Here is a 144,179-nt window from a genome sequence, read left to right as displayed (position 1 = left end):
TTGGATGCAATTAAGTTTTTTGAAAAAAGTCTGATGCTTGAACAGTGGTTCCCAAATAGAGATGTTTTGGATGCCCCCTCAGGGACATTTGCCATTTTCTGGAGACATATTTGGTTGTCATAAATACTGAGGCTGCTTGCAAGTGGCATTTAGTGAGTAGAGACCAGAGATGTTGCTAAATACCACACATAAAACAACCCTACACAAAGAATTATCTGGTCCAAAATGTTAATAGTGTCACTGTTGAGAAGCCATGCTTGAGAGGCTTTCTTTTAAGTTTTCTTTCATGACACCAGACCAATCATTAATATTTCCACTAATGGGACAATATGAGTATTCTACCTGATATTTGAAAATGCTCAGATTTTTCTAATATGGCCTTTGGGGCACAGACAATTCCTAGCTCTCTATGAGCTTCAGTGAGTTTCCTCACTTCCTTTCATGTGGTTCTTCTCCCCATCCTCACATTGTTTTCTCATACTAATCTTCAGAAAGTGTTTAGTTGGACTCAAGAGGGCCCCACTTTGGATTTCCAGAGCTCTGTATCTCTGAAGCTCTCCTCTTGGTTATCCTGTCCTGTGAACTGCAGCCTCCTTGGACTCCAAAGTCTCCCAGCTCCAACTTCTCTGCTTAGGAAGATCACCATGCTCCACCTGCATTCCCCATTTCCAAACCCTCTGTTGTGGTTTGGAAATTTTACCAGGAAGTACGACCGGTCAGATGAAGCTCACATTGTTTGTTTCCCTTTTTTCAGGGAGCTCTGTTTTCCACTGCCAGTTTTCCTATGTCTGAAAAATAGTTGCATACCTTTTGTCTGATATTTTTGGTTGTGTTATGTAGAAGGGTAACTTTGGTCAGTATTATTCAAATTTGATCAGGAGTTTGCTTTTATTTGTTTTTTAGGTGAGTAATATTCAAAATTGAAATATAAACATACGCTTTCTTAGGGAAATGGATTTGATTCATAAATTTAACAATTTTTTTTTTCTGAAGAGTACATGATATATTTTAGAAGGAATGTTTCTTATATATAAATAAATAGGTTAGATTGTTGAGATTAAGTGTTACATGTTTTCCCTATAATTATTTTGAGAGTCAAGACAACACCTTCTGATTCCACCTGATATTTATTCAATATACAAACACCAAGAACAACGTCTTAATACTTTTGACTCTCTTAACCAGCAAAGTGTCCTTAGTAGGCGTGAGCAAGAACATGCCTATTTCAATAAACAAACAAGTAAACAAAATCTACCATGTTATAAAACAATAAAAGAGCTTGGTGGACATAGAATGGGGAAAAGAGAATTAGTTTTGAGTCAAAATATCTGTATATGAGTCCTTTGTTATGCAGTTAAATCATTCACCAAATACCATTGCGAGCTCGATTCTGTCAGGCTCTCTGATACATAAAAAAAATACAGAACTATGGGCCAGGCACGGTGGTTCACGCCTGTAATCCTAGCACTTTAGGAGGCCTAGGCGAGTGGATTACCTGAGGTCAGACGTTCAAGACCAGCCTCGCCAACATAGTGAAACGCCATCTCTACTAAAAATACAAAAAATTAGTCGGGTGCAGTGGCGCGCGCCTGTAATCCCAGCTACTCAGGAGGCTGAGGCAGAAGAATAGCTTGATCCCGGGAGGCGGAGGTTGCGGTGAGCTGAGAGCGCGCCACTGCACTCCAGCCTGGGCGACTGAAGGACGCTTTGTCTCAAAAAAAAAAAAAAAAAAAAAAAAGAGAACTACGAATATTTGGGGTTTTAATTGTCATTGCTGTTGTTTTATACAAGTTACTTTCTTTGATGCCAGGTTAGTTCAGAGTGCTTATCAATCTCCTTTCTTAATTCATTTTAACTGAGAAAAAATCCTGACCATTATGAATTAGCGTATTCTATTGTCTTCTTCTGATAACTAATAGCTATTCAACGTAATGAAAAGAACTGCTTTTGTTTTATAATATCAATTGTGTGAAACTTAGTAAAAAATATTCTCTTCCTATTTTTTATGAAAGATAGCTCCAGTAATTGTTTCTAGATCTTTAATTGGTTTGGAAGAGATAAGTAAAATTAACCTTTCAATACTTTGTAGAAAGTAGGACTCTAGAAGTTTAGATTTCTACTAATTATAAAACAACTGCAACTCTGCTACTCCACCAACACATCAATAACAAGTTTTTAAGACCAACTCTAGATTTACTGTATCTCTGTTTTGGGAAATTATATTTAAAAATAAAGAAAACCTATTTAAAGTGATATTATTTCAGTCATTTTCTCACAGGTGCAATTTAATAAGTATTATAATGTCATGATTTTTTTTTCTAAACCCACTTTGTATTGGGACATATGAATACTGTCACATACTGGGTCACTGTAAGCTGAATATATTTTCTAAATCTGTTAGCTATCATGTCAGCAATTCTTGGAAAACAGATCCAAAACAGCAGATGGCTGAGAATTTAGGCTCCCTGTACTTAAACTGGTAGTAAAGATGTCATTACTAATCCACAGACCTAACTGAATCTTTGAATTCCTCAACAGAATGTTTCCATATATTGCTTAATCATTTTCCAGACTTGCAGGCTCAAGGTAATCTGACTCTAAACTACTGCATATTAATCTGTCATTACATACAGCTTATGGGATTTTTTCATGGATTGACTTACAAAGAAACAGTTTTATTGATACATAGTTAAATTATTTTTGATGTGCCTGATTCTCTGGAAAAGAGAAAAACACATATAGCTTTACTTAAATCAGTAAAACTATCATTTTAGATAAAATTTATCTGTACAACATACCATATTTGGCATATGAGTCAGAAAATGAATCATAGAATCAGATTTGACCTCCAATTGAGAAGTGAAAAGGTACGTTATAAATCTGTATCTGACAATACTCACCTCAATCGTTTATGATTTTAAAATCAATATTAAATATAATGATACATTAATTGTACTTAATTGTGTTTTAAATTGAGTTATCAATAAATTCTGAAATTAGATTTTGGAGAAAAGAAATTTAATTGTATTTAAAATGTGCATGTATGAAATACTTATCAATATACTCTGATACATTTGATTTCAGATGTTGAAAGAAAAACTGCATTCATGAATTTTTCTATTAGAATGATCTTAACAAGGGTTGATAAATATACATTACATATACATTGTTTATTCTAGGAAAAATAAGTTAAAGAAGCAGCAGTTAGATTGCTAATTTTTTGTTTATCAAAGAAGAAAAATGTTAATTAGTCAGGCGTACATTGAAAAAGTGTTAATATATTTCTGAATATATACAAGGCCAAATATTCAAGTTCTTGAAAATAATGACATCTGAGGAATATTTCCTGGTCATTACTCTCAACAAACATTTATAGAGGACTTTCAGAAGACAGCACACTACAGTTGTTATGGGATTTGAAAATATACTTTAGTTTCTTCCACTTGAGATAAATGAGAAAAAACACATAATCTCCACACCTGGTCTCAATTATAGTTAAAGTTCTTACTCATTATTGATACAGGTTCCATCAAAGTGATCAAAATACAGTAATTGGGAATCATGGAAAATTTTACAGAATTGAATATTATAGTCTGACAAATTTTGGAAATCCATGATTTTCATGGTATTTGGCAAACTGATGTAAGAATAATAAACAGAAACTCCAAATTCTCTGAAGAATATATATATATACTTAATGTTATATGAACATATATTATATTGTATGCATATGATATATTCATATATAATGTGAATACATATATACATATATTCATATATGTACATATGGTTTTGCTTTCAAAACTCTGCTTGCTATAAATGGATGTGACCTATATAAGAGCACTAATTGTTTGAGAAAACTGAAAATACATCATGAAAACATTCACAAAGCAATGTTTCTTTGAGTTGAATCATATTCATAATTTTGAAATTAAGAAAAAGAGATACAGTGAAGTAATTAACTTTCCATAGCCATATAGCTAGTAAGTGACAGAATCAGGGATTTCATTTTGCTCCTCTCATTTCAAAGTTCAGATTATTTCCAGTAGTACCTTACATTGCCAGAAATAAGTATCTATTGGCAGGATGGAAACATAACTCTAAAGAAAAAAAATAATTTAAAAAAAAGTATGTTGGGGAAGAAAATAGGTAAACAAATATATATATATATATATATATAAACTAGATAAAATTTAAAATATTATGTCAAGCAGGCAGCATGATTTTACAATGTGAAAAACATACATACAATTATTTCAATTTGGGAAAGATTATATTGTGGGCAAGCACTTTGTTTTTGTAGGCTTTTTATAAATACCTGCATATATTTACAGTAGAGAAATAGGACAGGCATAGACGGCAGTGCTAAGTCAATATAAAGGATAAATCATTAACAGTAAACGATACATAAATAATTGAACTGACTGACTAAAAATTTAGCCATTTAACATTACAATTGTTCAAAAATAGTCTATATAAAAATAATATACTCTGCCAGGTGCGGTGGCTCACGCCTGTAATTCCAGCACTTTGGGAGGCCAAGACGGGCGGATCACTAGGTCAGGAGATCGAGACCATCCTGGCGAACACGACCCCGTCTCTACTAAAAATACAAAAAAATTAGCCAGGCCTGGTGGCGGGCGCCTGTAGTCCCAGCTACTCAGGAGGCTGAGGCAGGAGAATGGCGTGAACCCAGGAGGCGGAACTTGCAGTGAGCTGAGATCCGGCCACTGCACTCCAGCCTGGGCGACAGAGCGAGACTCCGTCTCAAAAAAAAAAAAAAAAAGAAAAGAAAATAATAGACTCTATCACGTATATGGTTTTGTCTACTTCATTAACTAGTTGATATAGTTGCTATCAATTCTAACAACATGAAAATGATTTCAGAGTGCTTCGTTACTTAAAATTTTAAAAGTAAGTCTTAATTATGAATTGAATTATATCAAACACTAAAAAGTATTATTATTATGTACAAAACCAAATTTATTTAAAAATAATACGTTTTCACTTATCTAGTCCTCTACATGTTACAATACAGTTGTATAAGAACTACTCAATCTAATAGTTTGGTAATAATTAAAACAAATTTTTAAAAATTGTTTATATTATGACGAGTATATTTTATTTATTTTTTAAAAACAGCAAATATATAAAGATGACAAATATATTAATTTTAAATATAAATTTAGATTCTTAAATAAAATTTAATTTACAGGCAATTACTTTGTAGTAATTCATATATTGCTCAACTTAAGGAATAAAGAAATTATCATACTTTCATCAGCAGGATTTTGCACAGAAATCAGTATGACACATGGTTGTAGATATTCATATACAGAGTGTCCCTTGTACTTCTCCCATTCTGAAGGAAATATTGTATCAGCTCAAAGAGTACACTAATAAAATTATTTAGGCGTCATATACTGCTTCTGCACACACACACACACACACACACACAAAAACTCACTTTTTTTCATTAACTTAAATCAAACATGTCTTTTGATTAAATTTAAGATTGAGTTGAGAAAAAAAGATACATCATCCTTCAAGCTACCGAAGATCAGGGAGGCTGTCTGTCTCTCAGGAGTAGAAATCTCTCAGATCCCTATCAGTGAGTCTTGGTTCTGGAAATATTTGTCCTTTCTAATATCAGCCAGAGGCTGATAGAAAAGCAGGAGGCAAATTAAGGTATTTCTTAACTTTGCAAGTTCTTTCTTCTCTGGAGCTTTTTCTAAAGAATAGTTTTTATGTGAAACAAATTAATAGCTTCAAATTATAGCCCATTGAAAGTGGTCTGATTACTATTATCTGCACCCATACAGTAATGTGGCACCTTATCTAGATAGTGAGGCCAGTGGGCCAACCATAGTGATAAATTTGACATTTCAAGAAAACGTCTTTTTGATGCTAAGTCAGCTCGCTTATTTCCTTCAATGCCCTCCTACTTTGATTTTTGCACACACAAAAATATGATTGAAAAGTAAATTACAGGAGAATTATTCACTATTTTTCCCTTAATTAACCTACGGACTTTATTTGGATTTCATCAGTTTTTTCACTAATGTCCACTTTCTATTCCAGAATCCAATAGAGAAAACCACATTGCGTTTAATCATTATTGTCATAGTCTAGCCCGGGACAATTTCTCTGTGTCTTCCTTGTTTTCATAATCTTGACACCTTTTGAACACACTGGTCAAGTGTTCTGTAGACTGTCTTTCGATTTGGGTTGATCTGATGCTTTCTCATGATTAGACTAGCTTTATGAAATTTCTGGGAAGAATGCCCCAGAGATGGAAGCCCCTTTTTGTTATAGCATCATATCAGGTTGTACCTGACATCAACATGACTTATCCTAATTATCTAAATGATGACAGTGTATTTAAAGTGTTGGCTGCCAAGTTTCTCCACTGAAAAGATAGTGCTTTTCCCTTTTTGGAAATGAGTCTTTAAGTCTAGTCCATAGTCAAGGGAGAGGAACTAGCATTCAACTCCTGAATGGGAAAGTATGTCTATTTGTTATCTGAACTACTTCTACACAGATTTGCTATTCCTTCCATAGTTTTATTCAATCATTTTTGTAGCAGTATAAACTCAAGTGTATTTATTTTATACTTTGGGTTATAATTTTGTACTAACCTATTTATTTGGTGTTCACATTGTTCTAGCTTTGTCCATTGGAACTCTTTCTTTCATTCCTGTGTCTCACTCACAAGACTTTACGCTTCTTCTATTTCTCTCTTTCGTTTTATCTCTAGGGAAGTGACATTTTAGCACTGAAAGATGCTCCAGACTCATATTATATGTTCCCTGTTCTAATTCTAGAAGGAAACATTTCTTTAAGAAACTTTGGTTTCTTTTATTGAAGAATGATATTTAGAAAACAATATCTGACTGTTGGATATTCCCAATTTAGTTTAAAAATAAACCACATAGGATCATCATACGCTCACAAACTTTATTTTTTTTTCTAACAAAAGATACATTTAGTGGAATGTAATCTCAACATTATAAATCATTATATTGGAGGGGAGTTGAGACAGCATCATAAACAAATGTATAAATGATTACACAATTATCAGATTTGAATTAGAAAAGTGTTTTGTTAACTGTTACATAAACGTTAATTATTTATGTATTATTTATTTATTCCAACCCCACTTAATTGTCTTGTGTCAGGAGGTGAAATACTTGCTCTCTCTATAAAATATAACGGCTGCCTCAAGTTGGTCACAATCTAGCGGGGGAGTTGCCTAAAATTATCAATTATAGGAGAATAAAGAAAGTGCAAAAACAGTGCTGTGAACTAAGTGCCTACAAGCAAAGGGAATAACAAAAATAGAAAAGTAAACTCAATGTTGAGAAGACCCTTCACTAGAATGGCATTTAAATAGGATCTTAAAGAAGACAACTTGGAAGATGAAAGTTTAGTGGTGCTGATGTGGACAGCAAGTTAAACATTCCATGCATAGAAAATCTCCACTGTTCTATATGGAATCACGAATAAAGTCATCAAAGTCCTGTGAGTATTCATGGACTCATGAGGAATTCAGTGTTACTGGAATTGTTCTAGATGTACAAGGGAGTGCATTAGAAAATGAGACTGGAGAGGTAGATTGGGACAAGAGACTGTAAAGAGAATTTCCCAAACTAGCACATATATATAAATGGAGTCTCTATTGTAGTTCCTAATATTTGAAAAGTTTGAAATGAATTTGTGATAAGACAGTTTTGCTTACTTTTTAATTACCAGCTGAAGATTGGGAATGTGCCATATTGATTCGCAGTTTGGTACAATTTGTTAGTGTAGTTAGAAAAGGCTTCTGTGGTCAGAGGTGTGGGATTGAGACCTAGGCTCTGTCAATTATGAACTATGTAATCTTGAACAGATTATTTTATCTCTTGGATACTCTTCTCATCTAAAAACAGTTTGGAAATAAACACTTCTTAGGGTTGTTGTAAAGATTAGTTACAATACTGCAGGGCACATCTAGGCAGAGTATTGAACTTAATAAATGTCAACAAATATTATTTAAATTTTGTCTCAGTGATTATATTGGGCATGGTTTGTAATAGAACTACAAAGAACTGGCTGGCTGGTCATGCCCGTAGAGGCTGATTATGTCTATAGTGAACAAATCCTTTGATAAAGGAGCAATTGCCACAAATAATTGGGGCACTAAGAATCATAAAGGTGAAAAATACCTTAAAAATTAGCTTTCTTTTTGTATTGTCAAGGAAACATCTTCAAAATTTAAGCTGACTCAAATAAGGTCACTGAGCAAGTTGGTGCAGAGCATATGAAGTCCAAGCCTCCCTTTCTTTCTTTGGTATCTCCTTGTCAGATACACAAAGTCAGTGCTTCTGATATTGATAATTATTGTATTGATTAGTTAATGTTTGGATTATCTTCTAAACAAATACAAAATTTGTTTAAAAATATAAGTATAAATTAACTCATTAAGAATACAGACACATAAACTCTTATAAAAATTTTATTAGGAGCAAATCATAGTATAATTTGTATTTGATCTCTTTTATTCTCTATCTTCTGGCCTCTTTACTAACATATTGTTTGTTGTTGTTGTTGTTGTTTTTTGACAGAGTTTTGCTCTTTTGCCTAGGCTGGAGTGCAGTGGCACAGTCTTGACTCATTACATCCTCCACCTCCCAGGTCCAAGTAATTCCCCTGCCTCAGCCTTCCGGGTAGCTGGAATTATAGGCATGTACCACCACACTCAGCTACTTTTTTTTTTTTTTTTTTTTTTTTTTGTATTTTTAGTAGAGATGGAGTTTTGCCATTTTGACCAGGCTGGTCTCAAACTCCTAACCTCAAGTGATCTGCCCACCTTAGCCTCCAAAAATCCTGGGATTACAGGCGTGAGCCACTGCAACTGGCCTCGTATTGATTCCCTTCTGTTGAATAGTGGGGTAAATTAAACATTTCTTCAACTTTTTCTAATATTGTGCATAAAATTATACCAATTTCAAATAAATTTTAAAAGAAACACAATTTGAATTACATTTGATAATTTAAAAAAATACACTCCAGGGGGCTCAATTGTAATCACTATATTCAAATATAGAAGTATTAATAACTGATGACTAAGGTAGCACAGTTTATATGAATCAAGATTTTCACTGGGTTTAATAAAATACAGTGGTTCTTCTTTTTGTATATCTTTGGTAAAACTGTCTCATCATATTTTATCTCTCTCCTCACCAAATCCTGAATAACAATGTGGTCAAAATTTAAATTACCACCAAAAATTAACAACTAGTGTATGTTGTTTTATTTAATTGCTAATATTATTCTATCTACCCTTTGAAAAGGAGACAAAAGTTAAGGAAAAATTTGATGTTATGGATTGATTTAAATTACATGGTGTTTTGTAGGCTTCATATCAAATTAGCAAAATTACAAATATTTTCTATAGTGGTGACAATTGACTATACTTTTTTAAAAATATGTACTCAGGAGAACTTCCAAAATATTCTGTGACTTGTTTAAATGCAGATTCAGGGACTTAATAATATATTACCTGAGTTAGAATCTCCAAGGTTGCATATTTAACAAGTTGCTGGTTTGTTTCCTAAACTGATATGGTTTGGCTGTGTCCCCACCCAAATCTCATCTCGAATTGTAATCCCCACATATCAAGGAAGGGACCTGGTGGAGTTAATTTGGTCATGGAAGTGGTTTCCCACATGATGTTCTCATGATAGTGAGTGAGTTTGCACAAGACCTGATATTTTGTAAGTGTTTGATGGTTCCTCCTTCACACTTTCGCTTACTCTCTCCTGCAGCCTTGTGAAGAAGGTGCCTGCTTCCCTTTCTGCCATGATTGTAATTTTCCTGAAGCCTCCCCAACCATGTGGAACTGTGAACCAATTAATTCGCTTTCCCTTATAAATTACTCAGTCTCAGGGAAGTTCTTTATAGCAGTGTGAAAACAAACTAATACATAAGTTTTTTGTTTGTTGTTGTTGTTGTTGTTGTTGTTGTTGAAGAACCTCTGGTATTCTGACTCTTTAAAAGCTTGAGTATTGAAAAAAATAGTGTTCTGTCCAGCAAAGCCTTAATATTGGGCATAGTGCATAATATTCTCACTTAAGAATTTTCAAATTAGCTGAATAAACATTCTCAAAAATTCTAGTTAATGGAACTAACATAACTTTTCTGTGACTATATGAAAATTACCTTACATACTGAAAATTCATAGGTATACATAATTAGACTTTATCTGTATCTGTAGGCACTGTATCATCTGAATAATTTTGATTGAATAACTATTTTCTAATTTAGATTTATATCCTACCAGCAAAGGTCATTACATTGCAACATTTATTTATTTTATTATGACTCTGACTTACATTTTTTAAAATTTATATCCTCATTTAAAAATTTTATACACTGTATATAGTATTTATTATACATGAGGTATTGCTTTATGAACTATTCAAATATTAAATTATGTGATTTTATAACAATTCTAAGAGTTAGGTGCTATTTTCTCCATTTCCTCTCTCAGGTGAGGAAACTGAGGTACAGAGTGGTTATATAATTTACCCAAGACCTTGCAATTGGCCTAAGATGATGAAACCAGAATTCAAACCCAGACAGTCTGGCCCAGCATCTACATTTTTAACTCACGTTCTGCTGTCTGTGACATGAGATTGATAAACTTCATTGAGGTCAAAAGTTGGAAGCTTTGATTTTATTGGGCTTTCAGCCTAATTCTTTCTATAGTAAGTGAGAAAGAGGCCAATTAAAAAAAAATCTGTTTGAACAAGTCTTAATAGAAATAAATCCTTTTGACAGGCTTCTCTAAAATAATGTCTTATTTTATCTTGCAGAATTTGCAATTACAAATATTTCAAAAATTAACATTCCAACTTAGTGTGATAAAGCCTGACTTTTATTTTCCTCTTGTAAAATCAGTCACCAACCCCCCCCCCCCAAAAAAAAAAAAAAGGAATTGCAGGGGGTTTTGTTTTGTGTTTGACTTCACTATTTCTATTACAGTAGCTCTTCATCACCATGGACTTGAATGTTAAGAAAAAAAATTAATATGGCTTATAGCAGTAATCCTCTTAAATGCTTGAGACTTTGCCAGCTTTCAACTAACAAGCCAGGTTATTAACGGCTGCGGTCCTACAACACTCTGGGATTATTGTCTAGGTCTGCTGACGAGGCACTGCCAGTGACCAGTTTGTAAAATGCAATCTGTTATTTTATTTCATAACCTGATCAATGATTAAAACTGCTTGAAGTACAAAAATCTGCCTTCCCAACCAGCTGATGATTTTTGCAACATAGAATTGAATGGCTCTTTTTATGTGTGATTAAAGGTTCTGATTATTACCTGTGTAAGTTACCTGGCAGCTTTTTTGGGGGGCTTTTTGTTTGATCAAGTAAACTTGAAAAGAACATCAAGATTAAAAAAAAATTAACATTACCTTTAACTAAAAAAAATGACAGCTCTGTCAGAAGACTGTCTCCCCTCACCTGATTCTTAATATGGAGTTTCTGACAAGTATAGAGATTTGCCTTAATTATTTATTCATTTCATTGAAATCATCTTCATCTGCTTTAAATTTCTAATAAGTCTATTTAAATAAAGAGAATCCTATTTGAATGTTGATTTTATACTTTAAAAATCATGACGGTGTCTGTGTTTATAACGAAGTGCAGAGGAGGCAGTCGTAATGGTTATATCAGTAAGTGGCCAGAATAAAATTGCAAATCCCATTAGCTAATGAAATAATGGCATTTCAAACCAAGTTAGTATAAAATAGTTCCACATATCAATAGATTAGGAAACAATAATAAATCATTATTGCTGCTAGAAAATATAGAAGATATAATCTGAAAACAAAGAAAAAAATAATCCATACTTTCTCACCTTTATGATCTGAACAAGTAACAACATGTAGAACACTTGCCTTTGGTACAGTCAATAGGGCAGTTAGTTGCCTTGTTCCCTATGCCTAGGTTCAGGCTTCAAAACCTGGCTTCGGGTTTTGACATAATGATTTGTTTTATTGGTTTGGTTTGATTGTCTTATTAAAAACCCAGCAGCTCTGATATGAAGAGTTTCTGCAGCTGTATTTTTTCGTTTCCCTTGTGGGAGTCTAGATGATGTCCTGCAAATGTGCTTTTCATAGGTATCCAAATTCAGCATACGTTCACCTACTGGCCCCAATCCTTTGCAAAAGCCCCTTTCCCAGTAAAGTATGTGTATTGAAAATGTTAAGTGTTGGGATTTAAATATAGCACAATACATCTGAAGATAGATGAGAGAGACGTCTGATATGGTGGACATTTTATTTTCAGTGTAGTTCTAAGGATGGTTTTTCCTGTCTTTTAAATATGAATGGATGAGAGACAGGTTGGAAGCATGTTTTTAAAAATCCCTCCTATATATAGACAGGGACATACACATAGATACATGTAAGTTTAAAGAATAGAATTACAGGAGGGAGAATAAAAAGCAAGACAAATGTGTGCAGAAAGGAAAACTAGGCAGTTATTCCTACCTGAATTTTCACTCATAACTCTTCTGAGAATACTATATCCTACAAAAATCCTATATGTGTCAAGTATCAAAATTGTATTTTGGTGAGAAAGGTTATAAAGAAAATATGTTTCTTCGGCCTTACATTTTGGAAAATTCTAACTTCTTATTTGCTTCTTAGTTGCTCAGATTTCTGAAAATGAAATTGGAAATCTGAAAAACAAACCTTCAGAATTATAAATTATCTTGTCTTACAAATTTTTTAGATCCCATTGACCAGTCCAATGCCATTCTACCTAGTGAAAAAAATAATAATAAAATAAAAATATTTTCCCTTGTCTGGAAGAGTTTATGAAAGCTAAACATGGCATTCTGAAATTTCAGGATGGTATGTCTTGTTGTATTTTGTCCCCCAATCCTTTTGATGATAACTCATGGAGCCCTTGCATTTTGCAAATCTTTGCAGTACAATTTGGTAAGAATTAAACACAATGGCCAAAAAATAATAGTTCTCATTATTACTTTTGCTCCATTCCAATTTATTTCACCCAAAGTAGTTGTTAAATTGTAATCATAGAGTAAAAATTCACCAATCACACAGAACAACAAGTTTAAGTTGTTGATCCATTTTAACATTCAAATCTCCCTACCAATGATTTTAGCAATGATTTATACCTCAATGTAAGAAAGTTGCATATGTACAAGTCTATTTTTTTTGTAGGGAGATAATCGTGATACAAAACTAAATCAATGAATAAGAAGTTTCTACAAAAGACAAGTTAAAACAAAAAACAGGCTGTAACAAGGACATAATTGAGAGGATAAAGGCAGATATGTCTTACTATTTAGTCTGAGGTGAGAATTGGCTACTTAAAACCTTTATTATATTTTTAACTTGGTAAATGCAGTATAATTTTCTATAGATACAACCATTGGTCAAAACTGAGGTTTTATAAAATTATTTTCATAAATTTTGATAACCCATTTATGTCTTTTATTCAAAGAAGTCTAATTCTGCATGTAAAGTTTCAAATGAGTAGCCCAAGAGAATACACTTAAATGTATCCACATACTATGTACCAAAGTAAAAAACATATATGTTTGTGGAGATGCATTAGAAGTGGAAAAGTTGAATCTGCAGCTCCAATCTGTACTTGCCAAAGATTCTGATATTTCCCAAGTCTATGCAAATATACATAGATTTTCCTCCATCAGGTATAAAGAACATGTGTGAAGATGAAATAATTCAGCACGAGAATGTATTCATACAACATTCGTATGGAAAATTTGAGGAGTATAAGATGGCATAATTTTCTAAAATATGGAAAAGGTGTTTGCTTTCTTTTCATATTTACATATATATCTCTTATGAATCTGACAAATTATAATATACAATAATACTTAATATATATTCAAATTATATAATAACTCTTGTTGCACCTTGCTCTTGAAATTCTTAAGGGATGTTCACATTGGTTATCTCATTTGTTTACCCAATATTCTTCTGAGGTAGAAGAAGTTATACTGAGATATCTTTTCTACAGATAGCACTTTTCAGAACTTCATTTTCAGCTACAGAATGGCTCAGTCAATGACAAAAGGCAATTTTAGGAAAAATTGTACATATACCAAGCGGATGGACACCATCTGTTTAAAAATACTATCCATAACATATTTATCAGCATTGTCTTGTATATAAAGTGGTAACAGAGTACTTTTTAAAGTTGCTTACCACTGAATTATATAACAACTCCTGCTAATCTCCCCAAAATTGGATTAAATCAGATTAAGTGTGTGATAGTAACATAATAATAATAAAATTAGTAATAGAGATGATGGAGGTGGGTAAAAGGTAAACCAAACTCTATATGGTTCCTGATATTCAGAAGGATTTCTAAGAAATAGTTGAATTTTAATATACCACACTGAAGACTGAGGCCTTTGTTCATTGTTTTTCCGATGGAAAAGAAAAGACACCTGAAGACTTTGTAAGATTTTTCAGTGAGATGCTTCTGACAAGTGATCAAATCATTGAACACTCTTCTTGAAAAATAATGTTCAGATGTAGTCTAAGTATACACCCTGTGACAGCACGAACAACCTTTCCTCTCTGTTGACATTCATTCTAATAATAGAAAATGTAGATTGAGTATCTGACACCCCCACCACACCAAACAAGACTGTGACTTCATGTCTGTGATATAAAATTCTTATTAATGGAAATATTCTCATTGTTTAAAAATGGTTTTTAAACTGCCTTTTTACTTTTGATTACATGTTACCAAAGCAATAGGAAATGTGGTAGATAGAAGCACAATGAAACCTAAGAAATAATAGTATTATTCAAAGAGTTGTAAATGTTGCCTAGTAAAATGATGGCACCCATTACATCAGGAAATTGACATATTTTATTAGCAATATATACATAAATATCTTGTCAATGCTTCCAAAAATAAAGGCACTTTTTAAAGTCAATTTTTAATATGAAAATTTTCAAACATAAAAAAGTACAGAGTATATTACAAAGACTTTTCACATACCCAACACCTACAGCCAACTTGATTTTATGGAGATCCTACCCAATTAATCACTTGCTTAAGTAAACATATTATTTTACAGAAAATCTCGATTTCATATCATTTGGCAGTAAATCACTTCGGTATATATCTCTAAGAAATATAGAATATTTTTCTAAGACATATTTCATCTCATCAAACCTTTCAAACATTAACAACAATTCCTTAGTATTATCAACTGAGTTAGTTTTCTAGGTTGCCCTAATCATCTATTTTTTAATTGTTTCTAAAATGTTCATATTATCCAATCAGTTGATGTGCCTCTACCTCTTTTTTAATCAGTAAATTAACACTGCATTCTGCTTTCTATTCCCTATGACTCATTTTTAAAAGGAGCTGGGCCATTGTCTAGTCATAACTGTCTAGTCATATGCCACGCCACTCTATTACTTATATTTCTTCTAAATTAATAGGTAGTTAAATATATGACTTCTGTCTGATCTAATTCAGGTTTGAGTTTTTGACAGGAATGCCTATTTTCTCCCAGTTGTGAGAGTCAAAATTGTTGTAACTACGTATCAATGAAATACAATGTCATTTGGGACTAATTAAATCTCATTAAGTTTCAGTTCTACCATTTATTCGCTTTAGTGTCTGACCCTTAGAAAATTGTATACCCTATTTGTCACTCAGCTTCCAAAACTTATACTTCTTGTTTCTTCTCTCCCTTTAATGCACTGTGACCTTTAAAAAATAATTTTAGTTTGTCATTATTGAAACACATGCTTTCTCCTCTGTAACTTTTTTTGTAAGGATGGGAGGAATAATTCAGTTGTCAAAGTATTGGCAGACGAACTTTTATAAATGTTTTGGTGTCTGATTATTGGCCTACAGAGGTAAGGAGTATTGTCAAAACACGTTATATATATATATATATATATATATATATATTTTGAGTAGCTAATCATACACTAATAGACAAGGGTTACAAGGTGTTTTATTCATTTTCTTTTAATATTTTACACAAAGAATGTGTTGAAACAGTCCATCTTACAGCCCTTCTCTGATAAGACATGTGAGTGAACTAAATGCAGCTAACCTAGCAGCAGATGCAAGGATGGTTTTCACAGAGTCTGATGCTAGAGGAGTTACAACTTTGGAGATCGTTCTTTGGGGCTGAACAACAACAAAAAAAGGCAAAGATTAATCTGTTTGGAAATACACAACAATTTATTTTAGAGGGGAAACTGTACGTGATTATTTTTTCTTTTGATGTTTGTGTGTCATTATACATTATTCATAGCTAATGTAGAGGGTATTAGTTATGACTTGGTTTTCTTTCTTCTTTTTTTTTTTTTTTCTTTGAGAGGGAGTCTCGCTTTGTCACCAGGTTGGAGTGCAATGGTGCAATGTCGGCTAACTGCAAGCTCCTCCTCCTGGGTTCAAGCGATTCTCCTGCCTCAGTCTCCCGAGTAGCTGGGACTACAGGCACCCGCCACCACGCCAGGCTAATTTTTTTTGTATTTTAGTAGAGACGGAGTTATACCATGTTGGTCAGGATGGTCTTGATCTCCTGACCTCATGATCCCCCCGCCTCAGCCTTCCAAAGTGCTGAGATTATAGGTGTGAGCCACCACATCCGGCCGTTATGACTTGTTTGAAGCAGAGTCTGAATCCTAAATTGTAATGTTTTTAAAATGCAAGAGGTTTTTTTATATTTTCTTTATGTACATCTATCTTATGTTCTGGCTATGTAACCCATTAATTCTATACTTCAGATTGGGAAATGCTATCCAAAACATTTCTAAAAGAGCACTGGTTAACCCTATTTCCGTGACTCAAATGTCATAAAACACGTGTACCACATGATAAACGTTTACTGAGAACAGAAAAAGCCAGATAGTACAGTTTAAGTCCTAAAAATCCCATAATTTCAAAACTGCTGAAGGAATTGGGAATTTTAAACCAAAGACTAAAGCTTGGCTTGGACCAAATTTTTAATTCACAAAATAAGCTGTCTTCATAGTTTTACAAAGGAGGATTGTGAATTATCAAGTGCAGTTGCATCTATATTACATAAAAGTGAGAGATTCTTACAAATAGAGTTAAAGAGCAGACTTATTTTACTTAATATGTGAAATAATTTCTCAATCATTTGAGTTGATTCAAAACAAAATCAATTCTTTCTAGGTGTCACTTAACTGCAGCTAATTTTCACACATATGGCACTATTGTACAGCTGAGTGATGGATCAAATAATGAAATTATTGATTGTTTTTAATTGTATTTTTGTGTCCCCTCAACATTCATAAACTGAAACCCCATATCCCCAGTGTGATGGCATTAGTAGGTGGTTCGTTGACAGGTAATTAGACAATGCTCCTGGGGCCCTTGTGAATGGGATTTGAGCTCATATAGAAAAAAAAAAGAAGAAAAAGAAGAAGAAGAGGTACTAGAGATTGCTTACTTTTTCTCTTCTCTCTGCCATGTGCAGATGCAACTAGAAGACAGCTGTTCGCAAATCAGGAATAGGGCCCTCATCAGACGCTGGTTCTTCAGGTACGTTAAAATTGGACTTCTCAGCCTCCAGAACTGTGAGAAGAAAATGTGTGTTGTTTAGGCTACCCTATCAGTATATGATAATTTGTCATAGCAGCCTTAACTAAGACATTGCCATATCAATTTTTCTATAAATCTGAAATTCTACTTCTGAGCATCACTGATAATAGCATGCTTGGAAAGGTACGCCCACAAGATTTTAGACAAAAAAAAAAAAAATCCAACTAAAAAGAATATTTATTTGTGTAGTTTAATATTGGAATACAATCAGAGTGGATAATTCAGTGAAATACATATACATATATGGTTGAAATTAACTATTTTTACTTTCTCTTTTGATTTTAAAAGTTACAATCAGTACTCATTTTAGCTCTGTTCAATGGTGAAATCTACTGGCATATTATTAAAGCTGTCAGAGGGAAAGGAATGTTGGCAAGCGATCAGTTGGCGAATGTGAACAGGGCTCTTGGCTCTGATCTTAAGGACAGACATTATCAATTTGGATAAATGATTTTGTACACCATGGGGTGTGTTTTACTTATTTATTTGTTTGTTCGTGGTAGAGCTGTAAGTCAAATGCTTTATTATTTGTTAAAACATCTGAAACTAACTTCATTTTTGTTCTAGTATAGATTAGAATGATCTAGAATTTTCCATAATATATACCTGAAAACTCAATACATAAGGCACATAGTCAATTACAGCTTTAAAATCAAACAACAACATGCTAAGAAAGCACATAAAACACAATACTTCATATTTATCAAAATAGGTATGTGCTTTCTGAGAATTATCTGACTCAATCTGTAGAGAAGTAAGAAGTAGCTGCGATTCCATCACACTGTCTTCCCCCAGATTCAGGCACCTCATTTTGACAACGTAACATTTTGTAGATTGAAAAACAAGAATTCTAGTGCTATTGTTTAAGGGGAAATTTGAGAATCAGAAAAGAAAAATATTTATGGAGAAATAGAAGTATTTCTTCCTTGAAAGTATACCTCCATTTAAAACAGGAAAAAGCTATTATTAAAAAAAGTTTAGATATGACTATTAGCTTCCAACTGTAGGTAATAGCAATAGAGAAATAAATAAATATCATCAGAGCAGTAAATTTATTAGACATATAAGGAAATATAAATTGGTACAGACTTTTAGGAGATAACATTTATTTAATGCTTTAAAAATTCTTATATAACATAGAGATAGAAATTTCTGTTTCAATAATTCACTGTATAAGGATAAAATCACATATGTTTAGAAATGTTTATGTAGAGGATGGTGTGTGTGCGTGTCTGTATATGTATTATTTGTATATGATTAATAGACTATGTAAAATGATAGATTCATGCAAAAAATACAGACTCTCAAAAGCATATAGTAAGCTCATACTTTAGAGTATAAGTCACTTTTAAATAAGTGCAATTTTCAGTTGAAAAATACATGTCGTATGAGCCAAGTGTATGTATGTTTAGACACTTATTGATGTATTTAATTTAGTGATCATGTGCTAATTTTTAATGAGAAAAATATTCCAGTTTATATCAAAGTGATAAAACAATGAGTATTACTCTTCAAGTGGGGGCAGGGATAAGTGGAAAGTGCATCAGTAATGAAATTCAAAAATATTGTAATTCCCTCAAGTTTTTTTAAGGCCAATATCATCTATCCATATCATAGCTATAACTTTTAGAACTTATATTTTGGGGTTTTTTTGGGGTTTTTTTTGGTTTTTTTTTTGAGACGGAGTCTCGCTCTGTCGCCCAGGCTGGAATGCAGTGGTGGGATCTCGGCTCACTGCAAGCTCTGCCTCCTGGGTTCATGCCATTCTCCTGCCTCAGCCTCCCGAGTAGCTGGGACTACAGACACTCGCCACCTCGCCCGGCTAGTTTTTTGTATTTTTTTTTAGTAGAGACGGGGTTTCACCGCGTTAGCTAGGATGGTCTCGATCTCCTGACCTCGTGATCCTCCCGTCTCGGCCTCCCAAAGTGCTGGGATTACAGGCTTGAGCCACCGCGCCCGGCCTAGAACTTATATTTTGAAGATAGGATTGCTACATCAAGTAAACAACTACTCTATGTGACTTGGAATCCAACATCTTCAATGTATTTTAATTTTCTTAGTGTGATTCTCTCATATCTTGGCATGTCACTGGAGAAAAATAATATTTAAGACATTTATAAAATATATTGATGTAAAACAATAACATGAAGAAACAAAATAACACTGGTTTGAATTTAAAATATACCCGTCATCATTTGCATAACTTTAGGCAAATCACTTTAGCATATTTTGTTGTCTACAAGAAAATAACTCACATTTTATGCCTAAAATCTCAAAATTCTACATTTATTATGAAGAAACAAATTAGACATCAGAGCATAGGACTCAGGCATAGCTCATAGGCATAGCTCAGAAAATTCCCATTAAGTGAAAAAATATTTAAGGAATTGAATGTTAAGGTGAGGGAAGGCACTGTTGTAGATACAAAAGAATAGTGAGTTTTAAGATTAAAAATTAAAAATTTTATTTTGCAGAATTTAAAAACACATTATAATTTTATGCTAATAAGGGTGAAACAATTAATATTACTTGAAATGCTGACCACACAAAATATGCCATGTGTTATAACTTATTTACTGCTCACAAACTTGTGGTGCAAAATGGGTAATTCACATTTTACCATTGGGAAAATGGGTGCAGGGCTCATAAGCAACATACTGCCAAAGTAGCTATGGAGGCAAATATGAAAGCTAGATTTTCAAACCTTTCCTACAAATATTTCTACTAGACCTGATTATAGAAGATGAGGTAAGAAGGAGTATGCATTTCTGTCCTGCTATTCTATGTTATAAAGACCTAACCTAAGTCAGTCATTTATGAAAATCATTCCTGGCAAAAATCCAACATATGTATATGATTATAATAATAACATAATCCTCTATCAGAGTAAGAAATATATTTCATATCACTTTATCTGCATGTGTAGTAACATGTCTTTGAAGACATTAAAACTATCTCTCTCTCTCTCCCCTTCTGTCTCTCTCTCACTATATCTATATGTGTGTACATATATAGAGAGAGACAGAGATCTTTAACCATTACGCCTTAGCTTAACTCACTACAGAAATAACTAGCATTTTCAAATGGCCAATTAAACACTTATGATTACTAAGCCAGAGGAAAAAAAATCCTTAGTGTAGGCCCTTATGCAATAGGCTGTCATATAAATGAACAAACATATTTTAGAATGAGAATATGAGGAGATACATGTAATAAATGTACTCAAATATCATAAAAGCAATTAAAAATAATATTTATAGGCTATGTCTCATGAAACCAAAACACTACTCATTTTTTTTTCCAGGAAATGACTTTATTGTAAATAATAGAGTTAAAGCCATACATTCATCATATTCTGTACTAATGGTTTTTTCTCTTTTTGAGAATCTATGAAATAGTTTTAAGTAGCAAAGTCAACAACAGTTAACATAATTAAAATGGCATTTTTAGTAAGAATTTTATTCCAACTTGTATTAATGTTTATTTAGAAATATTCTTGCATTGTGAACCCATCTGCTTCTTGCCTATTATGCTACCTAAATTCTGTAATCATAGGACTCAAGGGAGATTTTCTCATAGTTTTTTTTTTTTCATGATATAGAAAGCATTCTACATTTCATTCAAAAGAAATAATTTGATTCAAACTCCAAAACAGCTGAGAAGAAGGTGTTGATAAAATTAAAAACTGAGACTTCTTCCTTAGTTAAGTTTTCTCTTATTGTAAGTGACTATATTATAAATTTCCTGCTCTTGACAGGAAAAAGAAAAAAATCTCCAGTCAGTCAATGAGTCACAGTTTTGAACTTTTAAAATTCTCACTAAAACAGCAGCAATATTCTTTTGAATATATGACTTTCAAATCACCTTTTGAGCATATTGAAATCAATTAAACAATAAGTATATTCTCATTTACAAAAGAAATCAATCAGCTGTCATTTTTGATTGATTATTCTTAGTTGGAGTGGTATTTAATTTATGAATTTATTATACATTTTTCAACTACTATAAAATGGCATATGAATTAGGAGTGATGTCTCATAGTAAATGGACAAAAAAATTTAGTCATCTCTCAATATATTTTGTGAAGTCTTTCTCGAACCATAGGATCAGCTGTTATTGAAGAAGGTAGGTTGTTTTTGTTAAGCATGAAATGATACTGCCTTGCTATACTGTCAAGGACAAGTCCATTAGCAAAAATTGAACCTGAAATATGTGCCCAGGGCAAATTAAGTTAACTATATTTTGTGTATGCATAGGATATTTAAAAAGACCATATGTGATGCTTTTCACTGCGAAAATATGCTTTATATGACCTAAGCAATCTTTGTGAATAAGGTCACCTAACATACACCGCAGTAACCCTCCACAGTAACCCTCCACAGGGTTGGACTGACCACTGTCATTGTCTAAATATAAGTCAGAAGAATGCTTTCCATATCCACCTTTTGAGATTATCACATTGGAGCCATTGATAACAAGTAGTATGGTAGGTATAGTCTTCCCAGAGTAAATAAGAATTTTATCACTGGCATTGTTTTACTACAGTTGCCACTGAACCAAACTAGGCCTGGTTGCCTGCACACAATGGAAATCCATCAACACTGAAGCACTGGGTTTTGCAGTGAGAAAGGTTTATTGCAAGTGGACTGGCAAAGGGACAGGAGAAAACACTCAAATCGGTCTCCCAGAGCTAGGGGCTGGGTGACATTTTACAAGCACAGGGCAATGAGGCATGGTCTGATTGTTCCTTGGGCTTGATCCAAGCCAGGGCTCGATCTGATTGGATCCTGGATCCTGCCATGGGGTGCCTGCTTCTTAATTCAGTCCCCAATCTCCCATCAGAGCACTTAGGTTACGCCTGTGGTTGCATGCTTGGTCCCTCTGAGCACGCTCAAGTTATGTGACCTTCAGCCTGCAGGATCCATGACAACTGAAAAACACCTCACAACTTTGTTACATACAAGTTGAACCAGGTTAGTTTGACATTTAGTCAGTATTACTATATTTAAATTATCTACTAAGAATCCCTTTTCTTATCACCTGTACCATATCAGACTGTTTCCTCTTTCCTCCACCCTTAATACACCACTGCTTGCTGTCAGTATTTTTTATTAGTTTCTAAAAAGTAAAATCCTGTCTTCTTAGAAGTATGGAAACCAAATATTTTATGTAAAAATGAAGCTAGGTAGGAAATTCATTTTGTTCTTTGGCAACTTCCTACACTACAATTTTTATTTTTTTACCTCTTGTATAAACATTTTTTTTTTTCAAAGACAATGCTTCTTCTAGGACACATTTAGCATTGCAGCTTTGTCTCTGGGAAGAATCTAGGAAAGCAAAGGTATAATCTGCATGGTTGCCAGAGATGGGGAATGGAAAAAAAGAAAATGAACTTTAACTGTATCAATGAGTTTTTCTTCATAGTGAGGAAGTAAATTTTTATTAAATATATCTTATTTCATTCACAGAGAGCATGGTCTGTTGAAACTGGTATGGAAGTGGCACATGGTCATGGTATCTATTTTTGATCATGAAAAGAGCAGGAAATTGTTTGAGTTGCATTAACCTACAATTAAAGGTATGACAAAATAAGCAAAAAAAAAAAAAAAGAAAGAAAGAAAGAAAGAAAAAGTCGAAAACGAGAGGGGAGCATTTATTTAGACTCTAATGTGTGCCAAAGTTTCTGGTAGGCATATAACATGTGTTCATTTACATAACATTTTCAACAATTCTGCAAAGTATTTATCCTTATCTTCATTTTAGAGGTAGGTTAACTAGAGATCAAAAAGTTTTAATAAGTTGCCAAAATTCCCAGAGCTAGTAAGTAGCATATAGAATTTGTAGCAAGATTAGCCTAACTTTTTGTTCTCATCTCATTGTACCCAAAATGCAAAGGTTTAGAAGAAAATGTATATGAGAGTTGAGTCTCAGTTCATAAAAAGATCCTTATGGGAAAACTAAGGTGATAATAAAAAATAGTAATTCTTATTGTATGGTCATTATATTTTAGTTTGCAGTGGAAGAATTCCTATCTCTGATTAAGGAAGTTAGGAAAAATTGGTAAGTGAGGAATTATTTCACAGGCTCACTTCTATTAACTGTTATCACTAAAGAACCAAACAATTCATCCAACTAAAGTCCTCAACGTGTGTGTGTGTGTGTGTGTGTGTGTGAGATTGTGAATGTGTGAAACTTACATTGAACATCTGGATAGAAAATCTTTCAAAAATGTGTATAGATTCTACAATCATTAAAATATATTTTGTGCAATACATTTTTAAGGTATCTTAAAAATACAGGCCAGGCACGGTGGCTCACGTCGTAATCCCAGCACTTTGGGAGGCCGAGGTGGGTGGATCACTTGAGGTCAGGAGTTCAAGACCAGTCTGACCAATATGGTGAAACCATCTCTCTACTAAAAATACAAAAATTAGCTGGGTGTGGTGGCACATGCCTGAAATCCCAGCTACTTGGGAGGCTGAGGCAGGACAATCACTTGCACCCAGGTGATGAAGATTGCAAGGTGCCGAGGTCGCGTCTCTGCACTCCAGCCTGGGCGACAGAGTGAAACTCTGTCTCAAAAAAAAAAAAAAAAGAAAAAAAGAAAAGTCAGAATTAAGACCACTTACTGTTTGTTACAAAGGAACGAAATCATAAGAATCTGCATAATTTATTACATGTTTCACACTTTTGCGATTACACACTTGATATACCTGTTACTATTATATCTTATACTTTTTAAACAGAACATTCAGGGTCCAATGAAAAAGAGTTTCTGCTATTCACAAGAGCAAAGATGTAGAATTAACTCAAATGCCCATCAGTGATTGACTGGACAAATAAAATGTGGTACATATACACCATGGAATACTATGCAGCCTTAAAAAAGAACAAGAGCATGTCCTTTGCAGGGACCTGGATGGAGCCAGAAGCGATTATCTTTGGCATACTAACACAGGAACAGAAAACTAAACACTGCATGTTCTCACTTATAAGCAGGAGTTGAACAATGGGAACTCATGGGCACAGGGAGGGGAACAACACACACTGGGGTTTAGCAGGGGTCAGGGGGAGGGAGGTCATCAGGATAGATAGCTAACACATGTGGGGCTTAATCCCTGGGTGATGGGTTGATAGGTGCAGTGAACCGCTATGGCACAAGTTTACCTATGTAACAAACCTGCACGTCCTGCACATATATCCTGAAACTTAAAATAAATAAAATAAAATAAATAATAAAATAAAATCCAAAAAAAAAAGAAAAAGAAAAACAATGTTCTGTACAAACATAAGCTTAAACAATGTTTGCAGAGAAAATGAAACAGCATCAAAAGATAAAAATATAAAGCCATGTTTAGAGTACTAATCCAAAGATCTCAGTCTTTAATAATATTTCCACCAGAAAATTTCAGTATTCAAATATATTTGGCAACAGAAATTCATAAAAATTTGGTTATCCAATGTTTTCTTTGTTGACTGTTACAACAAAAATACACCTCTCAGAAATTTTAAATTGTAACAGAATGAAGGAAACCACTAGATGATGTTATATCAAAATACTCTAAATTGTGTTAATAAAATTGCATACTTAAGGTATACTAAGTAAGAGGATAATCACCTCTTAATTTCAATGAGGAAAAAACAATATGTTTACCTAGTCTACTCTGGAAGAGGTTGTTTTGTAATCCTTTCTAAGAAATGCTTCTCCCATGAAATAGACATATTTTGGAAGACATAAAAAACAAGCAATATGCATAGAACACAAGGTAAATTTAAGAACACGTTGCTCTAAATTCATTGTCAAAATGTATGTTATTTAGTGCCAATTCATTCCTTTTTTTTACCTCAAACCTGCAAAAGGTTATTGAAAAATTGCTGACCACTTCAATCTTCAAGGTATTCTACCAATTCTACCCATTTATAATGTAAAAAATGTATTCGGCTAAAGTTTAAATTACAAAATAAGATGATTAGACCTCTGTTAAATTATATTGTTAATAATCAGAGCTTAGAAAAATAACACAGCAATACTTAAACATATTTTGATTCAATTGTTTCTGCTTGCATGGAAAAAACATTTGATAACAATGAAATAGACAACTTAGTTTTCTATAAAGTTTTCAAACTGTAATAAAATGCTGTACCGTAAATCCAAAACGACCTGCAAAACTCAGGGGGAAAGTGAATATGATCTCTTTCCAGTTATTCTAGCAGAGACAATATAATTTTTGAACTTCCTGACAGCTCTATTGCTTTTTCTACCATGAGCCGGCAATGCGTTACTGGTGCCTTCATCAAGAAATGTTCTTTCACCTAACACTGCAAAGTCAAAATTTCACCTATCATGTGCGTATGACACTGTAGCTTGAAACAGACAGAACAAATTGAATTATGCTGAAAATAAACAGAAATTGTAGATTAATAGTAGCAAATTAGTATTCTCTTCACGTCTTTCCATGTTTTAAACAGTGCTATTTTAAAAATTCTCTCAGATGAAAATGTTTTCATTTGTAGAGAAATGTTATTTGTGCTGAATATGTAAAGATATTTAAAATTTTTTATTTAAACTTCATAGAAGTGGACTGAGCTTGCTGATTGTGTTTAATACTTTAAAAATTAGCAAATACTGATTGCTTGAGTAAGAGGTAGTGTTTGGCAGAACACTGATTTTTATTCATCTTTAGTGTTTTCACAATTTAAAACACATGCTTGAAAATAACAGGAAATTATTTTTTCCCATCACAAATTCAAAAAAAAGACATTTCTACAGCTTTAAAATAACACTCAGAAGATTCTAGCAAAAATAGTTTGACTATAAATACAAACATTATGCTATTATTAGATGTTATACTGATAGCCTTCCCAAGCTTGAATGTAATATTGTGCTTCAAGACAATGTATACAAAAATAAATGGAAAAAGTTTGATCCACATTTATGTCAAGTGTTTTGTTTGGAGAGTGTACTATACAGAACAATTAACTTAAAAGGATCAAGTCCATGTGGAAAGGAAGACTATCAGAGGAGAATGCAAGGAAGGAAATGTTTTGCAGATGTACTGCATTTAAATTAATAAAATCTCATTAGGTTTTATGTTTGCCAATAACGGCTGGAAAAGTTACCATACATTGTAGGAACAATTACCCAAATCTTCACTGTCTCATTAGGTTTGTCATACTGTTTTCATTATAATACATTAGAACTTGCAAGTAAGCCTTCAGTAATGACATATTGTTCCAATTCTCCTTTCAGCAGGCTCTAAGATATTTTAGTATTTGTGCTATAAGCCAGCAGGTGTCTTCACTTTGCTTTTTCTGAATCAGTTTTATACACAGACCTCCAGACACAGAATGGAATGTAAAAGGGCTTTCAACAACCACATAAAACTGAGTCTGATTAGAGTAAAGCAATACACACTATTTTTATGATTTTATGGTAATTCAATGCACTAAAAATGTGCACCTTTAGAGTATATGTCTGCGCTAGTAAGACCTGTTAGTGAAAGCTGTATTAATGTAGATAAACCATGCAGTATATAAAGTTTAAAGATTTGCATAACAAATGGAAGACATAGAGCTGATTTGAATATCTAAAGCATTATAAACTTCAATAAGAACAACCAACACTGTTTGAGCTTTCAAGGCACTTGCATTCAAATGAGAAAGATTTAAAAAGGATACGATTTTTAAAATGCTTTGAAGCTTCCTATTAAAGGTCTTAGGCAGCTCAAGGTTAAAATAAATATTGGATTTAAGGTGGGTGAGAAAAGACTTAGAAGCAATTTAAAGTAGAAATCACTTAGCAGTGGAATCGAATGAATGTTTAGAGTTAGTGTAATTGTCACCTGACCTTCAAAAAATAAAGAGCCACTCTATACCAGCCACAAGAATGAAAAAAAGTTAGCCAAAAAAGACATCCAAATTTCTACCCTGATCATTTCTTAAAGTTAGAGTAAATGATGACTCAGAAGTGTGTTTCCTAGAAAATAAATGCCCCCCACCCTCCACAAGTGTAGCTCAATCTAAATGCTTGAAACAATAAAGATCAAAGTACCTATTAATGTACTAAGCTATCATGATAGTGAAATAGCGTTCTAGGATGTGTCCTTTTCTAAAGCAGGTGAGAACTCACAGATATCTTCTCCTATCTTTGTGCCAAATAAGGGAACAAAAGCTGTTGCTAAATAGGTTACAATACTCTTAATAGTTCTGATACATGAATTGGTGAGTGTTGGGCAATTTTTTAATTGTATGATTGAAGGATAAAAAGTAAAAACTAAAAGAACAATCTCTTATATTAGAAGGACTTTTAAAATGATCAAATACTTTTTGACATTAGAATATAGAAATATTATTTTTGGGGATATAAATGTACCAATTTATTTATAAGCACTTGTATAATGTGATTATCTTACATCATGCATATTTTATAGAATTACATCATAAAATATATAAAATTACATATTATACACAAAGAAACAAAGTACAGGCCTTCCCTCAAGCAAAGAATAATGGTTTACCAAAATCCTCTGATTACAAATTATTTTACTTACAGCTCTTTAGAAAGAAAGGAAATAGCCATTCACCCACAGGCTCCTCTCCCACAGCAAGTCACAATGATATTTCCTGTATGCCACATGTGATCTTTCAGGAGAAGGTGGCTTAATTTACTTTGCTTGAATTCTGTTGTGCCAGGGCATCATTTTAGTAATTACCTAACAAGTATCTGAATTCTACAGAAAAGCATCTGCAGCACACTTTTCATTGCGAAGTTGGATATACTAATGAAACACTTTTATAACCATTATCTAATACGTAAAGAAAATGTTTTCTTCCAAGTACTTTTACTTACTATGTATGATTATTATACATAATATTTGCAAATTACTTTTTCCAATAAGCATGGTTGTTTTCAAAAGGACCCTTCCAAGGGTCCTTTTTGATAAATTCAAAATCAAGCAAGATTTAAACATAGCTTGGAAAATTATATATACATATGTGTGTGTATATATATTCACACACACATATATATATATACACTTTCATATGCGTGTGTGTTTATGTGTGTGTGTGTGTATATATATGGCTGAAAATATATATGGCAGAACTGATTAGAAGACATCTGCAAAGTCCTTTGCCTTAGATAATTTAATTGTATTAAGTTACAAAGAATAAGAAAATTTAGTCCTCAAACAGAGGTCTGCTTACCTTTTAACCTGTCACTTCTTGTACGTGTCCCATTCATATCTCACACATGTCTTGAAGGAATTGAACACCTATTTATTGATGGTTTAATCTTCAAGCATGGATACAAAACATGAATGATCTAAATGTCCAATGCTTTATCAGGTCCTTCACCTATATTCAGCATTTTATTACAGCATACTTAGGAAGAAACTATCATTCTCATCATCATTCCTATATACAGATGAGAAAACAAAGACACAACGAGGCTAACCAAGGTCAGATAATGAGTGGCTTAAAAGGAATTTGAAACCAGAGGGCCTAGATCTATAGACTTAGAGATCTGAAGACTATATTCTTGACCATTAGTCGTACAATCTTCTCAAGAATTCATTTGTAGTCAATATGAACTTTTTCACAGGAGGTGTTTTGAACCCTATTTCCAAACACTCTCTGTCTTTGTCTCCCTCTCTTTCTCCCTCTCTCTCTCACTGTCTCTTTCACTCTCTCTCATTCTCTTTCATATATATAGAGAGAGATATCTATGATATACTTCTAGGTTTATCATTTATGTGTGTACGTTTGTGAAAGTTATTGAGGCACATTTAACAACAGGTTTTTGCCCTATTTGTCACACAGCAAGAACAATATGTCTATGAGACATTATCTGTTTTTAAAGATATCATTCTCTTTGTCCATACATATACATGAGAGGAAGAGTTCATGAAGAGATTAATTTTTGAAGATTTACATTCATTATCATATGATAGGAATATGTCATAAATGCCTCACAGTTCTTATGGACTCCTCCTCTCTAGTTGTTGTCTCTAAGTATCAAGGTTATTTCAGATAGTCCATGAGAAAACAAGGTAGTCGAGTTAGATCACTGCTTTTCAGTTCAGTTGTGGAGACATAGCCACAAAGATTTGTATACAGTAATGAATTTTTTCCCTATTGCTTTTTTTCCTGACTAGTATCACTTTCTAAATAAGAGTATTATAGAAAAAAAATATATGCACATGTATGTTCATTGCAGCATTATTTGCAATAGCAAATATATGAAATCAACCTAAATGGCCATCAGTGATAGACTGGATAAAGAAAATATGGTATATATACACTATGGAATATTTTGCAGCCATAAAAAAATAAGATTATGTCCTTTGCAGGGACATGAATGGAGCTGGAGGTCATTATCCTTAGCAAACTAACACAGGAGGAGAAAACCAAATAATGCATGTCCTCACTTCTAAATGGGAGCTAAATGATAAGAACACGTGGACACATAGAGGAAAGCAACACACACTGGAGATTATTGGAGGGTGGAGGGTGGGAGAATGGAGAGGATCAGGAAAATTGACCAGGAGGTACTAGCTTAATACCTCAATAATGAGATAATCTGTACAACAAATCCCCATGACACAAGTTTACCTATGTAACAAACCAGCACACATACCCCTGAACTTAAAAGTTAAAATAAGCCGGGTGTGTTGGCTTATGCCTGTAATCCCAGCACTTTGCGAGGCCAAGGCAGGCAGATCTCTTGAGGCCAAGAGTTTGAGACCAGCCTGGCCAGTGTGGTGAAACTCTGTCTCTACTAAAAATACAAAAATTAGCCAGGTGTGGTGGCAAATGCCTGTAATTCCAGCTACTCGGGAGGCTGAGGTGGGAGAATTGCTTGAACCTGAGAGGTGGAAGCTGCAGTGAGCCAAGTTTGTGGCTCGCAAAGGAGCGAGACTCTGTCTCAAAAAATAAATAAACTAATTAATTAATTGATTTAAAAAGTTAAAAGAAATATAAGGTAATTGAAAGGAACGACGTGATATGTTCATCAAGAAAGAGTAGTTAGTGGGTACCCCTGATCCTAGAGCAGCTTCAAAAAAATTTTCCAAGAAACATCTTGGCTTTAGGTACCTGTAAAAATAGTGACATATAATTAGGATTACACTGGTACTATGATCAGTCTTACTATGTCTTCCTTCAAGGCTGGAGAAATGGCACAATTATGGATATACTATTCCATATTTTCCTTAATGCTTTTTAGTTTTAGACACACATACATACACACACACACACACGCATGCACACTTTATATCTTAAATTTTCACTTAGCGAATGTAAGACAAATGTAAGGCATACATATAAAAAATTATACATTTTGGTTAAACAACATTTTAAGAAATAAGTCTTTATTTTTCATTATATTATGAGACAAAAATTCCTAGGAATATACCAGGATATCTAATCTCATTATTATTCTTAATAAACTTTATCACCTTGACCAAGTTGCATTAACTTCGCTAGGCCTAATTTTCAGTTTTAATTTCGGGCTTAACATTTTTAATTCCAATAATTTTGCACTCTAATCTTTTTTACTTTTTCTTTTATAAATCTTTTCCTTTCTCAGGTTGTTCAATGCACTTTTTGTGTAAGTTCGATTAGCCAATATTCTGGATTAGTGAGATACATTTTATAATCAAATCTCAAATGACCGTATAATCTAAGAATTGTAAGATACTTTAAAATGGATATTTTTGTTAACACTTCTCTGCTTTGCTCCTAAAATATTAAATATGCCTACTACTCTTAGTCTATCCAGGTATGAACTGTGTCCTACTAGATCTCGTATTTATATGGACTTTGCAAATGACTTACATAACTGAGCTGGTAGTCAGATATACTTCCAGGTAAAGACATACTCCATTTTAGCTCACTTCTTTAAAAAAAACAACTTTGTCTTGATTTTATTTTTATTTTAAAATCAGCAGACAAACTAAAATATTGGTTCAAGCCAGTACTCAACAAGTCTATATAGATTTTAATTAATTTAATGAATTAATTGATTATTTTTAAGTGGTAAGAAGACAATGGAGGTAAGAAAATGGAATCAAACTGCTTGCCACTTTATTTTGAAAACAACTTATTTTCCTGGTAGTTTAGCTCTTAGTATTTACTAGAGAATGTCTTTGTTCATTTGCCTTTATAATGTCTTTTTGTTGGCTTGTCGGCATCTCATTACATTATTTAGTTTTATATTGCATTTCTAGTATAATAATTACTCCCTAATGTAAAATGACCAACACTTAGAAACAAACATAAAATTGAAAGTAACAAAATTGTTATTAGAGGGAAATCACCCATAATAAGAAAAATAGTAGACTAAATTGTTTTTAGTTTATTTATGAATATATGCTCATTATAAAAATTATTTAACTTAAAAAAAAAAACCCTTAATTTTACATCTGTCAAGTTCTATGACATGGGGGTTTATCTACTTTTCTGGATTACAGCTGATCTCTTAAAGGAAAAGCTAGTTATCTCCAGGGATTTCAACTACTTTATTTTAATTAGATCTTTTTTTAAATGGACTTTTGCCTTGGAATTAACAATATGAATAGTTTTAAAATGTAAAATACAAATTCTGTCATCTCTCAAATACTCACAGGAATAGAGGAAAGAAGCTGTGTAGATATTCCAGTAAAAAAGAATATTAAAAAATAATTACATTTGACTTTGGGATAGACTGTGTTATATTGTTCCCAGGCAGAAAGCCCTTCTTAATTATGTTTTTTTGAGCTTCGTGTAAAATTTGTTTGCATTTATTGAATGTATACTAAGGGAGGTAGGAACTTATTCTATGTCTGGTGAAATATATAAGAAGTGTATATTATGACTAGAATTCCACGTATACGTTCCTCCAGACAGGTAACCGTTAATGAAAGGAATAATAAAAAAGTAGCCATATTTAATCAAGAAGTCATTGTTTTTGGTCTTAAAATGTTATTTCCTTTATAGGGCTATAAATAATAAAATGCTGAATTCTTTCAAGAACACTTTTATTCATTAAGTTAAATGATTTTGATTTCTCATAAAATAATTGTAAACTGCATTTAAAAACAAATGATGTATCTTAGCGCTTAATGAATTTCTTCATTATTTGTTGTCTGTCACATTCTATGGCAAAACTTACTAAAATCTGTGATACCATGAAAAAGCAAATCTGAACAAAAGCAATCTTGTTTTATTATGTTCAAAAGAACACTTTTAATACAACTTTTTTTTAGGAATCAGTTACAACAAATGCAATTTTCTTCAGGGCTATTGTTCAGAATGATGAAGCACATACACACACATCTGGCCACCTGAAAAAAGAATCCAGGAAAATTTGAAGATACTCCCACAGAAACAACATTTGATGAATAGAGCCTTTTATCATCTTCTCTATACTCCTACCAAAATGAAAGGGCAAAACATCTCTGAAAATTTGTAGAAGAGTCACATATTCATTGCAAACCACCACCAGAGATGCTTAACAGAACACTATATCCTACCAACTTGTGATTGCAAACAAGTCAAAGGCTTATATTATGAACAATATCACCAGAAAACAGTAAACCTCATGATATAAATGTCAGCTTGACATGATGTATTAGTGTGCCACCCCCAAATATTATTCTTTAGATGTTGTGGCAGAGAATGTTCACTTCAGCCAAATATATAGGGACATACGACCTTTAGAATTTAACATACCACAGGGGACACTACCCAGTAACTAAGAAAAAAATTAACAAATTCTAGATTAGAAGCTCCAGTACTAAAAAGGCATTAAATAAATGAAATTGCCCAGGGTTTTGGTGAGTTACAAGCTTTGGAGTCTCTGTATGAAAACTGTAACATAACTCATTATAGCTTCAGGCACTAATAAGTTATGAGGCACTCGCATGTATGAGATAAACCCCATAACTTACTGAAGTCTATATCATTCCTTCATTATATCTAGGGACATGTGAAATAGCTGAAATTCAGCTCGAAACCCCAAAGTTCAGTAATAAAAGTGAATAGATCAGCACATCTATTGATTTTGCTGTCTTTTTTGTGCTTTTAGTTATCCTACTCCCTTTCACATCTAAGAGATTCCAGCATTTTTCTTCTGAGCTCCTTCCATGTTGGCATTTTAGGCATGCTGGCAAACATCAAAATAAACTAGGCCTCCGCTTTGCTCTGCTCTCAAGAGTAATTATATTAGTCAGTCAAAAGTCTTAGGCACTTTCTTCTTCTTATAAATAAATTGTATTTCATTATTTCAAAGGCAGAGCTGTGGAGACAAATTCAAAATCCATACTCACATCATAATGTATGATGAAAAACAAAGAGAAGTATGAGAAAATAATGTGGTGTATTTTAATATTGGTATGAAAGGCTGTGTTTATTTGATTAATGGCGAACTTAAGAAATGGAATAATAGAAATCAATCGTTTAAGAATTCATCCTATATTGCTCACTTCTGAAGTAGGTACATCTTCACGTATCTAGGCCTTAAAAATAATCAAAATGTTCACAGAATGACTTTAAACTTTTTATTTTTAAAGCTTAATGTGAATTTGCATGAACTGGGAAAAGTAGCATAGGTAATATTACTGTTAAATTAATCTAACAAAAATACCATAGTCTAAGAAAGTTAAAGATAGCATAGGTGATATTCAAATGTTTAAATAATAAAAAGATCACAAGAATGTGATTCAAGAAGAGATAATGCAAATAATAGAACCTTAGAGATTTCATCATTTAGTGTTATCTCCAAAGAAAAGCTGAATGGAAATATTTGCCATTCTCAACAAAGTTTTGCACAGTACTCGGCAATATAAGTAAATAGATGCAAAAGGATATTTAGTGGAATACAAAAGTCTAGGCACAAATGTTTTCACCAGCTAACTGGGATGAAAGAGTGGTTTAAGCAGTGACTACTTGGAGTCAGAAGGATAGGAGGGCTTAAAGATTGTGAACCCAAGTCATTAACCAGGGAGTCCAACATATTGTGGTTAAAAATAAGCCAAGGATTTAGGGACCAGAATAGTGAAGAAGATTTCAACTGACACCTGTATGAAATACACATTTATGGAAGCACAGTCATGACGAAAGGCTAAAGTTGAAGATATTTATCTATCTATTTCATGTCTCTGTCTCTATCTCTGTCTCTTTCTATATATATTTGTGGATATATTTATATATAAATATACTGTGTATACATTTATATATAAATATACTGTGTATATATTTATATATAAATATACTGTGTATATATTTATATATTATACAGTGTATATGTATGTGTATACAAATATATAATATATACATATATGCATATATGTGTAAATTATATGTGCATACATATATATTATATACAGTGATTTACTGCATATTTAACATATATTCTGTGATTTTTTTCATAAACATTGGTGTATTTGATACAATCTTGTAGGGTATAACATTTTCAAGACCTCAAATCTGACTAAGCTTATACTCTTAGCCCCTGCTGTACTCACTCCAAAATTTTGGTCTACAAACTGTTAAGTGCTTAAATGCTTTGCATATGTCATCTTGTTTACCCCTCACAATAATATCTTGAGATATGTAATATTTCCACCATTTTACATATGAAAATAACTTGCTAGAGGTCACATATTTTAAATGACCAAGTTTGGAGCTTACATCTTCACATGCATTTTTTTTTCTGCTTTTATTTGTAACATTTTAAAATTTACTTTACAGTGGCATTTCTTCTTACTTATAATTTCCATTTGGGGAGATTTTAAAGCTGTGTTATTTGACAACTGGCAAAATTCTCTGTCAATATATGAATCACTTTCTCAAGGGATAATTAAAAAATAATAATATATTGATTGGGAAAAATAAAATTAAACTAGTGATAAAACAGAAGCAGAGAAGTTAATATGTTGCTTCTTGTTTTTTGTATTGTCCATAGAATTTTGGAAAACATAAGTTGTGAGTATCAAACCTGAATCTTAGAAGAAAATAATTAGAAAATGTTAGAGAAATGATATAAAAGAGAAAACTTATATACAGCAATTTACCCATTGTTCTGTACTATTTAAGAAAAAGGTATTTTGTTAAAGTACTGATGGTGGTCCTTCTTTATACCAATCAACTGGAGGGGACAAATCTTTCCAGTGTTCAGAACAATGTAGAAAAATAAAATAACTGAAAACATGACTCTTCAGGAAACATTCCGTATGTCAGTTACACAGTGTAGTTCTGAGATTGTCTCACACTTGTTTTGCTGCCACAAATACATTATGTTTAATCTTTGTTTTCTTTTTTGTTTTAACTCAGATATTGTGACCATCCAGTTATTTTCTTTTCACTTAAATTAGAAGCATAGATGCAGGGGCTTCCATGACAGTTAAATGGATGAGTTACAGTATCAGTAAGAAAAATATCTGGACATTATGATAAATGATTTTATAATTCCTCGGTTAAAGGAAGTAATTTACTCTCTGAACAATATCTTTATTACCTTAGGGTGTTTAAATTTAGGTGGGAACTAAGGTAAATTTCCTTACTTTCCTTGGAAAAGTAAGCCCACTGGTAGTTGTAAATTTCTGTATAAACATTAAACAGTAAGAGTCTCCTAAATGGCTAGCAATCGTTGGAACTTTATAATTCAATGATTTTGGCATTAAAAAAAAATCTACACCCCTTGGAAATGTGTTTTATGCTTGTTATAGCTGCATAAAATACAGATTGAAACTGAACACTTGAACTTTGACAACAGGGGAGAACATATCCATTTCTATTTTTTCAAGGAAAATAATATGCGTTATTGACTCATGCATGGAATATAATATATAATAGGTTGAATCAGGGCTTTTACAAAGATGCTATCCTTTGTTCCATATAGGGACTCAAGGAATAAACATAAAGGAAATATTCTTTATTTATCCAGCTCATTCTTTTTCTCCTAAAGCTACTTTTATGTATCAGGAGATCCTTGCAATAGATTTGCTATTGTTTTAAACAGTTCATCACCTTCAGAGTGATGATGACTACCACATCTTTAGGCACGTTAGTGCTCATAGGATATCTTGGGTCATATGCTCATAGAAAGGCAAACAAATCTGAAAGCCTTCCACTTACAGGGAACCTTCCTCTGACCAGAGCATCGGATGGAATTCTGTTTTGAAAATCCGGAATTCTTTAACTTCCTTGCATATCAGTTAAAACTTACAAGAATCAAAATCAGTAGTGCTCTTCCACACCGATATGCTGGAAAGAACATAATCTCTAACACCTAAACAAGAAGGAGATTCACCTCTGTCAGGCCTCTGAGCCCAAGCCAAGACATCGCATCCCCTGTGACTTGCATGTATACGCCCAGATGGCCTGAAGTAACTGAAGAATCACAAAAGAAGTGCAAATGCCTTGCCTCGCCTTAACTGATGATATTCCACCACAAAAAGAAGTGAAAATGGCCGGTCCTTGCCTTAAGCGATGACATTATCTTGTGAAATTCCTCTTCCTGGCTCATCCTGGCTCAAAAAGCTCCCCCACTGACCACCTTGTGACCCCCCACTCCTGCCCGCCAGAGAACAACTCCCCTTTAACTGTAATTTTCCTTTACCTACCCAAATCCTATAAAACGGCCCCACACTTATCTTCCTTTGCTGACTCTCTTTTCGGACTCAGCCCGCCTGCACCCAGGTGAAATAAACAGCCATGTTGCTCACACAAAGCCTGTTTGATGGTCTCTTCACATGGACACGCATGACAGTCTCTATAGTTCATTACAACTTATTAATCAGTCTTGTTTCAAAATAAAAGAACTTCTGTAAAAATGCATTTTACTTCTGTATGAAAAAAGTTAGAAAAATATGTGATTGGTAGCACTGTTTTTCAAAGAGTTGTACACAAATATTGAAAGAATTCATAATAATTTTGTCTTCTTCAAAGATATAGTTCCTTCTGAATAACCCAGAAGAACTCCTATCCAAGACATACTGATGTTCTTTAAATGGGTAATGGTTCTGCTGAGAACATAAAACTCTTGAGTCCCTGGAGGGCCACTTACCTCAAAGACCTTATCCATCTACCTAAATTTTCTATAAAAATGTTATCTTTCTTGTGAGCCATGACATAAAAAGGGTGGGGAAAAACTGAAAGCTATCACAACCATGACAGCATATGGAAAACATAAGAGCATTTTTACGTGCACTCTTTTATGTATACAGGTTATTGTACATATTTATATCTGGACAATGTGTTCATATGTTCAAAATATTAACTTTGCCAATCTACAATAAGTTGAATGGCAAGATCCTTTACAATAAGTTGAATGTCATGATCCTTTCTTGATAGTAAAATGTTGACTTTAAAGTTTTATTTTTTACAGAGTGTATTATATATAAAACCTTTGTATTCCATTTTCTTATTTTTATTGTTATGAATTTAGGTTAATAATTATTTTACCTAGATTTATCAATTGCTAAACTACTGAGCTGAATTTCACATTATTTTCACAGAATATGATATGTAATCATTTGAAAAAACCTTTTTTTTTCCTTTTTTTCTTTTTTTGAGACAGAGTCACACTTTGTGACCCAGGCTGGAGTACAGTGGCAGTGATCCTGGATCACTGTAACCTCCTCCTCCCGAGTTCAAGCAATTCTTGTCCCTCAGCTTTCCCAGTAGCTGGGATTACAGGCACCTGCCACCAAGCCCAGCTAATTTTGTATTTTTAGTAGGGACAAGGTTTTACCATGTTGGCTAGGCTGCTCTTGAACTCCTAACCTCGAATGATCTGCCCGCCTTGGCCTCCTACAGTTCTGGGGTTTCAAGCATGAGCCACTGTGGCCAGCTGATAAATTTTTTGAAAAGAAAGTTGTACTTATATAGAAGATTTTTATAAAATATGAATTCATATTTACATTATTTCTATTATCCAATATGATAGAAATGTCACTACTACATACTATACTGTACCTAATTCTTTTTATTATGATGATTTTATAAATTTTGCCATATTTTTAATTCTGCATATTTTTATTTGAGGGACACTGGTTATTATAAACGAGTTGGTATAATTATCATCTTGCTATTTTTATGGAGAATTGAATGCTACTCAAAAATTTTTGTCTATGTTGACTCATATTTTAGGTAGGGACTTTTGGTAAACCCTTTTCTCTTGTTTGTTTTAATTTTCTCAACTCAGAGAAAAAGATGTCATTTGTTCAGGTCTATAAAATTAAAGTCTCAAGACCATTTGATGTAGACTATGCATTGCGTGGGAGTCAGGGTTATCTAGTCGGATGACTTTGGATACTTGATCTTAGCCATATGGCCTCAATTTTTTCCGGCATAAAATTTGCTCTTTGGAGATTTCCTTCAGTTTTCAAGGTTTGAAATTCTACTTAAATATGAAGAACAAGACCTTAAATGTGTGTTTGGTACTTATGCATCTATGAGACATCTACAAATTATTCATCATCTGTCCAAGTAGCCATTTACTATTTAATCAACAAATATTATTGAGCATCTGCTTTATACTTGACTATGCACAATACAGTATTATTAAAAAAATAGTAATCAATTTTTTCCTTTAGGGGATTCAGTTCAATTAATGATCAATAGTTAATTATTTATGAATATTTTAAGTATCTATTACATAATAACTGTTACTTGTTAGGCACTGGAAAAAACATTAAAAATTAAAGAATAAGACAATTCCTTGAACTGGAACAGATAAAGACTGTATTCTAATAGGATAAATACTATGAATTTACAATGTACTGTGGGGGCACAATAGGGAGTGTAACTAACTCTGAAAATGTCCTGGAAGCTTTGGAAAAAGTGACATTTGAGATGAGCATTACATGTACCCTAGCTGGAATTTTCAGTGTTCGTGTACTTGCAGGGCAATGAGAGCTATTAAAGGCTTTTCGTCTGTGGGCTGTTGTAATCATACGTGCCTTCCAAGAACAGAAGTCCTAGAGCACTCTCTCTCCCTTCCTTACACTTCAAGGGACTTTGGGAATCAATTTTGATTTTTCTGTTTAAAACTATGATTTCCCTGGATATTCTTCTTTGATTCCCATAACTAGTAGTGTCCTCTGAGAGTAAATGAAAGCAAAATAAAAAATGAGGCATTGTCTTGTGTGGGTAATTTGAATTTCAGCACATCAAATTTCAACCACACCAAGAGATATGGATATGGAAGTCCATAGATCTCTGCTCCAAAAAATTTCTCTGTGGTATGTAATCATTTCTTCATATCAGAAGCTTTGTCCAAGTGAATGGAACTTAAAACATTGTGGTTAGATGAGATTCATTCAAGATAATTTTTTAGCTAATTGAGCTTGTGTGAATTTACATTTGGGGCAGACTTTGAGTTTCTTCATTGATGTTATATTTCACATCTTGATTTACTCAGCTTTCCTCTCCTGTCTGTTAATCATTTACTAGAAAGAATGTGACAGTTGGTTTCTTTCAGATCATACTTGCACTGCATATTTGGGCTGTTTTCTTAATTTACAAGGCATCTGTCTTTATCTTATTTCCTGGGTGATTATTCTAGTATGTTCAAGTTGCTGGTCTGCTCTGTCTTCATACATCTGTGTTTCTTTATTTTAATTAATGTGATTTTTTTCCTGGTTGTGGACTTACAACTTTTGTATTGTCTTTTATTTCTGATGTCAAAAGTTTCTATATATATATATATATATATATATATATATATATAGTAATATAAGGAGAACATTAAAACGTGTCCCCCTTTTTATGTGTCTATTCTGTGAGAGTTCAAAGCTTGCTCGCTCTCACTTTAACAGACTACAAATTTGATTATACAACATTTATTAAGAAGTTACCATGCTAAAGGCTACTAAGGACTATAAAAAAGGAAACCGTGTAAAGTCATTGCATTTGTTTTTTAAGGGTTAGCATACCCAGGAAACAAAACTTTATTTGAATATAAAATGAGAACATGTATAATTCTAAGCATATCAAGAGCTACTTAACCTTATATAACAATAAAAGATAATGTTTGGAGATATACATTGTTATAAAAGACATAAGTATTTTGGTTTTAATTGACACTGAGAAATAAGAGTTGAAATAATTTTGTAAAGTTAGGATAGTAAGGTATTTTTTTCAACAAGGGTTATCTCTTATCTACTCTTCTGAAATGTATTTTAAAAATCTAATATTAAGTGGAGTTTAAAGATAGCTTCATAGATTTTTGATCCAATTGATTATATACTGATATGTTCAATTCTTTTTTCAGTCATGAGAACTTTCCACTAAGACTAACATTATTGGAAGGACAATAAAAATGAAAATACATATTGTAATAAAATTGTCAGCAATAATGTAATATAGAAAACTTACACCAATTGCATGATTAAGTACAAAAATGGCCAGATCAATAACATCATTTCTGTTTTTATTTCTCTGGGATGCCTAGAAATTGGAAGATGATTCTCATTGTGGACATTTGCTAATAAGTCTTTGTGAAGAATCCATAGGTTAAATTCTTTGTGATGAAGATTTTCATTCTTCTAATACAGACTAAGGCAGCCCTGTCTAAATTATTATTGTAATGCATGCAGGTGTAGGCACTCAGGTTTGATTTCCTGAAGTAGAGCTTTTGTGTATGTGTCGGATTTAAAAAATCTGGTGGCATGCAATCTCCCAAGTCTCCATGTTTATCTGTTTGTGATGTCATATGCAAAAGCAACAAATCAGTGGATGCATCTACTAAAGCAGACTTTTTTAAAAAAATCACCCAAGCTTCTCCTGAACTATAATTCTTGCCTAGTAAACCATAAATATATGAAAAATGCATAAAAATCAAATCAAAAATTAAGACACTAATAAACATTTCAGACAGATTTCACACACCTAAGTCAAATGGTAGTTCTAACACAGGCGTTTATATGGGCCAATTATATAAAGTCATTTTGAAAGGCTGTTTTTCACCATGTTTCTTCAATTCTTCAGAGTCTGTGGTGATGACCAACATCAGATACTATTAAGGAGTCTTCAAGCGTGTAAAATAATATGATTTCACAATGATTACATATTCATTCTACAGCTGGCTGAGTTTTTACATCTCCATTTGTCATTGACGATTGTGTCCAATTAAATGATTAGCTTTTAAAAACTGCTGCACATTATGAGTGTGAACTTGTGTTCCATTGCACTGAGTGATGCAGAAACAAACTCATTACAGCATGTAATTCACCCATATTAAATAACAAACAGATGGCTGCTCTAAATGAGAGCTCCTTTTTCTCTTCAAAAGTGCCAGGAAAAAGGTGTTTTTATTTATCTTTGTTTCCAGCTTCTTTCTGTTTTCTTGACAAGTGGGCAGCTGGTTGCTGAGGTTTTCAATTGGTGCAGAAGAATGAAAAGCCTGTTTCCATTAATTTCCCCATAAAATAAGTCTTTGAATCATTTCTGTTATAAATGCAAGTGCAGTAGCAAGCTGCTGCTTGATTAATTCACTTATTATGAAGATTTCATCTTTTATAAGAGGGCCTGCAGGTAATTTATCTTGTTTAGTAAGATTAGAAAAATGTAATTATCTTGATACCTTTGGACCCCTCTCATTTTAATTGTGTTCCCATAAATTTCAAACATAAAGATGGGAATTTTTTGTGCACAAATGTTCCAACATGTGGTCGAAAAATGTGCTGTAAGCCCTGCATAAAAATTTATCAAGTAAAATACATTAGGACTGTACTAATACAGGAATGCATACAAATAAAGCTAGCACAGAATTATAGCCGTGTGTACAAACAAATATCTGCATTTCTGGTTCCCTAGTCACCTAACAGCTGGAGTGAGGTAAAGGGATTTGGGATTTGTTAGCATTTTTTGTATGTCACTGGGGAAATGAAGTCTGTCTTATGTATACTAATAAAATTAAAATTGTGTTTGTCTTCAAATGTTCCAAACTCAAGTCAATTTCTATTGAGTATATAGTTCATGGACTCTTCCCATCATTTCCATTATATCTCTTAGCATCTGTGGATAATTGGATACATCTCTAATTTTACAATGATAATAAAATTTATTTAAAAAAACACTAAGTGTATGAAGAAAGTGAAGAACCCCAATCTTCTATGTAACTTCAGATATTCTGTCTTGCAGGGATCATGCTGTCAGGCTGGGTAGAAATACCTCCTTTTCTCCAGTCTTTCCTTCAGTTCTGCTGAAATTGGCGTTTTAATATCTTTAATTTCATTTGATTTATAGTATTTAATTTTCCTTTACTAGATTTGTAAAATATGTCATGATTTTCTACTTAATTACTTCTTATTAATCGAAGTGTATATTTCTTTCAGCCTATACTCATTGTCCAGGAAGAAGGAAATCACTAATATTGTATTATACAATTACATTATTTCAGAGTTGTCTAGTCTTTTTCTATGGCTCCATACAAGAAAGCATTTCATTCTTTGTGTTCACTTGAATGGCATTAAAATGGTCTAGTTATTGTTTTTGATAAATTCTATAGATCTGTGCTTAGGCACATCACAGGATGCAATCAGGGTACACTGAGATTTGCTACATAAAGACGAGCCTCTGTAATTAAAACAATGTATAGTTAGATCTCTAAATATAATGGTTTCTACTTATAAAACACTTTTCTATATACCTCAATAAAATTGTCGAGCTTATAAAATTGAATTAATATCATATGATAGAAACACAGATGTTATTAAATAAAATGATTGTATGTTTGTGTATTCTTCTTTTACCTCTGTGATTTACTCACTTTATTGGATAGTTACAGTTGCTGCCTTTAAATGTGTCTGCCCTTAGGTCTCTGTGTACAAAAATACAAATTGAGGATATTTTTATAGCATTATTGGATCAATTTTATAAACATACGCCAAATCTGGTTTATGTGTAAGACTCAGTGTCAGGAATAGGAAGTTCCTCAATGTATTGAGCTGTGCTGTAGCCCCACTTTATTCTCTGGGGGTCTCTGTTACCTTAGCTGTAGTGCTGCATGCTGTACACTGAATCACGTTCCCTAAAATTCACAGATTAAACCCCTAACCACCAATTATTGGAAGTGGGATGTTGGGAGGTAACTAGGTTGAGATGAGGTTAGGAAGTTCGGGTCCCCTTAGTGGGATGAGTGTTCTTACAAGAAGAGGAAGAAGGTCTAAGAGACTGGAGCACTCTTTCTCCCTCTACCATGTCAGGACATGGTGAGAGGGCAGTCATCTCTAAACTAGGAAGAGGCTCCTCATTAGGCACTGAATTAGCCAGCACCTTGCTCTGGAACGTCCAGTCTTAAGGGTGCTAAGAAAATTGAATTCTGTGGTTTAAGCCACCTAGTGTATGACATTTTGCTGTGGCAGCCTGAACTTGAGCAAGACACTGTTGCTGCCCTGCCTCCACAGCAGAGTGTTTGCGAGGATTAAATAAATCACTTTGAAGAATGAATTGGTTTCATTAGTTATCTTTTTTTATGCTTAAGTCTCTCAAAACTCTCTATCAAATATTTAGTGTTAAATAAAATTGTAAAATGTTTATCATTGTTATTCCATTCATTATTATTCACAAAATTGATAACAAGACAAAGGAACCAGGCATTTTCTAAAGGGTACATATGTCAGGGTAAATATACATCTGCTATAATTCATTAGTCTGTTGCAATATTAATGGAAGAAATTACAATTTTAATAAGTATTTTATCTCACTTTTTGATCATTGGCAAAGATGAAGTGGTAGCTTAGCATTTTCCTCTAATTTCTTCCTCTAGTACTGGGGCCTAGCTATGTCTCCCTTCATCTGTCTGTCTTCTTATATTATTACCTAATGCTGGTTAATATCTTCTTTATGTCTTAATTTAGAAATTTCTGTGGGGGCAGATGAAATATTTGTCCTCAAGACTTTCAGAGCTTCTTTTTGATTAAGATAGAAATAAGTAAAAGAACACTTGAGATTAAATCTTAGAGCAGGCAAATCTGAGGGAAAAAAATGCCAAAATGATTCGTTATCTAAAATGCAAATTTGATCATGACCCTCCTCTATCCTTAGGCTGTTGCATAAAATGAAATCTGATATTGAGGAGAGTGGAGGAGAAAGTTACAGCATTGAGGAAAAGAACTGAAAAAGGCTGTCCACTGGCTCAGTGACTGCTTCAGGGATATTTCTCATATCTTGTTGAAACAAAATTTCAAATTGTCAGTATAAAAATTGGTTCTGAATTTGAGCCAATGGGTTTGAGATAAGTTTCTGCCAGATTAAAAAAAAAAAAAAAAAAAAAAGTAAGTACAGGAGAAAAGCAAAACAAACAACCACAAAACAAGTCTGCTAAAATGAATCCAGAATGCTTAATGTACCTTATTCCTAAGAAGGCTGTCTGTTGACAGATGTTCATTTCCAGTTGGAACATGGTATCATAAAGACAGTGTTTCATCGTGCTCATGAAAAACATCTACAAGCCACAAAGAAAACAGTATATAAAAACACAACTTCATTTCTTTAGAATCCCAGGCTATGAAGTAGGTGTAAGGGCTGCTAAAATTAACAGAGAAACAATGGGGATAGAAAGATGCCATGCAGGGAGAAATGACAAGAAAATGCCACGAAAAGAGAAACAAACAATGAAAGGAGCTAGCAGTTGCAGCAATCAGATGTAAAAAATTGTACTGCTTAAGGGTAAATTTCAACACCGAGATCCAAATCTATACTTACCGCTTCTAATAGCAGGAATAGAAGTGACAATAGTAGTGTCCCTCCAGTTAAGTGGTCATTTCAATGCAATTAGCCACCCTAAAAGTTAGGGGCTTAAATCAACAGCACTTTATTATTGCTCATGATTACAGGATGAGGGCAGATCGGCATCTCTTCTTTACAAGTGGTGTCAACTGAACTGCTGAGATGACAGAGAGGGAAAAAATGGCCTCATCACGTGGCTGTCAATTGTTGCTCCCAGGGCCTTGATTCCATTGATCCTCTTCCCATGGGCATTTGAGATTCCTCATAGAATGATGGCCTCAACATAGAGAGGCGTCTGACATGGGGGCTAGATGCTACTGAAAGGTGGAAGCTGCCAGGCTTTCTTGAGTCTTAAGCCTATAATTTTCACATTGTCATGAGCATGAATAATGGGATGTATGATACATTGGGGCCCCCAAGTAAAATCTATCACACAAAGCTGTTCAAAGAATTTCATCGACAAGCCATACTCACAGGAAGCAGTCTGACTATGACGCAATGGATAAAAAGAGACTCTCTTAATAAAAAAATAATTAATAATCAGGGAAATGAAAATCAAAACCACTATAAGACATTACCTACGTCAGTTAAAATAGCTAGTATAATGGAGCCAAGATAAAACCAGTGTTGATGAGTTTGTGGAGAAAAGGAGACCCTTGTACACTGTCATTGAGAATGTAAATTAGGGTAGCCGTTATGGAAAAAAACATGGAGATTCCTAAAAAAATTAAAAGTGTAATTACCATATGATGCAGCAATCTGTCTCCTGGGTATATATCCATAGGAAATGAAATCTGCACCTCATGAATACATCTGTGCCCCTGTGTTTATCACAGGAATATTAGCAATAACCAAGATATGGAAACAACCTAAGAGTCCACCAATAGATGAATAAATAATGTGTGATATCTATATCTATATCTATATCTATATATATATCTGTGTGTGTGTGTGTGTGTTTATATAACACATACAGGAATATTATTCAGCCTTAAAAAGGAGATTCTGCCATTTTCAACAACATGGATGAATCTAGAGGACATTATTCTAAGTGAAACAAGCCAAATACAGAAGAAAATTATTGCATAATCTCATTTATATGTGAAACCTAAACAAGAAAAAAAAAGCCGAGAAAAACTTGAATATATAGAAACAGATACTACACTGTTGGTTATCATAGGTAGAGTGTGGGAGTCAATGGGAAAATGAAAATCGAAGAGTACGAAGGTTGAGTTACAGAGGATAAATAAATCTGGGGAGTTAATGAACAGCACGAGAACAATTGTTATTGTATACTGGAAATTTGTTAAGAGTAGATTTTAGTTACTTTTACCACCACAACAAAAAGGGAACTATGTTAGATGATGGATGTTCATTTGTTTGACAGTAGCAATCATCTTACTATGTATATGTACATTAAAACATCATGTTGTATACCTTAAACGTGGACTATTAAGAAACAATAAAAAAGCATCTTCTCCGTATCCATTGGCTAAGGAAGAACAAAGACTTTAAAAAGACACACTAAATCACTTATCATAAGGAAAGTTTCAAGAATTTTGGAGTAAAGCCCTGTTCAACTCCACCACCATCAATAAACCACACTGAATACAAACTACAGCAAATGGCTAGAGAATTCTACCTCTTTTAATGGTGAATATGATTTTTAAAGCAAATATAGTATCTCTACAAAGATGTTACATGTAAAAGAGGGAAAGGGTTAAGATAAAAAATAATAATAATTATAAAGGATCCTTACCAGAAAGAAAAATAGCATGGAGTGAGTAAAATCTGTGAGCAAATTTAAATCATGAATCATTACAACAAAACAAAACACATAAATATTCCTAATAATGCGATCATTTCTATACAGCAAGTTCACAAAAATAAATATAAGATCTGAGAGAATCGATGGTGAATTAATAAGAGGAATGCAACATGAAATGCACATGAAAGTATTCAAAGCATCCATCTGAGAAATAAAGGGAAAAAGAAAAAGAAACAGAGAATAGACATTGTAACATTCTTAATAAAGGATATAGAAGATAGAGGTGACAGAAATGTGCAAATAAAAAATAAAATAATAAAAGTAGATCAGATGAAAAACGACAGCCTAAGGAAACAAAGCATGATTACTTAGAGGATGCAAAAAAGAAAACTGAAACAAGGGGAATACCTTAAGAGTAAAATTCAATTTATTTGTCAAAGTGCTACACAAGGAAAATATGGAGGCTCACATTGTATACTAGGATGAATCAGATGAGCATGATAAATATTCATTCATATTCTAGGAGTTTCTGTAATTCAAATGAGAAGAAATTATTTTGGCATTAAGACAAAAATATTGTCATTTCTATGGTCAAAACTTTTATTCTGTGCTCAGACTAATACATACAGAATTCTCAAAAAAAGAAAATATAACCAATATTTGTTCCTGACAAACTGTCACTCAAATTCAATGGCAACAGTTTCAAACATGCAAGAACATAGAGAATTGCTACAAACAATTATTGAGAAAGTTGCTAAACAACAAACTTCAAACAATAGACGTGACTGTAAAAACTACAGCAAAAGGACTGAGAGTAAGAATGAATGCATTAACAAAGCCACTAGACTGAAACTAAAGTTCTCCATAAATTTACAGAAAACAATGTAAACTTTATAAGCCCTGACAGTACAAAATAATAAACATGTTTTCCCTAATCCCACACTTATATATACAGTCCTTTCATTAAATTTTTAAAGGTAAATTAAACATTTTATTAGGGAATCACAGAATTGCAATTTGTGGAATACAAACAGATCAGAGTGGTCTTTGGTTTGTCCAAAGAACAAAGAGAAGTGTGGGATTTTGTTAGAAAGATATTTTATGTGTTATTTTGAAAGAAATTGCACTGTCACTAGAGAAGCTTTGGGGAGTGGTCAAGCTCTGATTGGTGAGTGATGGTAACAAGTAAAACTAGTTTTAGAGCCCAGGCAGGTTTTTTCAGCCGCTACTAGGTAAAAATGGTCTTATGGTTATAGCATGCTATTTCAGCACCTGATTTTGCAAATAGTTCAGTTTTTGGAGCTGGTATTATGTGTCTGGAGTGCTTTTTCCTCCAGGTCCATTCACTCTGATTCCATTGAGTATAATAAGAATGACCAAATTTGTATAATCACCTTTCACAATGCCAAACATATGTTGTATTCCTGACTGTATTTTTATCACAATTCAGAGAAATATACAGTTCTTATGGTTATACAAATATGAATTGTAAATTAAAAACAAACAGAATAACAATCCAAAAAAAGAAAAAATATAAATCTAAGGAAATAAGGAAGAAGTGATACAGATACAAAGGATAAAATTAGCACATAGGAGAATACACTAAAACGTATACATCATTTCTGAAGGTTATTTTTGCAGAAAAACTAATAAAACAGTTAAGCCAATATATATATAAATATTTTAAACTTGCATGCAAAGTGTGGAAAAGTTAAGAAAATTTTGGGAAAATATAATTTACCAAAAGTGACTGCTGAAGTTAGCAAACTTAAACAAATTTCCCAAGAAAAATTAGAAAAATATATGAGGACTATAAAGTGCTGTTTTTTCCTTTTCCTTACCTCCTCGCCTCCTCCCAAAAGCACTAAACTCAGATATTTTCACTGGAAAATTCTACCAAAAATTTAAAGTTGAGATAAATTCAATAATTTGTTCAAATGATATAAATCTTCACATACTGCATGTCATATATAAAAACGAAAATAAAAACCTTCCAAGTTCTTATTAAGCAAAAATAATCAATATTAAAACCTTACAAGTTTCAATGGAAAAAAATAGCTGCAACCCAAACCTCCAATTCCTATTATATTTACATAGAAATTCTTAGTAAAATAAGTGTAGTAAAAAAAAGTGTAGTAAACCATGACCAAATAGGGTTTATTTAATAAATGCAATGATGTTTCCACATTAGAATATGTCTTATATTACCCATCATTATTTTCTTAGGAGAAAAAATATTATCCTCATACACCCTGGTCAGGTATTTGGGAAAGTTGAAAATCCATTCTTGATAGATAAAATCATGTTAGATAAATATCTTTTTTAAAAAAGAAGAATGTAAACGCACCTCAGTACAAGAATGAGCAACATACACAAAATATGGCATCTCTCCATTATGTGTCATCCCCTCTAGAAGTCAGCACAGAGAAACAACCTCCTTCTGTGATCCTGCAATTCCATCCACAACTCACAGCATAACATGGACTGTCATAATTGACAGGTCAAGCTTCTCAAAATCAGTTATGATACCTTAGTCATCCTTTTATTACATTATCTATCTGAGTTTCTGGCCCGTATGCCTCAAGAACTGTGAAGGGATTGGTATATCCCCCTATTTACAAGCTATCGAGTTAGCCTTCCACAGTCTCTAGGATACTGATAGAAGGCACCAGGATCCTGGGTGGAGGAGACTCCCGGCACAGAAGGCAACATGAGATCAGGTCCTTGGTATTAGTTACCCTTGCCTCCATGTTGCTCAGCAGCAACATCAATGAGACAAGCTGGATGTCTACATACACAGTGGGTTGCATTTCAGGAGAGGAAATTTGATTTTGGGAAATTCAGACCTTTATAATGGTATTCATCATGCCTGCTTTTTGTCCCAAAAGGAGGCGTTCTACCTCTGTCATCCAAAGCTGTTTACCATAAAAGAAAAAATCTTTAGAAGTATATTCTGTAACAAAGAGCAGTCAATATGTTGCTTTAAGAGATGAGCAGAAATATGTGGGACCGGTGAAGATGTGTCAGATATTGTATTTAAGTTTGTCTAAAAAGGCAGAAATTCTATCAAAATGCATTCATTTAACTTAATTAAACAAGTATTTTGTTTCAGCTTCTATCATTTATTCTTATAACACAAATTGACTTTGTCTCTGTTGTCCCATTAGTGGAAATGTTACAAAAGGACTGAGGTCTGTTACTAACCCCTTGAATTTAATATATTACAAATTAGTTTTGCTGTTTTATGGAAGTTTCATAAATACAGGTGATATTTGATACAATATTATTCTAAACAAAGATATACTGAGTGTGTCTTACTATGTAGCCCATGTTTTATAAGACATATCTTCAATATGAAATAGTATGTGGGTTAAATTTTTTATATTTATTTTTTTCCTCATTTTATTTCATTGGTCAAGGGAAAATGTAACTAAAGAAAATAAGGCTTAATGTCAATGACTTGTTAATAAATATTTACAAATTTGTGTTTTAAAACTGTTATTCCAGAAAAGGCTAACCATCAATGGCAAACTTGCTTCACTAGCAGGTGTTTTCTGATTGAAAATAAATGAAAACTGTAAAATAACTGACAGTGTTTGTCAAAATAATTAGGTTATTTGAAAATATTCGTGTAGCACACAGTAGGTTTTTAAAACTGATTGAATAAATACATGAATGAATGAGTTGGTGATATATAAATCTGTACGTTGCCCCTGGTATCTTAGCTGGTAAAATAAGTAGGGACTAGAGGCTCAATCATCTTCTCCCTTATATCAAAACTGCACATTGTATAGGTTGAAAACACAAAGGTAAGAAAGTTGATAGCTTCAGAAGTCCTTCGAGAATAATGTGTAAATGGGGATTTGGCCCAACTACCCCTCCCCAATTTAATAAAAATTTTACTGTTCAAGCTGTGAATCAGCATACCCTATAAACTGTAAGCTTCTCTTCCACGCCTTTGATTCTTGACAGCCATAATTGACATATATAAACTCTTTCAAAGTGACTTCTGGAAATTTTCTCTGGGGTAAAGATTTTAGATAATGAGGCAGAAGGCTAAGTACACACATTAGGATATTTTGCTTTTGGCCTGCTTTTTCTGAGTTTGTTATATTTTGCATTGTTTGGGGGTTGCCAGTACAATGAATCCAACAATTAATAGGCCATCGCATTCTTCGTTATTTTATGCGGGACATGTCGTCATCCAAGTCTGACATATATAATACATATAATCTCAGAAATAAGTTACTTTTGAGTTGTACGGGCTTTACTCTCTCCACAGAAAGAAAAAAAATCTAAATATCTTATAGATATTAATTGAAATCTTTCAAAATATTCAATAGAAGTAAATCATTTTTCTCAAACTTGAATGGAAATGTTAACATTTGAGATCTGATATATTGAGTGTTTTACACAATTTTTATTTAATGGTGGGAATAAATTATGGCATTATTTTCCAACCATATCAGAGCTGAATCTTAATACCTATGGAATTTTCTAAAGGAGATAATTTACCCTCTTATCGTCAGTGTATGACAGTACCCATTTCTCAAAGATGTGAGTAATGATTTTAAAATGGGAATATGAGTGTCTTTTTTTCCTCTAGTTTTTTGATTTTTCTGTTTTCCTTTTTTCCCCCTAATATTTGTGTGTGTTTAATAGTGGAAATTTTCATTTTTATTTTATTTTATTTTATTTTTTTTTATTTTATTTATTTATTTTTTTTTTTTTGAGACGGAGTCTCACTCTGTCACCCAGGCTGCAGTGCAGTGGCGCGATCTCGGCTCACTGCAAGCTCCGCCTCCCGGGTTCACGCCATTCTCCTGCCTCAGCCTCCCAAGTAGCTGGGACTACAGGCGCCCGCCACCGCGCCCGGCTAGTTTTTTGTATTTTTAGTAGAGACGGGGTTTCACTGTGGTCTCGATCTCCTGACCTTGTGATCCGCCCGCCTCGGCCTCCCAAAGTGCTGGGATTACAGGCGTGAGCCACCGCGCCCGGCCTTTTATTTTATTTATTTATTTATTTATTTTTTTTGAGACGGAGTCTCACTCTGTCGCCCAGGCTGCAGTGCAGTGGCGCGATCTCGGCTCACTGCAATTTATTTTATTTTTGAGATGGAGTCTCGCTCGGTCACCCAGGCTGGAGTGCAGTGGCGTGATCTCAGCTCACCGCAAGTTCCGCCTCCTGGGTTCACACCATTCTCTTGCCTCAGCCTCCAGAGTGGCTGGGACTACAGGCGCGCACCACCACGCCTGGCTAATTTTATTGTATTTTTTTAAGTAGAAATGGGGTTTCACCGTGTTAGCCAGGATGATCTCGATCCCCTGACCTCGTTATCTGCCCGCCTCGGCCTCCCAAAGTACTGGGATTACCGGCGTGAGTCACCGCGCCCGGCCAAGAGTGGACATTTTATATTCTATGTTGTTTCAAAAGTATATTTCAAATTTTATTTTAACTTTTCATTGGATTTTAATGTTTTGTGTTGTCATTTATGTTTCCAACTTCGAATTTACATTAATCATGGTTGAGCAATTTGAAGTAACCTCTGAACGAAAACAACAAAAAACATTACTAACTCCCCTGAGACCATATGACCATAGAAATTTCTCAGTAATCTTTTTACCACCTACGCTAGTATTTTAAGCACATCTTTGAAATTCAAGAGGTGTATTTTATCTTAAGTTCCAGGTTAATGTAATGATGGCCTGCCCCTTTACAATACCTTTTTAGTTTAAACTATGTGTTTGTTAGAAAATTCAGTTTATTTAGAATGGAATTGAACAATGTCAATTTTACTATTTTCTTAAAAATATAAATTATTATAGTTTGGATATCTCTTTCCTATTTTTTTGTAATTAAATGTAATAGGCAGTAAAATACCTTAATTCATTTAGTACTGAATACATTTATATGACTGAACATTACCGTCCATCATTGGGTGAGAATGTTATCATACCCTCCCAGCCTGTTTTTAAAAGTTGTATTCTGAGAGGAGTGGGATTAGAGAATACAAAGTTATTATTATAGTAACATAAGATATATGTAACTCTTTCCCATCAATGCTGTCAGTACCTGCTTTCTTAGTTGAAGTGTTTCACAATTTTTATAATTTTATGAAAATTTTACCAAAAAAGTGCATATATCTATCATCTGTTTACAGAAGGAAAATATATATGCATAAATGTCTCTCTCTCTCTTTCCCTTTTCTTCATTGGCACAAATGCTTGGATGTTTCTGACTATTTCACTGCAAAAAGACAAGTATTTTGGCATTTGTACTCAGAATGCCTACGTTAGCTAACCTAGATGACCTTTTATGTATATCACCACCAGAGGGACTTGGACTTTTCATAGTGATAGTATTTTGCCCCATACAAATTACTGTATTCACTTTGTAATACAGCTGTACCAGCAGGCTTTAGTAGTTATACTGTTTCTTATCCTCCTACTGAAAAAAAAAAAAAATGTTTTAATACTTATTCTTAATGCTCTTATTGCTATTTATGTCTCATCTGGCCACCAGATGCACACAGAACTACACTTCCTTCCTATGCAAGAGGTTGTTTAGGCATTTGGTATGTTGGCTATTAGGTTTGTTCATATAACTACTCAGCATGGTTCACCCTTTATAATGCCGTGCTCTGTGACGTTTGAAATTCACAAACATGAATTAATTGTCTCTTTTGATCATCTCCATAACTCTGTGAGTTGGAAAAACTGATACCAGGATCCACGTATTTTTTCAGATGCTAAAACTGTGATCCAGAATGATTAAGTAATTTATTAAAGAGGCAACACTTATGAAGTTGAGCTGAGATTAAGAACGTATGTGTCATGAGTCTTAGTCTAATGCTCTTTTGAGTAAAATCATTCTTGAGAACTCATTGCAGCTACCTTCTCTCATTCCGTAGTCACCTGAATTCAAGGCCCTAATAAAATTATAAAAGCCATCCTTTTTACTTAAGCTTGATTCTAACTCTGGACACAGTAACTGAATGCAGGTGTATAACTAAAAACCATACAACCGACCAAATGAATGAATGATTGAAAATAAATAAATAAATATTATCATCAGTTCACAGTGTATACGATCCTAATATCTACAGGTCACCAACCATTTATTTATTATGCACCTTGCACTGTACTAAGTATTTAAAACATTGCATTATTCATTCTATATAAAATTAGTTAGATGTCATGATTCTTAATTTACAGATGATACCAGTATGTTCAAAGTTTAAGCAACTTGTCCAAGGGTATGCAATGAAGTGGTAAAGTCTGGATTTTAATCCACTTTTACCAGCTTCCTAGGTTATAATTCTTACTAAATTTATGTTTATTAGTGTGATAAGTAATTATATGTGTACAACACTGTTCTGAAAAAGTTATCAATATCACTAATTTAATACTCATAATACTCCTTTGACTGCAGTATTCCAAGTGCTAGCACTTTTTATTGTATGTAGGAAGTTTGGACTCCATTCCAGTTCATTTTTTTTCTTGTTTTTTCTTTTCTTTTTTTTTTTTTTTTGAGACAGAATCTTGCTTTGTCACCAGGTTGGAGTGCAATGGGGCGATCTTGGCTCACTGTAATCTCCACCTCCCAGGTTCCAGCGATTTTCCTGCCTTGGCCTCCTGAGTAACTGGGACTATAGGTGCATGCGAACACGCCCAGCTAAGTTTCTGTTTTTTTTTTTTTAATATATGTTTTGTTTTGTTTTAATTAAGTACAGACACGGTTTCACCATGTTGGTCAGGCTGATCTCGAACTCCTGACCTCAGGTGCTCCACCCACCTCAGTCTCCCAAAGTGTTGGGATTACAGGCATGAGCCACTGCACCTGGCCCATCCCATGCTTGTTTTGTTCTCAGGCACATACAAAAATGCAGTTAAAAAAACACAATACCGTAGGCCGGGCGCGGTGGCTCAAGCCTGTAATCCCAGCACTTTGGGAGGCCGAGACGGGTGGATCACGAGGTCAGGAGATCGAGACCATCCTGCCTAACACGGTGAAACCCCGTCTCTACTAAAAAAAATACAAAAAACTAGCCGGGCGAGGTGGCGGGCGCCTGTAGTCCCAGCTACTCGGGAGGCTGAGGCAGGAGAATGGCGTAAACCCGGGAGGCGGAGCTTGCAGTGAGCTGAGATCCGGCCACTGCACTCCAGCCTGGGCGACAGAGCGGACTCCGTCTCAAACAAACAAACAAACAAACAAAAAAACACAATACCAGTCTGGCCAACATGGTAAAACCCCATCTCTACTAAAAGTACAAAAAAATTAGCAAGGTTTGGTAGCATATGCCTGTAATTTCCAGCTACTTGAGAGACTGAGGCAGGAGAATCGCTTGAACCTGGCAGACAGTGGTAGCAGTGAGTCAAGATTGCGCCACTGCACCCCAGCCGGAGTGATACAGCGAGACTTTGTCTCAAAAATAAATTTAAAAATTAAAAAAAGACCTTAAAATAGCCTTTTCCTACAGAATTTTAAACATTGTATTTCTCTTTATAATATGTTATTGCTAACTTTTAAAGTTTCAACATGAAGTGAATAAATAACATAATTGTCTTTACTGGTCTACTCACATCTCTGTGATTCTAGTGGAGTTTTTCCATGCTACCTCACTTCATAGTTTAAAACTGGACATTCCATAAAATTCTTTTGTGTGAGTGATTTTTGTTGATTACTTACTGAGATAACTGTAGCTAATACAATTATCCTCCTGTTGTGCTATAAATAACAAAATGTGATAACTCAGGTAAAATATGCCCATTTGATACTATCAACAGCAGAATGTGATAAGCATAGCAGACAAAACAGTGCCCGTATTATAACAGGACATGAAGAAAATTTGAGTTTAAAGATCTCATTTGAGGTTTTTATGAATTCATTAGCTTTTAGCACAGTTGCAGTACTTTGTAAAATTTCTTTATTATTAAAATCGGAGTTGTTCCATATACATGTTAGAATAAGCTTGTCTACATGGGCAATAAATGTTGCTAGCTTTCTGTTAGGAATTGCTTTAAACTTACAGCTCAATTTGAGGAGAACTGACATATTTTCTATTTTGTAACTTCCAATCCATAAACACATTTTTAGGTATTCCTTAATTGCTTTCATCTTCATTTTGTTATATATATATATATATATATATATATATATATATATATATTTGAGACAGAGTCCTGCCCTATCGCCCAGGTTGGAGTGAAGTGGTGTGATCTCTGCATTTTGTAGTTTTTCACAAATAGATCCTATACATGTGTTTCTACTTGTATACTTTGGCATTCAATTTTCTTCGAAGTGAATCTAAATGGTCTTTTATTTTTTAATTTGTTTTCCATACTGTTAGTATATAAAAACGTGACTTTTTGTGTGTTACAATACTGTACTGTGCAGCTTTGCTGAACTCATTTATTAGTTGTAGGACATTTTTGTAGATAATTCCTTAGGATATTCTATGTAGACCATAAAATAGGAATGGCTTTAGTTCTTCCTGTGCAATTTGTATGACTTTTATTTGTTCTTCATGCCTGATTTCACTGACTAGAACTTCTATTACTAAGATGAAAAAGGGTGGTGAGAACAAGCATCCTGGCCTTGTCCCAGTCTTAAGATGAAATGATTGAGTTTTTCATCATGAGTATGCTGTTAGCTATAGGTTTTTTAAAAACATGCTTTATGAAGTTAATGTAATTCTCCTTCATTTTTAACTTGTCAAAAAATTTTATAATGAACTAGTGTTACCAGAGATTGAAAATAATTGAGAATGGGGAGGGAAAAAGAAAGTGGGTGTGGTTATAAAGGGCAAAATAAGGAATTATTTTATTGGACTGTTTTAGTTTTTGACTATGGTATTGGATACACAAATATATACTGATTATAAAATTTTGAGGAAATTAACACACACACACACATAAATGGGTACAGGTAAAATGTCATTAATATGGAAAAGGTGGGTGTATCATGTCACTGTCAATGTCATGGTTGTGGTCTTATAGTTTTGCAAAATGTTACTTTTGGGAGGAAATTGGCAAACTATACAAAGATATCTCTGTATTATTTCTTATAACTATCTGTAAATTTACAGTTATCTGAATACAGCTTTCAGTTTAAAAATTGGAATTTAAACTACTGTTTGATAGAACTTTGATCCTTTGCAACAGAATTACCAAGGCAATTAAATTCAGATACAGACATTTTATATGTGTTTTGTTTAGATTCAGTTGCTTCATTAATTAAAAGTTAAAATTGGGCTGGGCGTGGGGGCTCACCCCTCCCGGCACTTTGGGAGGCGCGACAGGTGGATTACTTGAGGTCAGGAGTTCAAAACCAGCCTGACAAACATGGTGAAATCCTGTCTCTACTAAAAATACAAAAATTAGCCTGGCATGGTGGCAGGCACCTGTAATCCCAGCTACTCCAGAGGCTGAGGCAGGAGAATTGCTTGAACCTGGGAGGCAGAGGTTTCAGTGAGCCAAGATCATGCCATTGCACACCTACCTGGGCTATGGAGTGAAATGCCATCTCAAAAAAAAAAAAAAAAAAGTTAAAATTTCCAGAATGCAAATTATTTCAAACATATACAAAAATTCATCAATTAAAATTTTGAGTCTATTTATAATGTTTAAAATGATTAACCATTAAACATAAATTTGATGTGGATAATACAGCCTTACCGGCCGGGTGCAGTGGCTCACGCCTGTAATCCCAGCACTTTGGGAGGCTGAGGCGGGCGGATCACGAGGTCAGGAGATCGAGACCATCCTGGCGAACACGGTGAAACCCCGTCTCTACTAAAAATACAAAAAAAAAAAAAAAAAAAAAAAAATTAGCCGGGCGTGGTGGCGGGCACCTATAGTCCCAGCTTCTAGGGAGGCTGAGGCAGGAGAATGGCATGAACCTGGGAGGCGGCAGAGCTTGCAGTGAGCGGAGATCGCACTACTGCCCTCCAACCTGGGCGACAGAGCGAGACTCCGTCTCAAAAAAAAAAAAAAAAAAATACAGCCTTACCTAGCAACTTCAGTAAGGTGCCTTCATGGATAATGAAACCAGCTGAAGAATAAACTCATTAGCAACTAAAATATTCATATGTATATGTATTTTGTGAATTTATATGTCTACTAGGTGACTGCAATATAGTTTGAGAATGAAGTTATTTCATTCTTTTTTGGTATATCAATTGCAAGACACACATCAACCAGTTTATAAAACCAATTTCAATTTAGAAAAGAACTTCAAGCTATCATCTTCACCCCTTTCTGGGAAAAAGTCAAACATAATGCCAATCTTCTCAAAAGAACATCTCCCAGCAAAAAAATGTCATACTTAGGCACACCCCTCAGATAAGAAACTCACTAATGACCAATGCCTGGAGGAAACACTGAACTTTTTTCTGGAGAAATAGAATTACGCCATTGCTGATTTTTTAGCTCTGCCTAGTTAATCTAGAGAAACTAAATAACACAGTTCCCTCTAATGACTCAATTAACAGGTAGTTTACTATGACAGACTTAATTTAAAGCTGATAGTTCATATTTCTATACAAATCTTTAGTCTGACCGAGTAATAGGCACAAATCAGATGGAATCTAGAATTTATTGAACAATGTCTTCCAATCATAGCACTAATTATTGTGAATATGAGCTATATACAAATAAATCATTTATAGTAAGAAAAAATAGAGAATAAAATAATAAATTTAACTGATACATGCTTCCTCTTTCACAGCTACGTAGTAAAACAAGGGGCTAAAATTTAACTGATAACATTAAGTGAAAGCTAGACTTGTGTAGCTTGTATCACTTCAGCATGAGAAAATATGTGGGGACGCTAATTTGAAGAACACTATTAATGTAGTACCCACGGAAATGGACAAGGAAGGAAGAAAGAGAGAAATAAGAAAAATGAATTTGGCCTTTCAAAAAGTCACTTATAAAATTACATACCTTTACTAATACATTTAAAAAGTTTCAAATAATTGAGAGTGATGGAAAAGAAAAATATATATGTTAAGAAAATATGACCAAACACAGTGGTTCATGCCTGTAAACACAGCCCTTTGGCAGGCCGAGTGGGAGGATGACTTGATCTCAGGAGTTTGAGACCAGTCTGGGCAACATTGGGAGACCCCCATCTCTACCAAAAAAAAAAAAAAAATATATATATATATATATATATATATATATATATATATATATTAACTATATATATATATATAGTTAAAAATAAAGCAATAGCTGGGCTTATTGGTGCACACCTGTGATCCCAGCCACTAGAGAGGCTGAGGTGGAAGGACTGCTTGAGCCTAGGAGGTCAAGTCTGAAGTGAGCCATGAGCATGCTGCACTCCAGTCTGGGCTACAGAGCAAAACACAGTCTCAAAACAAAAACCAAACCAAACCAAACAAAATATGAATATATTTGTGCATAGATATGGTCACATTGAGGATTTTTTTAAAGGGAATCCCTACTTCTCAATGGGTGGTGCAAATATTTGGAGTCCTTGGGGTATCACTAGTTTTATATTTTCATATAAAATAGGGAAGGAAATATACTACATATGAAATTAAAGCCATTTAACCCATATAACATTTGACCTAATGACAATTCTCAGATATACAATGAGAATGTCAATAAAAAAAAGAATGTCAACTAAACATTGTAAAAACAAATAGATTTGATTTATACAAAATGCATGATACAGTACATGTAAGCAAAGCAAAAGAAATTCTTGAAGTAAACAGTAAGTAAATTGTAGTCTTTGACATAAATGAAATTCATTTTGACCCTTTACTATCTAATTATGTGGTTATGAACAGCTGCTTGTTATTAATAGTATTAGACAATTTTACAAACCACTCAATAAGTCTAACTTTGCTATTTCACTTTCAAAAATGTATTTTTGAGATAATGGATTTTTAAGTCAAAGAAATAATATGTGAAATATGGAACAAAAATGTCATTCCAATAAAAAAAATAAGAAAAGAATAAGGAAGCAAAAATATTTGTTTTACTTCAAAGGAGACATATTCTTCAAAGTTATCTCAGTGTATTCTAGCACTTGCCATTATAGAGATTTCAATAAATTAAGCAATATTTGATTACTCAGAGATTGGTCAGAGATTTCAACAAATTGACCAATATTTGATTAATTTTGGTTTTGTTTATAATATCCCACATAGCATTGAAAAATTTGAAAAAGTACACATTTAACATATTTTATAGATCTAGATATTGTTTTAAATAAGTGTAAAAATAATGATAAATATATCACGATCATATAATAATAGTAAAGTGTTCAGTAATTTTTGATTGATTATCTTCAGCTACCTAATTACAATGTTTACATAATATGTCAAACTCATGGTTCATTTCTCAATATAAATATTGTTTTAAGAAATGATATTGACAATTTAATTGCTACTGCTTCAGCAGAATGAAATCTCTCCAAATTCAACAAATCAGAATAGTTTATCTAAATTGGCATTTCTGTCAATAGGACACAAAATACATGAAGATCTTGATTAAAATAACATAATTAGTGATTTTGCTGAAAAGAAGGCAAAATTTTATGAAATAATATGTAATAATGGGAGAATTATGTGTCTTTATTTGATTACTCACCTAAAAATCACACCCCAACCCATAAGTAAATATCCACACATCCAATCATCTCTGAGGTTTTACCAAATTTCCATTATGAGAAAAGACATAGCTTTATACACAAAGTCATAATACAGTAATATTTATCAACTTAGGAAGCTAAAACACATTCTCAAACATTTTGATTTGTAACTGGTGTGATGCCACACTGAAAGCCTAGGAAAGTAATCTGTATTTCGGAACTGCCTCAAAGTTGAAGGTGTGAAAGTTGGTTCTACTTCCTATGCTGTACCTCCTTGTTCACTATAAAACCCTTCTGTTTTCTTAATTATCAAAAATATCTTGTATATATTCACAGTACTAATTCAGTAGGTTAGTCCTGTATTGGCTGGTGTGATTTTTCAGACCAAGAAGTGACCGCACTTCCAAATCTCATGTGCATTTTTTGACCCAGGAAGAGAAAACAGCCAAGGGAGTTAAGCTTTTCTCACTTTTTATACAAGTACAAAAATTTACCAATTACCATGAGCAGCAATTAGATAGAAGAAGGGCCCAAGATTCACAATACCCTAGATAAGGTAGTAATGTTCAGCAGGGTTAAACTTATTAAACTTTTTGACTGCTACATAAGTTACCAAAGATTACCTTTGAAGATTTCAATAACTAATTGAAACAATTAGATAATAGCGTATTGAATTAAAGGATAAGTATCAAAATAGAAATACTATAAATGTTAGTTGAATATTAGGAACTAGATGCATACCTAAGAGGTTATCAGGGCTTTTCTGAACAAAACCTTTTTGACTGCAAAAATTATTTTCTGTAAGTTAAACGAATCTCTATAGTGCAGAGAAGTCAGATGACAGGCACAATTTGTGAGATGGTATTAGATCTATAGTCTTGACCTCATTTCTCCAACTGATTTATTCATATAAGTCTCTTCGTACTTTGGCAGAACCAGAAGCAATGCAACTTGGCCAAAAACAAATGTTTATTTTACCTAAATAATACTGCTTATTGGTTAATTAATTATTACATCAATGTTACTAATTTATTAGTGCAAGTTATTATAAAATTCCTTGATTATAGTCTTTTTTTTAAAATTTAAGTTCTAGGGTACATGTGCACAACGTGCAGGTTTCCTATATATGTATACATGTGCCATGTTGGTGTGCTGCACCCATTAACTTGTCATTTATATATTAGGTATATCTCCTAATGCTATCCCTCCCCCTTCCCTCCTCCCTACAATAGGCCCCAGTGTGTGATGTTCCCCTTCCTGTGTCCAAGTGATTTCATTGTTCAATTCCCACCTATGAGTGAGAACATGCAGTGTTTGGTTTTCTGTTCTTGTGATAGTTTGCTGAGAATGATGGTTTCTGGCTGCATCCATGTCCCTACAAAGGACACAAACTCATCCTTTTTTATGGCTGCATAGTATTCCATGGTGTATATGTGCCACATTTTCTTAATCCAGTCTGTCACTGATGGACATTTGGGTTGATTCCAAGTCTTTGCTATTGTGAATAGTGCCGCAATAAACATACGTGTGCATGTGTCTTTAGAGCAGCATGACTTATAATCCTTTGGGTATATCCCCAGTAATGGGATGGCTGGGTCAAATGGTATTTCTAGTTCTAGATCCTCGAGGAATCGCCATACTGTTTTCCACAATGGTTGAACTAGTTTACAGTCCCACCAACAGTATAAAAGTGTTCCTATTTCTCCATATCCTCTCCAGCACTTGTTGTTTCCTGATTTTTTTAATGATTGCCATTCTAACTGGTGTGAGATGGTATCTCATTGTGGTTTTGATTTGCATTTCTCTGATGGCCAGTGATGATGAGCATTTTTTCATGTGTCTATTGGCTGTATGCATGTCTTCTTTTGAGAAGTATCTATTCATATGCTTTGCCCACTTTTTGATGGTGTTGTTTGTTTTTTTCTCATAAATTTGTTTGAGTTCTTTGTAGGTTCTGGATATTAGCCCTTTGTCAGATGAGTAGACTGCAAAAATTTTCTCCCATTCTGTAGGTTGCCTGTTCACTCTGATAGTAGTTCCTTTTGCTATGCAGAAGCTCTTTAGTTTAATGAGATCCCATTTGTCAATTTTGGCTTTTGTTGCCGTTGCTTTTGGTGTTTTAGACATGAAGTCCTTGCCCATGCCTTGTCCTGAATGGTATTACCTAGGTTTTCTTCTAGGGTTTTTATGGTTTTAGGTCTAACATTTAAGTCTCTAATCCATCTTGAATTAATTTTCATATAAGGAGTAAGGAAAGGATCCAGTTTCAGCTTTCTACTTACGGCTAGCCAATTTTCCCAGCACCAAAAACTGCTATCATAGCTCCTTATACATTCTTAATATTTATAATTTGAGTCACTATTTTGTTTAGTTAGCCTTTCTTGTGGTTTATCAATGTTACCAATGGTTTCAGGTTCCTACTATTTAATCTGTTTCTTTCCCTTATATGTTTTCACTCATTAATTTTCTGTCTTTTTTTTTTTTTTTCTTTTTTGAGACGGAATCTTGCTCTGTTGCCCCAGCTGGAGTACAGTGGCATAATCTCAGCTCACTGCAAGCTCCACCTCCTGGGTTCACACCATTCTCCTGTCTCAGCCTCCCAAGTAGCTGGGACTACTGGTGCCTGCCACCGTGCCTGGCTAATTTTTTGTATTTTTAGTAGAGACAGGGTTTCACCATGTTAGCCAGGATGGTCTCGATCTCCTGACCTCGTGATCTACCCGCCTCAGCCTCCCAAAGTGCTGGGATTACAGGCGTGAGCCACCGTGCTTGGCTTCACTCATTAATTTTCAGTTTTACTTTTATTATTGCCTTCATTTAAGTAATATTATATTCCATTTATGTTCCTTTTACTAGTTTCTTAAGATGGATGTTCAGGTCATTGGTTTTCAGTTTTTCTTCTCTCAATATTAGAATGTAGATTTATTAATTGCTTTAACAGCTGTCCAAAAATTTTGTTATTTTTGTTTTCCTTATTATCCAGTTGAAAATATTTATTTGGTCTTGGTATTTCCTACCTAAAGGATTATTTGGAAGTGTGTTAGCTAATTTCCAAGAATATGGAGGTGTAAAAGGGAAACAGCATAAAAGTTCTGAAAATTTGCAGCCCGACAATGCAAGAGAAATGAAAATCCCATTTTCTGAGGAGGAATTCAAGCTGGCTGCAGAAATTTGCATATGTAACAAGAAGCCATAAGTTAATCCCCATGACAATGGGGAAAATGTCTGCCGGACATATCAGAGGTCTTCATGGCAGCCATTCCCATCACAGGCTGGGAAGCCTAACAAGCAATGATGGTTTCATGTGTAGGCCCAGGATCCCTTGTTCTGTGCAGCCTAGAGACTTTGTACCCTGTGTTTCAACTGCCCCAGCCATGGCTAAAAGAGACCAAGGTAAAGCTCAGGCTGTTGCTTCAGAGGGTGGAAGCCCCAAGCCTTGGCAGCTTTAACATGGTGTTGAGCCTGTGGGTACACAGAAGTCAAGAATTGAGGTTTGGGAACCTCTGCCTAGATTTCATACAATATATGGAAACGCCTGGATTCACAAGCAAACGTTTGCTGCATGGGAGGGGCCCTCATGGAGAACCTCTGCTATGGCAGTGCAGAAAGGAAATGTGGGATCAGAGCCCCCACACAGAGTCCCTACTGGGGCACCACTTACTGGAGTTGCAAGAAGAGGGACACCATCTTCCAGACCCCAGAATGGTAGATCCACCAACAGCTTGCACCATGCACCTAGAAAAGCCACAGACACTCAATACCAGCCCGTGAAAGTAGACAAGAGTGGGGCTATATCCTGCAAAGCCACAGAGGCAGAACTGCCCACGGCCATTGGACCCCACCTCGTACATCAATATGACCTGGATGTGAAACATGGTGTCAAAGGAGGTCATTTTGGAGCTTTAAGATTTGACTGCCCTGCTGGATTTCAGATTTGCATGGGACCTGTAGCCCCTTTGTTTTGGTCAATTTCTTTCATTTGGAATTGTTGTATTTATCCACTGGCTGTACCTTCATTGCACCTAGTAAGTTATTTGTTTTTGATTTTATAGGCTCATAGGTAAAAGGGACTTGCCTGTCTCAGATGAGACTTTGGACCGTGGACTTTAATGCTGAAATGAGTTGGGACTCTTGGAGACTGTTGGGAAGGCATGGCTGGTTTTGAAATGTGAGGACCTGAGACTTAGGAGGGGCCAGGAGCAGAATGATATGGTTTGGCTGTGTTCCCACCCAACTCTCATCTTGAATTTCCACTTCTTGTGAAAGGGACCTGGTAGGAGGTAATTGAATCATGAGGGCAGGTCTTTCCCATGCTCTTCTTGTGCTAATGAGTAAGTCTCAAAAGATCTGATGGTTTAAAAAGTGGAGCTTCCCTGCATGAGCTCTCTTCTCTTGTTTGCTCCACGTGAGACATGACTTTCACCTTCCACCATGATTGTGAGGCCTCTTCAGCCATGTGGAACTATAAATCCAAAAAGCCTCTTTCTTTTATCAATTGTGCAGTCTCGAGTATGTCTTTATCAGCAGCATGAAAATGGACTAATACATAAAATATAAATTATTCATCCATTCCTCTACCTGAACATTTCCATAAATTTGATGTTTATTCTTGCTTCAATTTTAGCAGAATTCATGTTGTTCTCACAGGGACTCTTTTTCAAGCTGATGTTTTAGTCTTATCAGTGTCGCAAACTTGATCTTGTTTGGGCATGTTATAACAAGTTAGTACAAGTTTATTTAGTGCAAAAAACTTTGAAATTCATGCATAGTTTTTTTATAATATGTATTTTCCCTGAACCCATTGTACATCTGCACCCAGATATGGAAGATGCCATGTCTATATGCTCACCTATGAAATGTCCTTTCTCTCTGGATTTTAATAAATAACATCTTTATGGCAGCCACCCTTTTTTGCTGGCCTCAGGGAAAAGTATGATTTTATTAATTCCATGTTTATCCTGTTTTTCCATAGAAGAGTAGGACTTAACTTCAATATATTTCTAAATTTTAGTAGGAAAAAAGAATTTCCTCGATAGTTTTTTCACTTACAGTTTTTCTTCAATACTTGCCACTCAAACTATTTTGTGACAAAGTTATATCTTAAAATACGAATTTTATTATCTTTATTAATTCTCTGCTCTTTGATATTTGCCTTGAAATTCAGAGAAAAGATCTTCAAGGAGAGGTTCTCAATCATAGGACCAATGCCATACACAGATCAGACAAGGAGAAGACTGGCAAAAGTTAGAATAATCTGTCCACAGGTCATGTTTGTTGACCTCCAAAAAAAAAAAGTTGAAAGGTGAGGATGGATATTAGGTTGCAGAGGCTTTAAGAATTAGTGGAAGGTGAAATCTTTATAAAGAGTGTTTGCAATGGCTTATATTAGACAAATCAATAATAAAATCTACCCCTTCTGCAGGAAACAGCTTTGCTCTTAGCTCTCATGAATCACTCAGCTTTTAGAAAGCCTTGTTATATGACTAACCAGATTTAAGGTTAGCCTATTCATATGGTTTTGCTCTGTGTCCCCACCCAACTCTCATGTTGAACTGTAATTCCTAACATTATGGAGGGACCTGGTGGGAGGTCATTGAATCATGGGGGTGGATTTTCCCCTTGCTGTTCTCATGATAGTGAGTGAGTTCTCACAAGATCTGGTTGTTTTAAAGTGTGTGGCACTTTCCCCTTTATCCTCTTCCTTATGCTCTGGCCGTGTGAATACATGTCTTTCTTCCCATTCACCTTCTGCCATGGTTGTAAGATTCCTGAGGCCTCCCCAACCAGCCAGAACTGTGAGTCAATTACACCACCTTTCTTTATAGATTATCCAGTCTCAAGTATGTCTTTATAGCAGTGCAAGAACAAATTAATACAGAAAACTAGTACCAGATAAGTGGGCTATTGCTGTAAAAATACCTGAAAATGTAGAAGTGTCTTTGGAACTGGGTGATGGGCAGAGTTGAAACAGTTTCAGAAGTTTCAGAGGGCTCAGAAGAAGACAGAAACATGAGAGGAAGTTTGGAACTTCCTAGAACTTCCTCAAGGGTATCTGGCAGAAGAAACTTCTAAGCAGCAAATTGTTCAAGATATGACCTGGCTGCTTCTAACTGTATATGCTAATATGCATTCACAAAAAAGATAGTCTGAAACTGAAACATATTTAAAAGGGAAGTGGAGCATAAAGGTTTGAAAAATTTATAACCTTGTCATGTGGTAGAAAAGAAAAACCCATTTTCTGGGAGAAATTCAAGCTGACTACAGAAATTTGCTTAAGTAAAGAGGGGCCAAATGCTAACATCAGAGACAATGGGAAAAATGTCTCCAGGACAAAATGCCTCCAGGACATTTCAGAGACCTTCATGGCAGCCCCTCCATCAGAAGCTTGGAGCCCTAGGAGGGAAAAATGATTTCATGGGACAGGTCCAGGGTCTCACAGCTCTGTGCAGCCTCAGGACATGGTGCCCTGTATCCCAGCTGCTCCAGCTCCAGCCATGAATAAAAGGGGTCAAGGTACAGCACAGGACACTGCGTCAGAGAGCATATGCCCCAATACTTGATGGCTTCTGCATGGTGTTGGGTCTGTGGATGCAAAGAAGCCTCCGCCTAGATTTCAGCAGATGTATAGAAATGCCTGCATGTCCAAGCAGAAGTCTGCAAGCAGAAGTCTGCTGCTGGGGTAGAGTCCTTGTGGAGAACCTCTATTGGAGGGGAAATGTGAGGTTAGAGTCTTGTAGTAGTCTGTTTTCATGCTGCTGATAAAGCATGAGACATACCTGAGACTAGGTCATTTATAAAGAAAAAGAGGTTTAATGGATTAACAGTTCCAGGTGGCTGGGGTGGCCTCTCCGTTATGCTGGAAGATGAAAGGCACATCTTACATGACAGCTGGCAAGAGAGAATGAGAGCCAAGTGAAGGGAGTTTTCCATTATAAAACCATCAGCTCTCATGAGACTTATTCACTACCATGAGAACAATATGGAGGAAATCCTCCCCCATGATTTATTTAACTCCCACCAGGCCTCTCCCACAACACGTGGGAATTATGGAAGCTACAATTCAAGATGAGATTTGGGTTGGGACACAGCCGAATCATACCAAGTCCCCACACAGAGTCCCTACTGTGGCCTCAGTTACTCAATGCCAGTCTGTGAAAGAAGCTTCAGGGGCTATTCACTGCACTACCATAGGGGCAGAGTTGCCCAAGGCCTTGGGAGCCCACTTCTTGCATCAGCATGCTCTGGATGGGAGTAATAGAGTCAAAGGAGATTATTTTGGAGCTTTAAGATTTAATGAGTGCCCTGTTGGGTTTCAGATTTGCATGACGCCTGTGTTCCCTTTGTTTTGATAAATTTTTCCCACTTGGCATTTGCCTAATGCCTGTACATTTATTGTATCTTGGAAATAACTAAACTGTTTTCTATTTTACAGGCTGACAGGCAGAAAGGACTTGCCTTGTCTCAGATAAGACTTTGGACTTGAACTTTTGAGTTAATTCTGGAATGACTTAAGACTTTGGGGGACTGTTGATGAGGCAAAATTGTGTTTTGAAATTTGAGAAGGATATGAGATTCTGGAAGGGCCAGGGGTAGAGTGATATGGTTTGGCTGTTTCCCACCAATCTCATGTCAAATTGTAATTCCCAATGTTGGGGGAGGGACCTGTTATGAGGTGATTAGATCATGGGGGTGGATTTCCCCATTGTTGTTCTTCTAGTGAACTCATTCTCATGAAAACTGGTTGTTTAAAAGCGTGCAGCACTTCCTCCTTTGCTGTCTTCCTCCTGCTCTGGCTATGTGAAGACATATCTTGCTTCCCCTTCACCTTCCGCCATGATTGCAAACTTCCTGAGGCCTCTCCAGCCATGTGGAACTGTGAGTCGATTACACCTCTTCTCTTTATATATTATCCAGTCTCAGGTATGTCTTTATAGCAGTGTGAGAATTAACTAATACATCTATATACCAGTTATCCTTTGTTCTGTGAGTTGGCTTTTCATGATGGATATGGTCAAGGGAGAAGATGATACCAAAATGGAACAAATTTGACTTTCCCCATCCCCAGATTTTGTGTTTTAAAGAAATTCACAGTAAGCGCTGGGAAGAGAAGCTGAAAAGACATGCAAGTAGAGACCAAGAAACCATGGGTAATTGAAGTCTTCAATGTGAGCCAAAGATGTGAACAGTTTGAAGCTACGATTTTAGCAGGGCCTATGATAATTCAAAGCAAAAAAGAAAAAGGATTTACAGAGCAGTCAGGAGTACTGTGGTAACCAACAGCAGAAACTCAAATCAAATCAGTGCAATCAAAGAGGAAGGAAATATATTAATTCATTTAACAAAACATTAAATTTGTCATTAAAGTGGAAAAAGTAGAACAGGTAATTTAAAGGACAGATTATTTCCAATGGGGAATCATCAAGTCTGCAAAATGAGAAAGAAGGGTATTTTCTGTATACCATGGCATAGTAGAGTCATCAAAGTTATGACGTTGAGGTACTTCTAACAAAGTCATTTTGGTTATTAATAGAATACTATTTAACTGATTAAAAAAAAAAGAAGTAGATATCAAGGAGCAAATGTTTACCATGAGACCAGCATTTATTTTTGATAAACGAGAAGTACCCAAGCAGCAAGTCCCAAGCGCCTATTTGTCTAGTTGGGTCTTACAGTAGAAGGTCAGTACTGTGTTCCAAAAGTTGCAATAAGTGCTGCCTTTAAATGGAACTGTAATAGTCCATCCTGACAAAGGTATCAGTTATGAAGTTCATTTGATTTTCATTGTGTTCCTATCTCTTCTTATTTAGTAACAGCTAAATAAATCAATTATTATAAAATGTTAATAAAACAGGGTGAGAAAAAGATTTAGTTTCTCCTACATACAAGTTAAAAAAAAAAAAACTGTGTGTGTATACATATACATAATCTACCTCCGTAATATGGTTTGAAATATTTCTCATTTTTAACATTTATTAAATATTTCTTTTTATTTTTGTGAATTTCATTAATCTGCATGTTATATTTTGATTTTATAGCTAAATATTATAATGTTAAGCATACTCAAGAAGAAAAATAAATATTAATACCTATTTTTACTTATATATTTTTTGTTTTTAATTACTCTTCTAGATTTTTCATTTTTGATAGTCTATTCAGTAATTGTCCAATTGTTTCTTCCTTGTTATATCTAAACAGAATTACCTAATATTAGTCTTATAAATGCAGTTACTTTTACTAAGGATTTATGCATTTAATTAGTCACAGGATTCATTACAGAGATGTTTGAAATCAACTGTGACAGAAAGATTGTCAATTAGTTTAACTGGTTACTATACATGAATAATTGAGGTTATTTTACGAACAACTGTTAAAATAACTTCTCCAATTAGGAAAAGTTACCAGAGAGTAACTTAAAATAAATATGTTATAAACAAAGAAAAACACATTTACTGCCCAAGTGAATCACAGACAGCAGAATTTCAAATTATAGTAAAATGTTTTAATGTGGAATATAAACTGAAACACTTAAAGAAACAGCATGTACTATTAAAAATAAGCTTATTATATTGTGATCCTGTTTGGATACTAAAATCGCTGTCAATGACTCCCTTTTCTTACAGTGCTTCTGCATAACTAGTTTATTCTTCTCTGTCTACATTATACCAGGTCTTCATTTCTTGACCAGTTTTTTAATAGTATAGGGCTATTTTTTAATAGTTTAGGGCTATTTTTAGCAACACCCATGGAAATAGAGATAAAATATTTATCTTATTTCTGAGATAATTGCCCTCTATAAATGCTGCAGTTTACAAATAAGCAAATAAAGAAAGCAGCAGAATGAATTTTTTAAGGTATGGCCGTCCTTTTTCCAGGAGGTACCTTCATTCCCTGGCTTAGCAATAACTAATTCACATACTCGTTACTACCAACACTCCTCTCAAAACTGCCATGTTTATAAACGATGAATCATAACTTATCATTTACTTTTCCAAGTTCTTCTGCACAGTGGTTAAGAACAAGAATTCCAGAGTCTGATGGCTGGAGTTTGAATTCTGGCTCTATCACTTGCTGAAATTTAACAAGAACAAGTTTTTCATCTCCTGTGCCATACTTTCCTTATTTGAGAGAATATTTGATGTGGCTTATTGCTAAGGTTAAATAAGTGAGCTCTAAAATAGTACTTGACACATAGTAATCATTTCACAAGTGTGAGCTAAGTGTGTCATGCGTTCTATTTGTGTAGTAGTGCTTTTATGTTTTATTGTAAGTGGTTTGTTTTTTCTGGATTATTCCCACTCTTTCTAAAATCATTCTCAACCTCATCGATGTTTGCTGATTCCATGTAAACAAAAAGACCTTTCTCATTTATTTTTGTTTGTGGGCATGTGCATATATACCTATTCTTAGTTCTATGGGACTTTTTCTCTGACATGCAAACCAGATTACTTATAAGTAATTGAATAAAAGTATACTATATACATTACTTTTCAGATTTATGGTAGCCCTTTCTAAACATACCTGATATCTGAAAATAATCCATTTCCCTGTATGCAATTCTGAGTTAGCTGAGGCTTTCTGGTCACATGGAGACTACTACAAATTTGACTTGATCCTTAAATTCATAATCTGAGAGACCAAATCCCACTGTTTAACTTCTGTGGTTTCATGACAGCTATTTCCTCACAGCCTACTAGTTTCTTGTTTCACATTCTCATTGGATGGGTCAGTTCTGTCCCACATTGACCTGGATTTAGAGCTCATCCCCTTTAGGGGTTTCTAAAAAAATACCTACTCACATTAAATGTCCAATGGGTTTTGGAATTTATTGGAGACTTAGATGTTGTGAGAAAAGATTTGACATTGTTTTCAGTCTTCCACTATCCTGTAGCTTTAAGTGTTGTTTTTCCCCTTCTCTTTTCTCTAACGAAAGAAACAAAAAATCCTCCCTGGGCTCATGCACAGCAGTTCCAGACCCTCTTAAGATCTGATATTTTATCGTATTAGATTTGCAAGAAAGATTTTCAACTAAGATAGGACTTCCCTTGTGAGATTCTCATAACCTCTGCTATGAGAAAAAAAAAAACAAAACTTTTTTTTTTTAAACAAAACTTTCTTTTTTTCTTTTTCTGACCTCTTCAATAAGCGAACACTATACTTTGGTTTCAGAATTATTATTTGTCTTTTACAACTACATAATATCTTTGGAAGTGGCCAGCCTCACTGGGTACACTGCATGACTTTGTACCTTAGCTAAGGAAGTACAGGGATTTTAAGGTTTGACAGACTTCAGTAGAGGGATTTGAAGATTTTTCAGAATCAATTAGAATGTCTTGCCAACTCTATGCTTGAATAAAACTCAGTCCTATGGCAGGAAATTTCATACGAAGAGCAAAGAGGCAGGTAGTATAGGCCAAGGGGCAGTGGATTCTACAAGGCAAAAGATAATCTTAACAAGTAGCTGAGAAAAACGATTTGCACCTCTTTGTCAGGGAATATTTGAGGGTAGTGCACTAACAATGTTAAATTTCAAAATGTTATATTAAATTTTCTCATATGTGCTCTGTCCTAAACTAGGTGTAATCCTAGAAACTGAGAGAGTTTTGAGAGCTCTAAGCCATAAGTTCATAGTCAAGATCACGGTTCTAAAATTAAGTAGACAAGAAGAGGCATCCTAGCTTTACCAGGCACTAACTGCAAGGTCTTGAGTGAGGTCATTTATCTGACTAAAAGCTCAATTTTCTCATCGGAAAAACTGGAAAAATAATATAGATATGACGGGGTTTTGTGAAGATTAAAAGATGTAGTATATGTAAATCACCCAGGAGAGCATTTGGGAAGTAGAAAGCAGCTTCTGTGTTGTGTTTTTAGTATCGCTGGGCACATGGGGGCTGAGAGAATGGTCAACAGGTAATGTTGCTTCACTTCTAAGGATAATAAAGATTCCTATGTTAAAATTAAATACTTTTAATGCTTTTTTAGCTAGGAAAATGTGGCATGTGCCTGTAGTCCTAGCTACTTGAAAGGCTGAGGCGGGAGGATAGCTTGAGCCCAGGAGTTCAAGGCTGTAGTGAGCAATGGCCATGCCACTGTATTCCAGCCTGGGAGGCAGAGCAACACCCTATCTCAGAAACAACAACAACAACAACAAAGTAAATGCTTAATAATTGAAATAACCAACAAGTTAACATTGAAAAACACATCCTGTTACAAGCTGAGAAGCGTCAAGAGTAGCAAGTCGAGAGCGCCACTCTAAAGGTTAAGTGAGCATTCAGAAAATACAGAGCAGCAGTCTTCTAACAGATTCGGAATCAACTAGTTTTCACCGATAGTTTGATGCAGTAAGTCATTCTACACAACAAAAAGTGTGGTGCCTGTTATCAACCAAATTTTACAGATGAGATATTATAAAAATGTTGAAGATTTAAAATACAACCAAAGTTATCCAGGTGGTAGTAAAGAGCCCTAGAATATAAACCTAACACTTTCACCCCAAGTTTGTATTAATTTCACTGCAACATGTCACTGCCATATTATACTCTGTTTAACTGACTGGAATAGGCTGAAGAAAGTTCCAAAGTGTATATATACTTTCAATATAACTAAATAAAACTCTTAATTATTGTATATATTAATGCCTAATATATTTAAATAATTATAAGTATACTTTAATAAGTATAATCCCATTATTATACTCAGGAATTCAAAAGTATTTTTGATAGAATTTCTTCATTTTGAATTCAAATAGTTTATATTCAAATATCTTGTTTCTTACATCATATATTTGTGTGTACATCAATTCATATACTTACATATATTTTTATAACTTTTTTTTTCTGTGGAGTTCTTTATTTTCAAATTATCTTTGTTTCTTTAAAACACTGAAATAATAAGGAAGACTTTTTAGCGCAAGACAATGTTCAAATGCTTAAGCTAAATTGACACAATAAAGCTAAGAGATTATTACCTATCAGGTCAATAATTTGTGAACTAAGAAGGATTAATAGGATTTACAACTCTTTTCAGCTACATGTAGCATAAGTAATACTAATTATATTTTCATTAACTTTTGAAGCTAGATCATGTTATCATAATTTAGTCCTATTATGGACTAATCCATGGTTTTATTGTTAAATAAAGTATAAACAAAAATAACACCAAGCTGTATAAATACATATTCTAAAAAATCAAACCATTGTTATGATTTTAAAAACTCATAATAATACACCAAATTTGATACTTATTTTGAGTTTATCAAACTCCTTTTGAATCTAATATAAACATCGTTTCTAACTTATTATTTTCTTCAGAATGTGCAGATTTGAGCACTCCAAACCCACTGAGATAATCCTTCACTGCACAGTATTCATGCTTGAAACTTATGTTATTTGTTGAACATTTTGTTCTAAAGAAAAGTGAGGTAAATACATGAGGAAGTTGTTACCTAGATAGGATCCTCTCCTTTCTCTTGTCTCCTATGTGTTCAGCATATACCCCATAGTGCTTATGACAGAAACTACTAGATTCCCTCTTTGTCACTGGTAATAGTTATAGCTAGGTGTAAGGATAATAAGAACGAGATTATATATTCTAAGCTCTCTTGCAGCTAGATTTGGTCATATAAATGTGTTCTGTGCAATGGGACAGAAGTGATTATTTCAAATTTTGGATTGGACCAGTTTTGGATTTGGAAAGGATTAGATGTTCTATTTGCTTTTTTCCCCCTTCCTTATGGCTAGAAGGTAGATGTGATGGTGGCAGCTGGCATACCTCTTAGACTTTAGAAACTGATGTTGAGGTTGGCCAAATAAAGATCTAGAAAACTTTCATCCACACCACTAAAAAACTTGTGATACCAACTGTGGACTGATTTTATTTTGACACTTTCACAAAAAATTCTGTCTTATTTAACCCACTAACAGTTTGTCCTTTTTTTTTTCCAGCAGTGAAAGTGGCGTGCTAATACAGGTCTTTATTTGAATCACTCCTTTCACATACAGCTTTAGCTCACTTGTTTTTCTCCCCTCATCACATATCTGCCAGGAATACTATGATCTTGATGGAAGCCAAAAGATCTTCTTCTCTGTCTGATAAAATCAGAAAATTGGGAATTTTGGAAGTTTTGTACATTCATGATCATCATCCTCAAATGGACATTCAATGTTTTCCTAAAATATTAATAAAATTGTCTTGTAAGTTTCTTCTCTCATTCATTACAATATTTTATTCCCTACTTTTTAACTTCTCAGCCAAGTTCATTCTCCCTCCTTTTTTCACAAGATCTCTGGTACCTTCATACTCTGCTAAGGAAAAACAAAAACAAAAACAAAACAGAAAACATAGACATAGAATTCAAATTTCTCATCTTCTATTAGGATTTAAGCCATTTTGGTAACTTTCCCATCATATTTTTTCCTCTAATTACAGAGAATGAACTCTTTTCAAATGTCCACATCACAACAAATCTCATCCACATTGCCCATTTCCATTCTTTTCCGTGGTTTTAAAAACTGATTTTCTCTACTGGAAAATATTAACTAATATCTAAACTGGCTACAATACCTTTCATTTTGAAAAAGAACACACACTTATCTTCCAACTTCATTTAATTTTCTTTCTTCTCTGTATATTATTTTGTTTTTACCACAGCTTCTTAAAAAAGCATTCCACGTAGTCTCTATTTCGTCTATCACTCAATTCACCAGTCAACCCAATCTATACTGATTTTAGCAATTAATTGTTAGTCATTAATAACTAAGTTATATTCACACTAAACATGGAATATAATTTATATATATCACAACTTATAATTCATAGTAATGATTAACATATTAAAGATTAATTTATTCTTCAAATAACGTCAATTCTCTTTAGTTTTCTGTAAGCATGCATTACATTTTTTGCAAAATCTACTTTTCCAACATTTTTCTTACTTCTCCCTTATATTTCTTTTCCTTCCTAGACTCCTTTGCTAGCTACTTCTTTTACCATCTTTTAAAGTTTTCTCTGGTTTGCTCCTGAACTCTCTTTTATTTCGCACTCTCTATTGACTCACTAGAAAATCTTGGCTATCCTCACGCGTGTAGACATCATTTTATACCAGTGGTGCTGAAGTTGTACTGCTAGGTCATATCTTAGTTCTAAGTTTTGAGCAATATATTCAAATGCTTTTTTAACATTTCTACATTTATGTTACATTTGCATATTAGCTTACCCAAACTTAAAATCTCTATATAATCTAAAATCTCTATATAATCTGCCCTTCTCCTCTGCTTTACATTCTACATTCTGTGCTTTCAATTTCCAAATAGATCTAAAGCTTTTCATGTCTCTTCCTCTGCTCTAACATAACCCTACTCTAACTTGCATAGGCTCTTTTTCCTTCTGTTACTGGTCTCTTCACTTTCATTTTTGCCCCTGCACAGTTTATACTCTATCAAACATTTATATTATTTTTGTTGTCTTTTTGTTGTTTTTTGTTTTGTTGTTGTTTTGTTTTAATACAAGGAAAAGGATATTTTCCTTAGGAGCCTTCTTTCAGTGACTTGAAAACCAAGTTCTTCCCTACCTTGGTGTCTGCACATAAGCAGTTTTTTCTTTCAAATGTGCTTCTTCTAAACTTTTCACCCAATGAACTATTTTCAGATCTTAGCTTGAACATCATCTTCTCAGGACATGCTTACTTTTTGTCTCCAATCTATGTTATGTCCCCATGTTCTATGCTCTCCAAAACCTGTAAGCCTCTTTGTACTAGTAATATGACATTCATTTATCCATCTATCTCCTTGTTTATTGTTATTTGTAAAATATCTGTACTTTCCACTAGAATATAAGTTTCTTAACGGCAGCAATCATGCCTATCTTTGTTAATGTATCCCTTTCACCTGGGAAAGTATCTGGCACAAGGTGGAATTTCAATAAGTAACATTTTTAATTCTTAAGTGAATTGATGTTAACTGTATGAGATTCTGATAATGTGGCTTTAAATGTGTTTTGTCTATGGGGAGAAATATATGATAGCTAAACTAATTCCAAGATTTTGTGTTTCCATTTATTCCTTTACTTATTGTAAATTATAATGTTTATATTCTGTTTTATCTTTTCAGATTGAAGCATTATCCAATGTGGGGTCAACTTTGGGTCAATAACAAAATAATTTTCTCAACTTCAAGGCTCAAACAATGGACAGTGGTGAATCTCCTATGTTAAGTACAACCATATATGGACTATTCTCAGTGTCCGGCTGACCTTCTCATGGAACACTAATTCTTCTCATTGAGCATTTATTCTAAATTACTTATGGTATATTTAGATTAGATAGAATTTTCTTTGCTAGCTTGAGCACATAAATATTACCTAAAGGATCATTTGTAAGGTAATACATATTCACAATTCAACATGGAAACTTTTAAAGTTGTTATAATGTAAACTTTTGTAACTCCTGAAATCTAAGTATAAAGAGAATTTCTTACAGCTTCTTAAGCAGAAATAAAAACTTACTAACAAAGGAAATCGCATTACACTTTAATGTTCTCTTCTCTAACATTAGAAGCTAAATAAGAATAAGAGTAGCATCTATCAACTAATGAGAGAAAGGGTCAGAAATGTAAAACCCTGTAACAGTCAAAGTAAAATTCACCTGCCATTGTAAAAGAAACTCATTGGCGTACGTGCAAGAACTCAGACCATATTTCATTCATCCCTCTTGTCTACGAATAATGCTTGGAGAAAGATCCTGACCTGATACAAATAAATTCTTCCTAAAACTACAAATGGAGAAAAATATTATAAATAGTAAAACTTTACCTCATTTTGTGTGTGTGTGTGTCTAAATATATATATATATGTATATGTGTATGTGTGTGTGTATATATATCCTACACATTTATGGGATGTACAAAAAATTATACTGCTATTAAAATATTCTAAAAAGAGCAGATATTTCCAGAGGTCTTGACAATGATTACACAAGTAAATCCCTTTTGGTGCTTTAATAAATGATAGCTGTCCTACTTTTAGTTTTTTGAGGAGCTTCAATACCACTTTTCATAATGGCCAACCAATTTACATTCCCACTGATGGTGTGCAGCCAACGTTTCTTTTTTTCCACATCCTTGCCAACATGTGTTATCTTTTAGGTTTTCATACTAGTTTTTCTAAAAGTGTGAGGTGATATCTCAATGTGGTTTTGATTTGCATTTCCCTGAAAATTAGTGATGAGCACCATTTCATATATAGTGAAACTCATAACACAAGTTACCCAGAGTTGGAAAGGAAGAAATGGGGGAAATGTTAATCAAAGGGCACAATGTCTCATGTATACAAAATGAATACATGGAGATCTAAGGTATAGCAATGTGATTATAGTTAACAATACTGTATTATATATTTATATTTGCCAACACTTAATCTAAGTGTTCCTATCACAAAAAAAAAAAAAAAATGGGGCTGAGTGCGTTGGCTCACTCCTGTAATTCCAGCACTTCGGGAGGCTGAGGTGGATGGATCACCTGAAGTCAGGAGTTCAAGACCAGTGTGGATAGCATGGCGAAACCTCATCTCTACTAAAAATACAAAAGTTAGCTGGGCATGGTGGTGGGCACCTGTAATCCCAGCTACTCAGGAGGCTGAGGCAGGAGAATTGCTTGCACCGGGAGACGGAGGTTGCAGTGAGCGGAGATAGCGCCATTGCACTCCACCCTGGGCAACAAGAGCAAAACTCCGTCTCAAAATAAAATAAAATAAAATAAAATAATAAACAAAGAAAAAAGAAAAGAAAAAAGTGGTAACCTGGTACAGTGGCTCACACTTGTAATTTCAACATTTTGGGAGGCTAAGGCAGGCGTATGACTTTAGTCCAGTATTTCAAGACTAGCCTTGGCAATATAGTGAGACCTCGTCTGTACAAAAAGTACAAAAATTAGCTGGGAGTGATGGTGCATGCTTGTGGTCCCGGATGCTTAGGAGGCTGAGGCAGGAGAATTGATTGAGTCCAGGAAGCCAAGGCTGCAGTGAGCCGTATTCTGGCCACTACACTCCAGCCTGGACAACAGAGTGAGATGCCATCTCCAAAATAATAATGATGATAATAATAATAAAGTAAAATAAAATAAAATAAATGGAACTATGTGAGGTAATAAATGTGTTTACTAGTTTGTGGTAATTATTTCAAAATGCATATGTGTACCAAAACAACTTTGGATAACTTAAATGTATACATTTTTTTAAAAAATTGTCAAATATACTTCAAAAAGCTGAAAAAAAATAACATTGTCCTAGATACACTAAAATAGTATATCCTGTGGTGTGGCCAGGCAAGTGTAATTTTAACTCCTCCACTATAGCATCGATCTGCTTTTTAAAAATAGACTTTCTCACCTCTTTAAATGAACATAAAATCACACTTACAAACCACAGCTCTTGGTGGTTTTCTTTATTCTTACTGATGTTAACTGGTTGGATTTTCTTTTTCGAAGTTGCTCTCTAGTGATGACCTGTGTCTTGACTGTTCTACAACTGTATGCTATGGGTCTGGTGGTCCTTGCCTTTCATTCTTATACCAAAGGTATAACTTCACAGTCCACTTGCTCAACTAAAGCTCAGCATGTCTCTGGCTGAGATCAAGTATTTTTGACATTGGCCAGGGCTGTTACTCTCTCTATGATTCCTGTTTTAATTTAAGTGAATGCCATAAAAGTTATTGCTTTAGATTTCAAATGTCTGATTTTAAGATTCAAGTTTTAAGACTAAAGTGACTTTTGAGTATACTCTCAATTACATATGCTAACATGGAAACAGAGTGGCAAGGATAGTCTAACTATCTTGGCAAACTAGAAAGCACTTATACAGCAGCTTTAACTCCACTCACGCTTTTCCACCTTGAAAAGTGAAGCCATTAATATTTATTCTGTGCTCTTTCTGTGCCAAATTAGGGTTACCAGATGCTCAGTTAAATTTGCATATGAAAAAATACCTATTTTTTGTATTAGTGTGTCCCTAATATTTCCTGGGACATAACTAAAATGTTATTTGCTGTTTTTCTGAGATGCAATTTTAACTGAGTGTTCCGTATATTTATATGCTAAATCTGGCAATCCTATGTCAACTCTACTCGAAGTAATGGAAGGAAGCAGAGAGAAAACAGTACCAAGTACTAGTCTAAAAGATTTATGATCATCAAAATCAATCTGCATGTCTATTGTGATTGTAATGATGGTGGGATTTTCAGAAATGTCTCTTTTATTAATAGGAGTCACACAGCTATTGTTAAAATTATTATTATTGCTATTATTAGTTATTTTTATTTTTCTTGAGACACAGTCGCACCCTGTCACCCAAGCTGGAGTGCAATGGCACAGTCTCAGTTCACTGCAACCCCCGCCTCCCAGGTTCAGGCGGTTCTCCTGCTTCAGCCTCCCTAGTAGCTGGGATTACTGGCACGTACCACCATGCCTGGCTAATTTTTGTATCTTTAGTAGAGAAGGGGTTTCCAAAAGTTGGCCAGGCTGGTCTCAAACTCCTGACCTTGTGATCCACCCACCTCGGCATCCCAAAGTGCTGGAATTACAGGCATGAGCCACTGTGCCCAGCCTAAAATTATTTTAATGTAAGTATTTGAAAAGTTAAAATATAGAAAGAAATTAAATGGTAAAGAAAGAATTTTTTATCATTTGGCTCTTGATAGTCAAAATTAAACCAAAATGTACCTAAGACTTTAAAGATGTTCTTGCATATATCAGAATAAGTCCATGTTGGAGTTTGTATGAGGCCTGCTCCAGATGATTGGCTATGCATTTGAAGGTTTAACACTAAGACTAAAATTCTCTATATCGGGAAAGGGTTTCGTGAAATGATTTCTGAGTTCATATGGGTCAAGACATCTAACAAATATTTTGCCAAATTTTTCCATTTTTAATTATCCAACTTCTTCTTTTCAAGGGAAATGATGGTATTAAAGACTGAGACTACTCTAATCTAATATCTTGAAGTAGGATGCATTGGGTATCATGCTTTCACGTCCCCTATTGTGTTATTTGCATGTCAATATGTAATACTCAAAGGATTTCTTTTAAAAATATTACCCATTGGTTTATAAAAAATTGATTTACAGAGGACATGGAGAGTCTTAAGAACTACCAGAGTACATGATAATTAGGTTCAAATTTTAAAACACATAAGCAAATATCAATTCAGCAGAATTTCTTGTATACATCCCAGTAAAGTAGTCAAAAAACAGTATAGGTTCAAAAATACCTTTATTTGTCCTAGCATAAAAATACAGGAGATAGGAAGTTCAATTTTTTTTTCCCTGATGCTAAAACTCTAAAGCTTCAGGAAATTTCTTTATTACTTAGTACTGTATGTTCTAATCAAGCATAAAGAAGGAAAGTGACTACTATCAAAGGACCCATAAAAAGAGTTTATGATGTTTCAGAATCAGACAACATAAAAAAGGACATATTCAAATTAGAAACACTATTATAAAGTGTGATTCTATAAGGAATCTCCATAACAGTCTTAATAATGTGATTAAAGAGACAAAGTAATAGCAATATACACAAGTACTAATTAGAACATTGAAACTATTACGCCTCATGTGGGAGACAAGTCATAAAATTCAAAGAATATTTGTAAGAAACACCATCAGACTGACTTTTAAGTTTTTTAGTGCCTGAGGCTAATTTTGTGAACTTGTGGTAGGAGTTGAAAATGTTTAAGACAATTCAATTGCCCTAATAACGCATACTTGTTACAGAATCTTATTATGATATAAAAATTTAGAAAAAAAATACTTTTTCTCCACTCAGCTCAATGCTACAGTTTATGTGAAGTCTAAAAGTTAAAACAATTTCCACAATATTCCAGATAATCAAATTCCACTTATAAAACCCCAAAACTATGTAACAATTATTGTGCTGTTGTGAGCTCCAGGTGGCTACAAGTAGTAATAAATAATATTAAAATATAATATTAGAATATAAAATACTAAAAAATATACGTTCCATAATTAAAGCAACATTATCAGTTCAGCATTTATTAAATTATCATTCATTTATTTTTTATTTAGAAAAATGAATTTAAGGTGTTGAAGTACGTCATATAAAGTAAAAATAAATTGCAGCTGGGAATAATTATTTGAGAAATTCAGAGCAAAGCAACAAGAAAAATAGGAAGCCATGATTACTATGTAGCCTTACACATGTTCTAATATTTGACCTAAATTATAGTCTAATATTTGAAATATTTTAGTCTAATATTTTAAAAATTATAGTCTAATATTTGACTATAATTTAGGTCAAATATTAGAACATGTGTAAGGCTACATAGTAATCATGCAGCAGTTAGGTTAAAAAATATTTTAACCTTTCTATCAAGAAAAATATGGTCAATAAAGTCAGTTTCAAAGATATTCACTGAAGCTCTAAGAAGAAAAATACTTGGGACAGGCCAACTTTTATTTTCAACACACATACTCTACTTTAGGAGATTCAAGTTTATATATAACAAAGGCTTGACAAATCTGGAGAAAAAATAACCTATATTAACTTGACTTCTTTGTTAAACCAACACATTTATTAGCAAGAAGGATAACTTGTTTTGTTTTAATCCCGAGGCACCTATTAACAGTATCTAGAACAGATTTTTCCTTAAAAGTGTGTAGAAAGCCTGAATGGCATTATTTACAATTAGCAGAAGGAGAAATAAACTAGTTACTCAGAAAAGGGCAAACTATGTTTGGAAGCAGAAATTTCTCTCATATGCTTATGAAAAGATGATAAAACAACATATAAGCAATAGTCTTAACAGCACTCATAATTATAGCAAAGAGTTTCACAGAGTTCTTTAATAAGAGATTTCAAAAAAAGTCAATAATATAAAGGCCAAGTGCAATTCATAACAAGCAATAGTAAGAAAAGAAAAAGTAATGTAGCGTAAGTTGTAAGGTTTCTGCTCGTCTTCAGCGAGATGTGAAAAAATAACTATAGCGTGCACATGGATTTAAAGAACTGAAAGAACAGTCTGCCTATCAGACAAGCCTCTATGTAACATGTTTTTCTAAACCACGAATATAAAATATAAGTTTTTTCTTCCCCCATTAGCTAGTTGGTGTGGATAGTGAATTACAGGGTTATATGCTTTTAAGGCAGTTAATCCAGAGGTAGAACTAATGCCTCATCAAAGTTGAGGAATCTCAAAAGAATATTTTTTTTTTCTGAAAAGAAAGACTGTATATTGGCATTCATACACCATGACTTAATGTCTTTTATGTGTCAGTCTTCTCACCTATAGTTTGAGAGTTTTAAAAATACCAACCACATAGGTCTGTTGTAATAATGAAATGGCATTGATAATTGTATCTGGAAGGTAGTGAATGCTATAAACGTTTATGTGATGGTGGCGGTGGTGGTGATGTATTTAGTAGTGGTTGTGGCAGTGGAGCAGAGATAAAATAACCTGAAACACAGATAAGATTTCAACTAAAAATAATCTTCTAAAGATATTGTTAATTTCATATAAAAAACAAAAAAATATTCATAGACATGTAAGCGAATATCTGCCATGGCATGGTGCCAACCTATTTGCCTCCATATAAGCCATAGAAGCAAAGCTCTACTGCACCCTCACCTAATTCTTGGTAGATGCTTTGGTTCTCCCTGAAACATGTCAAGGTAGGCAATCTTGTGAAGAACTATCATAGGAACATTTCTCAGCTACCTCTCTATTTAGTGGGAGACTGCCTCTTACAGAAGACTCCCATGAGACAATTTCTCATCCACCTCTCTGGTGCTAGTGAGGCATAGAAATTTTACTCTTGACTCACTAAGGTAGAATAGAAGGTATGAAACCACTTCAGTGTAGTCTAGAATTGGCTCTTTAGTGATGGAACAACCCACAGCTCATGGTGTCAATCATCTGGTCCCTCTAGGTTAGTGTCATCCTCTGTTGACACAACTGACTGACATCATGCTGATCAGGCTTATGCTGTCTGTGAATGTAATTAACTAACTAAAGACCATTGGTCATGTTATTTTTGGTAGGCTGAATATATGCAATTTTGGCAAGCCACTGCGAAGCTGCAGTAGTCACTGCTACTTAGGAACTGTTGATCTTATGAAAAACTAAAGATTCACTCTAACCTAGGACAAATGTCTAACAAGTTTTTGTGATAAATGACCACAAATATTTGACAGAACTACTTGAAGAGAGTAGAATAGTGGTTACCATGGACTGGATAGGGATGAGGGAGTTGGGGAGATGTTGGTCAAAGGATACTACATTTCAGTTAGACAAGAGGAATAAGTTTGAGAGAGTTATTGTACAACACAATAATTGTAATTAATAACAATATATTGCTTGCTTACAAATTGTTAATTAAGAGAGTAAACTTTATGAGTTCTTCCCATAAAACGTTATGAAACTATGCATATGTTAATTAGTTCAATTTAATCATTCCACAATATATAACTATTTCAAAATAACATGTTGTACATGATAAATATATACAATTTTTATCAATAAATAGAACCAAAAAACTACTTGAAATACAACTGATGTCCTTGTGTGATAGAATATTAATAGTAACTATAATGATAATATAATAATAGTTAATTAATATTGGTCAAAATGTACTCTGCTATATCCTTAACATGCATTATTTTATTTAATCACCAACATATTACCAAGAGTTATTGTAAGGTGGCATTTTAAAGAATAACACAGGGTCAACAAAGATTTGGTGGGTGGAGCATATGAACCCAAGCTTTCTGATTTTGCTGTCCTCAAGATGAAACACTCTGTTGTATTGTCTACCAGAATGTGGAGAGCAGCTTTATTGAAAAATAACTGAAGAAAACAGTTACTAAAATAACTTCATAATTATGAAACAACCAAAAAAATGAGGACTAGAATACACTGCTAAGTTTAGGATTAATTGAAGCATTTACACACAATTATTAAACACTTGGACTTCATTAAAAGTGGACAGATGTATACCATATGTCCTTATTTATCATTCACTTTATCACATATTCTCATCTTCCATCAGAAGAAACATATGCCACAGAAAACAGAATAGGATCAAACTAGGATTTTCAAACAAAGTCTTTATTTAAATTATAACTTTGGTGTACTGCCAAAAGACCATCTGCCTTATATACTAATTAGACCCATACCACTTAAAATATACAACTTAAAAACATTATTTGAAACATGGATTTACAGTTTGAAATTTCAAGATCACATTAGATTTCCTAAGAAAATAATTTATCACACTGGTTGTTATTTCAAATCTTCACTATAGAAAATATTAGAATGGAAAAGAAACGATGATTTGCCAAAAGAATAATTGTATTAAAGGTAGTTTTATTTTTCAAGTGCGAATTGTAGATCAAAATAAACTAAATAGACAGATATATCTGTGGATGGGGGTTATGTGGGAATCTTTCCACTTCAAAGGGGATCTATTATTTCCAGTTTACTATGAGCACACAGGGGTCAATTATTAGAAGAGCATACTCTGGTGGAATTTGAAGAAGGCAGTAGTATCATCTAAATATAGAGCTATTTAAATTATCTATTTCTTCATGAGTAAGCTTTGGTAGTTTGTGTCTTTCAAGGCATTTAAATATTTAATTCAATATGTTCAATGTATTGATATAAAATCATAATATTCCCTTACTATTTTTAAACATCAGTAAGATATTTATGGTAGCTCTCTTCCTTCTCTCTCTCTCTCTCCTCCTCCTCCTCTCTCCATCTCTTTTTTCTTCTCCCTCTCCCAAACTTTTTTGTTCACATCCATCCGTATGCCCGTAGATTTATTGGTTGCATTGAGTTTCTTTGAAATATCAGCTTTAACATCATTGATTCTTCTCTGCTGTTTTTCTATTTTCTATTTTATAAATTTTGGTCATACATTATATATTTCATTCTATTTGCCTTGGGGTTAACATCTTTTTTTTTCGGTTCTAGTTTTTAAGGTAGCTATTTATTCAACTGAGTTAAATAGTTATTTTATAATATAAACACTGAAATCTATAAATTTCACTCTGAAACACTACTTTACAACTTTAATTGCATCCCACAAAATTTGCTATGTTGTGTATTTATTTTTATTTTTATTTGATAGTAAATATTTCCTCATTTTCTTTATAATTTCTTCATTCATGTATGGTTTACTTAAAAGTGCCTTCTTCTACATAATTTGGGATTTTTTTCAAATATATTTTTATTATGTATTCCAATTATTTCACTTTTATTAGAGAATATACTTTAAATAATATATTCTTCTGTATTGAAATTTTTACATATCCCTGAATATGTAATAAATGTTTTTTAAAATTCTTTGTGCACCTAAAAAAATGCATGTTCTGCTTTTGGAGTGTGGAATATTCCATAAACATCCGATAGGTAAAGCTGATTGACAATGCTCCTTGAATCTTACGTATCCTTAATAATTTTCCGTCTACTTGCCCTATCTCTAAGAGTGTTGAAATAGAAACTATAATTGTAGATTTATCTCTTTTTCTTTTAAGCTCTATCAACTTTTGCTTCATGTATTTTGAACTTCTTTTATTAGGTTAATATATATTTAGGATTATACTTCCTTGATGAATTGACTTTCTTATCATTATGAAACTTTGTACTTTATTTCAGATATTTCTTAATTGTGGTTTATTCTGGCTGATATTAATATAGGTACTCAAATTGTTGAAGTTATTATTTGCATGGTAGTTTTCTATCCTTCTATTTATAATGTGTCTTTATATTTTAAATGAGTTTCTTGTAAGTAGCATACAGTTAAATCTTATGCATCTACCTAATATGGTAGCATCTTTGCCTCTTAATTGGAATATTTATGGCATTTGCATTTACTGGAATTGCTGATACGGTTGGGTTTCAATACATCTTGTTCCTCGTTTTCTATTTGTCCAAATTCTTTAATGGCTTCTTTTCCCCTTTTTTTCTGCCTTCTTGTTGATTATTTATATGATTTGATGTTGTTTTTAAAACTTCCTTTTTGGCTATATACCTTCTTTTATGTTGTTACTGGTTATTACATGATTTGTGAATACATCTTTAATTTATCACTGCCTATCTTCAAATAATGTGTCACATAATCTATTCGCTAAGAACCTTAAAACAGTACTCTTGCATTTTTTCTTCTTGCCACTTTTCATGTGCTTTTGTTGCCATGTTTTCCTTCTACATATGTGATAAACACCACAGTACATTATTATTGCTTTAAACAGCCAATTATCTTTAAAAGATATTTAAAAATTAGGAAAATGCATTTTCTGCTCCTCACATACTTACCATATCAGACACTCTTTAATCCTTTGCATATACTGTATTCAGATTTACATTTTCCCTCATGAAGAACTTATTTTAAATTTCCCTGTAGTGCAGTTCTGCTAGTAATTAATTCTCTCAGCCTTTGCTTGTTTGGAAAGGGCTTGTTTTATCATCATTTCTATAATATATTTTTAGTTTTTGATTTTAAATTGTCAAGCTTTTGTTTTCTTTTGTTTTGTTTTTCACTACCGTGAAAAATATCCTTGGACATACACAATTTCTGAAAATATATCTGCTGTAATTATTTTTCTTGTTTCTCCATATATAATGATTTCTCTTACTCTGGTTTCTTTTAAGATTTGTCTCTTTATCAGTGGGTTATCAGAAATTTGCTGTGTGCTTGAAGTGTTTTTAATTAATTAATTAGCTAATCCTACTTCAAATTTGGTGAGCTTCTTGGATGTGTAAATTTGTCATTGAAAGCAAAATTGGCTATTGATATGGTTTGGCTCTGTGTCCCCATCCAAATCTCATCTTGAATTGTAGTCCCATCATTCCTGTATCTTGTAGGAGGAACCTGGTGGGAGATAATTGAATCATGGGGCCATTTTCCTCATACTGTTCTCGTGGTAATGAATAACTCTCACAAGATCTGATAGTTTTATAAGGGGTTTCCACTATTGCTTCTCTCTCTTTGCCTGCTGCCATTCATGTAAGATGTGACTTGCTCCTCCTTGCCTTCCACCATGATTGTGAGGCCTCCCCAGCCATGTGGAACTGCATGTCCATTAAACCTCTTTCTTTTGTAAACTGGTCATTCTGAGGTATGACTTTATCAGCAGTGTGAGAACAGACGAATATAGCTTTGTTTAGCCATTATTATTTCAAATATTTATTCTCCCCTTTCTTGAACTTTAATTACACTTCTATGATACCACTTAATATTGCCCCACTGATTATTGAGGTTATTATGTTTTTCTCTGTATTTACTATAGTTTGGATAGTTTGTAATGCAATGTCTATGATTTCACTGGCCTTTCCTTTGATAATGACTAAGCTGCTGTTAACCATCCTCAAATCAAGTGGCATTAACCAGTGATAATCATTTATTAATTTTATGTTTCATGGTTCGGTGGGTTTGCGGGTTAAATAGACTCAAGTAGCCAGTTCTCACTCACATTTCCTAATGCAGTTGCAGTCAGACAGCAGCTGGAGCTTAAGTCATCTCAAAGGTTTCCTGATTCATATTTTTTTTTTCAGTTTAATCTGGGTGCCACCTGAGACCTCGGCAGAACCCTTAATGGGACCTCACCTTATGACCTAGCTGTCTCACAGCATGGTGGCTAGGCTAAAGGGTAAATATCCCAAGATAGCCAGGACCCAGAGACATTGCTTTTTCTATCCTAGATTTGGAAGTCATGAATCATTGGTTTTGCTACTCACCAACTAGTAAGAGAAAAAGTTGTTACATAAATCCAGTTTTATCTTACATGTAAAGTTTATTAATATAAGACATCAAGATATAGTTAAAAGAAAATTTAAATATTAACATTGTTTATTTAATAATGAGATATAATAATGCATTTATCTTTGAAAATGTGTGCAATTTTGCTCCACAGAGATCAGGAAGAAATTATATGTTAAAACCATATACCAAGTTACTGTTTGCTTAATGTACATCTTCAATTCCTTCCCATTATCTCATCACATGATTGATAGTATTTCTGTAATATTATAAATATGTTGTAAGATACAAGTTGTTAATATAAATTATTTAGTTTATGCTAGCCATAACAATTGTTTATTTAGGATTCTTCTATTCAACAAATATCAAGAAGAGTCCCGATACAGATGTTGGACATAAAATGAAGAGCAAACCAATCATGTCTTCTTGTCTTCGTGGAGATTAAAGTTGGAAGCATATATTAACCAAATAACTCTTTAAGTATTAACTGGCTAAGAACTTTTTAAAAAATCATAAGGACATATATCAGGGGGATATGACTAAGACTGGGTAATCAGAAAAGTTTCCCTAAGAAAATGATATCTCAGCCAAAAGGCAATGGGCAAGTAAGAGACAATTGGCAAAGTGAGGAAAGAGAAACAACCTTCATGGAATCTCTGAAGTAAAATATAGGAGGGCTAAAGTAAGGTCAATGTGAGTGATCAGTCAAGAGGGAAAGAAAAACTGATTAGCAAGGAGTCTGTAGAAACAGACAGAAAGCAGATCAAGTAAAGTCTTATGAAAGAAGTAAAATATTAATATTTTGGTTTTTACATAAGCATAGTGAAGGGTAGGATAAACAGAAACAACTTTATCCTACCCATCTTTATCCTATCCTTCTTTATCCTACCCAAGAGAAACAACTTGAACAGATTTGCACTGAATAGGTTCCAGTTCATGATGGCTGACTAGAAGCAGCTAGTGGGTGCCTGTCTCACAGAGAAGAGTTAAAATAGCAAATAAATGCTAACACGTCAAGGGAATCCTTGACAAAAGCACTCTGAAATTCACCAGAGAAGCAACAGGAACCATGAAGAGCGGAAGAGAGTGAAGCCGGGCAGACTGCACTGCTGGGAGCTACATGAAGCCAGGAGAGGCTTCCTAATAAGGGGAAAGGATGAGTGAGTGAGAGATTCCCATGTCAGAGGCGTTTGAACCAGAGCAACTCCACCGTAAATACACGCTGAGAAGAATAAGACTGAGACCTGCTGGTCTGCATTCCCAGATGGGTTAGGCATTCTAAGTCACAGGATGAGATAGGAGGTTGGCACAAGATACAGGTCATGAAATCCTTGCTGACAAAGTAGTTTGCGATAAAGAGGCCAGCGAAGACCCACCAAAACCAACAAGGCACAGAGAATGACTTCTGGTCGTCCTCACTTCTACACTACCATTAGTGCCATGGCAGCTTACAAATGCCATGGCAACGTCAGGAAGTTACCCTATACGGTCTAAAAAGGGGAGGCATGAATAATCCACCGCTTGTTTAGCATGTAATCAATAAATAAACATAAAAATGGGCAACCAGCAGCCCTCAGGCTGCTTTGTCTATAAAGTAGTCATTTTGTTACTCCTTTACTTTCTAAATAAACTTACTTTAACTTCAGGGATTTTCCCTGAGTTCTTTGTTACATGAGATCCAAGAACTGTCTCTTGGGGTTTGGATCTCGATCCCTTTCCGGTAACACCAGGGGTTCTGCAACTCCAACACGGACCTTTACAATCCTAGTCACAGGAGAGCGTCCCCGATTCCCCAGTTTCTCCGAACTGAAAGAGGGAGGTCCATCAGACTGAGGAGAGGTACTGCTCCAGCCCACGTGGAATCCAGCAGGCTTTTGATCCCCTAGCAACCTGGCACCAGCTGCTGCTTGGGGATCAAAAAGAATGAAAGCTGGACACCTTCGTCCACCTGGCCATGGTATAAAGGAGCAGGCAAACAACGCAAGGCAGAATCCCCTGCCCCACTGTGTCCAGCCAAATGGGTACCCACCCCCACAACACAGGTCCCCCAGCGCAGCAGCCCTTCACTATCTGAACATGGCAGCTTCAGATCAACATCCAGAGGCCACAGATAGGCCTTCCGTTGCCTCCACCACTGCTGCCTCTGCCCCCACCACCTGCAGGCCAGGGAAGGAACAGGGAGGTGGGCCACTTCCAGGCACCCCCGAAGGCCGACACGGCAATCCTGGCATGGAGGAGCGGGAAGGCAAGGCTTCTGCTGTGCTCTCTCAGGCAGGATTTGCCTGCTTCAGCGACAGGCCCCCCGGTGCAGCGCAATCACCCTGCCCCCACCTGAAAATGCAGCCATGCTTTGCATTGCTCTGAGAGCACAACTCCCAGAGGTTGCTTTTAGGCCCTTCCCAGTCGCTGTCACCATGGCTTCTGCCCCTGCCTTTGCGCTTGCTACCCGTTAGGCAGGAATCTAGACCCAACATGGCGGCGTTACCCCGCCTAGCAGGCCTTTTGTTAAAGACTCCTTTCACCCTTGCACACACCGGCAGACTTACATGCGTCAGAGTTCTGGCTGGGCAACCACACTCCCCCATGACCTGCAGCTCACCTGCATTCCACAAGTTCCTAAACAGCAGTTTCCGTTGACAGTTTCCAAAGACCCCTTCCTCATGACCCTCACTCAACTCCTGCCCTAGTAGTTTCAAGACCCCCCAGGCCCTGTTTGCACAACCAGCTTCCCTACCTCTCAGGCTATAAAAAGCCCCTACCCTCCTCCCTCAGCGCCACTGCCTCGGCCCACGCATTTGGACCGAGGAACCTCACCCGCAAGCCCTAATAAAAGGCTATTCTCACTGCCATTTGCCTTGTGTCTTCGTTCCCGGTTCGGCCGCAGCCTCAGTTTACCTTTGCACTACCCAAAAGCCAGGAGGACATGAGGAGCCAGGACACTTTCATGCTGCCTAACGCAGAACCTGCAGCCGTGGTGCAATGCACAGGGAGCAGACTGACCACACAGCACTGGATCCAGATTCCTGCCCCTATGGGGCTTGCCTGCTTTGGCCATGAGTCCGCAAGTGCACCCACAGTGCACTTGCCCTGCCCTTGCCTAAGCACTACAGCTGCAGTTTAACTTCTAGAGGCTGCCAATACGCCCTGGGCAGCATCTGACACTGCTGCCTCTGCCCCTGCTGCCCGTGGGCCAAGAAGGGCATAGGGACACCAGGCAACTTTGTGCACCCTCAACAGTGAAGGCCAGTACCACTTCTGTGGGAGGGAAGTGTGAGTGAGCCACGGGCCGCACAGCTGCCACTCTCCACTGCCCCAGACGAGGCCCATCACCTGAGCCTCTGCCCATCCCTCCCTGAGAATTCTGCTGGTGACTTGGGAACCAGCCCAGCCGTCCCTACCACAGTCAGTGCCCCAAATCTAGGCTGCCACGATCCTGGTCCAGCCCATTTCAGACTTGTACACACCATCCAGTGAGCCACCTAGTGGCATGGGAATTGGGAAAGTATCTCAGCCCAGCCCGCCACTGCTGGCACCTGACCACCACCAACAGGGGCCAGAGGTTGGGCAGCCCACCATCACAACTCACATCAGCCTAAAAGTGGAGCCCCTCCCTTTCCCAAAGCAGCAGCATTCCCCCTTGGCAGAATAGGTGAGCCATAAAGCTGTCTGTATTAGGAGGATTGAAGAGGTTCCATCTGGAAACCACTCACTCCAATAGAGAGCCATGAAACAGACATTTTCCTTGGTGCTCAGCTACACAGTGGCCTGCAGAGAGACAAGAGTGTGCATCTAAACACTGCAATGGGCACCGGAATAGGGATGTGATAGAGAAACAGATCTCATTCCTGCTTAACTAGGACATACAGCTGGTGTAGCCCTTCAATCCCCTGCAGAGACCTTGGTGCATCTCACCAGGGTTCCCTTAGCCAGACCAGTTCAGAGTTGGTTCTGTACTAGTCATTGAGGTATCCGTGGGCAAGCCGGGAATCCAGCTCTGCTCATTTGTGTCCCCCTCAACTGTTGACAAGGAAGTTCAGGGCACTGGGCACTCCAATGACCAGCCCATCACCTGAAACAAAGACAGCATCTCACAGTAAACAAAAATCGAATACATATCTAGCTGCTTGTGCCTCAACTGGTTTTACCCATACAGCCACCTACTGGCGTGCGGGTCAAACTGCACAGGCCAATATAAAACGTGCTGATGGAAGTGCATGGGGCTGTAGAAGCAAAGCCAAAAGACCCTACCCAACATACTCTATCCTCACACCTCCTGGAGGAGGAGATATATATGAGAGAGAAAAAAAAAATTACCTGAAGAAAAAAAAGACATCTTCCTAGATGAGAAGGAACCAGCATAAGAATTCTGACACCATGAAAAATATAAATCCAAGAGAAGGTTGAAAATCAACACAAAGAAACCATGAAAGGACCCCAAGAAAGGAAGGAAAAAATAAATATTTTTAAGAAAAAAAAAGAGAAAGAGCTTCTGAAAATGAAAAGCTCACTGAAGGAATTTCCAAATACAGATGAAAGCCTTAGCACTAATCTAGACCAAATGGAAGAAAGAATTTCAAAACCTGAAAGTTGGTATTTAAAATTAACCCAATCAAACAAAAATAAAGAAAGAAAATAATCTTTCAAAATGAACGAAGCCTTCAAGAAATGTGGGATTATATAAAACAAGACAAAACAAAACCAACAAAACAAAACAAAACCAAAAAAATGACAATATATAGGCGTTCCTGATAGAGAAGAAAACAAAGTTAAGCCACCTGGAAAAATATTTAAGAAAATAATTGAAGAAAACTTCTCTAATATCTCTAGAGAGGTAGACATCCATATACAAGGAGTTCAGAGAACAACTGCTAGATACTATACAAGACAAACATTCCCAAGGTATATAGTCATCAGATTATCCAACGTCAACACTAAATAAAAAATCTTCAATGCATCTGGAGAAAAGGGTCAAATTACCTATAAATAAATTACCTACTTATGTAAATTCCATTTCCCTATAAAGTAAATGTGTGTATTTTTATATGCATCTAATTTGTCATAAGAAGCTTTAATTAACTGTGTAGCTACCCAATAATCCAAATGACAGCCAAAGGAAATAAGAAAACTCTTAAACGGTCCAAAGCCATTCCTAACATTTCTGCAAATTTTTAGAAAACTTGCATTATCTCAATAACCTCTGTCTTCATTCTGTACCATGGTGATCCATATAAATGAAACTGCTTTTTATGTCTTCCTATCCCAAATAAATCCATGTACATAATTAATGAGTGCAACAGAATGATTTTCAATTTTAAAAAGTTTGTTTTAATTGACAAATAATAATGTCACAGGATCCTTAGGGTGTCACTTTACCAGCCAGAAACTTCTGTGGCTGGAGGCACCTCTGCTTGAGTTTTGCTCGGGCCACTGGGCTAATTCACCCACTCAGCCGAGCAGGCTGAGCTCGACTTGCACTACTGGCCCAGATCCCATGCTTGCCAAGGGTGAGCCAGGCACAGAGTGGCAAAGGGCGTGTGAGTGAGTGAGCTCTGGTTTCAGCCACTACACACAGCCAGGCACAACGGCTGCTGCAGCAGTGCGGGAAGGTCCAGGCACAAGCACAGGTACCAGCTCTGTGCAAGGCTGCAGCTGGTTCAGACATACCACAAGTGTCTTCCACTGTGGGCACCAGTGTCTGGATAAGGGGAACTTGTTGGTTCCCAAAAGCTCAGAGACACCAAGAACCACAGATACCCAAAGAGGGTGTTACAGCATGTCAGAGCCCTGGCTCAGGAATCCCCAAAGTATCGACTCCCAGAAGGGCCACAGCTCTTCTCTCTTTCTCCTCACCTGCTGCCTTCATCTCTTGGGCTGGCCTAGCCCTGCCTCTGCTTTGCCTCATGTGTAGTAGTCACGTGGCACTAGCAGAGATGGAGGGCTTTGGTGTTATAACCCCTTTGGCTCCTGCCAGCACAGAGAGCTGGCCATGGATGTGTTACAGCTCCTCGTCTGGGGGAGTCTCAAGTTCTTACCTCACGTCCAGGGAAAATGAGGTTATGCGGACAACTGGAGGGTGAGCAAAGCAGAAATGAACTTTACTGACTGACCAAACAGTTCTCAGCCTAGAAGAAACCTGAAGCAGATAGCTCCCATTGGCAGGCAGGTCGTCCGGACAAGTGTCTGAATTTGGGGTTTTTAACAGGTTCAGAGGAAGTGCATGCCGATTGGTCCATGAGCAGGAGGAAGTGTGTGCTGATTGGTTCATGGGAGGACCCGGAAGAAGCCCCACTTGATTGTCCCAAAGGCATAAAGGAAATTCTCACTATCGGTGCTGGACTTCACCTGGAATGGGCAGCCCAGTCTCCCAGCTTCAGGCTGTCCCTGGCTTGAAGGTGGTGTTTCACTGGGGACACACACTTTTCTGCCTAGGCACCTGTCTGCCTCCCATTGCCATCAATAATTTTGATGCAATGTTTTGATATAACATTGTGAGATGATTAAATCAAGCTAATTAACAAATCCAGGACCTTACAAATCATTTTTTTTTATGGAGAAAATATTTAAGGTCTACTATTTAATAATTTTGAAATAGAAAAGGCATTTTTATTTATTATAGTTACCATTCTGTGTGATAGATCACTACAGCTGGATTTCTCCTGTCTAACCGACATTTTGTACACTTTAATCAACATCTCTCTTTCTCCATCCATCTCCCCTCTACCCAGCCTTTGATAACCATGAAATAGAATTTTTAAAAGACTTCTGGAAGAAAGAAAAGACAAGCTTAAATCTCAAAAAAGTAAAAGAATCCTAAACTGAATATTAAGCATTAGACAATTTCATTGTTAGAACATATTCAGCCACTCCATTTGTAAGCATTCCCATTGGACGTTTTCTCAACATTTCCTAAGTCTTTTGCTTTCTCCTTTATTTCTTTTCTGCATCTTTCACATTTGGAGTCACCGTTCATTCATTCTTTGAACAAGTTCTTACTGGGGACTCACCATGTTTAAGACCCCACAATAATACGTGAAGATTCTGCAAGAATAAAACTTAGTGCTTTAGTTCAAGAATTTCCTAAGACCAGTCCATGGGAGGACAGTGAATAAATAACTGTGGATAATAACATCCGTCCAAAAGTGTTTGTGTGTATGTATGTGTGTGAGAGAGAGAGAGAAACTAGTTAATTGACATGTATTTTATAACTTGGAAAGACTGCTAAATATGAAATAATTAAATGTTTTAAATGTATGCCTTGTGCAAGAATAGTCTAGTTATGTACTATATAACATAAAGATTCCATGGAAGTATTTATTTTTAAGGTAATAAATTATAAAGTCTCCTCAGAATTGTACCCTGGATCAGAATTCCTGGATCAGGAATCAGGAAGAGATGTTTCTATATTAGATACTGTTACTATGTAACTGTCCTATAAAAATCAAATTCATTCACTTATTTTAAAATTTAAAAAAAAATGCAATGCCTTAATTGAGTTATAATTGACATACAATAAACAACATGTACTTAAAATGCATGCTTTGATAACTTTTTAACCGGGGTATATTCACTGCTAAACCCTCACTGCCCTTGAGATAATAAAAATATTCATTATCTCCAAAAATTTTCGTATCCTCTGTTGTAATCCCTCCCTCCGGCTTCTCTCTGTCCCCATCCCAAACAACCATTGATCTTTTCCTGCCACAGATTTGTTTGTATTTTTTAGAATTTGACATAAATGAAAATACAGAGTATGTACTCTTTTTTGTCTGGCTCCATATTTGGGGATTCATCCATATAGCATTTATCAACTGTTCATTCTTTTTGATTGCTGAGTAATATTTCATTCAATACATGGGCCTCAATTTCTTTATCCTGTCAGTTGTTAATGGAAGTGAGGATTGTTTCCCTTTCTTGGTTGTTATAAAGTGATGTACTGTAAATAATAAGCACAAGTCTTGTGTGTACATATGACTTCATTTCTCCTGGGTAAATACCTCAAAGTGGAAGAGCTGGATCATATGTCAGAATTTTCTTCCCTTTTAAGACTGAATAACTTGCTGTTTATATATATACCACATTTTGATTATCCACTTATCTATCAATGGACACTTGGTTTGCTTCCATGTTTCAGCTATGTTGAATAATGCTGCTATGAACTTGGGTGTACAAATATCACTTCAAGACCCTAATATAATCCCACTCTCACTTTGATTTTGGTACTTTGAGTCTTCTCTCACTTTTTCTAAGTCCATTTAGCTACAGGTTTGTCATGTTGGCAAAGAAGCCACTTTTCATTTCACTGATTTTCTCTAATGTTTTCTGTTTTCTTATTCATTTACCTCTGCTCTCTAATATTTATTATTTCATCCCTTCTGCTAGCTTTGCACTTACTTTATTTTTCTAGGCTTATGCTATGATTTGAATGTATGTATTCTTCTAAAATTTATGTATTGGAACTTAGCTCCCAAGGAAATGTTATTAACAGGTGAGGCTATTGGGAGCTTATTAGGCCATGTGGGCTCCACTGTCATGAATGGAATAAGTTTCCTTATAGAAAAGGCTTATGCGAGTCCAGAGCTCTTTTATTCCTACTTACCACGTAAGGAAGCAGCATTCATCTCCTCTGAAGGATTCAGCAACAAGGCATAAGTTTGAAGCAGAAAGCTGTTCTCACCAAATACTAACCTTACTGGTAATTTGATTTGGAACTTCAAAGCCCCAGAACTGTGTGAAATAAATTTTGGTTATTTATAAAATACCAAGTTTGGGGTATTTTGTTATAGCTATACAAATAGACCAAAATAGTTTTTTAAGTTGTAAAGTTATGTTGTTGATTGGGATCTCTATTTTTTAATGTCCATATATAGCCATAAATTTCCCTCTCAGCAGTGCTGTGTCTCATAAGTTCTGTTATGTGATATTGAAGTCTTCAACTATTATTGGAGAACTATCTATCTCCCCTCCATCCTACCAATTTTTAATTTATACATTTTGATGGTCTGTTATTAAGTACATAAATGTTTATAATTGTTATGTCTTCTTGATGCATTGAACCTTTTAGTAATATATAATGTCCTTCTTGGCTCATAAATTTTAGTTTAAAGTCTATTTTGTCTGATATTAGTGTAACCTCCTCTGCTTTCTTTTGCATGGAATTACTCTGTCGCATGGAAAGCTCCTTGCATGTAATATCATCTTCCATCTTTTCACTTTTGATTTGTTGGGGACTTTGGATCACAATGGAGGGAAGTACAACAACTATGTCCACCTGTCTCTTTGCAGCTCTGTGATCTAAAAGCAGCAATTGGCGATTAAAGTACAGACCCCTAATATTTAGAGGACAAGGTACTTTTTTATCCACCTTGGCTTCTAGAAGCTGTGTACAGGCTGCTCTAGGAAAATGTGCACATGTCCCTTCCACAGATTTATCAATGGGAAATGGGTAGCTGCTACTTTGCAAAGAGCAGAAATTAATTGAATTTCACCCCTTTTACCATGCCAAAGGTGTGAAAGTTGCAAGCCTCTGACAGACTCCAGGGTTCTAAAACAGTTACATCAGGCAGATTCTGAAAGTGCAACTGTTTTCTAGTTAGGGAGACAGATTTCTTGTGTTCCAGGAATTTATTATCTTTCTAGAGTTTTGATTTCAAGCTAATTCACTGTTCAGAATCACCAGTTCTTTTTTCTTCTGCCATCAGGATTAATAATGCTCTATTTAACTTATGCCACTGTTAGAGATCAAATGAGACAAAATAAGTTATATAAAAAGAATGGAATGTATTGTTAAATAAATTTATAGGAGGTCATTGATTTGGACTGATCTCCTGCACTACGATCCAATAGAGCAAACCAAACTGGAGTAATTCATGCTAAAGTTCCATGTATCCAGACAGAGACTAAGCTATTTATCTGACCTTCTAAGAAATAAGGACAGAGATAGCCAAATTCTGAAACAGGCCAGTTTTTAGCTGGCACAATTAAAAAGTGCTATCTGCTTTAACCTTTACAAGGAAGGTAACCTGATGTAAACTGATACTGAGCAGTCTCCTTTTTGGTCTTTCCTTGTGCCTGATTAAGCTACCTTATAAAATCGGACAGTATGCCATGCCCAGCATAGCCCCTCTGTTTTTTGGAATGAGATGCTCCCCAATTAGTGAATTGCAAATAAAGACCAATTAGATTGTTTAACTAAGTTTGTTGACATTTTGTCTTTTGATGTTACAATTTCTTTCCTCATACAAAGTGTTATTATTTATTTGTATTATGCAGTTGCTTATTATTTGTGAACTTTGGATATTTCTGTAATTTAAAATATATTTATAAAAGAAAATTTTATGTTTTTTTCATCTTGTTCTTGTTAGTTGTATTAAAAATGTTTCTTGTCCTTTAGATTGATAGGAGTTTTTAAATCAAGTTTTGTCTCTCTCACAGGAATAAAATTTATTAGATAAAACCAGGATGAGCAGAAAATGATGTCTATTAATTCAAAAGTCAAATACAAAGGTAAAAAGAAAGTAAGGGAATGTAGAAAGGGAGAAAAAGAGAAAAAGAAGGAGGAAGGAAGGAAGGAAGGAAGGAAGGAAGGAAGGAAGGAAGGAAGGAAGGAAGGAAGGAAGGAAATGAAGGGAAACCACCCCTTAAATTATTTTATTGCCTCCCATCAATTTCTTCTTCTTCCTCCCTTGCCAAAACCAAAGTCTGTTTTGACCCAGTGTCTCAGAAGGACCACAAGTTTTTTGGTGTTTACTATTGTTTAATTTTCTTCCCCTACTTCTGCTTTAAACAACGAAGTTGACATTCTCAGAAATTTTAGCAGTTCTGAATTCATGAGAGAGTCTTCCTGTGTATAAAGGATCCAAGAGCTGTCATAAAGTCTATTCTGTTATGATGTGTCAGTGTGTCACTTACATGATTCACATAGGGCTGGGTGGTTGTTATTGAGGGTTTCACACTGGCAGCCTAGAGTAGGGAATCTCATTTTAGGTGAGTTACTGCTAACATGTCTAACATGTAAATTTTTTATTAATGTTGGCAAAGAATAACCTGGAGGACGTGTAAGCACAAAACGAATTAGGTTATACAAAAACTCAGGGGAAAAAATGACTAATTGTCAATGTCATTGATATGCTATGATATTTCTCCCTTGGCATGGGTCTTCAGAAATTAATATAAACTAGTTTGTTTAAGAGATTAATATATTACAAATCTCAGTATTTTAGAATATTTGAATGGTTCTTATTCTCTATTGGCAAGGGAAGACTTCAGTAAAGCAAGATGCAAACTCTGCTGTTGCTGAGTCAAGTACAATAACATTAGCATAGCCCAGTCTTTTTTTAGACACTTGCTGCTTTTTGAGGGAACAGGGTGAATTTGTCTAGTTCTAACCATTGCCTTTCATCATGCTTCCCCCACATTTTTCCTGATGCGTGTTTCAGAACTAGTTTTCACTGTTTGTCTCCAGATATATTATGTTAATAGCAAGTATCTGTAACTCTAAGTAATCAAATTCCACTCTTCATGTATAAAGATCATCAAAGGCATTTCTCTCTCCCCTTGAGAAATATACAATGCATTTTTCCTCCATTTTGGGAAACATAGTACAAATACGTGTTAGAATCAATAATGAATTTGATGAGAAATAATAAAATGATTACAATGATGAGTTAGTTTTCACCATCTGTTGCAGACATGCCTGAGTTCATTTTCTGCTTTACCAGTCAATTTATGATGCTAATTTTTTTTCTCAATTGTTAAAACTTTTTAAATTAAGTGAAGAAGCTCCATAATGACAAATATAGTCATTAGATTGTTTTAATAACATTAAAATAAAATCATAAGCCGGGATGTCATAAACTATTCTATCAGTTTTAAAATTTATGACAATGTTTTCTCATTTGATTTTAGGGGATTTTATTGAACAGGATGGTAAGCCAGTCAATTAATAACTATTTACTAGGTGTCAGGCACTGTTCTATATATTGGGAGTGGGAAGTTGAAAAATGTGTGCTTTATGAGTTAATTTTAAATGTGGACAGAGACAACGCCAAATTTATGGGTTGTGGATCCATTGCTCATCTATTTCCTTCTAGAATCACAACTTCTTTCTGTGTTCCTTTCCAGCTGGTGTGTAGACAGGGGGAAATTAAACACAGGTGTCCTCTAGTTAAAGGAAATCTAGGTACAGCCTACCCTACCACTCTCAGTAAAGCCAGGGTAGCCATGTGACTTGAAGACAGCCAGTGGGATCCTTTCCCTTAATCTTGAAAAATGGAAGAGATAAGGCAGCTGTGATTCATTCTCCTAGTAGCTGCACCTTGATTGGCTAAACTGTTCTTTACTTCTTTGTTCTTAGCCCTCTGAAGGCTCTCTGGACACTTGTCTTACCCAAGCCTGCTGTATTCCACCTCTCCATCTATTTCTTCTGTTCCTAATTTCTTTTCAATAAGTTCATTTTGGATTTGGTATTCTTATTGCTTGCAATTAAAACAGCAAAATTCATATAAAATTTCTACATTGTTTTTCTACTGAAGAACACAAAATACATAGACATATGAGAAATTAGAATGTTCTAAACTCCCTCATCACTAATGGGTGAAGATTTTACAACTTCTCCCTCTCTAGTTCCTAATCACTCTTGCCCTAGAAGCATTATCTTTCTGACCATGTTCCCATACACTTTCATGCAAAACATTTCTCAGTTCCTGGTTATATCAGGGTGCTTTGAGTTTTCATGGTGTGGAATGGAAAAATATCATTGCTTCAAAGTAGTATGCCTTGAACAGGCTTTAGCAATTCAGAAGAAAATAAAGAGCTTGTTACTATACAACATGTTTAACTTTTTCAGAAACAGCCAAACAGTTTTCCAAAGTGGCTTCACTTATTTACATTCCCACCTGTTTCTCCACACTATTGCTAACACCTGGTACCATCAGTCTTCTTGACTATAGCCATTCTATAAGGAGAATAATGATAGCTCACTGTGGTTGTAATTTGCATTTCCCTAATGACTAATGATGTTGAGATTTTCCATGTGCTTACTAGCTACTCATGTATATATAGATAAAATGTCTATGTATTAGCAACAAATAATATGAACATAAAATCAATACAACATTCCATTTATAATAGCCTCAAAAATAGAATTCTTGGGAATGAATTTAATGAATGAAGTGCAAGATGTACCTTGAAAACAAGAAAAGATTGCTGAGAGAGAGTAAATAATATCTGAAGAAATAGAGAGACATGCCACATTCATGGAAATAATCTGTGTTATTAAGATGACGATTATCTCCTAAATTGATGTGTAAATTCAACATAACACATATCAAATTACAGCAGAATTTTTGTAGAATTTGACAAACTTATCCTAAAATTTTATGGTGTGCAAAGAAGGAAGAATAACCAGTACAATTTTTTCCAATCCTTGGAAACTATAAATTAAATGCCCATCAACTGCTTAATAGATAAGCAAAATGTGGCACATAATTATAAATGCAAGTCAGAGAAGTTACAGTACATGATTCAAAATTCATTATCAATCTACAGTAGTGAAGACATTGTAGTATTAGTATAACAACAGAGATATATTATGGATTCAAATCATTTATCAGATATTTGATTTGCAAATTATTTTATTTGATGGTTTATTTTGTATTTTCATTTTGATAGATATATAGATATAATTAATGTGTACTAAGTTTATATCGAATATCTATGAAGAGAACACACATTGTTGAATTGTTCCAGATCACAGGAGTAAATTATTTATTTCCACAATTAAGTATAATTTACCATACGTTTTCCATACATATTATTGATCAGAAAGAGGAAGTTTTCTTCTATTCCTAATTTATTGAAATTCTTGTCATGAATGGATATTTGATGTTATCAAAACAATTTTTTGTGCATCAGTCGAGATGATCAGATGTTTTTTCCCTCTTTATACTACTTATATGAATAATGACATTAATTGTTATTTAGATGCTAAAACACATTTAAATTTTTAGGGTATTTGCTAATTTTGATTCGAATTTGATAATGTTTTTAAAGTTTTTTGTTTTTGTTTTTGTTTTTTTTGAGACGGAGTCTTGCTCTGTCGCCCAGGCTGGAGTGCAGTGGCCGGATCTCAGCTCACTGCAAGCTCCGTCTCCCGGGTTTACTCCATTCTCCTGCCTCAACCTCCCGAGTAGCTGGGATCACAGGCGCCCGCCACCACGCCTGGCTAATTTTTTGTATTTTTTACTAGAGATGGGGGTTTCACCGTGTTAGACAGGATGGTTTCAATCTCCTGGCCTTATGATCTGCCCGCCTTGGCCTCCCAAAGTGCTAGGATTACAGGCATGAGCCACCGTGCCCGGCTGGCTCTTGAGAGTTTTTATCTTCCATCTTCTTTCTACCTATTCAGCTGTCTTAATGTCCTCCAAGCCTCAGGTCAAATATTAATTTCTTAAGAAGCACTCCTTTACCCCAAATAACAGTACATTTACTTCCAATTAAATAATTGTATGTGTATTTCTCTCCTTAATATTATTTACCCTTCTATATTGTATATACAAACTAGCAGGTCAAGAAGTGTTTGTGTATTGCCCCCTGCTTCACTGAACATGCTTTCCTTTTTAAAGTTCTTTGCACAGTGGAGGCCTCTAACGATGTGTTAATATATTGACCTATCATCGGTTGAATGTAATGAAATTTGGAAGATAAGAAAATTATGTCAACTATATTTAAAGAAAAGACTGATAGACTAGTGATGGTTAGAAAGATTTGGTGTATATACATTTTATGTATATATATGTTTTATATATGTTATATTATATATATTTTTGTTGTTGTTGAGACGGAATTTCACTCCTGTTGCTCAGGCTGGAGTGCAAAGGTGCTATCTCAGCTCATTACAACCTCTACCTCCCAGGTTCAAACAATTCTCCTGCCTCATCCTCCCAAGTAGCTGGGTTTACAGGCGCCTGCCATCACACCCGGCTAAGTTTTGAATTTTTAGTAGAGGCGGGGTTTCACCACATTGGCCAGGCTGGTCTTGAACTCCCGACCTCAGGTGATGTGCCCTCCTTGGCCTCTCAAAGTGCTTGGATTACAGGCGTGAGTCACTGCGCCCAGCCTAGAATATATTTTATGACCAAAATAAAAAGTTCCATGTCAATCCAGTCTGTCCAAATGGTTATCACTTGCTGGTCTCGATATTATGTTTTCACTTTGACACCAAAACTCAACCTCAGGGATGAATTTATGACTCTGGACCCAACCAAAGTCCTTCGATTAAGACTCGCAAAACTAGTATAAGACAGAGTCATAATAGAATAGTGATCTGTTAAATGGCATCTCATTATACACCAAGATTTGTGGGACTTGGCATTTAAATCTTAATTACACAGTAATATCAGCACTTTGGGAGGCCGAGATGGGCAGATCACTTGAGGCCAGAAGTTTGAGACCAGGCTGGCCAACATGGTGAAACCCTGTCTCTACTACAAATGCAAAAATTAACCAGTCGTGGTGGCACGCTACTGTAATCCCAGCTACTCAGTAGGGTGAGGTAGAAGAATAGCTTGAGACTGAGAGGTGAACATTGCAGTGAGCCGAGATCACCCCTCCGCACTATATCTAGCCTGGGCAACAGAGTGAGACACAGGCTCAAAAAAAAAAAAAAAAAAACAAAACAAACAAACAAAAAAAAACACCTTAATTACACACACACACAAAATGTAAGATATTAAATCTCTACAGGAAAACTGCATGAATCACAAAAGATAGAATCTCAGTACTAGAGATGCATTTCACATAAATTTAATTGGCTGATGTAGTATACAAAATCCAGATATATTACAAAAGACATATCTGTAGGAGATTTCTGCCATTCATCTGAAAGAAAAGGACTCTTCACCTAAAAAAGGGAATTATATTATAGATTATGCCAAATGTTCAGTGAATAATAGATCACCTTGACTAAGAAGCTAAATTTGCCAAAGCACTAGTTGTTTAGAACTTCTTCAGTGCTGTGAATGTTTAAGGCCTAAGACCAACTCTGTTTCTCCATGAAATATTATTTCAAATTTGCAAGTCAGACATGTTTTGTAAAAGAAAACAAATAGGATGTGGGAGAAATACTCAGCTAAGGAAGTTGCAGAGGATTATTACCAAATGAGGAGTTGGTGATAATTTTCCTTTCAGGAGTGTATCCACCTATCTGTCAGTGACAGACATTATGGTTGCAGTGAGTAGAAACGTGAAGGAGAAGCCAATTTATAGGAAAGCATTTCCTAGTTAAATAGAGACCAGTTGCAGATTTGGGGGAACAACAAAATAGTTCTGTCACACATGACTTAGGACATTACAAGTAGTGACAGTTTTCCTTTGATACTTGCAAAGTGTCCTAGCTGTACAGTGCATGACGGATTTACTCTAGATAGAGAATATCAGTGAAAGTGGTCAGAGACAAAAGAAGAAAAGAGAAATATTTTGAAGCCCCTGAGGAAAGTACCTGTATCTATTGCAGACTCATATGACCATTGGGAAGAATAATACATTATTCTAGAACATGTGTTTGTGGGGATATATCCACCCACCTCATTCCACTCAAGACCCAAGAAGAAAAATAATCTGTTTTGCTTTATTTATCCCAAAGTTAGCTGCTTCCTTAAGAGACAAGGATTAACAATTAGTGTTCTTGTTTGATTTGTCAACATAGACTTGCAATGCTAATAAACCTAAATCAATAAAATGTGTCAAAAGGTTTTGTACAATGTACACATATGAAAGCAGAGAGTATGCTACTTGAATATCACAAAGCCTTTTTTCCTGCTTCCTGGTATCACCTTTCCATTCAATAGGTAAGTTAGATGACTCAAATGCTTATCTATGGGAGAGTGATGCCTTTCTCCATAATCCCTCTATTACCTTGTCGGTGGTCACCTGTGGTACTGAGTAGTGGTTGGTAAATGCTTCCTCCTGAGTCACTTTTCTCTGCAGCTCATTCAATCACTTTGCAGAACCCCTAATCTCAGCACCAGCTCTGCTCCATGCCTGTGCTCTCTAGACCTGGAACACCAGGATATTCGTCCTTTGTTCTTTATTTATCAAAAGACTAGGCACACGGAGTTAATGTGCAGTAGACTTTTACTGCTGTTTTAATGTGTAAAAAGGGGAACTTATCAAACAAGAAATAATTTTGAATGTAATCCAACACGATATTGTTCCAAGAAATATATTAACCTTCCTCTCCATATAGAATTCCTCACTATTTTGAACTGCTGTACCAAGTTTCCTACCTTTTTGTCTGCTTCTTAGAGAATCTATTTTCTAAAATAAATCAAGCAAGCAAACCACACAAAACAAAACCAAACAAAACCCCCATTAAGCCATCAAAATTGCAAATACTTGTTACTTTATTAGGTAGCAATTTAAACCTATCCTTAAAATAGCTCCAATTTATGTTATACACGGCGGGCCTTATCTTTTATTAAAATTTACAATTGATCAAACTTTTCTCCCTAAAACAAAATACAACTTTTTCAAATGGGAATTCAGCCATTTCTTTCTAGGCCAGCCAGTTCATATAGCAGGCAGATTTTAATATATAATTTCTCCCAAAATAGATGTAAAATAGAAAATGAAAATTTTGGAATAAAAAACTTAGACTACATTAATAAAATATATTAATGCTAAGGCTATAAAACTGAAATCATAATTCAGAAAAAAATGTGTTTGACAGTTATAATAATTTAATATTTATCAAACAAGTGTCTTGGGATATTCAGATAATTCCCTATGAAGGAAATATTATAAACAAGGTACAAAGAAGTAATTTGGGATCATTCTTGATTTTTTTTTTAGCAATATCAACTAACTTCTTAAGAAATACCTTGAAATATGTTGGTCTTCATAGATCAGGCATAGCTCTTCTTTTCTTGAAAGAAAATCATAGTTAGAATAATTAATATTCTTATAAGCAATCTTGAAGATTCAAAGAAATTCATAAGTAAATATGCATGTATAATAAATCACAGAATTTTTCTTAATGTTTGACTGAAATACATTAAATACATTGATATATATATATTCTAATTATAGATATTTTCCAATTGCATATACATATATAATCAGTGTGTTTTCAATATTTTTATTCTGTTATATAAATTCATTTATCACTTATACTCAGCAGAATAGCATTTTTAAGGAGATAAAGAGGAATAAAGTTTTTACTACTAGCTCTTATTTTGTGATATTGTGTAATTTCTACATTCCATAATAAGATTGAATGCATTTTCTTCTATTTCTTATAATTTGTACACATTGCCAGTTTCAATACATTCCTGTAAATCTATGTATACAGTAGATACAATAGACTTTCACACCTGGAAGTGTTCTGCAACAGCTGGATAGCTGGATTTCAGCCTATCTACACACAAGCATGCTCAAGGGCCAGAGAATTATCACACCATACCCTTCCCAGCACATGCCAGAACAGCATTCATCTGTTGGATGAGTGGCTAGTGGGACTTGCTCTATCAAAACACAGCTACATTTTTATTAACTATAGTCATCAAATTGTATTCTTGAAACTGGTGAAAAAATAGATTTTAAGCGTTCTTACCACAAAAATGATTTGTGAGATAATACACATCATAGTTAGCTCAACTTAGCCATTTCACTATATTCCAAAACATGTTGTACAACAAATATATGTATATTTGTCATTTAAATATAATTAAATACAGAGCTACCTTGCCCTTTAGGCAGTATAACTCCAAGAAACATATTCTACACTTATGCCCAGATATTCCCAATATTATCCTAGTTAACCACAGTGGTCACTGCCTTGACAATGCACAATGTTCTAAGCTATGATGTTCCACTATGATTCCCCTTCAGAACTGAAGAACTTGTTCCTCCACTTGCTAGGAACGTTGCCACTTAAAGCCCTGAGCAGTCAGCCATCTGAATAAATTGTCCTTAGGTGGAAACAATGATTCTTCAATGTCACACCCCTTATCTGGGGCCACCTGCATCCACTGATAGAAAACACAGATAAATATAGACTTAGCTCCCTTCCTCTAGCTCAGAACAAACCTAAAGGATGCTTACATTACTCTATAATTTCCCATAAATTAATCTCCATCCTAAGTTCTACTTTCCAGGAATATCAATCAGTAAGCTTGAGCAAAGAGTAATCTCAGAGAGGAGATGCCAAAATGGGATTCTACAGCTAATTAACTGTCAGCCACCTGGCAATGAGGACTTCGTTGCTTGTAGTAGGAGGGACATGTATGGGAATGTAAATGTGCCCTAGAACTTTCACTGGTGGTGAATGAGAGTAGTATACCAGTGGAAAGAGATGTGCTAGTTAGAGCAAAGTACCAGGACTCTGACACAAGGGAGGGATAATAAATATAAGGGCAATAAAATTGGATAGTTACTGCCATTTATGCTTTGGAAGAAGATAGCAAAAGACTAGAAGTGATTAATTGACAGCCCATAGGTGAGTGACAGAAGGCCTCCTTGGCAGCATATAAAAAGATACTCATTATCAGCAGACAAGGAAAGAGGAAGCTGAAGCTCATGCCCTGGACATAATCATAGGTCTGAAACTCCAAAGGAAACTTAAATCTCAATAGAGACAGATCTATATTCCAAACAACTTAAATCTCAGTATAGACAGATCTGTATACACAACTCAGGTCTCGTTGCAGGAAGAATGAGACCATGGAATCGGATGAGGATATCTAGGTATATATGCCCCAAAATCTTAAATTCCCAGATTCTCTTGAATTATTTGAGCCTATAGAAGTGGTCCACCTATCCCTAATAATATGACACATACTGCTTGCTTGAATATGATACAGATGTCTCTTTTGTGTAAAACAACATGTGACTCACAGAGTCTGGCTACATCTTCCCTTTTTGTCACAAGGTTAATCACTGGAACTAAGTCACAATTGAATCCACCTGGGGCAGTGCTGGATCTGCTAAGGAAGGAAACGGACTATGTCCAGAAGAAGCTTCAGGTCATAGCCAACAAGTACCAGCGAAAGCTAGGAGAGTATTCATGAGGCTGGCTTCTGAGGATGCTGGATTAAGGGAAATTACATTAGGGAGCATTTACTAGTCTGGGAACATAGAGATATCAACACCCAACCAAATCTTCAAAGCTCCAAAATCACCTCCTTTGAATCCATTTCTCACATCCAGGTCATGCTGATGCAAGTTCCCATGGTCTTGGGCAGTTCCACCCCTGTGACTTTGCAGGGTACATCCTCCCTCCTGGCTGCTTTCACAGGCTGGCATAGAGTGTCTGTGTCTTTTCCAGGCACACAATGCATGCTGTTGGTTGATCTACCAGTCTGCGGCCTCGGAAGGACGGTGGCCCTCTTCTCACAACTTCACTTGGCAGTGTTCCATTGGGGACTCTGTGTTGGGGCTCTAACCCCACATTTTCCTTCTGCAGTTCCCTAACAGAGGTTCTTCATGAGGGTTCTGCCCCTGCAGCAGTCTTCTGCCTGGACATCCAGGCATTGCCTTACATCCTCTCAAATCTAGGCAGAGGTTCCCAAACCTCAATTCTTGCTTTCTATGCACCTGCAGGCTCAACACTACATGGAAGTTGCCAAGGCTTGGGGCTTGCATCCTCTGAAGTTATGGCCTCAGCTTTACTTTGGCCCCTATAGCAATGGGTGGAGCAGCTAGGATACAGGGCACCAAGTCTCTAGACAGCACAGAGCTGGGAGACCATAGTCACAGTTCACAAAACGATTTTTCCCTACTAGGCCTCTAGACCTGCGTGATGGGAAGGGCTGCTGTGAAGGTCTCTGATGTATCCTGGAGACATTTTCCCCATTTTCTTGGTGATTAACATTTGGCTCCTAGTGACTTATGCAAATTTCTGCGGTGAGCTTGAATTTTTCCTCAGAAAGTGGGTTTTGCTTTTCTATCGCATCATCAGGCTGCAAATTTTGTGAACTTTTATGCTCTCTTTTTTTAATTTTTTGAAATAAGATGCAATTTCAAACCATATCTTTGTGAATACATAAAACTGAATGCTTTTAACAGCATCCAATTCACATCTTGAATACTTTATTTCTCAGAAATTCCTTCTGCCAGATGCCATAAATCATCTATCTTAAGTTTAAAGTTTCACAGAACTGTAGGGTAGGGGCAAAATGCCACTAGTCTCATTGCTAAAACATTAAAAGAATCACCTTTGCTCCAGTACCAAACAGGTTCCTCATCTCCATCTGAGACCACCCCAACCTGGACTTCACTGTCCATATCACTATCAGCATTTTGGTCAACCATTCAGCAGTTATCTACAAAGTTCCAAACTTTCTCACATTTTCCTGTCTTCTTCTGAGCCCTCCAATGTGTTCCAACCTCTGACTGTTAATCAGTTCCAAAGTTGGTTCCACATTTTTGGATATATTTACATCAGCAACCCAGTTTACTGGCACCAATTTACTGTATTAGTCCATTCTGATGTTGTTACTAAAGACATATCCGAGTCTGGGTGATTTATAAGGAAGGAGGTTTAATGGATTCATATTCCAGATGACTGTGGAAGCCACACAATCATGGTGGAAGGCAAAGGAAGAGCAAAGGCACACCTTACATGGCAGCAGGCAAGAAGGCACGTGCTGAGGAACTCCCCTTTGTAAAACCGTCAGATCTCCTGAGACTTATCCACTGTCAAAAGAACAGCATGGGTAAAACCCCCATAATACAATTACCTCCCACGAGGTTCCTCCCACAACACATGGGGATTATTACAATTCAAGGTGAGATTTGGGTGGGGACACAGAGAAAAACCATATCATATCTGTCTCTTTTTTGTTATCTTTATATTTTTTATATTTATGGTATTTTCTAAATTATAACTCTAGTAGTAAGCTCATATAGATACTGATTTTAAAATTCCCTATGTCCTTCCTATGGGAAATAATGAAACTTACTATTCACTCATATTATTTACACATTTATTTTAAATTAATATTTTAATACCAAGTTAATACCTATGACATAATTAGTAATCTTCTCCTTTCACCATATTTTTAAAAATTGTATTTTACATTTATATTGTTAAAACATTTAAGTCATTTTATCCCTGTAATTTAGTCTTAATTACATATGTTTCAAAAATTTCACGAGATATTTTTCTGAAGTTTGTGCTAGTTTTTTTTTTTTTTTCTGAAGTTCTGAATCTGAAGGTCATCTTCTAGATTATTTAAAAATAAATCAAGGAAACAATTCTTTAGATCTGACATGTTGATAATTTAGCTGATGGTATCTAGGCTTCATATTTAAAGTCATTTTAGCCAAAATTAAAATCTTAATGTTTTCATTCTTGACTACCTTAAATTTGTTACTCTATTGTGTTTTGGATACTCGATCATATATAAAGTGTCATACAGGGCTTTTCCTTTATAAGACACTAATATTTTGCTTTTATATTTATATATTTAATATATAATATATATATGTACGCACACACACATATATATATATATATAAAACATAAAGTCTCAGTTGCTTAGGTAGAATAGGGGTTTGGACCATTCTAGAATTATTTCCCCATAAACACTGTGCACTATCAATATGATGTTTCTATTATTGCTATTTCTACTACTAACACTACTACTGCTCTTTTAGGAAACATATATCAATATACACAGACAGACATACACAAACATATGTATATATACAGTATATGTGTTTGTATATGTATGTTTATTTTGAATTGCTTTGCTTTTTCCATTATACACACTCTATATGTTTTCATTCTAAGTACTTTTCTTAATTTATCTGTTTCTTTTGTTGAATTTTTAATTTTTTGTTTTGCCTGTGTTCTCTTTTCTTTGCGATATCTGCCATGGTGTCTATTTACTTTTATCTTTCTTCTAGTATAATATTGATTTATTAGTGTTATTTTCCTTTCATTGTACACTTGCCCTTTGCTCATTATCTTGTTTTTGAGCTTTATACTTTCTGATTCATCAATTTTCTTGTACTTCCATATTTTCTTAATTTTTAAGCTCATTTTGAGTTTATCTGATTTATACTCACATTTTCTCTCATGCGTTTATTATTTAGACAGAATTCAGCTCATTTACATATTTTCCTTAAAATATTTTTGCATCAATTTAATCATAGTATTTTTAGTTGTTCATCTTGAAATTAGATAGATTTTTCTGTGCTTTTAACTTTTTTTTTTTTTGAGACAAAGTCTCGCTCTGTCGCCCAGGCTGGAGTGCAGTGGCCAGATCTCAGCTCACTGCAAGCTCCGCCTCCCGGGTTTACGCCATTCTCCTGCCTCAGCCTCCGAAGTAGCTGGGACTGCAGGAGCCCACCACCACACTCGGCTTTTTTTTTTTTTTTTTAGTAGAGATGGGGTTTCACCGTGTTAGCCAGGATGGTCTCGATCTCCTGACCTCATGATCCGCCCATCTCGGCCTCCAAAGTGCTGGGATTACAGGCTTGAGACACCGCGCCCGGCCTTTTCTGTGCTTTTAAAAGATGAGTTCTGCCTAATTTTGAATTGGGTCAGTGTAGTATTCCAAGCTCTCTTCTGGAGAGCTCACTCCTATCTAACTTACTGCTAATTATTTACAATTCATATAATATGGTTCTCAGATTTACCTCCTATGGACACTCCTTCAATATCTGTGTATCTTCATATTTTAGATCCAATATTGCTGTCTTGCTATTTTTGAATTCCATGTTCAGCAATTTTTGCTTAAGCTTAGTCTCTCTCCTTCTGTAAGGAAGTTTTTGTTGGGAATTACAGTGAACCTTAAAGTCTTAGGCCTGCTCTTCATATGAATTATAGTAAGTGCCAATGGTCACTTATATTCACCTGCAATTTTTAAACTGTGGTATCTTAGAAGTGATAAAGTCGATTTATATTTCCTAATTTTATGAGAACGAAAAGTGAACAAATCAACTTCATGACAAATGAACAATATTTTATAAACTTTGTAACTTTTGGTGTACAATTTTATGTTTTCTAGCTCTATGTGGATGTGTATTTCTGTGACTTAGCCTGCAATCCACATCAGGCTAGACTTGGGTCAACATGTCTTGTGGCTTCATCCAGGTCTGTGATAGTGATATGAAGAGTTATTTTTAATGAAATGTTACCAGTGTATTTTCAGAATCACTCTCAGGGTAAACTGTAACAGATATATGTTAGTATACACAGAATTTGGCTCCAGTTCATCCAACAACCCATCCATCTAGTGGACTAAAAAAAGTCCTCTTTTCTTCACTTTTGATAGTAAGATACTCTAAGGTTATTATATTCATTTGCTGTAAACAGCAATTACAGAGTAATGCAATCATTTAGGCATGATGCTTTAAATATTAGTGGTATAAAAGTTGTCTTCAAAGAGAGATGTAAAGTGTATTTATTTAAGTATACTTTTTTTTTTTTTTTTTTTTTTTTTTGAGACGTAGTCTCGCTCTGTCGCCCAGGCTAGAGTGCAGTGGCCGGATCTCAGCTCACTGCAAGCTCCGCCTCCCAGGTTTACGCCATTTTCCTGCCTCAGCCTCCCGAGTAGTTGGGACTACAGGCGCCCGCCACCTCGCCTGGCTGGTTTTTTGTATTTTTTTAGTAGAGACGGGGTTTCACCGTGTTCGCCAGGATGGTCTCGATCTCCTAACCTCGAGATCCACCCGTCTCGGCCTCCCAAAGTGCTGGGATTACAGGCTTGAGCCACCACGCCCAGCCATACAAAATATTTTAATACAAATGTATGTATCAAAAAGCCACATTTTAAAGGGGCATAGTAAACACTTAACAAAAACCAAAAAGCATGCAATTCCTCAGAGTTAATTTCCAACATACTATGCATTCATAAAAATGTGACATACTATAGAAAAAGAAAACCTTTAATATTGAAACCAATCAACCATATGAAACCAAGGAAGTTTATATTTAGTGAAGTTCTTTTAATACTTCAGAGTTTTAAAAAGTTAGAGTAATGAAAATTATATTTTCATATGAATTAAAATATTTGATACGAATTAGGATTAGGCTATCTTTTGTTGTTCAATTTTTTTCCCTAAAATTGCTAACTTACAACTAATTTTCAATTGGGTTCTGGCCAAATTGTCAAGAAAATTCGTTAAAAATAAAAGCTTTACTGTTCGTAATACCATATCAAGAAGATTGATTTGTACAACATTTATTATAGGCCAAACAAATGTTAAAGGTGCATAGTCCATATAACTGCCTCAGGTAAAACACTGCAAGAATCATTCATCCAACCAGCAATAAATCTAGTCAGCATATGTGAAAAAATTATATTGTTAATTTCCCATGATTCTGTAAGTGAATCTGAGTCATTGATTTTAACTAAGAAATAGAACAATGTATTTGGGACATTAACTTGCATGCAGTTTTAATGTGCAACCTTTTTGTTTTAGAAAAAAAATAAAATAGTACATATTTTTAAATTCCAGTTGTGGTAAAATACACATCATGTGCAATTTACCTTTGTAGCCATGTTTAAGTGCATAATTCGCAGGCGTTAAGTATATATATTCATAATGTTGTGCAACCATCACCATTATCCATCTCCAGAAATGTTTCATAATCCCAAACTGAAACTCTGGACCAATTGAAAAATAATTCCCCATTATCACCTCCCCCTGGCTCTGGTAACCACTATATTGCATCATGTCTCTATAAAATTACCTATTTTAGAAACCTTATATAAATGAACTCTTATAATATTTGCCCTTTTGTGTACGTCATATTTTACTTAGAATAACGTTTTCAAGGCTCAAGCATGTTGTAGCATTTATCTGTATTTTTTTTTTCTTTTTAAAGCTCAATACCATTCTATTGTATGTGCATCCCACATTTTATCAATTAATCTATTAACGAACATTTGGGTTGTTTCCACCTTTTGGCTATTGTGATTAATGCTCCTATGAACATTGGTGTACAAACAAGTATCTGTCCCTATCACTGCCTTCAATTACTTTGAGTACATGCCTAGATGTCAAATTACTGAATCATATGAAATTCCATGCTGAACATTTTGAGCAACTATTATGCTGCTTTTTATATATTGTATTTTAAGTAAAATGACAGCATTTTAAAACTTACTGGTTAGAATATATCATCAGTAAGCTGATAAAATAAAAATAATTTTGGATAAAAGTTGTTCTTTGTAGAAAAACAAACACATTGAGTATTTTAATGTTGAAAACTATATTTTTTTCCTAATTTGGTGTGTCCAAGTTACTTCTAAAGTCCGAAAGCAGGCATGCTTTCATATATAAATCATTATAAACAAAGCAAAAGAAAATCTGTTATTTCATTCAAAATATACAATTACTATTCTATTAAAGACTGTTTTCCAGACTGTTTTCTATGTATGCACCAAAAAACAGAAAAAAGATACTATTATGTACATATTGATGTATGTATTTTATTTACTTAACAGGAAAACTTTGTATCTTTCCATATAAACATGGTAGCTGTATTGTTCATCATTATGTGGACAGATCATAATTTATATTACAAAATTTCTCAAGGTGACCTACGGTGTTTTCTAGATTTTGCTATTACAAATAACACTGCATTTAACAAACATAAAGACATATATTTGTCAAGTTGTGTGATTATTTTTCTGAATAAAAAAAGGATTAAAAGAATTCATAGGTAATGAGTTTATACATTCCAAGTATTACTAGTTTCATAAAGAGGTATTTTACCACTAGAAAATATTTTTCTATATAGCATCACACTAAGAAAAGTATTTAACAATCTAAGATTATAAACACATCTCACAATATTTAAGTTATATTTTAATATACATAATGTATTATTTTCATGTTGATAAGTAGATATCAATCTTAATTCATATTTTCCAAGAACTTCAAATATATTTTATGAATAATTTAGACTATATTATAAAAGAAATATTTCTTTACTAGCTTCAATTAGTCCAAATGTACATGTAGCAAGGCTTATTGGAAATCTGCTTTATGTGAGTTTTAATTTCTTATTCTGGATACACTTGAAATCTGTGGTTGTTTCTTAATGCCCGAGTATGGTAAAGTAAACTGAACTTAAATATAGCTTAAGAGAAGCATGATAAAGGTTAATGTGTTTGGAATTATTGAAAGTCATAGAATCACAACATAAATTTTGTGCAAAAATGCAAAATGAATGGAATTCATTTGGAAAAATTTTAAAGTCTAGCTAGCAATGCCAACTACTTTCATGGACCAGAAGAGAATATTATTAATTTCTGCCTTCAAAGATGTTACAATATAATTTGAAGTCATAGTTCCCTAAACTCCCCCTCAAAAATGGTTAATATATATTTGTGAAATTAATCTACACTAACATTTGTTGATATCTACAAAAATTAACAAAGGAAATGTAACTTAATCCAATAATACTATTTTAATGTTTATGGTAGAAGTTTAAATGACAAGACTGACTATTGAAGTTGCTTACTGTTCTTCCATAGTATAGGCTAGAACAGGGTTTAAACCCGTGTATTTTTTCATTCTTTTTTTCATTTCATAAAAACTTTTTAATACATACATCTATATAAGACAAATGACATTTAAGAGGATAAAAAGCTGAATATTAATCAATATACTACTTTAAGTGGATTGGAATTTATTTTAAATAGCTTAACATATTTCCATAGTTTAATAATCAAATAGCAGCTATTAAATTTATATGAAAGAAAAAGATCATACTCCCCAAAGTATAGTATACTTACTTACATTATGAATAATTGGGGATATAGAATTATAAATTTTTATTTTCATTTTTTTCTTCGAGAATAATTTTCTCATACTTATAAAATTAATTTCTGCATTGTAGAGCCTATGATCTAGGATGTTGCCCCAAATTTGTCTCCTACCGATGGAACTTTATTTCCTGGATGATTAATTACTTTAGAATGAAAGCACATTTACAAGACTATCATTCTTCATATGCACAAATAAAAGCAGGTCTTGGATTTCCATTAACAAAAGGAAGTTTTCTCTTTTCTTTGTCTTATCCCTTTTTTAGTGTAGAAAAAAATGATGATATAATGGAGTTTATCATCGGCCTGAATCAACTTACGGATGGATATTAATGATGGAAAAGTAATGTATCACAGAGTTCTTTGTGTTATATTACTTTAATGCACAAAATAAATTGCATTTTAGGTTTCAGTTTCAATGGTGTTTGTTATGATTTCTGCAAGTAATCATAACTTTGTTTAGCAACCTGAATTCACAGCAGAAGCCAGGCAATCGCTGTCAACTTAAAGCAGCCACTGAATCTTTCTATTTGCTACTAATATCATAGCCATCCTTATGTTGATTTTTACATCTCAGCTTTCAGAAAATGAGTGATTACATTTTCACACCCTTTCTCTTTGTCTTTATAGAATGAACTGAATTACTTAATAGGTCTTATTCTGCCCTTTAAATTCCAGGTCTGAATTCTCTGCGGAACTGTCTTAAAGTCTCAAAAATAAATTTTCATTGAAGTCATAGCATACATTCCTCTTTCACCATTTATACAAATGTCACAATGCCCTATTATATAAAGTTAATTCAGAGCATTATATTACATATTCTCTTACCCTTTAGTTAGCTTTCAACTTCAGTGATTCCTCCTCATCTTTACTATGAATTTCAGAGACATGGGCCAATGAATACAAGGGAATTAACTAATAGATAAACAATATTTAACTTTATATAGTTTGAATCATGAGAAATATACCATTTTGAAAAAAAGAACAGGTTTTGATTATGGTTTTATCCTTCCAATGGTATTATTTCAAAGATAATTAGTCCAGCTTCGTGATAGAAAGCATATAATCAAGTAATAAAGCAAAATCTGACACCAAGTAATGGACTTCTGGAAATAAAATGGTGGCAAGATGAACTCCATAATATTTAACTGCATTACCAAATTATATGTGTCAAGCCATATTTGTATTTCTTAAGTGCTGTTTATATATCTTTGAAATTATGTGGACAAAGTGTTATCTAAATGACCTGAAACAAATAATGATAAAAATAGGTTGTTATAACGGAAAAAGGAGAAAAACAAAAGAATCATAGACCCTTAGTTGTGGATGTGAACTCAGAAATAATTTCAGCCAGGTGCATGACTTTAAAATGGGTAAAATATATCCCAGAAATAGAAATGAAATTGCATAAGTTATAATGTGTACAAACTAGATACAAGAACGCATGTTCTTTATTATGTCAGTGAACAAATAAGCCAGTATCATGCAAGAGAAAGGATCATTTAGTTTTAATTTCTCAGTGCTCTCATGTAAGAAAAATACATAAATGGATGGGCAATTTCATATATGAAAGTTATGTATATATAGACTCCCAAGGAGCTGAAACTACAGGCACGTGCCACTGTGTCCAACTAATTTTTAAATTTTAAAAATATTTTTTGTAGAGGCAAGGTCTTGCTATGTTGTCCAGGCTGGTCACGAACTTGTGGACTCAAGCAATCTTTCCTCCTAGGCCTCTCAAGAAAACAGTATTTACGTCTATAAATCTTGAAGCAAATTTTCTGTTCTGTGTTTTATATCGCATGAATATTATTGAGATTAGGCTCAGACTTAGTTTGGATATTTCCATATAAAAGTTGCACATGCACAAATAAAATTCAAAGGAAAAAGAAGGAAAAGTAAATAGAAATGAGAACAAAATTTGGCAGTGGCAATATTTTATTTTGGTACAACTAGAAGAATTAAAGAATATATAAAGTGTGTAGTAAAGAAAGATGAGTGATTGCACTTCCAATTGAAACTATACTTTTTTACAATATTTACACAACTAAATGTTTCCGAGTATCACTGTGTTTTCATGGTAAAACAGCATCTTTGTGAATTAGATAATTTGTAAATATATTCATTCTTCAAAGTACTAGTATGGAATTATCTTAATAATGTCCACCTGGTTGGAATATCAGCTGAAAGCCTCTTTTCATCAGTGATCTCCTACACTGTTATGTTGTATTGTTCTCCACTCTGCAACTTCTACACACAGATTGAAGAGAAAATCTGTGCTAACTTAAAGGGAGAAAGTAACGGCAATGTCTCATTTTCTAACTTTCTCCACAACTTCATTTTTTACATAAAGAAAGTGCTGAAATATCATCTAATTTAAAAAATAAAACAAAACAAGCCAGGGCCTTATTTAAACTAGAAAAATAAACGGACTATAGCACCGAAAAACAATAGTGAATTATATTATCTGTGGACTAGCCATTTGTAAGGAGATTCTAGAAAGTAATTCAGATGGCAAAGGTAGAAGATATTAATTCTACACATATTTATTGAGTAGTTATTATGTACACCTCTTTGTTCTAGACCCCAGACTTACAGAGCAAAACAGATAATGGTCTCTCTTCTCCCTCAGTTGGAGAGATCATTCCAAATAAAACTATGTCATCATTAATTTCACACCGGTGGTAAGTGTTCTGAAAGATTGATAATGCTATAAGATTGTCCAAGAGGGAAAAGTGGACACTTTGGGGAAGTCAGAACCAGTATTGACATCTGTTAAGGTGAAGGTGAATTCACAATAAGGGGATAAAAAGGAAAAAAAGTATGAGAGAGTAAGAGGATGAGGAGAGAGGATTTTAGAACAAATAATGAAAAATTTTGCTAGACTTACTTATGAGTATAAATGATGTCTCATTTAGTACTGTTAAGTAAAATAATTAAATATTTAGTTTGCGTCCAACCCCAAGCTAGATATCATGTCAAAATCCAGTTTTTCAGGTCTAGTTCGGTCACTATGTACCTAGCCAACTTGTGTTTGAGGTCAATAACAAATTGCTTTAAAGTTTTTGTCCTTGTTGATGCCGGAGCTACCACAAATAACAAATCCTATTTTAAACGTGTATTTTAAAGGATCAAAATAAGTCAGCATTATTAGCTTTCAAGAAAGAGTAAAATATGAAAAGTTAACTGTCTTGTATAGTTCTTTTAGCAAGTAATGCTTTATTCCGGATCTGTTCACTATTGACAGATAAAAAGGGATAGTTAATCAATTTGAAGGAGAAAAAAAATCAGTTGGCCCTATTCTAGAGTGTCTTATTTCCTGCCTTACAAACTATTTGGGTAAAAGTTCAGTACCTTGAAGTTGATGACTCTCTTTGAGAGAATTTCATGCTTCTCTGAAAGCTTCATCTACAAAGTGTTTTAAGACAATACAATTTTATGATTTTGCACAGAAATGCCATTGAAGCCTTCCTATCTATTCCCGAAAGAATGTCTAGAAGATAGGAATTATCTTTCCCCATCCAAGAGAGACATGGGCTTTAAGTCTTTGGATAAGACAGAAAATGTAGAATCTACATGCTTTTTTGGATATTTAGTAATCTATTTGAAGAGATGGAACAAAACAATTTTTATTTTATCCTAATGGATACTCCAAGAAAAAAAAATTTCATATGATTTTTTTCAATTTTTTAAAGACACACAAAGCAAAGGTTTGCTGGATTCATATCTTGTTGGGCTTCTATGATTTGGATGATAATAATGTGCTTACACTTGCTTTTACTTTTTGTTATTGTTTTACTTTTATATTTATTGATATAAAAAGTTGGCTAAGTTTAAATCAGGTCTAGACTTATTGATTGGAACTTGCCATTTAATTGTATATTCTGTTATATAGTAATAACAGAAAAAGCATTCTGAGATGTTTGCATGAAGGGTGTCATGCATAGCAAATATAAATGATGGATGGATTATGTACTATGTTTTTAAAAGTATTAGCTAACCTACTTACTAAACCACTTAAAAATATTTTTTAAAAATCTTGGGTTCCAGGGGGACAAGAAAGAATGGAGGGTTACAAATGCTGTATTGATTAGTTTTAAAAGTTAAAAAGAGTGATCTCAAATAACTTTAAAAAATGACATCAATACTTAATAAAATAATGCAACAGATATTCAAAGAGGAAATGTTAAGTCCAGAGGCAATGAAATCAAGAACAATATGAAAGATGATTTTTCAGGTGAAAATTATGACAGGTTATCAATATTCATTCCCAATAGAATTTTATAAAAAACTAACAAGTAGAAGAAAGGAAAACAGTGTGTATGTGCATACAATACTCAGTTAATAAATGAGGTCTAAAAAGATCTATGATTTTATTAAGTTTCCTCAAAGTCACATTCAAGTACAACTACTCTTATGCTAACCAGAATTTCTTGTTTATATTCTCAGCTTTAATTCTTATCTGTCCCAGTGTACTTGAAATTTTATGAGTAAAGCTAGAATTATTGAAAGAAAATACATAAAAAGAACATGTGCAGTACAATATTAAATTTCGCTATGGGTTTCTAAAAGCAAACTCCTGTCTACAATAAAGAGCTATGGAATGTAATGATATGAGAGTAAATTTTGGAGATCTGGGTTAAATTTTGACCCCTCTAATATTCTAGAATTATAACCATAAACAACCTGGGTAATTTTTCTTAATTATTTCTTGTTTTTAAAAAATGGTTTCTTAGTGTCTTCATATATATGCTATTGTGTTAGTCCATTTTCATGATACTATAAATAAATACTCAAGACTGGGTAACCTATGAAGAAAAAGGCTTAATGGACTCTCAGTTCCACATGTCTGGTGAGGCCTCTCAATCATGGCAGAAGACAAAGGAGAAGCAAAAGCATGTCTTACATGGTGGCAGGCAAGAGGGCATGTGTAGGGCAACTTACCTTTGTAAAACCATCAGATTTCATGAGGCTTATTCACTATCAGGAGAATAGCACAGGAAAAACCACTCCATGATTCAATTACCTCCCACTGGGTCCCTCAGTGACACGCAGGGGTAATGGGAGCTAAAATTCAAGATGAGATTTGAGTGGGGACACAGTGAAACCATATCAAAAATTCTTTTCACTTTAGCAAGCATGGCAATTATTACATATGAAATATCTAAATTAAACATTATGATTTGTAGTTTATTTAGTAGCACATTTTAGTTAATCGTAGACTTTTTATGACCTTAAATAGCCTTATATAGTAACAAATATTAGGGAAGAACCTACTTGAGTCTAGGTACTTGGTTGAGCAATAGTTAGGCAAGGAGCTTTGGGTCCTGATCTGCTGGAGATATGACCAAGTTGAGTATTAAAACATAAAATTGCAGCAACAATAACATCTCAAAGCACACTACGTATGTAATTTTAAAGAGCAATAAAGGCTATACAAAGAAAGAACAGATGCTGAGCTGAACTTTCATTGATTCTGAATATCTTTGTGTGAGTACCATTTTTAAACTTATGACCCTTTATTCACTATCAACTACTTTTCTACAGGTTCTGGCTATTTGACCTTTACAAGATAATTCAGCATTACGCTAGCCCCATCTTCCACACAATCTTGCTTCCAATAATGCTGGGACATGGATGCCCTGAGGGATAGGCTAACCATGTCCCACTTTCTTTTTTTTTTATTTATTTTTCTTTTCTTTTTTTTTTTTTTTTGAGATGGAGTTTTGCTTTTGTTGCCCAGGTTGGAGTGCAATGGCACAATCTCGGCTCACCACAACCTCCGCCTCCGAGGTTCAAACGATTCTCCTGCCTCAGCCTCCCGAGTAGCTAGGATTACAGGTGCCCGCCACCACTCCCTGCTGATTCTGTATTTTTAGTAGAGACGAGGCTTCTCCATGTTGGTCAGGCTGGTCTCAAACTCCCGAGCTCAGGTGATCTGCCTGCCCCAGCCTCCCAAAGTGCTGGGATTACAGGCGTGAGCCACCAGGCCCGGCCATCCCCACTTTCTAGTGTCACTTGAAATTGAAATTTTCCCTGATCTCCTTATTTAAAATAGAAACCCAGGACTCACCAACTCATCATTCTCAATTTTTATCTTATCACTTAACATAAGTTACTCTTTAATTTAATATGCCCCCTCTCACTAAATGTAAATCTAAGGAAATTGAAGAAAGTGCAAAGGTTCCAAGGCATCTATGGAATGATTGGGAGCAATAGAGGTAAGTGGGACTCAGCATATTCAGGCCCCATAAACCACAAGAAGGAGTTTCCTTTTACCCTGAGGGAAGTGGAAGCCAGAGAAGGGCTCTCTTGGGAGAATAATGTGATCATATTTGCATTTTAATGACAATATAAAATCAATCCTCAACTATCTATCAATTAATCTCATCAATGCATTGCTCTAAATTCCTTTTTAATATTATTCCTATTTTTGAGCTCCCTATGTTTTTTGCTATACTCACAGGAATCTCAGTTTAATGTAAACAAACTGTATATGGCCAACCTTCATATCATCACTTAGTGACGAGTGGGCAGCGCAACCTCACCGAAAAAAAACCAAAAAACAAAAAACAACGACAACAACAGAAAAAACTCTGCTCTTTAGCATTCTCTAGTGGAGGGCTTTCTGGAACCTCAGTACCTCTGTGAAGAGCAGGGATGGTACTATCCAACCACTCCACTGCTGCTCCTGGATAATCACTCCTCTTGCCCTCAGTTAAAATACTCCTCTCTTCCTTTAAGACTTCTGCAAACTGCCACAGTGCTCCTTATCTCCATGCTGTTGTCTCTTCACGTCTAGGGGACTTCCTTGATATCTTTTTGTTAATTGGGGATATGGCACCTGTTTCATAATAAATCATCATATCTTATTACCAATCTGTAAGGGTTCAATGTTTATGTGGAAAGCCTCTCCAACCTCATTGTCAAAGTGACTTTTATAAAATGTAAATTAGAACATGTCAAACTATTCCTTAGAATTTTTCATGGTCCTTTTTTCCCCCTTCTAGATTAAAAAATATCAGTCTTTAGTCTATAGCAGTAATTATCAACCAAGGATAATTTTGCATCATAGAAGACATTTGGCAATACATGGGGACATTTTTGATAGTCACAATTGGAAAAGTGCTACTGATATCCAGAGAGTAAGGGCCAGGATACTGTAAAACGTCCTAAAATACACAGAGCAGTCTCCCACGACAAGTCATTAGCTGGCCTAACACGTCAGTAGTGCTAAGGGTGAGAATTCTTGACCTAAAAGTTTTCAATGATTTGGAAGCTTTTTATAAATTCAACAGAATCTTCTTACTACATTTGAGCCATGACAACCTCCTTTCTGGTTTTTTATATTGCCAAACTGTTTCCTATCTAAAAGACCTTACTCATTGATGTTGCCTCAAGCAGTTTCTCCTGTCCCATTTCAGAATGGAGAGAAGCGCACTGTGGGGAGTACACACATGACATGAGTGGATCAGGCCTCAATTGTGAAGCTAGAGAGCTAACAAGGCCAAGCAGACTTCAAGGCATTATTAGGTATGTTTGGGAGTTGAGATTTTTCCCAAAGACCAGAAGAAGACAGTGATCAGATAGATGTAAGCAAGGGAACATTATGTAGAAATTTCTGTTTTAATATATTAATGTTAGCAAGAGGAAGTATTTATAGGTTAAATTTTAAGGGTCATGATTTAGGCATTTTCATACAGCTTTTATCTTATATAACTTCTCAATAGTTTCATGATAAAGTGAATATTGTTCACTTTATGTAATACAATACATTGAAGTGAATAACTCTATCTCCCAGAGTCTCACAAGTTCACAAGTAGGACAGGCAGGATTCAACTGTAAAAGTATTCTGATTCCAGATTTAGTGCTCTTACTATCGTCCTACAGAACAGAGTGGAGAAAAGTTGAGACAGGTGACAAGATAGTGATTATATGTAATGGTGAGGTCTGGAGGCAGATTAGAGGCATTGGAGATGTAATCCAGTTAGTGACTCTGGAGATAAAAAGAAATAAATGGGCTTGAGAAAGAATTGGAGCATGCAGTTAGGAATTGATAACTGGACGTGAGAATGAGGAGAAGAGGAAAAATTCATAACTTGATTTGTTCTAAGCCTGAGTAACAGGTTATATGAAGTTATCATTTTTTAATTTCTTATTGCTGTTGAAGATAACAGTGGAGGAAATGATGAATGGTTAATTCAAATAATAATTTTAGTTTTGCAATTATGGAAAAGTATAATATCTAGGTGGATATGGTTCAGGAGAGAGGAAAGTTCCCCAAGTTAGATTAGGGAGTCATTGGTATATAATTGTTGATGAATACCAGAAACTGGATGACAGTCATCAAGGGAAATTTGTAGAGTGAGAAGAAAGGTGTTCTTAGACTATAATCCAGAGAAATGTTAGCAGCTGTGAAAGCGAAACAGGAAGACAGCTCTGGAAAAATAGTGTCAAGGAAAGAGCTATTAGAGTAGTCAAAGAAAAACTAGGCAAGTCTAATGGCATGTCTATAAAGGAAAGAGAGAGTCAAAAGGGAGAAGTAGGAAAACGGAGTTGAATGTTAGTGGAGCTCAAGAACAATAAGGACTGAAATGGAGTGATTTGATGATTGACATGGTGGTTAGTTAGAATCTAGGTGAAAGCAGTTTCTGTGGTGTAAAGAGAACAACAATGAAATTATATGAGGAACAGAAGTTTATCAAAAGTGATGTGGAAGCCACGGAGGTGGGAACACACACACACACACACACACACACACAGACACGAGAGAGAGAGAGAATTTTCTTACTTGAGAAGGTAGCAGGTGACAGCATCTGAAGTAGAGATAGCAATGGCAGATTATGAAGAGAGTATACATTCTCCATTATATTTGGGAAGAAAAGAAGAAAGGGAGAGTGTAAATGCAGACTATGAATTTGTGCAATTAGTTACATGACCTTTAGGGTGTGTTTCTCTGTCACTATTTTTGCGGAGTGGTGAGTGTTGAAGCCACCTACTAAGACCAGTAGTCAAATGGAGAAGTCAGGCACAGGTATTTAAGAAATTGAGAAAATATATGACATAGCTAAAGATTAAGGGCGAGAGAGCAATCTAAATACAACAGTTGGAGCGTAGAATGGTTGACTATACATTGGAGAAGATGCTGATGGGTAGAGTTGTCCAATTTTCTTCAGCAATACTTAGCCCCCTGAGTAAAGACCAAGACAAGGCACAGATTTGTATTTCTTCGAAGGTGAGAAGTTGGGAAAAAGTTAGACTGAAAAAGTAATGAGACAAATAGTTGACCATACTCACAAGAAAGAGTTGAATACAAGATGGAATTCAGATTTTGTTGAAGTCAGGGTAGTTAAATGAAAAAATGTAGAAGGATAAGAGGACGTGGTCAGATATTGAAGTTTCTGAATATATTATTTCTAGATCTAAGCTAAGGTGACTGATAACTAGGTCCATGTATGGTCATGAGAGGCAGCAAAGGGCACCGGAGATAATATCAAATAAATTTAAGATGAGGTGTAGAACGATTATCCATCACAGGTTCTTAACTTCACTCAGGGTGGACAGTGGGCTCTGTCCGGAATATCAGCCAGATGCCAGTGCTTTCTGATGTCAGGGCTGCCTCTCAACTACCCCTATGTCTTTCCCTGCTCTGTCAATCATTTAATTCTTTGTACCTTAATCTTCTTTTCATATACTTCAAAAAATATTAATTATATATATTTTATTGTTTTTCAACAAATAAGCAACTGTTTCTCTTTTTTAACTGAATTTACTGGGAACATACTCATATTACAAAAATTCTTTAAAATGATGTAAATATTTAGACAAATGTAGCATCAATACCTTAATATACATAAACCATCATTGATTTGTAACAGCATATTTTTAAAATAGTATTGTTAAACTCACATGGCGCTGTTGAAGTTTCTTGATGACAGGTCATGTATGCAGGAGACTGTGAGACAGAATAATGATGTTTCAGAACATATAGAATGTATAATAAAATCCTGGTTTTATTATATTTATGATAAAAATCACTCAGTATCTACTTTTGTAATCTATGAAATGAGCATTTAATGTTTACATATTGGAGATAGTATTTATTAATTGAAAATCTACATTAAAATGTCTATCCGCCTGAATAAAAAATATGATATACCTTAAACCTCCATTATCAACACTTAATATTTATTACAGACAAAAATGAGCTAAAGGGAGATAAAGTGGTCTTTAATAAACAGGTGAGTACAAGGAGATTTGAAAATCAATGAGGTAAAATTGCCTTCCCTTTAAAATGAATTAAGTTAAATCAATTTATTGCCAAACCATGAATGATAATTTATTTAACCATTGCCTCCAAGATTCAAGGGATCCAGACGTTAGCCCTGATAGATTGCAGAACTCAGTTACTTGGCAGATGTCACCAAAGACTTTGATGTACTTATTGATAGGGCAGACTTAAATCAGGGTCATCTTAGGCATCCTCATTAATGCAAACATACTATCGAACGATAATAGATGATGTTCTCAAGGATAGTTTGAAAGATATGGATCTTTTCTTTTCTTTTTCTCTCTTTTCAAAATATTTTTTACTCTACTTTCTAAATTCTTCTTGCTCTTCCAATTTTTATTTGGTTATACTGTTTGATAATTTCTTCTTTGAAATGACAAATCATTTCAGCAGAAGCTCTTTCAAATTTTCTTTGAGATGTTCTGAAAAACGTTCCTAAGACTGGCTTTTTTTAAAGTAATATCAACCACAACTTGTCTGGGTTTACATAATTTGAATATTTTATTAATACTTTTTAGAAACTGAAAAAAGTAACTTCTTGTTTTGAATCTTCTCATAAAGCCTGGGTTCATGTGTCTTTTCTTTTTTGTTGTTTTTGTTTTTATTTGTTTACGTTCCTTTGTGTGTCTCTTGCTTTTTTCTTCCTGGGTCCTCGAAAGATTCTTTGCCTTGAAGTTCATAGACATCACTAAGATATATCTCAGGAATAATCATGATATAAAAATGTTGATTGTAGCACGATATGTACCATTTTGACCTACAGTTTCATGTGTGGTTTTTCAAATTCTAGAAAGTAAAATAGTTATATTCAATTTTAAACACACATTTTTTGCTCTGACTTGGAAGTAAGGTTTTCTAATGGTATGCGCTCTCATATCTGTAATCCTGTTTCTGATGTCTCTGATCTTTACCTTTTGACCTCCATTTGCTTTTTTGGTTCTTTGATTAACTCTATGGATTCATACCGAACTGAGTTTGATTTGTAGTAATCTCTCTAGAGTTGCCATTACCATTTCCCTCTAATTAAAAAAATGAACATTTATTCCGAATATACTGTTTTTGACCACCATGCTAATAATCTTTAATACAGATTGGGAACTTATTGGGAACATAAATATGACTTCTTACTGTAGTATTTCTCAACCACGCAATCTGTACCTTAGTCACCACATAATTTACTACCACCTACAAATTTCGCTTTGCTTCTTTATTTATTTCAAATACATTTTACTGTGTATATTTGAGGTAAAATAAGATATATAACAATCAGATACATACATATAGTAAAATTGTTACTACTGTGAAACAAAAACAAAGGTCAAATATTTTATTTTCTTCACTAACATAATATCTAAGAGGGAAGAAGTGAGTCTCATTTCCCATTCTGCTCACTGAAGCCAACACTAGGTCTTAAATTTAACAGATGCATAATAAATGTACATTAAGTGATATTCTCTCACATCAATATTGATATCTATCTTTCATAGCAAAGCCTTCTATTTTCTTACAATTTTAAAGTATTGTCTGTCCCATAATGCTGCAAAATTACAAATGTGAACAATCATTCTTTGTGTTCTGATATAAATTCCCCAAGCCAGAGAAAATAAAATGCTGATCCCTGGCCTGTTTCATTCTGTTGAGTCCGTAGTATTTTTCCATGGTAGTGAGAAACTCGTTCTACTGAAGAACAAGTCATATATATTAATATGATTTCCTCCTAATCTCCCCCATTCACTCTTCTATAAATTGAGAAATACACGTAAGATTTTTAAGAAAATTTTTTTTTTGTATTTACTTTCTTTCCACTCTTTCTTTACTTCCTCTTATTACTGCTTCTTAGGAGATTTGTAGGAAATGAAATTGATTCCTATAATCTTGTACTTCTGGCATATACAGTTCAGTTTCTCATATATAATATTAAATCTTCCTTAGTTTGAGAGTTGCTGCAATACTTTTTCCTGTATGTATCTTGTTTTGAACAAACTATTGGGTACTATGCTCAGTACCTGTGTGACAGGATCAATCGTACCCAAAATCTCAGCATCACATAATATAGCCAAGTAACAAACTTGCACAGGTACTCTCGGAATCTAAAATAAAAGTTGAAATTATTAAAAAATAGAATACATGAAAAGCAGAGGGTTAGTTTTGTGATTTTATTTCTACTTCCCTATCCTTCCACATAAATGTTGGCTTTATAAACCAGGTAATTAAACAGTAGATTAGTTATTGTTCTATTGGTTTCAATGAAAGAAATAATTGTAATTTCAGCCAAAAGAAGAAATATTGCAAGAAAATCAAGTGAGACAGCTTATGTAATTTAAGGTCAGGTATTTTATATGAACCAAAAAATAGATTCATTGTTTCAAATGTCTCTTTATTTCTAATGCACTTCTATGCCTCCTTCAATTTTTATTTATCTTTTTCTCAGTTGGCTCACTTCCTCTGTTTTTCTATACTGCAAGAAACAAATATGACTTCTTGTTGCTTCAGATTTTTATATTATAACTTAGTTCAGCTAGAAAGGCTTTGTTATGTCTCACAACCTTATCTGCATGTTTCTCAGCAAGGGCTAGCACATGTTCATCTCACCAATAACTATGTGGTTGGAACCTGAGTGACTAATCTTTGTTACAGATGAATGAGGGTATAGATAAATACATACATAGATAGTCATGATCTTAGTACAATTATAGTTAGGCAGTTTATAGAATTAGTTTCAAGGAAAATTTTACCAATGCTCAGAAATTTTATTTTTTCATGTCCCTAATACTCTTAGGGTACATGTGCAGAATCCCGGAAACAAAAAAAGTTTTTGTGTACATTACAAGGTGATTTGGAATTGCCTAATATGAATATTTACCTTGGCATAATGGAAATAAATGGTTATGGATCTGGGTGTACTCACAATGCATAACATTTCATTTAAATCTTTCTTTTCTCTCTCTCTCTCTATATTAGATATTTTAAACATTTATATATATAGATACATATATATAAATAAATATTTATATATAAATCAATTAAATCTTTCTTTTAAATATATATTTAGATGGTTAGCTAAAAAATACATATATATATATACACAAAATACATATATATAAATATATGTATTTTTTTAGCTAACCATCTAAATTTTCATGGAATTTTGTTATATGTGAAAGGAATAGTTTTTGACCTACCATCTCTCCTCTTGAAGGGACAAAGTATAGCTCACAGAAGTACACACTTTTGCCATCTTTTTGTATTTTTATTTTCATTCTTTCAACCAGAGATAGTCTGATGCTTAATATTTTTTGGTCTCTTCCCAATATCTCTCTTGCTAACTTTCAAGAATCAGTTTAAATAATATTAGCATATCTAAGTTTGTTTGCAAAAATATAATCACTTTTAAGAAGAATTTACATGTTCTTAATTTAAAAAATGCAACACAAATAAACATATTATAAATATTTAGGGTGCATAAAGCTTTGAAAATATGACAAAAAAATTGCTTACCTTGACACCACAAAAATAATAGGCAACAAACTTCACACTGTTTCAGTTCACAGATTCCTAAAGGTAATCTCCGGATCCTAGAAATCTATGTAACCTGGCCGGGCGCGGTGGCTCAAGCCTGTAATCCCAGCACTTTGGGAGGCTGAGACGGGCGGATCACGAGGTCAGGAGATCGAGACTATCCTGGCTAACACGGTGAAATCCCGTCTGTACTACAAAAATACAAAAAAATTAGCCGGGCAAGGTGGCGGGCGCCTGTAGTCCCAACTACTCAGGAGGCTGAGGCAGGAGAATGGCGTAAAACCTGGAGGCGGAGCTTGCAGTGAGCCGAGATCTGGCCACTGTACTCCAGCCTGGGCGACAGAGCGAGACTCCGTCTCAAAAAAAAGAAAAAAAGAAAAAAAGAAATCTATGTAACCTAAATTAAGGTCTCTCATATGTATTTGTTGCACATAAGGGATCTGGAATCATTTTCTAGAATTATCTAGAATCTTTTCAGATATATCCTTCTTCTTGTTATACTAGAAGTTATGCTAGAAGTATAACAGGAAGAACGATATCTCTGGAAAGCTAGTATTATATTCTATATATTATAAAACTAATATTGTTCACTTTCTCTTGGAATGAAGATAAAATATGTACAAAAAGGTAAAAAGCATTTCAATATCCGGTTATTTTAGCCAGTGCGTTTTGGTGTTAAGTGGCCTTATTATACCTTTATGAAATAAAATGTATGCTGCATCAAGACATATTTAATAAATTAGATTTAAAAATTATCTTTTTTGAGAAGGCAAAATGGTACATTCAAGACATTGCTTAGAGACACCTGCTGCTCTGGAGATCATAGTAATGCAGAATTGTTGGTTTATTGTAACAGAATAGTGCTTTAAATAAACACAGATCATTTTAAAATGCCTTTTAATCTCTTAAAGCAAAATGAGCTTTCCTCATAAAATAAAAATAGATTACTTAATTCATTAATAGATAAGTGGCTTTACCAAGTAAAACAGAAGAGAAAAGAAACAAGATACACATTCAGGGGAAAATACTTCAATACTTTTATTTTCTTCTTTACCATAAATTCTTTAAAAACTTGCATCATATATGGAGTTATTTGGAAATGAGTAAAGGACTCATATATCAGTTTGATTTACAATGTGGGCAACCTAAGAAGAATTTTGAACTATTTCAAACTACAAGGAAACTGTGTATTAATGTAGGTAACAATTTGTTTCTAATCATATATCTTAAAAAATGAACTCATTTGTTTCTGAGAAAATACATAACTTATACCTAAGAAGCACGTCATTTAATTTGAAGAATTTGGTCAAATGAACTGTTTTCAATTAGCGGTATTAGCCAGTTTATTTTGACCTTTCTATCTTGTTTGGATATCTTGTGGAAGAATTCTGTCCAGTCAATTATGCAACATTTGGTCATGCAAAGAAAAATCCCTATAAAATAACAAGCCATGCAAGTAAAATACTGATGAGCTGCTACTTTATTGCTTTCCCCCATTGATGTTATTCTAGTAATTTTGTCTCTGTGTTTAAGATGGTTAACCTGGCACTTATTATGATAACAGCATATGTGAATAAAAGAATAAATTACCAAGTGCATGATTCCTATTGATGTAAGCATTTGTTCTCTATCAGGAAAGTTCCTGGTAACAACAGTCAAACAATGCTCTTTACCTTCCAAATTGAACACTGCACACTGCCTGACTTTAGATATAATTACTTCACATAATTGTTTCTGTCAAGAATAAATGAAGCCTTAAAAGAACAATACAATCATTACAAGTGGAGCATCTTAAGATATATATTATACTGGGCCTTTTACTGGTGGTGTTTTCTTGGTTAATAGTAACGACTAAAGATGGTTAAATTGTGCATCCTCAGTCACTAAAAACACATCTGAGTACCTGAGCTGCTCATGGATAATTTTAAATAAACTCTTTTTGCTCGATGAAAACTTACAAAAATCAGTATTAGTTTTTAGTTAATTTGTTCAGGCAAATAAAACTATTCTGAAGATTCAGGGCTAGAAAAAGATGTGGAAACTGCATCCACATTTTTATACACCAAACAATGAATATTTTGCATTGATAAAAAAGTGTTTTTTTTTTTGCATCATTGGGCTTTACCTTATTATTAATGGTTTATCTTAGAATTCTTAATTCTCAAAGTATGTTTGTAAGTATTGTATCTTCAAATTTGAATGTATTGAGCAGAAAAAATCATAAAGCAGATTATGTGTGTATATTAATCTGAGATGATTATAACCGCAAAACCCAGTAATGCATGCCACTCTTCCTACAGTGGTGAAATATAGAGATCATCAAATTTGTTGTGCTGGGTAACATTTTATAACTTACTTTACTCTAAAACAGGAAGAGAATCAAACAAATAATGTTGGTTCTCCAACACAAGGAACTTCTATATCATGTATTTTATTATTATATATATTGATATGGTTTGGCTGTGTCCCCATTCAAACCTCAGCTTGAATTTTATCTCCCGGAATTCCCAGGTGTTGTGGGAGAGATCCAGGGTGAGGTAATTGAATCATAGGGGCCTGTGCTATTTCCTGTGCTATTCTCATGCTAGTGATTAAGTCTTATGAAATCTGATGGGTTTATCAGTTGTTTCTGTTTTTGCTTCTTCTCTCATTTTTCTCTTGCTACCACAACGTAAGAAGTGCCCTTCTGGGAAGGGCAGTAGAGACTGCCCTGTGCTGTAGCTCAGTAACTAAAATTTTGGCCTTTCACACTGGTGGTCCAAGTTTGATTTCCTGCTTAGGAGGTAAGTCCTTTTTGGTTTAATATCTGCATAACCTTGTTTATTCTCTTCTCCCCCGTGGACTATCTTAAATTTTCCTTTCTCTGAGCACCTGGGAAGTTACCTTTGGTAAAGTTTGAAAGCCAGAAATATCAGCCATTTGGCCTGGCTAAAATTGGGTAATAAGAAATTTTAAAAGGACTTTATTAAAGAGTGTTATGGTTAAAAGTCAGCTTAATTAAAGGTGGATATTCAAGCTCTAATAGCCTGATTCCTTGGTAAAAATAGGAGTGTCAGAAACCCTTTTCCTGGCCCTGTTCTTCCAAGGACTCCAACTTAAAGCCAATAACCAATTAAGAAATTTAAAAACTAGCAAATGGGAAATCTTGCAACTACTATAGTAATCTTCTGTCTGTCTATCTGTGTAACTATATATGTGCAATGTTTATATAAAAGAGCTCTAATTAAATAATTGGCTTAAAAATAAGCACTTAAATAAAATATTTTTAAAGCAAAGTATAAACTGTAATGCCTTTTACTTCATGTAACTTTAGTAATCTTTGGGAAATAAAAACAGCTTTAGAGGTTATTGATAAATTTAGACATTTTGTCTAAATTATGCAGGTCAGATATTAGGTTTGCTAAATGCTTTAAAGTCATAAACTGCTTTGACTTTTGAAAATCATTCAATTTATTTTGGGGACATTAAATTCTAAATAAGGCCTGGGATATATGCAATTAGCTATGTCACTCAGCTATGCAAAGAAGGTTATAAACAAAAGAGATTTTATATAAGAAAGGATGTTGCATGGTAAATTCTTATTCTAAGGTAAAATGACTGGTTGTTTAAAAAGAAGAATGTTTAGGGCACATCAGAAAGTCTAAACGTGTTGTACATGGTCTATGTAAGTTGTGAAAGAATTTATGAAAAGACATGTATGCCAGAAATGTTGTACAATTTAAAAGTGATTAGGCCTCCTAAATGCTTACTAAAATCCCACTATGACCCTTAACTGTACAGCTTAACTATTTTACAGCTAGGTAAGACCTGGGACAGGTGGAGTTAGATGCTGGAAAGAATCAGACCTTATCTGCATTTCTGTCTGGGTCCTAGGCTCCACACCTAGTACATAATTAAAATCCCTTACCAAAGTTTTCACCAAAAATAAAAGCTGCTAAGAGTTAACATTGTAATATGTAATTGAGACTACCGAAAACATAGGTTTACATGCAAGGTGTGTAAAGAGAAAGAAATGGGTTTTTGTAAGAGATCATAAGAAAGCATGGGAATGTAAATTTTGCCTAGGTTAGAGGGTTAAAGTATTGTTTTAAATTAAATTAAATGAAGTTGAACAAGCTGTGAAAATTTTATAAAAATTAATTAAAAGAGATTCTGACCAGGCATGGTGGCTCACACCTGTAATCCCAGCACTTTGGGAGGCTGAGGCGGGTGGATCATGAGGTCAAGAGATCAAGACCATCCGGGCTAACATGGTGAAACCTTGTCTCTATTAAAAATACAAAAAATTAGCCAGGCGTGGTGTCGGGTGCCTGTGGTCCTAGCTACTCAGGAGGCTGAGATAGGAGAATGGTGTGAACCCAGGAGGCAGAGCTTGCAGTGAGCTGAGATTACACCACTGCACTCCAGTCTGGTGGACAGAGTGAGTGTCTCAAGGAAAAAAAAAAAAGAGAGATAGAGATTCCATGTGTGAACATACTGGCTAAAGTTAAAAAGTTAAAATGGTATTATTCATGTTTTTTTTCCCATATATTGGACACTGGAATAGAAACACAACAGAGTTTTCTTAGAATGTTGTTCTGCTCTGAGAAAAAAAATTGAAAACAGTTTAAAAATGTTTATCAAACTCTTACCTTATGGTCAAACTAATTAAAACTGAATAGATTTATAAAATGTTTTTAAAAAACTAGTTTTAACATTAAAAATGGAATGGAATACTACTGGAAATATGAAATTTGGTTTTCTTTTATAAATATGATTTTCATGTAGTATTAAAAGATAACGCTGTAGTCCCAGCTACTCGGGAGGCTGAGGCAGGAGAATGGCGTGAACCCGGGAGGCGGAGCTTGCAGTGAGCTGAGATCAGGCCACTGCACTCCAGCCTGGGCGACAGAGCGAGACTCCGTCTCAAAAAAAAAAAAAAAAAAAAAAAAAAAAGATAACGAAGGGTTTGTGTTTACCCTTTAAGTAAACTTACAAAAGAAAAAGGGAGGGAAGGGAAAGAAAGGAGACAGAGTCAGTTGGCCTCATGCTGTCCCCATTGGGTCTTGTATGGAAAGCTAAGTCTTCTATCAGAATAATGTTTTTTTGTTTAGAAAATTTTTGAGTTATCATTTTGGCTAAATGAATGACTTTTGGTAGCCTAAGTTTCTATTTTGTAATATTCAAAGTTTTAAATCCTTGGTATTTAAAAAACCTTTTGAAATCAAGCTCTAGGTTATCATGATAAATCAGCCAACACTAAACTTGTTTAAATATATAATTTGAATGAACTTCATGGTCTAAGTGAAATTACCTATAATAACCCATTAGTTATCTGTGCTATTATACTATTATACTAATTTTTAATGATACCCCACTAGTTATCAGTTCATAAATTGGAAAAACAGCTGTATTCAAGAGGACATAAGTCCAATGCTAAGTATGGACTCATGAAGTACCAGGACAGCTGTCTTGTCCTTCTTGAGTCCTTAAAGCTTTTGTAATTAAAGATTCTGCATTCCATTACTTGTCATGGAAAAGATAAAATAATTCCAATTGAATATGTTAGTGTGGTAACTTATAAATTGCAGAAATAGTTTAAAACCAATGTTTTGTTCTAGATTCCTGGGAAGACAATCAAAGCTTCAGGTACATTTGGCTACCTGATAGATCATTTAAAGATTGATGAAGAGATTTCATTCAATTTTCATTTTCACTGCATGTCTTCTGGTTGTATAAAAGCTTTCCTGTGCAAGAGGGCTGATGTTGTGACAGTAGGTTATTATGCTACAGTGTATTTTCACCAGGGAAAGAAAGCTTTTTATGGTTCACTGAGGAGAATCCCTTCGCAATCTACAACCCGAATATTAGATCTTCTGAGAACATTAGAGAAAAATTCTCCTTTCTATCCACGCTGTAGCAAAAGTTTGTAGCCTTGAACCTTGGGTTCATAATCTCACAATTGGGAAGGGTACCTCCACACTCCTGGAACTGTACACCCATTGGAACTCTTAAGATAAAACTAACCAGGAAAGTTTATCCCCAGAAAAAGATGGCATCATTGATGTGAACAACTTTTCCCTAGATCACAGATGAAGACTCCTACTATTATGAGACTCTTATCTTTTAATATTTTTTTCCTTGTTTATACCTCTATAAACAATATAAATGAAAAGTGGTTATACTATGGGCACTTATCAGGTATACTTTTATTTGTGAAAGATTTTGCAAGTCTTATACATGACTAAAATTATACTTTAATAGATAAAAGATGAAGGCACAATGTAGGAGAGAAATTTTAGTGTTATATATGTTGCCTTATAATCAGTCAAAACTCCTCTTAACCCACATTATGGATTAAAGAGAACATTGCCAGGAGGCCTTCATTCTATTAAAAGGACATCATTTGTTTTGTCCTTTTTCCATTTGGTTTACAATAAAAGAGGCAATAATTAGAACTGTCACCCTCATAATAGGTTCTACAGCAAATTCCACTTTAAAGGCTATTGTTACACAACAGACTTTAAATTCTCTTGTGAAAGTTATGCTAAATAACAGAATTGGCTAAACAGAAAAGTACCTGTGCAACTGTTGACACTTGTGGCCTATGGAGAAATACATCAAATGTAGATTATAAAAATTCAGTTCAGGGGATAAATGAAAAGACAGCTTAGTCAAGTGAGTAGACTCTTCGTCTAGCTTATTCTTTAATCTATTTAATTTTCGTGGTGTGGTTTATCGGGACCCTGGGTAAGGAGCATACTCCAAACTCTTGCTATTATCCTCCCAATAGTCATAATAGTCTCCCTGCTGTGCTGTATTCTCTCAAAATGTTTGCAGGTAGCCATCTTCAGAACATCAAATGGTTTCTCTTCAACGGGAATGACAAAAGCTGAAAGAAATGTGCTACCATGATGACACCATAACTTATGAATGACGTTCTGAGACCGGAAACCCAAAATGATGGTAACTGAGAGTGGCACTAAGACCCTAAGTTTTGGTCGCACTCTCACCTAAGTGAGAACTTGGCCAAAAGGGGGGAATTTTCTTTTTTAAACAAAATTATGGGAAGCCATTATTTTGGACTGAATTCGTGGACTAGGGCCCAAAAAAAAAACCAAATCAAACTAAAATGGAATTACTCATGCTAAATGTAACATAATCAAACTAAGAGTTTTAAAAAACACACATGCATCCTAGAACAGACTAGCTTTTGTTTTTTCCTGTAAACAAGATGTTCCAGCATAAGGAGGTATCCTCTACTCAATCCTTCTTCTCTCTTTGCAAAACCCACTCTTCTGTTTCCCAGTGATTTTCAAAAGCGTAAGTACATTTACAATGACTAAGGTTTTGATCAATCCCTCAAAATTGAGATAATGACCAAAAGGGGGAAATTGTTAAAACCAAGTATGGCCTAAGTAGGACTCTCTAATTCTATATTTGAGTCCTTGTGGATAAGCTGTAACCTAGCTTAATAGTCAAGCAAAATTGAAAACCTAACTTAATGGTATGCACCTGTAACAATGGCTGAGTGTAGGCCAAACCCAGCGGCCATACTTCAACCTGTCATAAATTGCTGAATGTTCAAAATGCATTCAAAGAAGGCAAACACCAAGCTGTAAGCATTCTCACTTTTTCTGTACCTCACTTCCGATTCCTGTACATAACTTTACCATTTTGTTTATAAATGTGTTCTGACCACAAGGCACTCCTGGAGTCTCTGTGAATCTCTTGTGATTCTGGGGATTTCCCACTTTGCAAGTTGCTCATTGCTCAACTAAAGTCCTTTAAATTGTTTTAAATTGACGTTTTTCTTGTATCACTGTAAATGCAGTTGCCTTTTTGACATCTTCATCTGGATAGAAATACAAAGTATAAATTATTCCCTTTCCTCAAACTCTCTTTTATTTCCCCATCCTTGTCTCACCTAATTGCACCTTATTCCCCAATTCTCTTGCAGTTGCCTAAACCAGAATCCATAAATATTTCTTCAAATTATCTCATTGGTCATACCCAAATCTAATCAATCTTCTTCTTATTACCAAGTCAATGCTCACATGTACTTCCAAACCAATTAAATTCACTTGATGCTTATTGCACCCTCAAGATCCTCCTCAGTTAGGCTTTGCTTAATCAGTCTCCTGGCTGGTTTGCTTCCAGGAATATTCTCCTACAATCTACCCTACTGTATTCTGCCAGAATCCTATTCCTGAAACACTAAATCAGCTATGAATCACTTAACAGAAAAGTTATGCTGCTCCTTAACAGGAGTGTGCTATGTCCTTTGAAGTCTTAGTTCTTGTCTAACTTTAGAACTTTATTTCTCCAAACCCTAATGTTATCTCTAGGCACACTGAAATATGCACAGTTTTCAAATCACAGTCTAGACTTGTAAGCCTCTATTTTTTTTCTGCCCAGGTTATTCACCCCTCATCCTCACTTTACTTTCACCCCTTAATAGCAAATAAAATGTTACATTTTCTGACCCATCCTCATCCTGGTTAAGGTCCAACCCGTGGTGTTTTGTTAACAAATTATTGTATTCCGCACTGCTAATATTTGCCTAAAGGTTTTTCCACCACTTGCCTATATGTTGCCCTTAATGTTTCCATCTTGAGTTATTTTTACTGCTCTTTGAACATACTAGATGTCAAAACTATACTTTTAATAAATTAAGAAAGAATGTTTTATTTTTTCCATAAAATTAAAATACTCTTACTGCAATTGTATTTTCTCATGATGTTAGAGTGTTTTTCCTTTTATTACTTTATTTTTACCAATTCAGAATGCTGGCCTTGGAGCCAGAACAACTGGAAGCAAACCTCAGCTCTGCCATTCACAACATTTTTGACACATATCAAGCTATATAGCTTTTCTATGCCTCAACCTCTTTATCTATAGAATATGAATAACGATAAGAAGTTTACAGGTGCATTATACATTTTTTTGAAACAGGGCCCAGCATTGTAAATATTCAATGTTTATTATTACTATTGTTATTATTATCTTTAGTGTTGTTGCTAATAGAGAAGATGCTAAAACTAATACAGTTCCTGTAATTAACCTTCACCCAAACTTAAAGAAACAGGTCTAGCTATTTGCTAAATTTTTATCCAGAAAACAAAAATATTACATCTTTATCTAGAACCATTGTCCATATTTGTATGGTATCATCGAAAACCCTAAAATAAATAAGACTATTTTAAGAACATATTATCGGGCGCTACCAAATTCCAATCTAACTATTCTGTTTCATAAAACAAGTCATGTTTCATGATGTCTTCCAATTTCTTCAGTGACAAGATGCCAGAAAACTAACCTGATGAATATACATAATGAATAAATTTAATTAAAATTTATACGTAGATTCTTATGCCCTACAAAGAGGTGCAGTGAGTTCCCAGAAAAATAGTTGACACTCGTAATCATGGTTCTTGAATTTTCAAGCATGTAAGTGAGCAAATGATTTAATTTTACATCATTTCATCAAAAGATCTTAGATGATGAACACAATATTCTCCCTATTTATCTAGAAATACATAGCTTATTGCTCAAGAAATCCTTCTGGATATAAGTGAGTGAGTTATGTACTCAATTGATTTGAAAGGTAAACACAATTTTAGAAAGTAAAGAAAACAGGTTGCTTAACTATACACAATAGTTGGCCATTGAAATACCTGAGATATTTTACATAGCACAGAAAATAAAGGGGCCCATCGTTCAACCCTTAGGCACGATAAAATCTCCCCAAAATCTAAATTTTGAAAATATAGTTGACATATAAATTTTCATAGATTTAACTCAGAAAAAAAGCAATAGTATTTTCTTAAATTCAAAATTGGATAGGCATTATGTTTCATTTTACCCTTGGAATAAAGCCAAACAGCCATGATATGGGGGAAAATACAGAATGATAAACATTTCAGGCTGATAATCCTTGTACATGACATATTTACAAGCATTGACTTGCATACAAATGTCCGTTTCCAAATTTAATTACAGTGATTGATGTGTAGTATATAGTCTTAAAGGCAGCAACTCCTGTATATTTTTTCTTTCTGACCTCATAGTAAGTGGCTGCCTTCTGTGTTTAGAATTGTCATTGTGCAAATATCATCAAGATACAACTGACCCTGACTTTTAACAAATGACACCTATGTTATAAAATTTGTAGGGTTACCAAAACTACCTATTAGATAAAGGATGAAGTGGTCTTTTAACAGTGTTGAGCTGTTAAATGTGTTAATTAGATAATATTAATGCTGATTTTTAAGGATTTCAAGAGTTAAGAGTTAGCAATCACCTTTTCATTCTAAAAACAACAGTAGTGCTACTTGGTCTTAGAATATGATTTTTTTTTTAATGTCACAGGATGAGTCCCTCATAATTTAACATTTTAATCATTTCAAGGTGATTTGTTTTTACTGTGAGAAACCCTGTGTTAGCACTTTGCCCACATGTTTCCTAAGCATAATCGCATATTAGTTGCAATTTTCTCTGCAACATAAGACTTAATTATGCTGAAGAAAAAAGCTTCTTTTTTTTAATAAAAGGGGTAAAATACCACAGATATCCAGTTTGAACTAACACTGAGACTGGAAACTCATTACCACTAAAAATGTCAGTTCTGATGAAGCATTAAAAAAATTCCAAGAATCAAATTCTAAATGTCTTTACTAAGCTGTTTTATGGTAGCGTGTACCATTGGAAATGTGATGAGTCTTCATGTAAAAATGCTGATTTGAATTAGATTTAGAATGTATGTCATCCTCAATTAGCCTTTCCCTCATCAAAATGATCTCACAAACACAGAGAATGAATCTTTATTTCCTCCTTTGCACATGGGAGGTCATTTGTCAGATTTAATATACTTCTACCTATGTCTTCCTACATGCTTGGAGTTCAAGATGGATGACCATGGACTTCCAGAAAAAGTTTTTAGCTTAAAACTTAAATACAATTTTAATATAATGTCAAAACTATTCATATTGAGTCAAAAAATTAGAGTAGCATTTACTCAAATAACATTGGTTTATTTCTATTTGAAGAAATAAAACATTTTTTTCAACATTTCCCTCCCCTAAGGGCAAGTTGATATACTAGTAATCACCTAGGTAATACAGGGTGAGGAACAGTATGTACTAAAATATGTATTTTCTTGAATCATGCATATATTTTTATAGATTTGAGGTGATATTAGTGGATATGATATTATATAAAGGAAATCATTTGTTTTATGTTTGTTTAAATAAAATTATCTAAGGAATTTTATAAATTAATATTCAACAGTTGGACAATTCTAGTTACCCTATAATATGGGTATCTATTTAGAGATTATGGATCCTATAAAGAGAACAACCTGCTTAGACTGGTGATATAAGATTCATATGCCGAAAGACTTCTCAAGTAACTCTCAATAAACGGTTATGACTACTTTCTAAAGAATGTAATATCCATTTATTAAGGGGCTATTTGCAAAGCTTAGTGCTTACAATTTCTGTCCCTAAGGAATCTGGCTGTTTATGAGAACATTTGGGTTCTTGCAATTATAACTAAAAACTTGACTTCTGCTGTGGAACATTTATGCCTTAGCAAACATTTGAAATTTGAAGGGAAAAGAATTATCTACTTTTTCAATGCCTTGTCAAAGACTTGAAGTATTCAGTATAACAGTGTCTTCAAGGTGAGATAATAGAGAAGGGTAATAGGGAAATTTTGTTCCCTGCTTTGGCAATATGAATAGTGGCAGGAATGGTATGGATTAGATTATAATATTGATGCCAAATGCATTTTCAGATTTCAGGTGAAATAGGAAAAAAAAAAACACTCTAAAACCCCTGCTCTAACAAGGAAACAAGCCATTTAAATGATTGTAATATTTAGCTGCATTTCAAGTTTCTACTTAAAGTTAATGCAACTATAAACCCTGTGCTATTATTTATATTCCAAGTCACAATATTTATCCTATAATATAATTTCCAGAGTATAGATTCGTAGTAATTCCATAATTTAAATGTTAAACTAGTTTAAAGCTCTTTAAGTTTGCATATCCTAAACTGTAATCAATTCAGATAGTCACATGCATTAACTTAATAGAAAAGCACGTGCATTTCAGCAAAATCTTTAGTAGACGATGAACATCACATTTCAGAAAAGAGAGGATATAATGCCCTGTGGTGAATGTTGCAACAGAGAATTAAAGTTAAAATATGAACATAAAATATTGTGATATTCACTGTCTCTCATATTTGAAAAAATGTATATGAGTACAGCATATAATGAAAAATAATATTTTATTAATTTGATATTAATTTAAACAGAATAATTTCATCTCAACTATATCATATAAAATAAAAAGAAAGATCTGGCTAATGATAGAAAAGAGAATTATATACTTAATTGTAAATTATGCCATCAGATTTTTAACAAAATTTCTGACTTCTAAATTTTGAAATTAAGTACTTTTCTTTCAATATAAGATCATAAAATATCGATTATTTCAAAACCTCATCATCAGGCAAAATCATTATTGACTCTGGATATTGGGAACAAAATTCTTAAGATAAAATTACAGATTTTGTGAAGGTACTTGGCAGAAGGAACCCTTTAAAAGAAGAAGGAAACAAAATAATAAATCAAACTTGTGAATTTTGACTTTTTTATTCATTTGATTGTTATGGGATCAGGGACTGTCTCAATCTTGTCCAATACTGCAACCATTTTGGATAGGGTAGACGGAGAATATCTATATGGAGGTGGCCTTTATGCTGATACCCAAGAGCATTCAAAGGAGGAAGCCATGCAAAAATTGCTGAATTCCCTTCCAGGAACAGTGAATTCAGATGCAAAGTATCTGAGACCAAGAAACATGGTACTTGAGGGACATAGGGAAGGCTAATGTGGTCAGAGAAATCTAGAGAAAGAGGATGTGGTAAAAGACAGGCAGAGATCAAATAGCAATGATGACAACAACAATGAGAATTATTCTATTATTGGATATTTACTATGTGCTACCCACAATTTTAGTGCTTAACATGCAGTTTCTGTTGGGCCTTACTTCTAATGTAAGACATTTAGTCTTTATTCAAACTGAGGTGAAGCAGTTAAAGGGTTTTAAATGGGAGAATGTTATGGTTAGCTGTAATATTAAAAGATCTCTCAGATATTTTTTGGCATAATAATGTAGAGGATGAGAAAAGTATAAAGACAGGAACCAAGAGGACAATGGGGAGACTGAAACAGCACTCCAGATGAGTGTGAAGCAAAGTTAGAATTGGGGTGAAATTCCAATATCCATTCAGAGGTATAGCTGGCTTTCCCTTAGATTGGATCTATCCATCACAGGAAGGATGGAAATCAGAGATGATCCCTCGTTGTTCTGTCTGAGTAACATGTGAGTTACTTGGCTGATATGGGGAAAATAAGCACTGGCGAAGAACTAGAGGTGGGCAATGATTGGGTCTGCTTTGCATTTGTAAATTATTAAATATCCAAATACATGTATCCAATAGATTTCTAGATATAACCCTTGAACTAATGGGAAAAGTCTGAATTGGAATGAACAATTTTTGAGATATCTGATTATTCATGTAATTTAGAACCATGAGACAACATAAGATTATTTTAAAAGAGAGTGAAAATAGAGAAGACAACATATGGTAAAGCCTTGGTGGCTTATCAACTGAGCAGCAACAATAGCAACTGAGAAATCTTGGAAGGGAGATTGAAAGAAAACTAATCGGGAAATGGGGTTATAGAGAAAAATAGCTAATAAGCTTTTCCTACAAGGGAGCAGTCACCTGTATCAAATTGTGAAGAGAGTTGGTAAAACAATGACAGCAAATTGACTGTTTGACTTGACAAAATTAAGGATGATACTCGAAAAAATGTTAAGTGGCATTTTTTGAGTAGTGAGGATGAAGCCTGTTTGGGTTTTATTGAGGATATCATGGGAAGACGGTGAGAACAGGATTAAAGTCATCGCTTATGAGAGGAAATTTATTGTAAGGCAGAAAAAAAATGGAGGGAGACATGGTTCAAGGAAGCTTTCTTTTTTCTTTCTTTTTTTTTTTTTTTAAGGGATCACTTATT

General features: G+C 34.5%; 1 long non-coding RNA gene across 1 annotated transcript; it reads right to left on the bottom strand.

Moving 5' to 3' along the window:
- Positions 1–28,857: 28,857 nt before the first annotated feature.
- LOC139359216 (uncharacterized) lies at positions 28,858–94,681 on the bottom strand. The gene is made up of 3 exons (XR_011615130.1): positions 94,550–94,681; positions 73,570–73,638; positions 28,858–28,945 (listed from the first exon to the last, which is right to left on the bottom strand). It is a non-coding gene; the product is annotated as an uncharacterized lncRNA (long non-coding RNA).
- Between the last annotated feature and the right edge of the window lie 49,498 nt (positions 94,682–144,179).

This window comes from Macaca nemestrina, chromosome 16, assembly GCF_043159975.1.
Source record: "Macaca nemestrina isolate mMacNem1 chromosome 16, mMacNem.hap1, whole genome shotgun sequence".
Lineage (NCBI taxonomy): Eukaryota > Metazoa > Chordata > Mammalia > Primates > Cercopithecidae > Macaca > Macaca nemestrina.
The sequence above is the reverse complement of the archived record's forward strand: the minus strand, read 5'-3'. Positions and strand labels throughout refer to the sequence as shown.